A 144179-nucleotide genomic window follows, 5' to 3' on the forward strand; every position below is an offset into this window, starting at 1 on the left:
GCAAAAGAGGTGCAAGAGGCTGTCCAGGCAGTCTAGCTAGGTGTTGCCTTTCCTTCCAAAGGAGGTGGACACTGTTTCGCCCTTCACGGGTTCCACTGCCTTGGAGACCTGAGCTCTGACACATGCCTCAGATATACTGTGCAGAAGTGCTCTTCCAGCCTTCTTCTGGACTGGAGGACAACATTGTCATGCTTTCTTCATGTAAAATTGTCCAGGGTTTTAGGTGTTTTCTGGCACCACTAAAGCTTTTTCTTGGGCTCCTTGTTATTTTCCGTTGACTTTGGGGACGAGAGATGGCAGAGCTGTTTTTATTGCATTGTTTAATCTGGAAACCACCTTCTGCCAGCCTACACTTTAATACACATTGTACTCCTGCCACATGTATAAGACTTTTATTGTGTTAGCCCCTTTTCTCTGTGGCAGTGGAGAAGGGCTCAAGTCACCCCCCCACCTTATTTTAATGAAACTTATATTACATATTATTACTATTCTCTTTCCACTATATAGCATGGTTCTTAAGAATTGCCACACATGTACAAGGCTCCTAGGAGATACTGTTATTTTCCAAGCAGGGGCCAGGAACTCAATAAAAAATGTTTAAAATTAAATGTCTATTTATTTGAAATTCATATTGATAAAATTACTCTGTTAGTAACAGTTTAAAGATATATAGAGTCTGGGGTTGACTGGACTGTAAAATGTGGATGGGTAAAATTTATTGCAGCTATTTTGTACCTTCGGTTATATGGTTATGCATACTATCTTGGTAAAGTGGGATTTTAGGTTAAGTAGTTTTCATCATACAGCAGAAACAGAAAACAATTTATTTAAATAATATATTCTAGGAAAACGTGTATAAGGACCAGACCAACATCAATTATAACTCAGTAATATTTGCCAGTTGCTACAAATACCCTACAGGATTCTCCTGATCTGTGTCAAGCCGTAGGACTTGTTTTTTTCTGTTTAACATAGCTATGTGTCTCAATAAGAAAGTTATTGCTCAGGTTTATCCAGGACTAGCTCTATTTCGAATTCAAGGCAGCTCTAGGAATGTAGATATTGTTTTGTCTGTTTAGTAGCCAGGTTTAGGAACCTTTCCTCTAGGGCTGTGTGGCCCACTGGCATGCAGAATGCCCAAGGGGCCTGTGCATCTGGGCTACATGTGTGCTGAAACTTTCATTTCCCTCAGCCTTCAGACAGGCTGCATGGGGCCTGGGCAGCAAAGCCTCCAGCAGGCAGATAGGCAGCCTCCTCTGTTTGCCCTGGGAGTGGTGGAGTGGGAGGGGCTTCAGCAGCATCCTTTCCCTGCAAGATACAAGGCACTACTGCTTTGTATGTGACATGACTACTCCTTCAATGTCCTATCTTTGCTTTGCAATGTCTGTTCTCCTACACTCTCACCTCATAGTAATCTGATCAGATTCTCATTCCCTCTGCCACTGGGCAGGTTTCTTTTTCCAGGTAGCCTAAGGGTCTGTCAGGGGCTGTGGCCTGGCAGCTCAATTCCCATCAAGGCAAAACTAGCAATCTGCTGAATAAACCTAGCATTAAGCTGAGAAAAAGAATGGTAAGCAAACACAATCTATTAATTTTCTCATTTTGGACTTAATTAAGATTTTGTACCACAACAAAATCATGGAATATATATTCTATTTTATGAGGCATGTCAATGTCTAACTTTTATACAATCTACATTCCAATTATATAACTGTCTAAGCATAATCCATCAACCTAACAATTTTCTTTAACTGAATCTCAGATGCTGAGACATGTATTTAAATATATAAATTACTATATTTAATCAGTTATTGTAATATGGAGGTCTGAAACCTTAGCTACTATAAAAGTGAGATTCTAGGGGCTATTTTCTTTCTAAATTCACAGGAAAAAAATGTATTGATTTTTACTTTACCAAGGTTGACAGCAAGTCCAAAACACTTAAAGGGTATTATTTATCCTCATTCAGTTAGCATGAACCAAGTAAAATGTCATCCATCTAATTAAACATTAAAAAAAGTACATTTTTCTTGTAATATAAATCTCAGTAATATATGTCTGATTAACACAAATAGAAAACCATCAATTATAACTTAACTTATTCACTTTGATATCCAAATATTTAAGAACATGAGGTCTCTCGTGGGCAGAAAATAATAAAAGGAATACTTGGTAATAATAAATGTAGAATAAAGCAGTTAAGTGAAATTTACTTGTGACTTATTATTAGCTGTGTCTTACTATTGTAAGTTTAAAGTCTTTTTGATATCATAAAATTAAACTTAGTAGATTTCTGCAAGGTCACTATTGTGGATCTTACCTGGCTCCTGAGAAACTATCAGTTGATAAACTTAAAAAGGTTTGCTAAGCATTTCTTGGGCTTTGAGTATTTTATCTCTCTTTACAAATGAGCTGAGACCCTGAAGCATCCATCCTTCTGACTATTAGAGACAAAGAGTTCATGGGTGGTGCAGTAGGAAATTTGGTTTTTAAACAGGAAGAGACCAAAATCACTTGTTACTGTTGGCAGAGTGGACTAAAGAAGAGATTTAAAAAATAAATTTAACAAGTATTCAAATAGTATTTACTCGGTACCAGTCTCTTCTAAGCTCTTTAGAGGCATTAACTCATTTAATTTAATCCCCATAACAACTCTAATAGTAACACGATTATCTTCTTTAGCTGACGAGGAAATAGAAGCACAGGGAGCTTAAGTAACCTTTGAGGTCACTTGACCAGAGTGACTAAGATTCAACCCCAGGCTGCCTGGCTCCAGAGGCTTGGCTGCCTCTCTGTGTGTGGCTGGTGATAAACAATGCTAACCTGTGCACCAACTGAGCTGGTTTTCTGGTACAGGCTTTGTGCCAGGGAGGACCAATCACTCTCTACAAGTACTATGGTGAACTTGGGAGAGATAGCAAGGGTTGTCACCTGGGCTAGCCAGGTACATCAATGCATAGACTTCAGATTTTTTAAAGTAAGAGTAATCATCAATTTCTAAGAGATTAATACATCCTTTTTGGTTTTATCATAAACTTACTTTTTAAAAATTCAACCTTGCCTGAGAAGAATTATTCATCACTAGGCCAGCAGGGTTGTATTAACCTTACAAACAATTAGTTGAACTGGTGCGAAGAAAGTGATGAGAGATCAGCAGGATCAGAGAAGGCAATACCAAAATTTGCCTTCTCGCCATTCATGGATTTCTTTCACTTGTATCGTATTTTTTTTTTTTAAACAAGTGAGTTTTACCTTTTACTTAATACTGTATGTTGCTCCACTTTGTATTTTAGATTTCTGGTAAGCATCTAAAAATGTTATAAAATTGTGTCAGAACCTTTCACATTAATTATCAAATTAGCTAGAGAAGCTGAGTAACTTGTAAGTAATCTGAAAAGCTCATATTAAAAAATGAATTTGAACTTGGTGATTCCATCTAGTTAACTGTCTAATGAGATATGAGGGAAACTCTTATGTGGCAGATGAGAGCATTTTACAGTTACCCAGGTTAATTCCACATCCTCACAGTGTGGTATCACACCCACCATTTGAGGGCTGAGAAAAGAGACTTGCAGAGGGTAACAGCTTGCCCTATGTTTCACAGTTAAAAAAAGGCCTTAGTGGAATTACAAGCTCAGGTGTTTCAGGGTCCACATAGCACTATCACAGAGACAATCTAAGGCATGGACATTTTGCTAAGATGGTACCAAATATGCTGGCAATCAAAATTTGCTTTTTCATTTGGTTTGAAGTAAAACATATTTGCTTCAGTACCACTGCATCTGAAAATACCGAGCAAATAATGGCAGTAGGGGACATCCGTTCACTTCCCACGTGATTAGTCGAACCAACCCTCTCTCCCCCCGCCCACACACACAAATACCTGCACACACACTTCGGGAAGATACGATATAGCTAAGTATCTGGCCTAATTTAGCTAGCAAGAAGCAGCAGCTTTTGAACAAAGGGCAGGTCACAGCCTAGGAAGTGAATTAAAACAATTTGCCCATTGAAGCTGGCCGGTGCTGCTGCCCTCACAGGCCTATGGGCTGCACAGGAGTCCTTCCAGCCACCTGAATGGATACGCAGTAGTTGCAGTAGGATTACCCGGTGCTCACCTTCAGATGGGACGGCAAGTCCCATCATCAGGGATATACATAGAGCCGTATCACATCCTGACAGTACGTTTTCACAGGAAGTGCGAGATGGGAGCTTTCATTCGTCCAGGACGGGGAAAAAAACACCTTGTTCCCCGAACGTTTATTTTGGGAGGAAATTATCCCACTGAAGTCACCTCCTCGAGATAGCCCTTTCCCTTCAGGTACATCATCCTTCATTATTGATCCCCTGGGTGGAACGTATCTGAATCAAGACCCGGCCCTCACCCAAGGCAGCGCGCGAGCTCTGGGGTCCCTAGGCGAGCGGGGGTGGCGGTGTCGCAAGAGGTGGTGGGGGTTCAGGTCTAGGAGCCGGGTGAGGGGGCCGGTTTTCCCGCCGTGCTGGCCAATCAGGAGGCGCGGTGTTTCGGGAGCCGGGAGTGTAGCGGGTGGGCGGGGGCCCCTAGGTTTCCTCCAGTGCCGGCGCAGGGCCTCCCGTAGTTTCCAGCGAATGCGCGGACCCTCCCTGGGGTCTCCGGGCGCGCGCGCCTGCCCTGCTTTTCCTCCGCGGTTTCCCCGCCTCGTCAGAGCCGTCGCCTCTGCGATCCAGACTCGGTTCCGACGACGCCTGGCCTCCGCCTCTTCGGGCACTTCGTCTCTCCCCGCAGCGCGAGTCGCCGGGCGGTTCTTCGCCTGGTGTCCGCGGGCCGTGCGGGGGCGGTGCTGGAGGGGGCGCCTCACCCGGGCTGGCGGCTGTAATGCTGCTGCGGTTGTCGCTTTTGCGGCTGGGTGGGCAGCTGGCAGTGGCCGGAGCCAGAGCCGGAACCGTAGCCGGAGCGCGCTTGTCGCTGGCCGGGACACCTCGTTCGCCTGCGCTCTGTTTCCGCGGCCGCCGCGGGGCGCCGGGGCCCGGTGCGGCATGAGGAGGAGGCTGCACGCCGGCGAGCGCCCAGCTCCTCGGCCCCCAGGGCCCCTGCAGGCCCCCGCGTGCCGAGCGCTCCGGCTGCGACTCCGGCGCCCACGCTAGCCCCGCGCAGGCACCAGACGCCACGGTCGGGAGGAGGAGGAGGCGGCCAGGCCTGTGGAGCGCAGGCGGCCCAGATTTTGAGCGCGGGGCTTCGCGTCCTGCACTCCGGGACGCCGCGGACGGGGACACCGGGGAGCCCGGGCGTGCTGCAATTCGCTGTCCCTTTCCGCAGGGGCGCCGCTGTGCGCAGCCCGCGCATCTGCCCACCTGGGCTCCTTCTTCCCATCGCTGCCGGGCCGATAACACGCGCGTCCTTGGCTTCCGCAGGTCCTTGCGGCCCCTCTGCCCCCTCCACCCCTTCCCCGTAGTCCTCCCGCGCTTCCCCTCCCCCGGCTCTCGGGCCTCTGGTTCATTCTGTCCGCTCCCTCCCTTTTCTCCTTCCCGCTCGGGCCCTCTCCCCCACAGCCTCCCAGTGCAGACCCCGTTGCGGCCGCGGGGCTCTTAGCACATTCATGGAAGTTTAGGGCCTGGACGGTGCCCGCAAGTCCGGCGAGAGAGCGCAGCCCGAGCTGCTCTCCGGGAAGAGGAAGATGTCTGTGCTCAGGCGGATAATGCGGGTCTCCAATCGCTCCCTCCTCGCCTTCATCTTCTTCTTCTCCCTGTCCTCATCTTGTCTCTACTTCATCTATGTGGCTCCGGGCATCGGTAAGCACCGAGACACACCCTCTCTTCCCACGGTCACACTGGAGGAAAGGCAGGATGTTACTTACGGGATTTGGAAGCTGTATAAACAGCCGGGGCAGAAAGCGTTTTATTTGAAATGTTATTTCAGACTTGTCAAATAAACTGCTTGGGGGCATGGCTTTGGTATGTGAGTTTTGTTAATGCACGTTTAAATCGCTTCAAGACTGCACTAAATGGACAGGGCAAAATTAGGTGTAATGGCCCCAGATGCCCTGGTCGCTTTCTTGAGTATTCATGACAGCTTTATCCATTTAACATCAAGTCTTTAATCTTAAACTCGGATATAATAACTGGCTGTAAAAATATGATGGAGAAACCAAGGGCAGGAAATATGATGGAGTTCAAGAATGTGCATATTCTAGTGTTCTAGGTCACTTTATAAGAATGGGGTCAGTGAACATTTGTGCCATACTTCAGCAATTTTTAGGCCATGAGTTTTCTTGTAAAAACAATGCTGCATTATTTAGTCTGCTTGGCTCTGCTTTTTAAGGATAGTAGCCTCGCCTACCTGTTAGGATGACTTCTGAGATAAAATAATAATTAAAGTAACAATTATATAAAATAGTCTGTAGTTTAACATTTTAAACTATCATTTTTCTGGCCTTTAGGCTAAACTACACTTTTGTATAACGTGCTTGAATTGGCTTCTTAATTTAATATCCTAATTCCTCAGCCCCCTTTGGTTGAAAAGGTGCCAATGTGGCATTCTAATGATTGAGAAATAGCAACTTCATATGGGTATTGAAATACACTGTATTTACAAAACTTTTCTGAGCTTTTCCTGGTTGTTATGTATTTAATGTTAAATTACTTAGTCACAGTGTGGCATCTCCTATAATTTCTTGTTAGACACTAGCAGTCTTTTAAGCCAATGCCGTTTCTTTCTTTGACTTAGCTAAAAATGTATGGCCTCCTACAGAGTGCAAACACACCTGCAGAATTTTGAGACAGGATTATTATCAGGGCATTATCTTGTGGGGTTATAGCTTATTGTAATAAATTGTGGGGTAGGGGGAGAAGCAAACCTTATTGGGACCTTTTAATTTCCTAAAATTACTACAAGACTTTTCCTTTAAAAAAAAAAAGATTTTATTTATTTATTTTTTAGAGAGAGTGGAATGGAGGGGAAAAGAGAGGGAGAAGCATTGATGTTCCAGAGAAACAATTGGTTGTCTCTCTCATGCCCCCAACTGGGGACTTGCCACGGCATCCCAGGCATGTGCCCTGACCTGGAATCAAACCAGTGACCTTTAGGGTTGCAGGCCAGCACTCAATCCACTGAGCCACGCTAGGCAGGGCTGCTTCTTTTTTTGTTTAAATGAGCTACTTTATTGACTCTTGAACAAGAGGGTTGACATTTTAATTTATTTCAATGCTTGGCAAAGTAAAAATATGCACTGCATTGATTTTTTATATTTTATTATTTTATTTTTATTCAAGTACAGTTAAAATACAATATTATATTGGTTTCAGGTATATGACTTGACTTTTTCTTGATTAAATTTTTGGGTTCAAGTAAGATGTATAAGCTCATGTTTTGCTTGGGAAGACATAAATGGTTGAAACCTTTCTGTGTCCCAGAATAGAAGTGTGAGGTTAAAGTTTGAAGAAGTATGAATATTTTAAGATATTACCTTCCTTTAATGTAGCTTTCTTCTTCAGGCTAAATAAAATATTCCTTGAAGCATGTAGTAAAAATGACAGTGAAAGCTCAGTAGATTTAAGAGTAGTTAACCAAAATATTCAGCAGGCTTCTCTTAAAAATCCTCTGTTATTTTGGAAGGCTTATAAATTAACTCCTCAATCTACAGCATGTAGTCATTAAAAATTGAATCTCTTTGGATGTTAGTTTATTAGACATTTAACTGACTTCGGAGAAAAAGTGTTTTTACAATTAGATAACCATTTTCTTATTTTCTTGGTATTTTGAGTAATGTGGTAAAGTTATGTTACTCAAAAAGATAAGCAGAGGGAATCAAAATTCCAGCTGTTACTTGATAGTCATTGAGAAAAATTCTCACTTGAGGATATATTTATTGATTTTAGAGAGGGGGTAGAGAGAACGAGAAACATCAGTATGAGAGAAAAACATTGATCAGTTGTCTCCCATACCCACCCTGACTGGGGATCGAACCCACAACCAGGGTATGAGCCCTGACTGGGAATCGAACTTGCAACCTTTTGGTGTACAGGACAGTGCTCCAACCAACTGAGCCACCTAGGGCCAGGGTAGTAGTTATCCATTTGTTGTTAGTGCATTAATGTTATCTATAGATTCTTAAAATTCAATTGATGTTAAATACTAATACATTTTCCTTATTTGTGCTTAATGTTTGCTATAGAACAATCATTGGTATGTCATAAAAAACTGGCAATTTTCTTAGGTTCACACACTTTAAACTGCTGTTTTGATGGATCTTATAAGTTGTAACTTAAAAAAATGATTAAAGCCAGTAAGAATGAAAAGCAAAACTTATAAAGTTCTATCAGTTTGTTAAATGGAATCTGTTTTCCAAACCCAGAATCATTTAGCAGGGAAAAAAAAGAACCCTCCTTATTTGTCTGTTAGTATGGGGAAACTGTTTTCCAAAATTCACATTTTTGCTTGAAAGCTTGAATTTTATCATTGACAACAAATACTGTCAGTTTTTCTTGACATGTCAGGCTCACTTTGTTCATTTTTGGGAAAATGCGAGTCAAACACAGAAGTCTAAATAACCATCGTTTGCCAGTTGTTCTTTCAAGTAAAAATGATGTTCCGTGAAAAATGTGGCTAGTTCAGCTCACAATGCAACAAGCAATCACACAATTTGATTTTCAAAATGACCGTGGTACTTTGGTATGCTGCAGAAATGCTTTATGCATGCTTTCCATTTCATCATAGATTTTTTATTAATGAGATGTATCCAAAACTAATTAGGTTCTTATAACTAGCTTACATAATAGGCATAAAGAATCTTTTTGAGATAGTTCATATTTTAGCCTGAATTACATCTTGGGGCAAAATTGTCTTACGACTAAAGAGATCATTTTTTATTAATTTAAATAAATATTTGGAGTCTTTTCTGTTAAATGGTTTGTGTGACTCCTGTCCACGTTAACCTGTTTAGTAGGGGTCAATGATATTTTCTTATCTTTTCCATCCAGAGACCTACTTTTGTCGTGTGCCTTCCTCAGGCTTCCTGTCATTTGATTTTCTTTAGTCTCCTTCACCTGTGTTCTTCCTTCCCTCTCTCTCTTTATGAGCAGATAGTACCACACATTTGCAGACAGTATAATCTGTTTAGTTTCTAATGTTTTCCCATGTTGCTCAACAGTTTTTTGATTGTTTTGGTCTTAATGCAATGAGTTCCACCAAACTCAATCCTCATTATTTTAAGAAGAATTTGAAACATTTCCTTGAAATTCTAATTCATGTAGGAAACACAGAGATAGTCTTTATTTTATGCACTTTAGTACTGAGGAAAACTGGTCTGCAGATATCCCTCCATCTCCCCCAGCTCACCCAGTAGAGGCAGGAGCTGTGAATTGTTTCTCATTCTGTCTCTGCTTCTGTGCGTGATTGCAGAAAGGTGAGTGCAGTTTCCTTCCAAGGAAACTGGCTGGATTGAGAGTGGAATTCCATTTAGTATGAAACAGTTTCCAGCATAACTTCCAACACAACAGTCATTTTCCTGCTATAGTATTAAAGGAGTAGATGAGCTGACTTGTAGATTCATTCAGCACACATGAAGAGGGAACCTCGGAGAGGCTAGACTGTGTTTGAGGCAGGGAAGGTAGAGAGGTGACTTAGACACAGTTGGTTTCCTCACACTATGATGGGATGAGCACTATGAAGAAGCTGCAGCAAGTCCTTGGAAAGCATGCAGCGGGTGGTGAGGGCTGGTTAAGGATTTCCGGAGGAGGTGGTAGTTGGAGTGTGTCCTTGAGGATGGATAGGATCTATCTGAACGGAGCAAGGGATTCTAGTGAGGGAACAGCATGAGGTTCCAGAAAATAGAGGACTATTTCCATCTGCCTACTGCTTAAGGCGTGAGGTGGTAGGTGGAACAGACTGGGAAGTCTTGGGGCTCCCCTGCCCAGCCTAGTGTTCTGGTGCTTGAGGTCCCTAAAATTCCTGGCAGAGAAAAACTGGTCTTGGTTCACACAACTCTCTCAAAGCTGTCTATGACCAAGAAAGGTTATGTGCCTGTGGTCAGTGGGGTAGTATCGTGGGGACGATTGTACAGCTGCTCTGGAAGTGGGGGTTTCAATGTTCTTTTGACACACCAGAGTCGCTGACCCATGCTAGACAGCAGACAGGCTGCTTTATTTTTTGAGTCAAGGTGGAAGTTGGTTGGGCCACTTTGGTCTGAATTCCTGTGGGCCTTTTGAAGGAATTAGCTGTCTTACTGCTTTGTTATTTGGGTTTCCAGGGGGGTTGTGCCCTGCAGGGACTGGTGGAGTCACTGATGGGTGGTCAGGGTGTATGTCTTGTGGGAGAGGGTGCCTTAATTAAGTCCTTGCTCAGAGCCCCTCTCCCCTTTTGGCTGGGTTCCTCTTGGTTGGCGCAGAAGGTAGTTGCCTGTTCTGCAGCTTTCCTGTGGTAGCCCTTTAAGCCTCCTGGCCCTGGCTGGATGAGCCGGGTTGTGTTCTTTTGGATCTGGTATCATCTGCTTTGTGTTTCAAAGGTCCTTTTGGTTTTCCCCTCACCAAGTGCTCTCATCTACACTCTCAATCTACACGCTCCTTTCAGGCGTTCTTTTGATTTAGGCCACAGTGTTGGTCATTTCTTTCCTCTCGGCCTTTCTTACAAGCCATGTAGCCCATGCTAAAGTTCTTGTTCTGTAAATTGCAGGAAACACCAGAAGTTTGGAAAAGAGGAATGATGTAATTTTCTGTTTTAGAGCAATTCTTCTAGCATGGAGGACGGGTTACAGAGGGCAGAGCCAGTGGCTGGGAGGATGTTATTTCAGTAGCTCAGGCAGTAGAAGATTAGAACCTGATCAAGGTCATAGTTGGATCAGGGCAGATTTGAGAGGATGTGAATAGTTGGATTGAAGGAAAGGGAGAAGCTTTAAGACAATGCTCGCCTTCTAGCTTAGACAACAAAGCTTTGGTAATAGGGAACAAAGAAAGGCATGAGCCTTAAGGAGGCTCTTTTGGTTTTAGAGAAATTGAATTGGGATGCCCATAGGATCTTAAGGAAGAACTTGTCAGTAGGTAGACAAATGGAAATAAGGGTTTAGAGCCCAGGAGAAGTGTCTAACAGGATAGAGATTTGGGTGTCTTCAGCAGAAAGGTGAATGATAGTTAATCTATTTCTCACCTGACACACCTAACAAAACTAATCCCTGCAAGCAGAAGGGACTCACTAAGTTAGTTACTCTTAAATGTGGAATGGTAGGGATTAAATTGGAATACGGAAAGGCCCATGTGTAGTTTGAAAAAGCTTCCCATGATGCTCTGCTACCCTTTTTAACTCCCAAACCCAAATGGGAGTCTCTGTGGTTGATACCCTGGAAAGTGTAGATGGCCGGCTACCCGAGGAGACCTTGTGAAAGAGAAAGTAGCCATAGATGAAGTCCAACAGTTTAGAACAAGTGGAAAATTGGAGCAGGAAAACAAAGTGAAAGAGCGAGAGATCATGAAAGTGAAGAGAGACCTTTGTAAAGATAAGTAAATAAGTAAAAATGATCAGGCAGACAAGTATTGCAGTGGGGTGAAATTCTGTGGCGTCATGCCTGGAAGGAGAACTGTTGACTAATAGGAGGTCTGTGACTGTCACTGCAGGAGCAGTTTTTGTGGTGTCATGGGGCACCAGCCAGATTGCCTTGAGTTGGGTGGTAGATGGGAGGTAAATTGAACATGACTCATTTAGTGGAAGGTAGGGGGTGAAATGAAAGGATGTAGGATCAAAGGAATTTTACAAGATGAGGAGATCTAAGCTTATGTAGAGGCTTAGGGAGTAAAGGTAAGGTTTGAAGATTTGAGAAAGGGAACAAATTATGACATGTGATCTACTAAGACTTTACTGTATTTTTACTTTTTTGTGCTGCAAATGTTTGGCTGTACAAAGCACTATGGTTCAGCATTGAACAGGATCCACATGATTCCTGTCTTCATAGAGCATATAACCAGTGGGAAATTCACACAACTGAAAGATAACTATACTAGAATAGATTGTGAAATATAGTTATAGATGTACCAGTATGCGGTTGGGGGAACTAAACTAGTTTAGGCATTAGAGGGAAGAGGAAGATTAAGCTGAGGTCAGAGCTCAAGTTTGATCATTAAAGGGTTGGCTTGGGGAATAGTACTTCTGACCAGAATAGAGTATTTGAAGGCTAAAAGATGAGAGAGAAATGGGAAGTTAAAAAATAAAAAAGGCAGGAGCTAAAGCCTAGAGCACAGAGGGGAGTGTGGGCTGAAGCCAGAGGTATAAAAAGTGACTCCAATCACATATATTGTAGATCCTTGTAAGCTGAGTTTGAGAACTTGGACTTTATGAGGACAGTGTCAAACCATTGAGCTTCAATTTTAAGTAGGAGAGTGACATGATCAGATTTGCATTTTAGAAATATTTAGACTGTATTGTTATGAATGAATTAAATGGAGCAAGATTGGTATCAAGGAAGCCAGGTGGAGGGAGTGGGATCAAGTGTACAGGCAGAGTTTTTAGAGATAGGAGAGGAGGAGATAAAGGTGTTTGCGATAGCAAAAATGAGATGCATACGGAGAGGGAAGTGAGGGAGTTCTGATGAGGTGGGTGGCTGAGTTATCTGTTTAGAGTGAGGGACTCTGTTTGTATAAACAAATCTCAAGATAGAGTGAACTGTTCCCTAGATGAGCTTAAGAGATTTGGTTTCTGCATTGGCACGTACTAGAGGCTTAGTAAAGGATTGTTGACTGACTGAATGTTCCTGATTAAATCACTTCTCTTTGTATGACAGCTCCAGTTCGTTCTCTCACCAGCTGACTCGTCAATGCCATTCTGATGTTGAACGTTAGACACTTTGAGAGAATATGGAAAGGATTAGGAACAGTGGAGAGAATGCCAGGGTTGGTCAGTGTATTAGATATCTATTACTTTCTAACAGATTACCCCAAATTTAGGAAACAACAAGTGTGTATTATCTTAGAGTTTCTGTGGGCCAGGAATCTGGACATGGTTTGTCTAGGTGCCCCTGCTTCAAGGTCTCTTTCTAGGCTATAAAATGTTGGTCAGGGCAGTGGTCGAAGCCTCTGTTGGAGGAGGATCTGCTTCTAAGTTCACCCATGTGGATTGGAGGGTTGTTGGACTGGGGACCTCAGCTCTTCACAAGTTGTTGGCTGGATGCCTCACTCAGTTCCTTGACATGTGGATCTCTCCATACCCTCTTTCCTTTTTTTTTTTTTCTTTTTCAGAAAACTCACTAGCTCTAATCCACACTCAAGAGAATGGGGAGGCATTCTCAGAGACTGCCTTCCCCAGTCAGATTGCCATTCTTGAGCAGTGTATGTAAATCAGCCGTATTGTTTCAGCATTAGTGAATCTAAATCCTATGGCCTTGTGGTAAATGAGGTATTTCTGAAGGGAAAATTGATTTATTGAAAGCTGACAATGCCAAATACCATTCTCCATGTTATTCTTTTACGAATAAATCTGAGGTCTGTTAAACAGTGTGGCAGAATGATATAGTGATATATTTATTCTTCAGCAATGTTCATCATTACTGCCTTTTAATGTTTATTAAAGATAAAAATAGCCATGTCTGTGGATATTTTTAAAAGAAGACTCCTAATCTAGATTTGTAGTCTCTGTATATGGTAGGTATTTCAAACACTGTTTGGAATTTGGTTGGCAACAGAATGCATTTTCCTCTTGGGCGTTATAAAACGTGGATAATTTTCTAACCTGTCCTGGGACCGTCCTGTTGATTATTGGATGTATTAGGTTTCTCAAAGCACTTGTGCTGTAGGCCATGGGCTTTGGTGGTTGTTTCTGTGGTCCTCCTCTCCCCAGCAAAGCCCCTGTAACCAAGGGCCCAGGGCCATGAGAACCTGGGACACAGGGGTCCGTGTCTCTGGAGCCAAAGCTGTGTGCAGAGAGGCCCGAGGAACAAGATCCCAAAGTTAGTCCACTGCTTTGTCCATGGAGGTGTCCCTACCATGATCCCAGCCCCACACTAGTAGGACAGCCTTGTTGTAAAGAAAGAGAAGGAAAGACAAGCTCTCAAAGATTGTCGGTTGTCCAAAGTTCCACATCGTTGTAGGAGGAGCTGAGGTAGTTAATTTTTGGAAGAGCTAAAATATACACCTTGGGATATCTGACTCTTTCCACTGGACCTAAGTAGAAGGAGCTGATCATTGTTGCCCTAGAAAGTGGAAGATGCGGGGTACATAGGCGCTCTCTATTCTTCAGCTTAAAGGGATACCATACAAAGAGAGATGAAACCTTTTGTGGGGATAGCTCCAGAGAGCAGTGAGGGTAACTGCAAGGCAGATTTTTGGTTCATTGTGAAGAAACCAAACCAACTCATTCTAACTGAACTGTAAACAATGAAATAAGTGTCCTTATGAGCTCTCCTTTCCTTTTATGTTTTCATGCTGAGGGTTTCAAACCTGCTAAGGCTGGAAAAGGTGCCTTGCTTGGGAGACTGGACAGGCTTCTGTGAGCCCCTTAAGCCCAGTGACTCTGCGCTGTGTTAGACTCTGCAGTTGCCTTGCTCAGCCAGCCAAAAGCAGACCTGCTTCTCCACCTGTCCCTTCCTCCACCCACACTCTCTTTTGTGACGTGTTTTCCCTTTCAATCCTGCCTTTCATGTTGTCTTAACCTAAGTAAAAATGTGGAGGTGGGTGGGGAGCTGCTATGAGCCATGGGGAAGAAGGTGTATTGCAGAGTGATTTTTTTAGAGTTTGGATTTCCTAGGTCCTGTTTTGGAGTTCTTAGAGAGTTGAGAGCCCCCGAGGCTTTATGTGTTTGCTCTATTCTCGTTTTGGTCAATGTTCCTGGTCTCCTTACCAAGCTGATTATTATTACCACTGCCTCAGACTGCAATTTACCAGGTAAATAAGAACAGCCTCTCCCCGTCATTTCTTTCACCTTTTTTTATTTTAATTTTTGGAGGACAGAGTGATTTAATATTTTAAAGACCTTTTCTTTCCATTTCTGTCTTTTGTCAGGATAATAACAAAGTGAATAATATATGAGTAATACTGTGATTTGAGTTGAAGATCAGGTCAGCTGAAGGTTGAAAGTAGGTTTTCTGAGGATACCCAGAAAGCCATTAACATGCAATTGATAATTTAAGAGTTCCAATTAAAACTAGGTATTTTTGCCTCATATCTTGAGACCCCCTGGAGAATTTTGGGTAGTAGCCCAATTTTATCTTTTCTGTAGCATGTAAATCCTATATTGGGCCAACTTGATTTGTTATGTTTCATGGGTATATTTGTTTTTGGTAATAGTAGAACTTGGCAGAGTTCTGTTTAAGCTGCAGTTAAAATCCCCTCAATTCAAATAGGAAAGGTAACTTAACGGATGTTCTTTGAAAACATAAACAAAATTGACATACCTTTAGCTAGACTCACCAAGAATAAAAGAGAGAAGGTATAAGTAAATACAATCAGACACAGAAGAGGAGAAATTACAACTGATGTTAGAAATACAAAGGATCATAAGAGACTACTATGAACAGTTATACCACAACAGATTGTAAAACTCAAAAGAAATAGACAAATTCTTAGGACCATATAATCATCTAAGTCTGAAAAATAAAGAAATAGAAAATCTGAATAGACTGAATAATAGCAATGAGATTGAATCAGTAATTAAAAACTTCCCCAAATCAAAAGTCTGAGACAAGATAGCTTCACTGGTGAGTTCTACCAGATATTCAAAGAAGACTAATACCAGTCCTTCACAAAATCTTCCAAATGGTTGAAGAGGAGGGAATGCTTCCAAACTCATTTTACAAGGCCAGTGTTACCCTTATACCAAAACCAGACAAGGACACCACACAAAAAAGAAAATTACAGGCCAGTATTTCTGATGAACATAGATACAAAAATCCTCAACAAAATATTAGGAAACCAAATTGAACAATACATTAAAAGGATCATCAACCATGATAAAGGGGGATTTATTTCAGGGATGGTTCAACATTTGAAATCAATCAACATGATATACCACATTGCCAGAATGAAGAATAAAAATTATATGATTATTTTAATAGATATAGAAAAAGCAATTGATAAAATTCAACATCCATTTATGATAAAACCTCTCAACAAAGTGGGTATAGGTGGAACATACCTCAATATAATAAAGGCCATATATGGCAACTGGTTAGCTGACATATCACACTCAACAGGGAAAAGCTGAAAGCTTTCTTTTAAAATTAGGAAAAAGACAAGGATGTCCACTCTTTTTCCTTTTATTCATTATAGTATTGGAAGTCTTAGCCAGAGCAATTAGGAGAAAGAAAGAAAAGCATCCAAATTGGAAAGGAAGATGTAAAATGGTCACCGTTTGTGGATTATATGGTTTTATATATAGAAAATGATAAAGACTCTACCAGATAACATCAATAAACAAATTCAGTAAAGTTTCAAGGTACAAAATCAGTATGCAAAAATTTGTTGCATTTTTGTACACTAAAAACCATGAGAAGGAGAAATTAAGAAAATGATTTCATTCACAATTGCATGAAAAAGAATAAAATACCTAGGAATAAATTTAACCAAGGAGGTAGGTGAAAGACCTATACACTGAACTATAAGAGATTGATGGAAGAAATTGAAGAAGACACAAATAGATGGAAATATATTTTGTGGTCAGGAATGGAAGAATTAGTATTGTTTAGATGTTATTACCCAAAGCAATCTACAAATTCAGTACAATCCTTATCAAAACTTCAGTGGCATTTCTCATAGAAATAGAACAAACAATCCTAAAATTTGTCTGGACCCTGAGCTGCTAAAACAATCTTGAGAAAGAAGAGCAAAGCAGGAGGCATCATGCTTCTAGATTTCAAACTGTATTACAAAGTTATCATAATCAAAGCAATATGGTATTGGCACAAAAATAGACACATAGATCAATGATATAGAATAGAGAGTCCAGAAATAAACCCAGGCTTAAGTGATCAATTAATTTATGACAAAGGAAGCAAGGATATACAATGGGGAGAGGATAGTCTCTTTAATAAGTGATATTGGGAAAACTGGACAGTCTTATGCAAAGAATGAAACTGGACCACTATCTTACACCATACACAAAATTAACTAAAAATGGATTAAAGACTTGAGTGTAAGACCTGAAACCATTAAAGTCCTGGGAGAAAATATAGGCAGAAAGCTTTCTTGACATTGACCTAGTCATGTTTTATGGAATTGACTTCAAAGGCAAAAGCAACAAAAGCAAAAATAAACAAATAGAACTCCATCAAACTAAAAAGTTTCTGCATAGCAAAAGAAATCATCAGCAAAACAAAAAGGCCAGCAACTGAATGGGAGAAGATATTTGCAAATCGTATATCTGATAAGGGGTTAATATCTAAAATATATAAATAATTTCTACAACTTGGTAACAAAAAACAAACAATTTGATTTTTAAATGGGCAGAGGATCCAAACAGACATTTTTACAAATAAGGCATGTAGGGCTACCAGGTACATGAAAAGATGCTCAACATCACTAATCATCAGGGGAATGAAAGTCAAAACCACAATGAGACACCTGTCAGAATGGCAATTATGAAAAAGAAGAGATAAGTGTGAGTATGTGAAGAAAAAAGAAACCTTATGCATGGTTGGTCGTAATGTAAACTGTTGCTGCCACTGTGGAAAACAGAGGTTCCTCAAAAAATTTAAAGTAGAATTTTCATAGGATCCAGCAATTCTATTTCTGGATATTTATCCAAAGAAAATGAAAAAACTAATTCAGGAATATATGTACCCCTATGTTCAACTGCAGCATTATTTACAATAACTAACATACGGAAGCAACCTACGTGCCCACTGATAGGTGACTGGATAAAGAAGATGTGGTACATATATATAATGGAATACTACTCAGTCATAAAAAGAATGAAATCTTACCATTTGCGACAACATGGATAAACCTTGAGGGTATTATGCTAGGTGAAATAAGTCAGAGAAAAAAAAATACCATATGATTTAATTTATATGTGGAATAAAAACAAAAACAAAAACAAAACCAGTCTTATAGATAGAAAACAGATTGATGGTTGCCAGAGAGAGGGGATAATTTGCAGGGTAAGTGAAATGGGTGAAGAGGATTAAGAGGTATGAACATCCAGCTATAAAGTAAATAAGTCATGGGGATGTAATGTACAGCATGGTGACTATAGTCAATAATACTGTATTGCAACACTGAAATTTGCTAAAAAAATGTAAATCTTAAAAGTTTTTATCACCATAAATAAAATTGTAACTTTGTATGGTGACAGATCTATGGCAATCCTTTTGTAATGTGTACAAATATTGAATCGTGTTACACTTTAATTTAAAAACAAAACAAACCCTCTCCCCCCAAATTTTAATCATTATTTGGCTAGAAAACTCTTTTGATAATTAATATCCTTATAGTTAAGTAGTTATATGAAGTTTGTTATAACATATCTTGATTAAAATATCTCGCAATATTTGAGGCTTGCTGGTGTTAATATGACTTTACTGAGACCATGTTATATATATTGCCTTCCTGATAATTAAATTAATCACTCAGAAATTATGACTTTTAATTATAGTGCAATTTCTAGTTTGACTCAGAGAAGGAAAAACTGGACGTAAAAAAATTGAATCTGGAGACCTGTGGTAAATAATTATAAGGTGCCTTCTTTTATTTATTTATTTATATTGATTTTAGAGAGAGAGTGAGAGAGAATAGGGAAAGGGAGTGAAAACATTGATTTATTTTTTCATTTATAAATCATTGATTTTTTTTTTTTCTTTTGAGAGAGAGAGACATCGATTTGTTGTTGTTCTTATTTATGCATTCATTGGTTGTTTTTTAGAGGAAGGGAGAGAGAGATATTGAGATTTGTTGTTCCACTTATTTATGCATTCACCGGTCTCTTCTTGTTTGTGCCCTGACTGGGGATGGAACCTGCAACCTTGGTGCATCAGGATGATGCTCTAACCAACTGAGCTACTCGACCAGGGCAGTGTCTTGTTGATTGATTTTAAAATATTCTTTAACTTTGAAAATCTTTGAAATTCATTTCCCATGCTTTGTACTTTTCGCTCCTGCTTGTTTTACAGTCATTTCCCTATCGTGAATTAGTTGAAACTGTGAAAGGTATTTTAATTGTGAAAACATGAGAAAGTTGGGAGTGATTGTAAAACCTAGTTCAGATTGGTCTCACTTACATTTTTTTTTCATGATAGAATTCGTAAGTGGATTGAGATTCCTTTCACATTTACCTTATGGACTCTGAAATCACATTCACCTTACGTACTCTGAAATCATTAATTTTCTATAATTTTATAATGTTTTCTGGGGATGTTTACAGTTTCATCTTTAACTCTGTAATTTCATTAAGTAAATTTCCCTACTGATTTAATTTAAAAACTCTAATTTCCTGCATTCTTCCTTTTTTAATTCCTTCATTTCCTTCTGATTTGACTCTTCTGCAATGTGGTTTATAACTCTTAATTCTTTAGGTTCCTGCCCTGCTTTAAAGAAGCTATGCATTTATTTTAAGGAAATAACAATGAATTAACAAATGACAGTGTTGATAGGTATCTCGTGTTAGTGTTTTCATATATCTAATTTAAATCTTTTTTTTTGATTTATTGGCTAAGTCTAAAGATCTTTTAAAAATATATTTATTGATTATGCTATTATAATTGTCCAGATTTTTCCCTCTTTGCACCTCCCCCCACCGCCGCATGCCCCCTTTCCTCCAGCAATCCCCCTCCTTAGTTCATGTCCATGGGTCATGCACATAAGTTCTTTGGCTTCTCCATTTCCTATACTATACTTAACAACCCCCTGTCTATTTTGTACCTACCAGTTATGCTTCTTAGTCCCTGCACCTTTCCCCCATTTTCCTCCTTCCCCCTCCCAACTGGTAACCATCCATATCTTCTCCATATCTATGATTCTGTTCCTGTTCTGGTCGTTTGCTTAGCTTGCTTTTTAGATTCAGATCTTGATAGTTATGAATTTGTTGCCATTTTAATGTTCATAGTTTTGATCTTCTTTTTCTTAAATAAGTCCCTTTAACATTTCATGCAATAATGGCTTGATGATGATGAACTCCTTTAGCTTTGCCTTGTCTGGGAAGCACTTTATCTGCCCTTCCATTCTAAATGATAGCTTTGCTGGATAGAGTAACCTAGGTTGTGGGTCCTTGCTTTTCATCACTTTTAATAATTCTTGCCAGTCCCTTCTACCCTGCAAAGTTTCTTTTGAGTAATCTGCTCAGGCTTATGGGAACTCCTTCTTGGGTAACTCTGCTTTTGTCTTGCTGCTTTTAAGATTCTCTCTTTATCTTTAACCTTGGGCATTTTAATTATGATTGTCTTGGTATGGTCCTCTTTGGGTCCAACTTGTTTGGGACTTTCTGTGCTTCCTGGACTTGCATGTCTATTTCCTTCACCAAATTAGGAAGGTTTTCTTTCATTATTTTTTCAAATAAGTTTTTAATTTCTTGTTCTTCCTCTTCTCCTTCTGGCATCCCTATGATTCAGATGCCGGTACATACATTTGGAGACATCCCAAGTCTCCGTATACTATTCTCATTTTTTTAAATCCTTTTTTCTTCTTATTGTTCTGGTTGAATGCTTATTTCTTCCTTATGTTTGTAATTGTTGATTTGAATCTCAGTGTTATCCCCTCCATTGTTGGTTCCCTGTAGATTTTTCTTTATTTCACTTAGTGTAACTTTCATTTATATTTGGGTCTTTTTCATGCTGTTGCCATAATCAGTGAGTTCTTTGGGCATCCTAATAATCAGTGTTTTGAACTGTTCATCTGATAGGTTGGTTATCTCCATTTTGTTTCATTCTTTTTCTGGGGTTTTGTTCTCTTCTTTCATTTTGGCTGTATTTCTTTGTCTCCTCAATTTTGCAACCTCCCTGTCTTTGTTTCTGTGTGTTAGAGCTGCTTTGACTCCCTGTCTTAGTAGAGTGGCCTGTTGTAGAAAAGGCACCTGTTAATTGTGTGGCACAGAACTTTAGGTAATCACCAGGGTGGGACAGCTGCTTCACTGCTTTGTGGTTCTGTGTGTGGGAGGGCTCAGAGAGGAGACAATGCCATTTCCTGGCTTCTGGAGGTTTACATGGCACTTTCCCTGTTTCCAGTTACTTCATGTAGTGCCCATATGCTACTGGTGCCCTTCTAGCTGTTGCCCTGGTGCTGAATCCCAGAGAAGATGGTTCTGCATAAGTTTTAAGTCCATGCAGGCCCTTTAAATGGAATCTTGAAAATCTGGCAGTTTCTTCTGCCACCCTAACCCCCACTGGTTTTTAAAGTTAGAAGTTATGGGGCTTTATCTTCCTGGCGCTGGATCCTTGGGCTGTGAGGTCTGGCCTGTGGCTGGGGTACTTTGCTCCCAAGGTACCCCTCCCAATTTTTATCCACTACACGTGACCGCCTGTTCCACCGCTTCTCTGCACCACACCAGGTCTCCATGCCTCTCTGCCCATCTCTGTGTCTCTGCTCCTCCTACCCATCTGGATGAATGTGGCTTCCTTTTTTTTTTTTAATTTTTAAAATTCTTTTATTTATTTTATTTTGGTTTTTCAATTACAGTTGTCCTCTTTTCCCTTAATTTCTCTCCCCCACCCAACCCACCCCCTCTCCTGCAATCATATCCCTCCCCGTTGTCCATGTCCATGAGTCTTTTATACAGGTTCTTTGACTAAACCCTTCCCTTACTTATTCCCCTTCTCTCCCTCTCCCCTCCCCCCTATTGACTGCTATTCTGCTCTTTGTTCTATTTAGTTCCTTTGTGTTGTTCTTTAGTTTCCTGTATTAGTTGATGTCATATGGTATTTTTCTTTCTTTGCCTGGCTTATTTCACTAAGCATAATTCTCTCTAGTTCCATCCATGTTGTTGCAAATGGTAGGAGCTCCTTCTTTCTTTCTGCTACATAGTATTCCATTGTGTAAATGTACCACAGTTTTTTGATCCACTCATCTACAGATGGGCACTTAGGTTGTTTCCAGCACTTAGCTGTTGTAAACAGTGCTGCAATGAACATAGGGGTGCATAAGTTCTTTTGAATTGGTGTTTCAAGATTCTTCGAGTATAATCCTAGTAGTGGAGTCGCTGGTTCAAAAGGCAGTTCCATTTTTAATCCTTTGAGGTAATTCCATACTGTTCTCCATAGTGGCTGCACCAGTCTGCATTCCCACCAACAGTGCAGTAGGGTTCCCGTTTCTCCACATCCTCGCCAGCATTTGTTGCTTGTTGATTTGTTGATGATGGCCATTCTGACAGGTGTAAGGTGGTATCTCATTGTGGTTTTTATTTGCATCTCCCTGAGGGCTAATGATGTTGAGCATTTTTTCATGTGTCTATGGACCTTCTGTATGTCCTCTTCGGAGAAGTGTTTGTTCAGGTCCTTTGCCCATTTTTTAATTGGGTTGTTTGTTTTCTTGATGTTGAGTCGTATCAGCTCTTTATATATTTTGGAAATCAGTCCCCTTTCTGTGATGTCATTGGCAAATATGTTTTCCCATATGGTTGGTTTCCTTTTCATCTTGCTGATGTTTTCTTTTGCTGAGCAGCAACTCTTTAGTTTGATGTAATCCCATTTATTTATTTTTTCCTTTATTTCTCTTGCTTTAGGAGATGTATCCGTGAAGAGATTGTTCCGTGAGATATCTGATATTTTCTTGCCTATGTTTTCCTCTAGGACTTTTATGGTGTCACGGCTTACATTTAAGTCTTTGATCCATCTTGAGTTTATTCTCGTGTGTGGTGTAAGTTGGTGGTCTAGTTTCATTTTTTTGCAGGTCCCTATCCAGTTCTCCCAGCACCATTTGTTAAAGAGGTTCTTCTCACTCCATTTTATGTTCCTTCCTCCTTTATCAAATATTAGTTGACCATAGAGGCCTGGGTTTATTTCTGGACTCTCTATTCTGTTCCACTGATCTATATGTCTGTTCTTATGCCAGTACCAGACTGTTTTGATTACAGTGGCTTTGTAGTATTTTTTGATATCTGGTGTTGTGATTCCTCCTGCTGTGTTCTTCTGTCTCAAGATTGCTTTTGCTATTCGGGGTCTTTTTTGGTTCCATATGAATTTATGGAGTATTTGTTCTAGGTCTGTGAAATATGTCATTGGTATTTTAATAGGGATTGCATTGAATCTGTAAATTGCTTTGGGTAGTATGGCCATTTTGATGATGTTGATTCTTCCCATCCAAGAACATGGTATTTGCTTCCATTTATTTGTTTCTTCCTTAATTTCTTTCTTCAATGTTATGTAATTTTCAGAGTACAGGTCTTTTATCTCTTTGGTTAAGTTTACTCCTAGGTACTTTATTTTTCTTGTTGCTATAGTAAATGGTATTTTCTTTTTTGTCTCTGTCTCTGCTATTTTATTGTTGGTGTACAGAAATGCCTTAGATTTCTGTATATTTATTTTGTACCCTGCGATTTTGCCAAATTCACTTATTATATCGAGTAGTCTTTTAGTGGAGTTTATAGGATTTTCTAGGTATACTATCATGTCATCTCCATATAATGAAAGTTTTACTTCCTCTTTCCCAATTTGGATGCCTTTTATTTCTTTTTCTTGTCTGATTGCTGTGGCTAGGACTTCCAACACTATGTTGAAAAGGAGTGGAGAGAGTGGACAACCTTGTCTAGTTCCTGAGTTCAGGGGGAATGCTTTCAGTTTTTGTCCATTGAGTACGATGTTGGCCTCAGGCTTCTCATATATAGCCTTAATTATGTTAAGGTATGCTCCCTCTATTCCCATTTTGCTGAGTGTTTTCATCATAAATGGGTGTTGTACTTCATCAAATGCTTTTTCTGCATCTATTGATATGATCATGTGATTTTTGTCTTTCATTCTGTTTAGGTGATGTATTATATTTATTTACTTGTGAATATTAAACCATCCTTGCATCTCTGGAATGAAGCCCACTTGATCATGATGTATGATCTTTTTGATGTATTGCTGGATCCTGTTTGCCAATATTTTATTGAGGATTTTAGCATCGATGTTCATCAGTGATATTGGCCTGTAGTTTAGTCTTGGTTGTGTCTTGACCTGGTTTGGGGATTAGGATAATACTGGCTTCATAGAAAGAGTCTGGGATTTTCCCCTCTTCCTGGATTTTTTGGAACAGTTTGAGGAGGATAGGAGTTAGTTCTTCCCTGAATGTTTTGTAGAATTCGCCTGTGAAGCCATCCGGTCCAGGGCTTTTGTGTGCAGGGAGATTTTGGATTACTGTTTCAATTTCCTTTTTTGTTATTGGTCTGTTGAGACTTTCCACTTCTTCTTGATTCAGTTTTGGAAGGTTGTATGTTTCTAGAAATTTGTCCATTTGTTCTAGATTGTCAAATTTCTTGTCATACAGTTGTCTGAAGTAATTTCTAACTATCATTTGTATTTCTGAGGTATCAGTCGTGATTTCTCCTCTTTCATTTCTGATTTTGTTTATTTCGGTCTTCTCTCTTTTTTTCTTGATTAGACTGGCTAGAGGCTTGTCGATTTTGTTGATTTTTTCGAAGAACCAGCTCCTAGTTTTGTTGATCTTTTGGATTGTTTGTTTAGTCTCTATGTCATTTAGTTCTGCTCTGATCTTGATGATTTCGTTCCTTCTTCTTGCCCTAGGCTTTGTTTGTTGTTGTTGTTCTAGTTCTTGTAGCATTATGGTTAGGTTTTTTATTTGAGATTCTTCTGTCCTTTTCAGATATGCCTGTATTGCTATGAACTTCCCTCACAGGACTGCTTTTGCTGTGTCCCACAGGTTTTGGGCTGTTGTGTGCTCATTATCATTAGTTTCTAGAAATTTCTTGATTTCTTTTTTGATGTCATTGTTAACCCATTCATTATTTAATAGCATGTTATTCAATCTCCATGAGTTTGGGTGTCTTTGATTTTTTTCTCTGAGGTTGATTTCTAGTTTCAAGGCATTGTGATCTGAAAAGATGCTTGATATGATTTCTATTTTCTTGAATTTGTTGAGGCTTGTTTTGTGACCTATCATGTGGTCTATCTTTGAAAATGTCCCATGTGCACTTGAAAAGAATGTATATTTTGCTTCTTTGGGGTGAAAAGTTCTATATATATCAGTTAGATCCATGTGGTTTTAGTGTGTTGTTCAATGCCTGTATATCCTTAGTGTTTCTTTGCTTTGATGATCTGTCTATTGTTGATAACGGAGTGTTGAAATCCTCTACTATGAGTGTGTTGTTGTTGATATCCTTTTTGTGGTCTTCTAGTATTTGCTTTATGTATTTGGGTGCTCCTATGTTGGGTGCATATATGTTTATCAGAGTCATATCTTCTTGATGAATTGTTCCTTTAAGTATTATGAAATGTCCTTCTTTGTCTCTTTTTATTGTCCTTGCTTTGAAATCCGTTTTGTCTGATATGAGGACTGCTACCCCGGCTTTTTTTTCTGGTCCGTTTGCTTGGAATATTTTTTTATAACCCTTTATTTTCAGTCTGTGTAAATCTTTTGTTTTCAGGTGTGTTTCTTGTAGACAGCAAATATGTGGGTCCTGTTTTCTTATCCATTCCGTTACTCTATGTCTTTTAATTGGAGCATTTAATCCATTTACATTTAAGGTTATTATTGACGTGTATTTATTCATTTCCCTTTGTACCTCTGTTCCTCTCCTCTCTTGTTCTTTTTTTTTTCTTAGAACACTCCCTTTAGCATCTCTTGCAATGCTGGTTTGGTGGAGATGTATTCTTTCAGTCTTCCTTTGTCTGAGAAACTCCTTATTTCACCTTCTATTTTGAATGAAAGCCTTGCTGGGTAGAGTATTCTTGGTTGTAGGCCTTTGTTTTTCATTGCTTGAAATATTTCTGACCATTCCCTTCTGGCTTGTAATGTTTCTGTTGAGAAATCAGCCGATAGCCTTATCGGAGCTCCCTTGTATGTTATTTGCTGTTTTTCTCTTGCTGCTTTTAGGATTCTCTCTTTGTCTTGGAATGTTGCCATTTTAACAATGATGTGCCTTGGAGTGGGTTTTTGGGGGTTCCTCTTGATTGGAACTCTCTGTGCTTCCTGAACTTGTATAACTTTTTCTCTCATCAGGTTCGGAAAATTTTCTGTCACTTTTCTCCTGTCATTTTTTCAATTCCATGGTCCTTTTCTTCTCCCTCTCTAATTCCTATGATCCTGATATTATTTCTTATCATGCTATCCTGTAATTCCCTTACATCTTGTTCATATTTTTTCAATCTTTTTTCATTTTGCTGTATTGTCTGGGAGTTTTTCTCTACATTATCTTCTAACTCACTAATCCGATCCTCTGCGTTGTTTAGTCTGCTTTTGACTGATTCTCCTGTGTTTTTCAGTTCAGAGATTCCATTCTTAAGTTCTTCCTGGTTCTTGTTAACAGTTTCTATGTCTTTTTTTATGCTGGTGTAGTTCTCTGCAAGTTTCCTGTAATTTTCTTGGAGCTGCTGGTAACTTCCTTGGAGGTTGTCATAGTTGATTTTAAGGATGTCGAGTATATTGAGCTTCTTTACCACCATTGTTTTGAATTCCATGTCTGACATTTGGGCTATGTCTATTTCATCTATCTCTCTTTCTGAGGATTCCTCTTTTCTCTTCATTGAGGGATTATTTTTGCTTCTTACCATGTTGGATTCTTTTTGTTTTTATTTATTTATTTGTTTTTTTTTTGGGGGGGTAGTCTGCTTTGACTTCCCTCCTTTGTGGTGTGAGATTCTTTATCAGAGATCTGGGGGTTTCAGTGGTCCAGTCTCTTTGATATCCTGAGCCTGATGTTCTTGAGTTACCCTTTATGTCGTTTGTTTATGCTGTTTGGTTATATTTCTTCGTTCTGGCTAGTTGGTTGAGAGTCACTCTATCCGCTTTGTCTTGAGTTCTTTTGTGGATATGCTGTTAAAAACATAAACACACAGCCCAGGCAGGAGACCCACACCCTCAAAAAGTATCCCCCACTCTATCCTGCTATCGTCAGCCAACGAGCCCGTATTAATATAAATGTAAAGAGATTAGAGCTTTTATACTATAAGAAGAATAGATAAGAGTTGTTTTGGGGGAGGAAAAATATAATTTTTGATAGAGGGGGTGATAGATTAATAATAGTTGAGACTGTGCAAGCCAGTAGGTAATATTTACATTGTATGTTAATAAAAATAGAAGAAAAGGATGGAAAAATGCATAATATAGTAAGAAAGTGGGATTGTATTGTATTGGGTTGATATAGTAATTATATTCTATTATTTAGAGTGATGGGGGATAAACTAGACACACAAACAAATAAACAATGATTAAAGAGAAAGGATGAGAACGAGAGGTTATATGCAACACGTTAGAGATAAAGTTTGTTATTCTTTTTGGAAGGGGAGAAAAAAAAACACCCCCCCCCAAAAAAAAACCCAAGAAAATAGAAGAAAGAAAAGAAGAAAGAAAAGAAAGAATATAGAAGAGAGAAAAAAAAATAACCACAACCCCCCCCCAAAAAAACCCAAGAAAATAGAAGAAAGAAAGGAACAAAGAAAGATAGAAAAGAAAGAAGAAAGAAGAAAGAAGAAAGAGAGAAAAAAAATTGAAAAAAATATAGCCCCCCAAACCCCCCCCAAAAAAAACCCAAGAAAAGAGAAGAAAGAAAAGAAGAAAGAAAGAAAGAAAGAAAAGAAAGAATTAAGAAGAAAGAAAGAAAGAGAAAAGGGAGAAAAAATTGAAAAAACAAAACAAAACGATGTTTTTACTCCATTTTAGCCTTGGTGTGTCGCCTTCTTTTTCTGTGTCCGCAGCTGGTCTAGTGTGGCGGTTCAGAGGTTCTTGTTTCTTGCAGCAATGGTGTGTGCCCGTGGTTGCCACAATGGTGCGTGCCCGTGGTTGCCGGCACGGTGCACTCCCTTGCTGCCTGCTGGAGCCAGTTGAGGTGCCCTTGCGCACGAGCCCGTGCGCACTCGGGCGGCCCGAGAGCTTGCCCGGGACTGGCGCCGATTGTTGCCGGCCGCGGTGGTTCTGTGTTCGCGCCGAGGTGTCCCTGTGCGGGTCCCTGCACGCGCGGGCGGCCCGAGAGCTTTCCCTGGGATTGGCGCCTATTGTCCCCTGGCTGAGGTGTTTTTGCGCTCGCGTGCTGCCCGTACCCTTAGTCCCGCTGAGCCGAGCTCCGGGAGTTGGTCTCTCGCCTCTTAGGGCAGGGCCGCGGACACTTGTGCTCAGTGGAAGTGACCGTCCGTGGGTCGCTGCCGCCCGCTGTTCCCGTGCTGCAGCCACCCGCCTTCCCTCACCCGTCTGGGCGGGCACAAACAGAGCCTGTGCTAGTGGTCTGCTTTCCGGCCTGGGGCCCGGCGCCCGGCGCCCACGGGAGCTGTCTAGGGGTATCTGTGCACGGTCCTCTGCGTGTTCAGTGGGCCCTCCCTGTGCCCGTTGGGGCACTGATCTTATGTCCATTGGGGAGTGTCCGAGGGACGCCTGGACTCACGGCCCCGTGCACCTGGGCCAGTGAGTGAGAGCACTTCCCTATGCGCGCCCCCGCAACCCAAGGGTAGGGTTGGGGAGTGGATGAGCGTGCCTCTGCGCCTGCGCTCCTCAAGAATGGCCTACCACCCCCAAATTTTCCTCACCTCTCCACCGTCCACTAGAGAAAAATATAAAGGAGAATTATGTTCTCACTTGCCCAGCAGCACGCTGTCTCCTGTCCTTCGGCGCCAGTGCCACTTGGTCGAGTCCCGTCTCTGCCAGCGGGCAGAGATCCGCTCTCCTCCCGACTCCTCTCTGGGGCAGCCTGTGGTCGCCAAAAAGCCTTTGTGTGCTTCCCGCCGCCCCAGTCAGGAATCCCGTTTCGTCCCCTTTTCCTCCGCTATCCTCACTAAACAGGTTGTTCCCAGATGGATTTTCTCTAATCCAGCAGTGCCATGGCTCGACTCCTGCCAGTGTCCAGCTCCTCACTGAGACGTTCTGTCTGCAATTAGCCCAAACTGCAGACGGGTCTCCGGAGCCTAAAACCGCAGCCTCTCCTCACTCCTCCGCCATCTTACCTTCCTTGAATGTGGCTTCTTTAAATCCTTGGTTGTCGGACTTACATACAGCTCAATTTTCTGATGGTTCTGGGTGTTACATGTTTTGAGATCTGGTTGTAATTTTTTTCTGTGGATGTGCAAGGAGGTGAACCCTGTTTACTTACACCTCTATCTTGACTGGAAGTTAAGTTTAAAATATCTTGACTCGCCCTCTCGCGGAGGCGGAGCATCGTTATAGGGCGGGGACGCTGGCTGCTGGGCCTGTCGCGAGGCGCGAAGGCGCCCTCGAACCAGGACGTCCTGCAGCCCGCGATGGTGCCTCGGAAGGAGAGGAGGCCTAGCATGTTCGAGAAGAAGTCCGTGAGTGTGTGGGTGGTGGGCTGCCCGGCCGGGAGGCAGGCGTCCCCGGTGGGGAGCAGACGCCCCCGGAGACGGCGCGGCCGCGCGTCAGTGGCTTAGAGCGGGCAGGCCATGAGGGCCTCCCCAGGTCTCCCCTGACCCCTGGCCAGCACGGTCCCGGTCCCCTGAGGGCGTGAGTGCTGTGCGGAGACGCGCTACTCCCGGGCGCGCAGCGCGGACCCCGGTCTGGGCGCCAGCGAGGCCGCCCCCGCCAGGCAGCCGCCCGACGTCCCGCGCAGAGCGGGGTGGCGCTCTCAGCCAGGAGCAGCGCAGGCTCGGTGTTCGAGGGCAGCGTCGCGTCCGTTCACGCGTGCCTGAAATCGGGGGAAAGTGTCGTCTGATTTTCCTGGGGGTCCAATGCCAGGAGCAGTGCGGGGCCGCAGCCCGGCAGCCGTGGTTGGAATCGAGTTTGTTCCGTGTTGACGCTTCGGAAGGACAGTTTTTCCGAGGACACAAAACAGCGAGGACGATGCCGAGCTCCCACCGCTCCGGCCCTCTCGGCGATGGCTTCTCACCCGCTCGGAGGACCCGCCATCGCGAGGACGCAGGAGAGGACGCGGAACCATGGCGGACGAGAGTGCTTTCAGATAGCCGGCGACGGTTCAGGTTCTGGCGGCGGCGCTGAGGTGCCTGTTCTGCAGAGGCGAGGGCAGACCGCGGAGCGATGAGCCGAGTCTGTGCAGCCGAGGAGATTGGCAGCGCGGGGGGAATCACCCTGGGGAGAAGCAATCCCTTAGTAAAAATTGTAAGGGTTTTGTTAAGTGGTTTAGGTAGGTAATAATGCCTCTCTTCCTCAGATAAAAACATAAAGCAGTTTGACAGATGATCAAAATAGCAGGTTTATTTCTGGTGAAGGAAGGACTTCTACTAGCACCGAACATGGAACAACTAACTCCTACAAGAAACTACTGAAAATAACAAAATGCATGAAGCAGTTGCTTCCGTTGGTCGGATATAAGGCAAGACAGGGTAGGTCGGGGGGCGTGAACATGCAGGGCACAGCATTAGACAGAGCTCCTGACCCCTGCAGAGGACATTCCTCAGGCCACCAGCACACTGATCAGTGCATCTGGGAAGGAAACCACCTGTGGCCTGAAAGGAACCACCCAAAAGGAACAGAAAGGAAACCCTCTGACTCACACAAACTTAATTCGTGTTTCCACCAGGCAGAGTGGAAAACCATGTAAGTCATAGGGTACAGGTTAGAGTGCCAAGTGTATTACCTCAGTAGTGGTGGTGAAGAATAGCCCTCAACTTAAAAGACTTCTCTGGCCTGGCCTGTCAAAGCTAAAAAGCAAGCTTCAAGAGGATGAAACTGTTTCCAGGTTACTACATTCTAAGTGAAAGTTCAAGAATACTTAGACAAGCACCAAAATATGCAGCAAATAAAGTAAAATTCAGTGTCTGGTGTCACAACTAAATACTAACAGACTTAGCAAAAAGCAGGAAAATACAATCCAAAATGAAGACAAAAATTAATCAGTAAATGCACCCAGAAAAGATAAAAGATGAAATTACTATAAAAGGACAATAATGTTATTTTAAAAGTTATTGTATTACATTAGTTTTCTTAAAGCACCCACTTAATTATATTATAAAACATTATTACAACCTGTATATTCAAGCATGTGGAGAAAAGATTGAGCGTGTTAAATCCAAACTGCTACAGATGAGAAATCTGACGTCAGAGTTGTAAAATAATAAAGGAATTAACAGCAGATTTGACACTGCAGACAAAGGATTAGTGAATTTAGAGATGGAAATGATAAAACCTGAAAAAATATAGGATATGTTAAATGAGATATGGGAAAATTTCAGGCACAAGTTTTATTCTTATATTTTGAGTTCCCAAGTGAAGAAAGAGGAAAGACAAAAAATACTTGAAAGATTTAATGGATGAGAAATTGCCAAATTTGATGAAAACTATAACCCAACAAATCCAAGCAGCTCATTGAACTTCAAGCAAAAGAAACAAAATTCCACTTAAAATCAGTGATTCAAAACTGTAAAAGCAAATAGAAAAAAAAATTAAGTACAGGAGAGCAAAGATGAAATGACTAGACTTCTCATCAGAAAAAAAAATGTAAGGCAGACAACATTGTTATCTTTAAATTTCTGAAAGATGGCTTCCAGCCAAGATGGAGGCCTAGACAGACACACTGCATCTCCCTCCACAACTAAGAAGGAATACAACTACCTCAAAACTAGAGACAACCAGAAGTTCCAGAAAATCAAGCTGCATCGAAGTCCAGCAAACAGAGGTATAAAGAAGAAATACTCATCCAGACAGAACATCACTCACCGGCTCCCGAAAAAAGAAAAAAAAAAAGAAATCTCGAACTGATGATCTGATTGTTGCAAAAGTACTTCCAGTATTTTAGGTGGTTTATGCTTCTTTAGAGTTTTGGAAAATGGTAGGCATTCAATAAATATTTGTTGGATAAACATGTCTTTACCCTGAACATGTTTAATAAGATCATTGGAAAAATCAAATTTTATTTAAGAATATTTTACCTTGATGTATGTTTAAACACAAATAATCTTTAGAAATAACTTAAAACAATTAAATGTTAAACTACAGAATGGAACTGATAAAGCGCCCGTTGTAAAGAATTTCTGTTAATTTTTAGTGTTTTCATTATCAAAGCTTGAGGTATTGTTTAAGATCTGACCTAGACATGTACTGTGTATGATCACTGTATATGAATGCTTGATAAAATGGGATGGTGAACACAGAATTCTTTCATCTTCTTTTTATTAGTCAGCCCATGACTTACTTGAAAGATGGAGTGGAGGATACTATAGATTGGTAATTTTTTGTACTTCAGATTTCTTTGAGCCAATGCCTGCCTTTCAATTATTATCACCATGGTCGTCGGCAGCCGTCCGTCTCGAGAGACAATGGTGTAGCTTCTTAAGAGTCTATCTGCACCGCCGAGAATGGTTGTGCAGTCCGACTCGGGAGTGACACGGTATCTGTCTCCTCCCGTGTTGAATCGACATGTTGCGATGACGCTGGAGTGTCCTCTCCAGTGAAGCTGAAGCTACAGAGCCTCGAGAGATGATGGTGTAGCTTCTTAAGAGTATCTGCACCGCCGAGAATGGCTGTGCAGTCCGACTCGGGAGTGACATGGTATCTGTCTCCTCCCGTGTTGAATCGACATCTTGCGATGACGCTGGAGTGTCCTCTCCAGTGAAGCTGAAGCTACAGAGCCTGGGCAGGGTGATATGGAGGGTCTGCTGTTGCCCATGCAGCAGACCCCCCCTCTCTTCGCAGCTGAAGGGTCCAAGGGAAAGACGGAGTCAATACAGCTTGGCTTCAGGTGCGCCGCAGGAGTTGCCGGTGTTGACTACAACGTCAAACCGCCTTAGGGACTCCGGCTCCGGATTTTCTGTCGGGGTTTACTCCCTTAGCCTTTCCCCTGAAGAGGTATGCCGCAAGGCAGCGGAGGTTTTTTGGAGTCAGAGTTTTCCTTCTCTGATGTGCCCTGACTGGAAGATCGAACCAGCGACACTTAGCTCGCAGGCCGACGCTCAATCCACTGAGCCAAACCAGCCAGGGAAGATACTCTTTAAATAGTACTTTGACATAAAGTGAATTGATTGTTTTATAGCCTGGCACAGCCCAGAGTTCTTTGTTTTAAATCCAAGCAATACTTTGGCCCTAGGCAAAGTATGAACTATGTTTCATATATTGTCTGGCTTAATCCTGGGGTTTATAACATTATTATTGGAGATAATATATTTAGCTTTACCAATTTAAATGAGTAATTTCTGAGAATTTGTTGAAAAGGGATTAGATGTGGAAAGAAGGAAACCATTAAGCAGCTGAAATGGATATTTAAAAGATTTTTGTGAGTTTGTAGAAATTCAGAGATACCTGACTCAGATATCTGTAGTTAATATCAAGGGGCATTTGTAAGTGGTATTTTGCTTTTTTCCCCATATTTTTTATTTCCTTATATGTTCTGTATAAATATGGGAAACTGTTTTCCCTCCTGTAACTTTAAGTGCCCCTTCTTTTTTAAAATTTACTTTTTATTGTTTTTTTTTCTATTACATTTATCCCCCTTATACCTTCCTCTCACAATCACCATGCTGTTCTCCATGTCCAAGAGTCCTTTTTCTGTTTTGCTTGAAACCTCCACCACTCACCTCCCCTCACCCCTGCCCATAACTGTCAGCCTGCTCTCTATGAGTCTGTCTGTTTTGCTTGTTAGTTCCATTTGTTCATTAGTGTCCACAATATGAGTGAAATCATATGGTATTTATCTTTCTCTGACAGGCTTGTTTCACTTAGCGTGTTCTCCAGGTTCATCCATACTGTTGCAAAGAGTAAAATTTTCTTCTTTTTTATGGCTGAGTAATATTTCATTGTGTAAATGTCCCATAGTTGTTTTATCCTCTCATCTACTGATGGACATTTGGGCTGCTTTCATATCTTGTTGATTGAAAATAACCCTGCAATGAACATAGGGGTGCTTATGCTCTTTTGAATTAGTGTTCTGGGTTTCTTTGGACTTACTCCCAGAAGTGGGATCACTGAGTCAAAAGGCAGATCCATTTTTAATTTTTTGAGGTATTGCCACACTGCTTTCCACAGTGACTGCATCAATCTGCATTCCCACCAAATTGCAAAAGGGTTCCCCTGTCTCCACATTCTCACCAGCATTTGTTTGTTGTTTTATTGTTGATAACCATTTTGACTGGTTTGAGGTGATACACCATTGTGGTTTTAATTTGCATCTCTCTGATGATTAGTGACATTGACCGTCTTTTCATATGTCTATTGGCCATCTGCATGTCCTCTTAAGAGAAGTGTCTATTCAGGTCCTTTGCCCATTTTTTAATTGAATCTTTTTTTTTTTTTTTTTTTTGGTGTTGAGTTTTACAACTTTATAAATTTTGAATATTAACCCCTTTATCATATATATCAGTGAATATATTCTCCCATTCCATGGGTTTTCTTTTTATTTTGTTCCAAGTTTCCTTCACTTTGTAAAAACTTCTTAGTTTGATGTAGTCCACTTGTTTATTTTTTCTTTTGTGTTCCTTGCCCGAGGAGATATACCCAATAAAATATTGCTATAAGCAATGTCTGAGATTTTAACTGCCTATGTTTTCTTCTAGGATTTTTATGGTTTTGGGTCTAACAGTTAAGTCTTTGATCCATTTTGAATTTATTCTTGTGTGTGGTGTAAGAAGGTGATCTACTTTCATTTTCTGCCATATCTGTCCAGTTTTCCCAACACCATTTATTGACTAACCTGTCTTTAGCCCATTGTATGTGCTTGTTTCCTCTGTCGAATATTAAATGACTATGAAGGTGTGGGTTTATTTCTGGGCTCTCTAGTCTGTTCTATTGATCTATGTGTCTGTTTTTATGCCAGTACCATGTTGTTTTGATCACTATGGCCTTGTAGTATAGTTTGAAATTAGGTAGCGTGATTCCTCCAACTTTGTTCTTTCTCAGGGTTGCTGTTGCTATGTGGGACCTTTTGTGGTTCCATATAAATTTTTGAAATATTTATTCCAGTTCTGTGAAATACATCATTGGAATATTGATAGGAATTGCACTGAATCTATAAATCAATTGCTTTGGGTAGCATGGACATTTTAATGATGTTAATTCTTCCTCTCTAAGTGCCCCTTCCGATTTCCTCCTCCTCTCATTAGTTGACATCTGCTTTATCCCTTCCATGTCACATTCCTTATAACTTTTTACATTGAAGACCTTTCTTTTTCTTTGTCTCTCCCGCTCCTCTGTGACATTCAGCCGTTGCTTTTTCCAACTTGCTGCCCCTCAGAGCCATTCAGACCTGTGCATGAATATTGATTTTTTAATTCTACCTATATCATGTTTTTGGTTTTGTAATGGGTAAAGTTGTACCTATCTCCTTGGGTGCTATTAGTTTCTCAGGGCTGCCACACATATCACACTGAATGGCTTAAAAAAGTCGGCCAGAAGTGTGAAATCAAGGTGTTGGCAGGGCCATGCTCCCTCTGGAGGCTCTAGGAACTAATCCTTCCTTGCTTCTGGCTTCAAGGTGCCTGTTTGCATTCCTTGGCTTCTGAGGTTCAGGCCGGTGGCCACATCACTCCAGTCTGCCTCCATCTTCTCTTTGCTTTCTCCTCTGTGTGTTGCATGTGTATGTAAAAATCTCCCTCTGCCTTCTTCTTGTCTGAGAACTTGTGATTGGCTTTAGGGCGCACCCAGATAATCCAGGATGATCATCTCATCTCAAGACCTTTAACTTAATTACATCTGCAAAGATTCCTTTTCCAAATAAGATAACATTCACAGGTTCTGGGTATTAGGTTGTGCACATCAGGCAAGTAGTTATAGCAATTAATTGAAATATAATTATGTGTATATTTGCATGTTTTTATAGATGTCATTTAGCTCAGTGCCTGGCCAATACAGGTCCTCAGCAAATGTTAATTCGTTTCCTTTCATATGCCCTTCAACATTACCTCCTGGATGATTTCAGCAGTTAGTACTCAATTTAGAACATTGCTGCTCCACTCTGTCCCCGCTTATGTCCCTGTGACCATCAGGAAGTCTGGTCCTTATTGTCCATCTTCACCTGGTTGGCCATGCCCTGGGTGTCCTCCTTGCCTTGGCCTTCTCTCCCTTGCACCTGTCCAGATCACAGTCTTCCCAATGTTCTACTTCTGGCACTTTCTAACCTCTGTTATCCTTCTCATCTTCACAATGACCTCCTGTCCTTGCCTTCTCCTTTCTGTTTTTTTCACACCATCCATTCATTTGAACCGTTACGACTTATTTTTCATTGCTAACCAACTGTATTGGATTGGTAATACCTGGATGTGCTCTGCACCTGTGCACCTCACGGCCTCCACTTACACTGTCCCATCAATGGAAATTTTCCCCTTCCTTCTTCTTACTACTTTTAGTACCTTAAATTTAAATTTACTCTTTCCTCCTTCACTCAGGCCAGTAATGCTTAGGTCCCTCTTGTTCTAGAAAAACTTCCCTTGACCTTGTTCTCACTTATCTTTTTAGAAACTTAACAGTTTTCACTTTGTCATTATCCCCTTAACTCGTAACTATTTTCCTTTTGTTTCCATTACTTTCCTAAAACTACTCTCTTAAAGATTGATGGTGATCTCCTAACAGCATTTTTAAGAGGCCAAATGATGTGGCGAAGAGCTAGATTGCTGGAGCGGGAGTTTGAAGTCTAGCTCCACCAGTTGCTTATAATTGTGACCTTGAGCAAGTTACCTAACTCCATGTTTCAATTTTTTTATCTGTAAAATAGAAATAATACTAGTACCTACCTCACAGTGTTGCTTGTAAGACTTAAGTAGGTAAAGCTCTTCTAAGGATGCCTGGACAGGGAATCCACTGCATATTAGGTTTTTGGTTTTGTTTTTGCTTTTTTTTAAAGCTATTCTGTTTTAGTCTTTCTTCTCAGGCTCTGTGACATTTGGCATGGTCTACTAGTCCCCCTTCCTTCTTCACTGCATTAAACTTCAGCCTAATTTATCTTGGGACCTTTACTTTTTTGCCTCCTGTTTGTGGTCTGTCTTGCATCTGCATCTGAACTTTACCTTCTTATCTCCCTTCTAGTTAACTTTTTGTGGTAATTCACCACCATAGTTCCCACTTTTACTTGTATTTGAGTGTCTTCCCAAATTGTATTTTTAGCCCTCTTTCTTAGTTCCAGTGTTGCATTTCTATCTGCATGCGAGAATCCCTAACCAACTTGGCCTCCCTCAAAACTCTGTACTTGACTTACTAATTTTTAAAAAATTTAATTTAACTTAATTTTTAAGTATATTTTATTGATTGTGTTGTTACAGTAGTTCCATTTTATCCCCCTTTCCTCCCCTCTGCTCAGTACCCCTCTTCCCTCCAGCAATCCCACCCCGCTTAGTTCATGTCCATGGCTTGTGCATATAAGTTCTTTGGCTTCACCCTTTCCTAGATTATTCTTAACATCCCCCTGTCTCTTTTGTACCAACCAATTAGGCTTCTTAGTCCCTGCACCATTTCCCCGTTTCTCCCCCTTCCCTCTCCCAGCAGATAACCCTCCAAATGATCCCCATACCTATGATTCTGTTCCTATTCTGATTTCCTTAGTTTGATTTTGTTGTTATTTTTTAGATTCAGTTGTTGATAGTTGTGACTTTGTTGTCATTTCAGTGTTCATAGTTTTGATCTTCTTTTTCTTAAGTAAGTCCCTTTGGCATTTCATATAATAATGGCTTGATGATGATGAAGTCCTTTAGCTTTACCTTGTCTGGGAAGCACTTCATCTGCCCTTCCATTCCAAATGATAGCCTTGCTGGATAGAGTAATCCTGGTTGCAGGTTGCCTTTCATCATATTGAGTACTGTTTGCCAGTCCCTTCCTGCCTGCAAAGTGTCCTCTGAGAAATCAGCTGATAGTCCTATAGGCACCCCCCCTGTAGGCAACTCTCTGTCTCTCTCTTACTGCCACCAGGACTCTGTCTTTATCTTTCACCTTTGGCATCTCAATCATGATGCGTCCTGGTGTGGTCCCCTCTGGGTCCAGCTCACCCGGGACCCTCCGTGCTTCCTGGACCTGTATGTCCATCTCCTTTGCAAAATTCGGGACGTTTTCATCAGTTTTTTCAATTCTTGCTTCCTCATTCTGTACTGGTTGACTGTTTTTTCTTCCTTATGTTCCAAATCATTGATTTGAACCCCAGTTTCCTTCCCTTCACCATTGGTTTTGCCTGGATTTTCCTTCATTTCACTTAGCATAGCCTTCACTTCTTCTCTTATGTGTTTGCTGTACTCAAGCATATCTGTCAAGCCTGTGAGCATCTTTATCACCAGTGTTTTGAATTCTGCGTCTGTTAGATTGACTATCTCCTCATCACTTAGTTCTCCCACTGGAACCTTGATCCGTTCCCCCTTTTGGGCCATACTTCTCTGTCTCCTCATTCTGACAGACTCCTGTGTTTGTTTGCCTCCACGTCTCAGGTAGAGCTGTCACTCCTGTTATGTTGTAAGGGGCGGAGCCTTAGGGATTCATCAGTACAGGGTGACCTGTTTCACCACGTTGTAGCGCTGTATGTGGGGGAGGGGTCTGAGAGGGAACAATGCCGCCTGCCTAGCACTCGCCCCTTTTCCAGGCACCTCTCCCACTTCCGCATCAGACTGGCGCCCCTCTAGCTGCTGCCCTTGCCATTGTTCCCAGAGTGGGTGGGTCAGCGGACATTCTAGGACTGTGGGGGCCCTTTAAACAAGCGGACTCTGCTGAGAGACCAGCAGTTTCTGTCTCTACCCCAACCCCCACTGGTCTGCACAGTCAGAAGCAATGAGGCTTGATTTTCCCTGGTGTTGGGACTGTGAGCTGTGAGGTCTGGTGAGGAGCTGGGAACACTCCCCAGGTGTCCTTCCTGACTTTTTAAAACATATGGCTGCGCTTTCTGCCTGCCTGCTGCTGCCGCCACTGCTGCCGCCACCACACTGCATCCTCTTCACCCTGGCTCCGCCCCTCCTACCTGTCTGGATGAGTATTTCTTCTTTATATCTTTGTTTGCTGGACTTCCATGCACTTTGATTTTCTGGAACTTCTGGTTGTCTCTAGTTTTGAGGTAGTTGTATTCCTTCTTAGTCGTGGAGGGAGATGCAGCGTGTCTGTCTAGGCCTCTGTTTTGGCCGGAAGTTGACTTACTTTTTGACAAGGGACCTGCAGCTGTGTGTCCTGGTAGTTAGGGACATGGCTGTTGGGAGCAGAGGGACGTTGTGTGTGAATCCTTCAGAGCTCAGAAAACCTTTCCAGGTTACTGTAGACTGGCATATTCTCCTTGTTTGAGTATTTACTGTGCTTTTGCTGAACAAAGCTGGATGTGGAGAGGGCTGGGGAGACAGTAATAGCAAATGTGTTCCTTAGTTTTCTTAAGAGTGACATAAGTTCATAAATCTCTTTCCTTGCAAACCCAAACGCAGGGTAGGGTGCCTAGAAGCTGTTGTCAACTTGATTTTTGAAGGTTTTTTTTTTTAAGTTGTCATAGTTTTTCTTTCCCTGGAAGGCAGAAGAAGTGGTAAATAAGTTTAAATTCTTCTTCACAATGCAAAAGCAAATAGCAAATGAACTAAATTAGGGAGCACATGGGATGATTTTAATTAAGCAGTTGTAGTTTTTAGTGTATTTCTGATTGTGTTAAGACCAAAGGATAAGGTTGAGAAAGATTTGCCTATTTGTTTTTGAGATGTAGTTTCATAGCTGGAATAGAAATTTTAAACAAGGATTTCCTCTAACTTACTGGCTTGCCAATAGGACATTACATTTTATATTAGTGATAATTAGGCATATAGTTACTTGAGTGTGGATCAACTTAGTTTTATGAGGTTTGGAAATCAGTTGAAACCATTTTGTTGTTGGGTTAGTGTGACTAGCAGCGCTTTGACACATCACTTTCTTCCTGTTAGCAGGACTATTTAACCACAGCTTCATTTCCTAATGGGTTCAGATCTTCAGGGATTCTACCCATGAGAACCATTAACCTAAGGAATGTAACTCAATTAGCTGTACAGGATTTAAAATAAACTAATAGATTTTCCATTTGGAGAGGTTGCTGTTTTGTTTTATTTTTTCTCACATTGATCTAGTGAACAGTAAATGCATTCTTTTGGTAAATGGTTCACCTTTGTCACAGGTGCCATCAGGGAATCATTTTCTGAACAGTTTCGTTGCCTGGTATTTTGAAAGTTTTTAGAAAAATTTGATATATATTTTTTCTATCCCAGATCTTTTCCTTGCTACTTAAATTTGACTTGGTTTCAAGATGTTAAACAATTTTCTTTATATGAATAGTTATGTTAATTAAAAGTAAAAGCTATACAGTTTTATAAAATTCTCTTTCCAAGACACACAATAATGCATGTTATGTTCTTCCCTAGCATATCCTTGCTTAGACCAGTACTGTTTTCTGAAGTCTGGGAAACAGTATTGGCCTTGACTTATCTCTTAGCTCACTTCTGCTATTCCATGACTGACTGGTCTTTTTTTACAGTTTGGTGGAGAACAAATATTGTAAGATATTTACATCACTGATAAAAATTTCATGTATACCTGTAGGATTAAATGATCCAGGTGTTGGAAACCAATTGATGTTAGTAATTTGTTTGATGCTGCCCCCCCGCCCCCCGCATTATTTCATTTGAACTTGAGATCTTGGTTTAGGTACAATTGCTAAGGTTAGTTTGGCTTTTATTAAATATTTTCTCACATTTTTGGTTGGCTGTTTTGTCTGTCTTTGTTTTTCATTTTGTCTCTTTTAAAGTCCACTCAAGAGCAAAAACAATAAAATGTGGTGTTTGTAAACCAGTATAATAACTTCAAGCCTAAACAAGTCAAATCTAATTATGAGACTGTTTTCTAGAGAGGACGTAGACATGCTCTTAAAAATGATTGAGGTAAAACTTATGTGAAACCTGAATTTCTTTTCTCTTTTATGAATTGAACGTGAAAGGAAAAGTGTGATTTTCCTCTGTTTCTGTACTAGCTTTATTTACTCTTTGCTCATTTATACTTTAAGCAAGTTCAAATTTATATAAAAAATGAGAAAGGAGGTAGTAAACAACACATTTAGCTTATCTGTCTGTACTATCTTGTGTAAGTAAAACAGGGTTCAGAAAATTAGTTGGCATTGTCAGTTTTTCCATTTTGCATTCATTTTTCGATATTGTTGTGATTCTATTCAGCGAGAATTTATCTTAAAATTGAGTCGTTAACTGAGTCTTGCACTTTCTTGGTTTTTCCGTGATAATGAGCCTCCCTCTCTCATCTGATTCAAGTTTATGATTTCGGGGCTTTGTGCTTAGAGCATTTAGAGTAGAAGGGGCTTTAGAGGACATCTAGGGCAATATATCCTTTTTTAAGGGAGGAAACTGAGGTCCGTTGGGCTGTCCCAAGTTATGCACTGCACTGCAAAAGCAGGAGCGAGAGAGAAAGACCTTCTGACTTTAGTTCCATGCCTCTATGAGGAAACATGGCGTCTCAAAAGACAGGTATTTTTTGTAATCTTTGTCAGTTGATCAGTTTGTCCCAGACGAAGAAATTTAGGGGCCTGTTTTTAAAGCATTTATCACAAAGAATTAAATTGACCAACTTTGAAAATGTGCATTGATTTTGATTTTGTTTGATTTTACAATCCTGGTAGGTGGATCTATGATTCAAAGGGAGTATAAAAGTTGAAGTAATTAACTGTTAGAAATTTATCAGAATAGATATTGACTCTTGATAGTCCTGCCCTGTGCAGCCCAACACATTGAAAATCTGCCAGGTCCACATCCGTACTAGATGTTATGGTGAGTTATGGTATATTTATGATTAGATAAAGAATCCTCACTTTGGTGGAGATTTTGGTTTGTGGGAATTAATACAGAATTAGAGAAAGTACATTTTATAACTGTGTGATTGCATACTTGTAATAAAATGCCTCTTGAAATTTCTAAGTGTATTTTGTAGTAGAAAATCATTTATGGGTAAAAGAAATCATGATATTTCCATTTGTTCATCTAGTTTTATTCTATTTGATGGAATTTTTCACTTTTATTTTTAAAAAGCAATTTTTGGTAAGTTTTGATAATTAGAAATAGTCATTTTATATGTCTGTTTTCCCTTTGAACATGCTAATTGAGTCAGTTTGGGTTTATTGGGCAGTTTCCCAATTCTGAATATTTTATTAAATTAAAAAAAAAAGATTACTGAGTCATGATATTCTCTCTTTATTTTCTTTTATAGCCAACACATATCTCTTTATGGTACAAGCTCGAGGAATCATGCTGAGAGAAAATGTGAAAACAATAGGACATATGATCAGGCTTTATACAAATAAAAACACTACACTCAATGGTACAGGTAAGATTGCTTCCTGCTCAATCTTGCTTTGCTTCTACTTCTTATTCCTGTAGTTATAAAGCAGTAACCAGCTCTCTCAAGTTCTGGTCTTGCCTCCAAGTAACTTCCTATTAAAGATGAGAGTTTCTCCTTCAAAGTGTATTGGAAAATTCTTTTACTGCTTGTGCCAGGACTGTCTGTATTCTAGGATCTATAAAAGTATGTTCCCATACCTATATACAGGTCTTGAGGGTTTTGTACAAAGATGCATAAGTTAGTTTTATCAAACATAAACAAGATAGAAAAGCAGCCTGTACTTTTTAAATTCTATTGTACTTAAGAGAAATTAACTACAAAAAGAATAATTTATTTATAGTAGGTACTCTTACCCCTTTCTTTATGCTCATTCTAATTCCTAAAATGTTTTTCCAACTATGTTTAGAAAATCCTTGTTTTTTAAAAAAAATTATAGACAATTCTTGATAATTTTATGGACTTTTTAGGGGCTAAAGGAGAGATTATAAAAAGTTGGCAACCAGTAGCTGCTCTTAGTCTGTTAAAAGTATTATCTGGAAGAAGAATATCTGTTAGAATCACATAAGGTTAAAATTTAATAGGCCACGTTAATGATGCTAAAATTGATGTAAACAGATTTGACTGATGTGGAAGAATGCTTATGCTCCTCTAGGGCAGTGTTCCCACATCGTTTCTGAGCATTGGGAGGTGTTACTTTGAAGGGTTCAGTGGCTGATTGTCAGTTGTTGTACCCTCTGTATTCTCACTTTAAACAGTTAAAGTTAAAGGTTTAATCTGTGTCAATGGTTCTTCATTGTGCCACTGTAAACAATATACTCACATATTCCATTCTTATCTCCCAACCATAGATACTTTTACTTAAAATGCACGTTAAGGTGGGCAATAGTTTTAGACCCATTTTAAAATATTGAAGACTGTAACATATAGATTCTTAATTTAACTTTATACATGCTTCTATAAAATCCATTCTAGTCATTTGCCAAATTTGTGTTATGATCGCCTCACATCAAAACATTCTTGTTTTCTCTCTTAATTTCTTTTGGAAATACTGCCTCATTGTAGTTGATAATTTAGTAGTACAGTTAACGTCTCATTAACTGGTCTTCTGAACACTAGGCCAATTTTAGAAGTTTATACATTTAAAAGCTTCTTTTAGGGCTTATTCTGATGGAATGAGTTGATCATGAACGCGTTCATTAACAGAGATATTAAGCATCTTTAGATTCCTGTATTTGTATAAGTGAATACAAAAATTCTGTATATAGTCAAGTTTTTTTCCTGGGGTATGAGTAAGGGTTAATATTAAACATAATTAGGAGAACTAATTCCTAAGACAAGGTGAACTTTTCCCTCAACTTCCTAAAACTGAAAAAAAAAAGGGAAATCCTCTCGACTTCTCACCAAGTCATCATTTCAATAAAGACCGAATAGTCAATGCATATTTTGATTAAGGTTTGCTTACTTTTATGAACCTTTGAAAACTTTTCGTATGGTTCCTTTATTGGCACTAAACTGCTCTCAGGAGACAGCCATTGTGTCAGTGAGGAATTAAGTTTGGTTGTAAGAGAGACCCAACTACAATGCTTTAAACGTATGAGGATTATGTTCTTACGTAAAAGAAGTTTTGAAGTTGCATATCTGGGGCTCCATGTGTAGCATCACAGTCCAAGAAGGCTGCTAGGTCTCCAGTCTTTGTGCTGGTACTTGGGTCAGTAAGAAGGAGAAGAGGATGAGGGAAGTCTTCTGGAGCCTTCCAGGAAGTCCCACATGGTATTTCTGCTTACATCTCCCTGGCCAGAATTTGGTCATAAGGGCCCCGGGAATTATAGTCTCTGAGCTGGCTCACTGGTGCTCTGAGTCAAATTGCGGTTCTGTTACTTAGGGAGAAAAAGAGAAAGGGAGTTTGTGTAGGCAACTGTGAGCCTCTGCCATTTTCATTTATATTGAACAATCAGTGTAGCTGATATACTTACCTAGTTATTGGGGGCACAACCGTCACAAAAACATCCTCCCTTTATATGAGGTTTCTGGGAGGGATAGAACATATTTATAATGCAAGTGTTTACTTCTGTATGAACATACAAATATGATATGCCAGAAAGGAGTTAATTGCCAATAAGATGTACAGAGAGTTAACGGAATTCTAGGGGAGAATTGATTAACATGTACTGGCTCATTTAAAATTTAATAGTTAGATTAGATCTTAAAAGTTTTCATCACCAGACAAAAATTTGTAACTGTATGAAGTGATGGACAGCAACTAAGCTTGTGGTACTCATTTTGCAACATATACATCTATCAAATGATTATGTTGTACACCTTAAAGTAATATAATGTTATATGTTAATAAAAATATAAAAAATAAAATTTAACATTTAATGGCAAATAGGTTGTGATATTTATAAGTACATTTGATTTCAAAAGGGGTTTTTAACCCTGTACCTGACTTTCTGAAGCATCAACTGTAAATAGATTATATATAATATATTTTTGTAAAGAAATCACAGACTCTCATAATCTAACAGTGCCATGCCTTGTAGCTACAGAGTCAGTCAAATTAAGAAAACAAGATGTACTCAGTGAATAATTACCAAAGCAGATGATAAGGGTCATTCAGTGTTAGAGCTGGTAGGTTTGTTAGAAATAACTCAGCACACTTCCTTACTTAACGGATGCATGTTCTGAGGCCCTCAGACACTGCCACCCACCTGACAAGCTAGTGGTAAGCAGATTAGAGCTCTCACCGAGTTTCTGTTACCACTTTAATCTGCCCTTTTGCAGGAAAAGCAAAGCCTTCCAGTGGTCTCCTTTGGTCCTGTTCTCCTTTTCCCTTTGTACTAAGGTCCAGTGAGAGCTGGGGTGGGCACCTGTGTGGCACTTTTTATTCTGTGTTTCCCTTTCCTCTGGGTGTGGCTCAGGAAGGGAGGAAGAAGGCAGGAGGCCCAGAACTCGCTGTGTGTTTGTTCCTCCGTTCATTAGATGAAATAATGTCTATACTTCAGAGCAGTTGTGGCGGATCAGTCTCAAATGCATCTATCATGCAAACCCTTTTAAAACTGCTCCTAACCACTTTGTAGGAATAATGATTTTTGTGGATTTGTTACAGTATAGTCCCCAAAGCCTTGAATCATTGTTGGTTCTATTATCAGTTGTAAAGTGTTCATTTGTGTTAAGTGTTGTAGGTATTTTATCAGATACTTTCAATCAGAGGTCATTTGAATTCAAAAAGGAGATATTCAGATTAGCGGCAGGGTGTGGGTAGCCTTATGTACATAATACATTGGGATGACATCAGTGCCACTGGAGACAGTATCCAAGGAGCACAGAGATGCTTCTATAAGTCTAGCAATGAGTTGAGACCCTTATGATAATTTATAATGATGTGGCCAAGAATAACACATTTAGCTCCAAAACTTTGTATTTAAGGGGAGTGCATATTCTGATATTGCATATCTTTAAGGTTTTTTTTCTAAAGTGGTTCTTTAAAAACTGATGAGAATGATGCATGGGTTCCTTTGTGAAAGATTCAGTCATCCTCCCATGAAAATAAAAAGTGAGATAACCCTTTGACCTTTCTGTTGACACTGCATCGCAAGGGGAGCTACCATTAACAGTTTGTTTTGCAGAGATGTGGAGAGAGCTTACTTTTTCTGTGAGTTGGATGTGGATTTACAGAATCATAGTGTGTGGCTAAAAGAAGGGGGTCCAAGCATTAACGATGAGAATTAATAAATTGTGAAGAGTAAGAAAATGCTCTTACTGAAAGTTAACTGATGACATTAAAGGTTACATGAGAATGGTAATATTTATCTGTCTCAGGATAAGAACGTGAGTCTTTATCTTTTTTTAAAGATATTATTTATTTTTGGAGAGAGGGGAAGGGAGGGAGAAAGAGAGGGAGAAAAACATCAACATATGGTTGCCTCTCACACACCCACAACTGGGGACCTGGACTGCAACCCAGGCATGTGCCCTGACTGGGAATTGAACCAGTCGGCACTCAGTCTACTGAGCCACACCAGCCAAGGCAGAACCTAAGTCTATGGTACACATAAAGGCAGTGGACTCTCAGGGAAAATCGTACTTATCTTCTGTTTTCAGCTCCTGCGAATGCACAGTGTGTAGCAGATGCTAAGCTAGCATAGCGTAAGTCCCCAGAAAAGGAGAAAATTTTGGGGGGTATAATTTTAAATTTGATATCTATCTATCTCTATATAAATATATATATATTTTAAAACATCTTAAGGAAAGAATGAGAACTTTATTGGACTTCCTTATTCTTATTTATGTTGTGTATCTTTAAATTTTCAGATATCTATGGACGAGACACAGATTATGGGCTAGTAGGGGGTTTCTGTGGTTTTAGTGTGTCCCTGGGCATACAAAATGGTTAATGTCCACTGATTTGCCCTCCCCTTTGGCTTGGAGGATTTTCCTCTGCTGTTTTCCAGGGCCCCTCCAGAGAAAGGCATTAGGGAAGATTCTCCTATCCCGGCTTTCCTGCTTCCTGGTGGAATGGGCCTGAGCAACTATACCATCATCAGTCCCTACTTGTCATGCTGGCATTTTCTGGCAACAGTCTCTGAGGCTCTGCCAAATTCCTAACCGGGATTTCCATGCAGTCCTCTGGAATTGGACCTTCTCCTCCAGCTTCTGTCTCTTCCTTGGAACCAGACCCCAATAAACCTGTGCTTAGCAAGCCTCTGCAGGGCCCTGTGCAGCAGGGGTGCCTGGAGGTGGGCTGAGTCTCCACTCTGAGTCCTATCCTGGCTCCCAGGGATCAGGCCGCATCCCCACTAAATTCCATTTTGATGATAAATGAATATTTATGTTAGGCAAAGGCATAGAGAGGTGTTTAGTTTTCTTTGACTCTTCTCACATATTTTATCTTCAATTTTCAGGATTCTGCCATTTTTCCACAGTGAGAGGGGTTGACTTTTACCGTTCAGAACAGTATATGATTTTGACCTTGAGCATTCTTTGCTTGCTGGTCACTGACAGACAGGTGTCTCTTTTAAGTCAGATGCCTGTTCTCTTTCCTGTCTCTCTTCACACAGGCCAGTTTGGATAGGAATCTCTCTCTCATCAGAGCAGATTACTAAAAACTGAAAGAAAGCCTTCACATTTTCCAGAAGTGTCTGCTAGAGCTTCATTTTCTGTGGGTCCAGGAGACAGAAAGTAGTAGAATCAGCTGTTTCATCTCTCACTCACTGCATGTTAGTCTCGTTCTCTTAGACCAGCTGCCTCTTGCATAATGGCAAGGTCAGAACTCTGGTCCAGAAAGAGACAGAGATGTGATCTCTGGCTCCATATGCAAAACTCCTAAGGCTCCGACTGTCCTAGATTGGATCAGGGCTCATCTCTAAACCAATTGTTCATAGCTACAGTTACTGAATATGTACTCGTATATGGGCCAGGGGTTACTCTGAGCACTTCGTACATTTACCTTACTGAGATCTGAAAACAACAACGTGAAGTGGGCACAGATGAGAAACCATGTTATCTTGCCCTATGCCACAGAGCTGGTGTATGTTGGGAGCAAGGATATGAACTCAGCATTTGACTTCAGGGCTCTAAACCAGTGCCCTCTATGCTTTGTAGCTTGCTGAATCTGAAGATAATGGACCTAATGTAGCTCCAGGGCTCCCTAGGGACTGCCACCCATGGGTTGGAAAGGACTAATTTAAAGATTTAAAATGAGCTGTGTTCCAGAAGTAAATTGAGTGGGTAAATTTCAGTTTCCTAAGTGTGGGGTGGTGAGAAAGCATTACTCCCATGCCTGTGCTCTGTGGATGCTAGAAGCAGGGCTGTGTCTGTCTGGTTGTCCTGAACACCCGTGGCTATTGTAGTGGAGAGGGTTCTCTGAGCCCTGGGGTACTGTCAAACCTCCTTTTGATCTGGGTCAATCAGGGGAGGGATGGGAGCAGGTGTTCTCATGTGGTTGCAGATGGGCCTGCTCTGTATCTATGAACGGATCATCCCAGGATGCTCTCTGGACTTGTCCTAGGGATCCCTTGGGAAATCTTGCTGAGGTCCGTTCTGGCAGCAGTGAATAATAAATGGGAGAGTAGCCATGGCAACAGCATTTTCTTTTTGTTAGTTCTTAATAGGTAATTCCTTTTAAGCACTTCTGTAGATTGTGTATTGCAGATCTCTAAGTGATGGCGACACATTTCACACTAGGAGCAAAGCAAAAGGCAATTTTTTTGGTTGTAACTTTTTTCTCTCTCTCCAAGATTACCCTGAAGGCAGTAATTCAAGTGATTATCTTGTTCAAACAACAACATATCTTCCGGAAAACTTCACATATTCACCATATCTCCCCTGCCCAGAAAAACTGCCTTACATGCGTAAGTGTCATCTGATTTTGACTTAACTGTTTGCTTGTATTATAATAAAATATTAAAAATCACATGATTTGAGCACCCCAGGCTCAGATCATCACTTGGGTTGCTAATGCTCATATTATATAGCATGCTATTCAATTTTTTTTCCTGCAAAGATTTTTTTTTTTGGAGAGGGAGGGGTATTAAAAGCTGAAGAAAAAGCTTATCCCTTACCCAGAAATATCAATAACCCCTATTGTGAGTTTGATATATATTCTTAGAGCTTATTTAAAATTTATTTTTTATGTAGCTAGATGACTGGGTAGAAAATTAAAATGTCTCAGAGATTTTAAGAATTTATAAAAAGGTTAAAGTTACATTTCATTCTGTAAATTGTATTTTTTTAAAAATTAACAATTTTTGGGAACTGTCCATTTGGATAGATATAGAGCTATTTATTTCTCTTAACTATTGTGTAGTATGTCTTTGAATGAATGTACCACATTTCACTTACCTTTTTCCCTGGTGATGAAAATTTAGGTTGTTCTACCATTTTTTTTTTTTTTTTGCTATCACAAAGCAATGCTGTAAAGAACAGCAGAGTGCATATTTCTTTGTGCACATGTGTATATGTGCTTAATGAGGATTCATACCCAGAAGTAGAAATGCTGGGTATGGTGGCCTGATTGTGAGCCAAAGTAGCTGTACCAATTTACGTGTTATCCCCAACATCCAAGCATGAAAGTGCCACTTTGATATTGATAGACTTTTTAATTTTTGCTAATCTGATAGATAAAATTTGTGTCTCACTATTCTACCTTTTACTTTTCTAATTACTAGTGGGTTTAAGTAATTTTTCATGCGCTTATGAGTGGTTTTGAATTTTTTCTCAGTCATCTGCTTTATTAGTTCCTTATTAGTTAATTAGATTTTGTATTAATCAGTGAGAGTTTTTTAATATATATTCTGGGAGTGGCCTGTTGTCTGCTGTATCTGTTGTGATATCTTTTCACAGTCTCTACCTTTTTTTATTTTGTTTATGGAGTCTTACATTTTACAGCATTTCAAAATTAGGCTATTTTCAAGTGTATCAATCACTATATTTAAGGTTTTAGCTTTTTTTTTTTTTTTTTTTGTCATAAGAAAGCTTTCTGTACCCCAAAACCATACAAATATTCTCCTTTATTTCCTACTAATAATTTTACTATTTTGTTTTTTACTTTTGTGCATAGTATGAGATAGTGATCAAGATATATTTTAAATGTTTTTTTTCAAAATTATCAAGATAATACTTTATCTCTATTGAAAAAAAAGTTATAATTACTCAGAAACCACATAGCTATTGTTGTGGCATTTTTTTATTTTTAAATAACAGTTTATACATTTAAACTTGTATTTTGATTTTTATGTAATTAAAAATCTAAGTAAACATCTTTCTGAATTACTTATTTATCATTGTGTTCTAATGTCCTCAGTATCTAAGTGTGTTTTTTATGTCTTTTAAAAAAATTAATTAATTTTTTTCTGTGACAGTTGTCCCACCTTTTCCCCCATTGCTCCCCCCCCACCCCTTCTCCCACAGTCCATCCCCAGGGGTCATTCATACTAGTTCCTTGACTAGACCCTTCCCCTTCTTTTTTCCCTTCTCCCCTCCCCCCTTCCCCCTAGTCACTTTCAGTCTGCTCCTTGTTTACATGCTTCTGGTTCTATTTTGTTCATTTGTTTATGTTGTTCATTAGTGTCCCGTGTTAGGTGATATCATATGATATTTGTCTTTCGTTACCTGGCTTATTTCGCTAAGCATAATTCTCTTCAGTTCCATCCATGTTGTTGCAAATGGTAGGAGTTCCTTCTTTCTGTGTTTTTTATGTCTTTACCTGGGTTTTCTTTACTGAGGAAATCAGCCATTGCCTGCCATATTTGTAGGATTCTTTTCCATTTGTAGTTCATAGAAATTAAATGTACATAATAAGAAGAAAGATTCATCTTTAATACCACCTAAGGCCCTGCTTCTGAAACTCGGGTGGTCTTATAAGACACAAGCTGCTGAGCCCCACCCTCAGAGTTTCAGATTCAGTAGATCTGGAGTTTTCATTTCTAACTCGTTCCCAGGTGACCTTGATATTAGTGGTCCTTGGGCCACATATTGAGACCCACTGATCTAGAGTAGTGGATCTCACTTCTGGATGCATGACAGCCTGGGGAGCTTTTATAATTCTTGGACCCAACCCCTAAGTTTGTGACTTTATTGACCTGATGTGGAGCCTGGGCACTCCAATTAAAAAAAAAGCCCTCAGTTGATTTTAATCTTGCTGTCTCCTTACTTTGCTATTTCAGCCTTGGTTTTCTAAAACAGCCTTGTTTTTGTCTGTGCAGAACTGAAACCATTGAGTAATGTTCTGCTGAGATATTGATTACAATGATTTTATAATTTGCATATTCAAGGATTTAGAATTTTTAGGAAATCTATCTGTTGTTGGTTTAGTTGCCATTTTCTTAATTAGCACTCTGTGAGTACTAATTAAACTCTGTTTAGAAGCTTCTGCGTGCCAAACCTGCCTATTAGCACTCCTCTCCTCCTGGCCCATAACTCGTGAGTACCTGTTACGGTGCTTGGGAGATTGTGCCGCTTGGGAGGTTGTGCCGTGGCTGTTTCCCACCTCCCTGCCTTTTCACTGAGTGCCTTGGTGCTACTGCTCCTTTTCTTTGCTTCTTTCAGAGTCTTGCACTCTTCTGCAAGAGAGGGTCCCCCTCGTTTGGCCAGCCACCTTTTCACAGAAGCCTTCCTCCCTGGCAGCCAGCTTTGAGTCCAGCACTGATCACTTAGTTAGTTGTGGCTGGAGTGATGGATGGGGTTGTTTGGTAGAAAATATGGCCACATACAGATAATTCCTTAGAAAGGGGCCATGGGCACAGTCAACATAATAAGGCTTCTGCCAAGAGAGCCTTGCATGAGCCATCCAGGGAGCGCCTTCACTAGTTGTGTGAGTCTTTGTAAAGTGGAGCCTCAGTTTACCTATGTATAAAATCTGGGATTGTAATAGCAACTTCAAAGTGTTGCTGGGATAAATAGAATCACAGTGCTGGCAGCTTAGCAGCAGTTAATTTGACATTCCCTTTCCTTCTCCTCACTTCTTTGAGTGATGTAGTCAGGCTTTACAGTGATCAAGAGAATGAGAAATCTAGGAGAAATGTGTAGAGTCAAAGAGTTTTATAATTAGTTATGGATCCTTAATTTTTTTTTAATTAACAAGGTTATTTCCCATCGATGCTAGATCCAGCATAATAAAATTCGTAAGTGTAAAGTCTTATTATAAGATCCCACAAATAATTGAATACGATACCTCCCCAAATAATAGTTAAAGGAAGTTCAGTGTAAGAATAAAATCTAGTTAAATGAAAACAATTCAAGTGTGAATGATACTTAATTTTATTATTATCACCAAAAGTGAAGTTAGGGCTTAAATTGGTGTGCTTGATTGTCTAGCTGTAACATCTTTTTGATTTTTCTGCAGTGTAGCAATGAGACTACTGGCACTGGATTACCATAAAGATAAAATTTGAGATTTCCAATTGGAATTTAGATAAAATTGATTTCATGGATCTCAGCAATAATTTATGCTCAGTCAGGTACACTAAACAATCTATTTTAATGTGATTATTTAAAGAATATGATTGAATGCTTCTTTGTTACTCTTGGTACTTAGAGATTCTCCAGAGGGCAAATATACTTTCAGTTTTATTAAATTTATGTGAGATTGTGCTAATGAAGTGAAATAGAAATTTCACTTTATTTAGAGCTAAAAAGCAATGAATGCTTAGCATGGATGTTTTGCATTTTTTTGGGTAAGGTAGAGATGGAAGATGTCAGTTGTGCACTTTGCATTAAAATGAAGATAGACTTACCTGTAGTTTTCCTGTTTTTTAATACTTTTTCAAATAGAATACACTTGCAGTGGCTTTTATATTCTGTTCTTATTGTTTGTGAAATAGCTTTTTTTATGTATTAACCCTGATAGTTTTCTATAGTTGTTAGCCTTTTGAACATAACAAAAGCTCCAAGGACTTTTTTGAGATGAATTTAAATGATACAAATGAAAATTGGCAGAGAGGGAAAAGCAAATAAACTTCAGGAACCCTCAAATAATGATTAATGTAACAAACCATCGTGCATATGTTTTTTGTAGAAAACAGAGATGGGAGCCATTTTAGAGTAAACAAACAATTGTTGAACAGCGGCTATCCGTGCAGTGGGCTGTGTGTTGTTCGTAGGGGCAGGAAGAGGAGAAGCAAAGCTGAATATGATCTCATGTATAGCAGCTAGGGCAGGCAACATACTCAGAGAAAGGTCGTATGCTAACTGCTACAAAAGGGTTGTTATGTGATGAAAGGGAGGTAGATAGCATTTCATTCTGGAAGGAAAAGGCAGATTCCCGAGAGATGGGCCATTGGAAGTGGGTAAAGGAAACAACGTCAGAGTACGAGAGGCTTGTATTCCAGGAACGGAGAGGGGTCCCCTGTGACTGGGGTGGCTGTGCAATGGGACATGGGAGAAATGAGACTGGGCAGGGAGGTGAAGGGCCATGTGAAAAGGACTAAGCAGTCTGATGGTTTTGTGGGTTTCAGGAGTCCCTGTGCACACAAGTGGGCTTTCGAGGGAGCGGAACCCTTGCGTACGTGTATGCAGCGGGTTGAGTTATGGCCCCATCTTCATCTCTCTAAGTGGAGGGTGCAGAGTTTTCAAAGGTCCGGGAGCAAAAAAGGGCAAAGCAGAAACAAACAAAAACCACTGTTTTAGAGAATGGGACATTCATTTGCTTCAGGTAGATGAATGATGGGATTAAGATGGTACTTCAGAAAAGAGGATGAGAACGGGGAAATACTGGAATCTGAAAGATCATTGAGGAGCTCACTGTAGGGGACCAAGAGGAATGACAAGGGCATGCGCTGAGGCGGTGGCATTGGAGAGAGGAGGAGGCACTGGAGAGAAGCTACAGGGGCACTAGTGGCGAGATGTGGTGACCAGTTGAGGGATCAAGGTTAATTTTCAGGTCTCTGGCTTGGGTGACCGTGAACTGAAGCAGATGATGCAGGATAAGCATCATATTTGGGGAATGGGGAAGTTACTGAGGTCAGTGCTGGGCCTGTTTTGTTCAAAGCTCAAGAAAGTTAACTTGGGGTCTGAATTTCACCAGAGAGGTCTGGGCTGGAGATAAGAGGAAGTGAGCCTGGAAGAAGGCTAAGAGTTGGTTCCTGGGGGCCTCAGTACTTACAGGGGGGAGGGGGGAGTCAGTAGAAGAAGGGAAAACAGCCAGGGAGATAGAGGAATCAGAGAGCATTGTCCCAGAAGCCAACGAGGAAAGAGTTCTGAGGGAAGAGGGTTCCATATTGTCACATATCTCAAAGAAAGCAGATAGAATGAGGAACTGAAAAGGAATTGAATTTGACATGGAGAAAATTAATGGGGACTGTCACAGGCATAATTTCAGTATGGTGGGGTAAGAAACAAAATATACTGTCTTGAGAATGACTCAGAAGTACATAAAAATTAATTGGTTAAAAAAACATTTTGGTGGGGAAGGGAAGGAGAATGGGGTAAGGTGGGAGAGGTGGGGTTGAGGGAAGAACAATTTAGGAAGAGATGGATTTGAGCAAGTATGAGGCATGAAGGAAAGAAACTATGGAGAGACCTGACATGGGAGTAAAGGGTGATAACTGGGAAGTGCCCAAGGAGCCACATCTGGAGACAGTGACAGGGAAACATGCTCAGGTTGAAGAATAAGCTTTGAAAACTATTTGGTTGACCAAAAAGTCCGTATGTTTTTTTTTTTCCATAAAATAAAAGACACATTTTTCATTTTTTACCAATAATTTTATTGATTTGGATATTTTGAGTATGTCAGCTCTCTCCTGCATGGTATAACGTTTATTGTTCTCAGTTAATGTCTTGACTTAAACACTATCAACTTCAGCTGGTTTAGCCAAACATGGAGCATCGTCCAGCGAGAAACCTCCAGCACAAAACTTCACAAACCACTTTTGACACATTCGATCAGTCACAGCACCTTCTCCATACACTGCACAAATCTTTTTTGCATTTAGTTGTTTTTACCTTTCTTGAAATAATAAAGCATAATATGCTGAAAATGTTGCGTATTTTCTCCATTATCACTATTAAAATGGCTGCAGGAAAATAAACAAATTTTGATAAGTTTTTAAAAACATGCATGCCGATATGACAGCTGTTACAATACAATCTAAAATAAATGTTTCAAAAGAAGTTAAAACTAAGCACTACTAGAGCCAGTGTATGGAAAAAACCAAACAAACTTTTTGGCCAACTCAATAGTAGGAACACCACCTTCTCTGTGGCAAGAGTACATTTATTTGGCGGTCAGGTGGAGAAAATTGAGGGGTTTATGCCTGTTGCCTTTATATTTTTTATAAAGTATGGGGGCACATACATATGAGGGGGCAACCAAGACAAGACATGCCTCCTGGATGGGAGGAGTACATAGTTAAAAAGCTGTAGTAGGGGAATGAGAAGTGAATTTTAATCATGAATTAAAAGATGGCTAGCCAAGAGAGCCCATCTACCACCCCCATGGGGTCAGAATATTGTGACTCCTGTTTTTGTTGAAAAATTATGATGATCAAGGCAACATAAATGATGGGATAAATCTATGTGCTTATATGATTTCCTTCGGTGGTATTTTTAGGGTAGAGAATTCAAACATGGAAAACTGTTGATCAGCTGTGGCAGGTCAGGAAGGGAGAAGAAATAGGGACGAGTGCAGGTGTATAGGTGTGTCTTAGTCCATTTAGGTTGCTAAAAACAGCCCTGCCACAGACTGGATGGCTTAGGGGCCAGCAGATTTCAACATGTGGTGGAGGCTCCTTTCATTGGTGGCTGTCTTCTCCCTGTGCCCTCACATGGTTGGCAAAGCAAGGGCTTTCTTTTGTAAGGCCACAAATCCCAGTTACGAGGGCTTAATACTCATGACCTATATACTTCTCTAAGACCCCGCCTCGTAGTACCATCACATTGGGGGTTAGGGGTTCAGCATACAGGTTTTGGGGTAGGAACATATTCAGTCCATTGCAGGGTGCTACAGTTAGGTGAAACTCATGGAGCTCTGTTTCCCTCAGTGTGGTTCAGGGATGATCTGCCCCCAAATGAGCTGAGATTCTGGTTCAAATTGCAGGCCTGTAAGCCAAACCCCGGGCTCACAATGGAAGTTGGGTCTCTTGGTTATAAACCATGGAATACAACTCACTTCAATTTAAGAGGAAAGAGAATTGGTGAAATGATATTAGGCAGCCCTCATAAAACGCGGGTGGCCACAGGAGTAGGTTCAGAGGCTGGCCAGCCCAAACAAGGTTGAGACCACTCTGCAGAGAATCCTACCACCACTTGGCAGCGATTGCAGCTCCCACCAGCGTGCTTGGGCCTAGAGAGCAAAGAGGCCACTCCTGGTGCCCCTAAAGGCAGAAGCTTCTGCTACCATTTTCACTGAAAGATAGTTTTGCGAAGTGCTCGTGTCCTCATGTTCACTTCTACTTCAGTGTGTATCTGGGCATGTGACAGTACCTGTCTGCTAGAGGTTTGGAGAGTAGGTTCTAGCTTCTTCCTCTGGGAGGCAGGACTCAGTGGTGGGCAGTTCAGGTAGCTGACATGTGTTCAGATAAAGACAAAGCTGGGTGGCCACAGATATGACCCATGGACATCCAGTGACACAGGAGCTTTGAGAATGAGGCCAGGAAACTGTTCTAAACTGGCACGCCGGGTGCTTCTCAGCCAGACCACCAAAATTAGCGACCTGCTTTATTAGGAAACTGGCTAGACAGGAAGAATGGGGATATAGCTGAGCAAACTTTAAGCCAGAACTTACAGGCTTTCACCTCTGACACTGCCAGTGAGTTCCAGGTGACAGTGATGCTCTCAGGGTACAGCTACAGCTCAGGATGATGCACAGGGCGGGGAGAGCCTGTCAGTAAACATGGCTGGATGTTGAAGGTGGTGTGGCTGAAAGTCATAAACTTCAAAGGAGGTAAAAATATGAAGCAAGTAAATTACTTTTTTTGGTAAGGTGTAGGTTGGAGTCTGCAGAATACTTTTATGTCTGGCTTCGAGATTGTAGACACAGAAAAGTGAGCACTTAGCACGATTTGAAAGGAAGAATACTGGGTCCCTTAAGATGAGCAGTGGTATTAAGGTGGGGGGTGGTAGTCTAGAAAAAAACATTGAGATAGAGTCTGTGGAAATTTCTTGGCAATTGAATGGTTCTGGAAGACACATTTGAAAATGCAGGAGAAGTATATGATACAGCATACTTCCTTGACACATCTTTAATGAGGAACAAGAAAAAAGCAGTACATTAAACACGCACATCATGGTAGGTAAGTCCTATTTCAGAATGCTAAAACTAGAATGAATGTGTCTCAGGGTTGAGGAAATAGAGTAATAGTGGTTGTGGATTCTGGCTTTAAAGGCGGTTGTGCGCTCATCAAATCAGGGACTAGAAAGACAACTGGGAAGCATGTGATAAAGGGGACGAGGCCTCTAGGGGTGGACCAAAGGTTTATTGGGTGGATTACAAGGCAAAACTGTGTTGATTGATTTTATGTGCTGATTGATTACACTGCTGGGTAAATGGATTCCAGCCAATGTATTTATTTTTCGACATTTTAATCTCTGCTTGAGGAAAGAGTGCACATGTTCTCACTGGAAAACCTTAGATTTAGCACAGAGTGAAGGCTGGGAGTTCCCTGTGGAGCTCTGGATCCTTGCTCTTCAGTTGTCCTTGAAATTTTAGCAAGTTGCAATAAAGGGGGCTGGCCTGTCTGATTGCTTACTTCTTTTCAGTAAAGAAGGCTGTATGCTCTCTGGGCTTTAAACACTGGAACGCTTTCTGGAGTGAAACCCGAAGGGGAAGCCCCACATGTAAAGGAGGTGAAAGTAGCCTTTAGTGGGTGCAGTGGTGGGGGGACCCAAAGTTCTCCTTCTCCTAATCACAGGCTCACCTTAAGAGGTTCTTTCTACTAGGGGCAGTTTGGCAACCATGTCCGCACTAGTTTATCTGCTCAGTGCGTCTTCCTGGCCACACACTATATAGTAAAATGCTCTTCCCTTCCCTTCCTATGAACAGGATCTTCGCCTTAACACCACCCCGTTCCACTCCCACTAATTAATGTTTATTCTTTTTTCTCTCTTTCTGATGCCACTTTTCCTGTTCCCAGTGTTGGCAGTGCCTGTCCTGGAGGCCTGTTCCCCCTCCAGAAAACAAACAAACAGTGATGTTGCCACTGGGTCATCTTGGGCCTTCAGCCAGCAAGTGATTAGGATTTCAGAGCAAAGAGCAATAAGCACATAGGAAAGCTGCTAAGGGACTCTGAGGAATGTGGGTGGAGGGACAGTCAGGAGTAAGTATGAACACAGGCGGCCCTGTTCATCAAGGGGAAAGATAGAAGGTCTGCCTTTTAATTTGCCAGCACATGTGTGTTCAAGATGAAAATTAAACTGGAAGTGATATTGGAGAAACTCCTAACAATAATGATGATTACAGCTGTTGAAGCAATAAAGCTGGAAAAAAGGCACAAAAATTGGCTTCACAGTGTATAAAGAATACCAGCTTCAGTTACTTATATGAACTGCTTATTATTTAGCCTAATTACTATCATTTTAGCGATCATGCATACCATTAGATACATCAGATTTATTTGTGTGTCTTTCATTTGATTATAGTGCGAGATTTTGTTTTTGTCAGCTGAATCATGATAATCTGTACTTACATTGACTGGTTGCTCTTACATTTCACCTACTGTTTCTCTGCAAGTTCATGGGTCACTCTGATCTAAGATTAGCTACTTTGCAAATCTTGTCATACTAAAGGACAGATATTTGGTTATAAAAGACCACAAACATTGTCAGCAGAATAGGCAGACAGAAGATTGCAAATTTTTCCCCAGCTTACTCTGCGAAAGATAGGCATTTGCATGTTAAAATATTTCTTTCTAGCATGCCCCAGTGGTAGTGGAAGCTACTGATGGAGAGGGGGATGGGAAGAGAGGCAGTTGTGGAAGCCTTATAGAATATAGAGTAGCAGAAGCCAGGAAAGGGGCTCCCTCAAAAGGGACTGAATATTTTATATTGTGAAATCATGACCATTGAGGCTCAGCAGACTTGAAATGGGAAACCTCAACATTTGTCGGTTTCTATTTTATGAGATCAAGAGGCTAGAAAGAACTTAGTTCTCTTCTTCGTTTCGTTTTAATTAAGTTAATGGGAATGATTTTCCAGCCAATTCATTCCTATTTCAGTGGTATAGATTAAAAAACTTATTAGTTAAAACACCTTCAGTAATATCATACCCTGACTTGTTAATTTCTAGAGTGAGTGCCTGTTAGACCAGGAATATTTTAGAGGTCTATGGTTTTCCAGTTTTGCATATAAAAGGGATATGTGGTGGGTGCTCAGAATAAATTGCAGAATTGTGTTTGCAGATTTTCTCTCCTAAGAAAAGTAGATGACAGTAATAGTAGCTGACATTTATTGAATGTGTGTATGTATCTCTGTGTGGACACTGTACTTGATCTTTCACACACAGTATTTCATCTAATGGATACAACCACTTTTGGGGGGCAGTCATTATCATCACCTTTTACTGAAGGGGAAACTGAGGCACAGAGAAGTAATTTCCCCAATTGACAAAAGCTATGATTCCTCTCCTGGTCAGTCTAAGTGCTTAATTAACTCTTTTAATTAACTGTGCTGTCATGTCCTCTATGTTGACTATTTTTAAATACTTGAATAATTAAATTGCAATGATGTGCTGAATTGTAATGACATGCAAACATTTCCCAAAGAACATTAAAATATTCAAAACCCAAAAGTTGAAACAATTTTATTTGTTTCTGGTTGATTTAGTAAAGGTAATAATAGTGTGACCGTATAGTTATCAGCCAAACTAAAATTGAAAGGTGATGATACTAACAATTATGTGGTCATAACAGGAATAAACATATTGTTTTGGCAACTAAGTTATGCCAGTTACCCTACTGACTGTTGGCTTGTCATACTTCATCTTTAAGGCAAAAAATATTAAAAGAGTTCTTCATGATTTTGACTTTCTAGGAGGATTTCTCAATGTCAATGTAAGTGAAGTCAGCTTTGATGAAATTCATCAACTCTTCTCCAAGGATTTAGATATTGAGCCAGGAGGTCATTGGAGACCTAAGGACTGTAAACCCAGATGGAAGGTGAGGTAAATTTTCTCATAAATATTGTGAAATTACTGTGCATTTGGGGAAAAGTGTGCCTGATTCAGAATATATGTGAAATACCTTTAAGTCTTGATAAATTTAAGACATCAATATTTTTATATTTAATGTGTAGGTATTCACAGTTCAAATGTAACTTAATAGTATTTCTTATGAAGACTGAAAGTGCACCTATGCATATACAAAATATATGCTCATGTGTTATTACCAGTCTTAAAGATACAGGTAATAGAATTTTTTTCAATTCTCTTCTGTTTGAAAGAGAGGCTATGATTTCTCGGTTTCCTGCAACTATCGCTAATGATTACTGACACTTGTAGGCATAGCCCCGCCAAGTGCTGGAGCTGATGAGAGCTTGTGGAGGGGATATTAATATCTTGATTTCCAGCTGGATCTAGCATTGGGTTTTTCAAGCACTGCGCCTTGAAGTCCCAGAATTCTAAAGAGGCCACTCAGAGGTCACTGTGAGACAAAAAGGAGAACTTTGGGCTCTTCACCTCTGTTTCAGAAGGCAGAGCATAAACATTTTATCTTTTTGTTATATCAAAATTCTACTTAATGTTTTATTTGAAAAACTATATGGGAGAAGGCCTGCTTCTGCTGTTTAAAAATAATTGAAAACCATGGTTTAGACTTGACTTGCTCTCAATGCTATGAAATTAGTTAAGTAGTTATTCATGTGATGTTTTTATGGTTGGGTAGGAAATAGTATTGACATAATTCAAGTAAAAAAATGCATTTGATTAAATTAAATGTTATGTCCTAAAGGACTGTGATCTAACCTTAATCTGGGAATGGTTTTTAATTTCTCTTTTAAAATTTTAGTATTCTGCTGAAATATTTGTTTTTTTTTCTTTTTTAGTACCCCCCCCCCCCAAAGTCACTGTTGTGAAGGAGAATTCTATGCTGTTAAGCTTATGAGAGAAATCCTCTATTAACTGACCTTGAGCTCTTTGTGTTTGGGGATGTGAACTCCTGTATCTGCACTCCTAACACAGAGCATGTTGTCACATATAGGAGTGGGCCAAAGGAGGTTTACAGTTGTGCGTATGCAAAGCAGAGTTTATTCTTATATTATAATTTATTAAGTATTGTACTATTTGTATTACAACTGTAAACCTCCTTTGGCCCACCCTGCAAAAGTTAAGCACTAAACCTAGTTTTGTTAAACTACATTTATGTGACAAATGCCCTGTTGAGTTGTAAAGCTTCTTAAATGAATTCCAGGACAAATTTTGGTGACATATTCTATTTTATAATTGTCTTATGCCATTTTCCAGATCATATTTGGCTAATAAATGAATCTTTTCATATTTCATGATTGAATTTATCACATTTGTATATATAATGTAGCTCAATTTATATAATTACACTTTTTAAAAATGTCCTGGCCAAATAAATTATTTTTCTTACCTGGATGATGAGTAGTGCATTGGATGCTAATGGAGGAAAAGCATACTCAGTCACCAAGGCTGTGGGTTAGCATGGAGGTTAGTCCTCAGACATATATTCATGTGGTGTACTATATCCCTCTCAGATGTGCACTGTGTGTCATCCTACTAGAAAACTTTGGGATTAGAAAAATTAAGTATTCTTGTCCTTTCTCCAGTGCTCTATATCAGACATTGGATTTTTAATTTCATGTTTTTTTTTTCTCACTTTCCAGCAGACAGGTATATCACATATAAGTAGTTCCAACTTAGAGATTTTAATAGACTGTCAACTCCATATGCATCAGTGGACAATAATATTGAAAGTGGAGTTTCTGGGAGCAAGCTAATTCAAGGATCTAAATACTAGCTTATTTTATCTAGGAACTATATGGTAATGCTTCTTTTATTTCAACTTTGCAAAGATTCTACTGAGAATACGGTCTCTAGTTCTGAGCTATGCAGTTAAAGGTGTGAGAAGAAACCCAGAGATAATTCAAAGGTGACCTCTCCTTGCCATATTTAATTAATTAAATAACCCCACTGCTCCACTGTTTCCATTTTAATAGTGTCTCATTCTAACCCTGGAATAGAGTTGGGAGGAGGGAAAGAAGAAATAATTAGATTTATGTCAAACATCTGTTACTAACTTGATTTTAATATTGGAGGTTAAAAAAAAAATACCATTTTTTTTCATTATTAGACGCACCTGACCATAAGGTTTAGAGGAGGAAAACAAGAAAAAAATATTCTTAAAAAAAAAAAGAAATTCATTTGTTTGTTTCTTTATTTATTTTTAGAGAGAGGGGAAAGGAGAAAAAGAGGGAGAGAAACATCACTGTGTGGTTGCCTCTCACTTGTGTCCCCAACTGGGGACCTGATGTGCAACCTAGTCATGTGCCCTGACTGGGTATTGAACCAGCAACACTTGGCTCGCAGTTCAACACTCAATCCACTGAGCCACAGCAGCCAGGGCCGAAAAAAAAATATTCTGAATCAAGTGGTATACTAAAATATTTAATAAAATATAACAGAATAATATTTCAACCATGTAAAGTGAACAGCAGTGAACAATGGTATTAAGAACCATCATCACTGTCATTAACAAATGAGGAGAGACTTTAAGGTTCAAGTACTCTTCTAGTTTCCTGGGAACCCCAAGAACTCATCATCACTAGTGTCAGAATTTAGGAAGCTCAGTTGCTCACAATCACTGGTATCACTTTCTTTTCTATCTTCGTATATGATACTATCTTCAGTTCCATCTAAGGCATTGCTAATACCACATTTTTTGAATGACTGTTCAACGGTTTCATCCTTCACTGAATGCCATGATGTTTTCGCCCATTCACAAACTTGAGTGATAATGGGCCTCTTCATTCATCCAGTAGGTGTCAGATCATGATTACCAGTAGCCATCCATTTGTTCCACTCTTCTCGAATAAAGACTTTAAATGGTTTGTTGATGGAAATGTCTAGAGGTTGTAACTGGCTAGTAAGACCCCCAGGAATTACAGCTAGATGAGGCGTCACTTCTTGAAAGCTCTTTTTTGTAGTTTTGCTAATATGTGCTCCAAACTGGTCAAGCACTAATAAGGTAGGTTTTTTCAGAAGCCCTCCAGGACGTTTGGACCACACTTTTTCAACCCATACTCTCATTCCATTTTCGTCCATCCATCCTTTCTCATGAATGTGCACAACAATTCCTTGTGGAACCACTTCTTTTGGAAAGTTTTTCCTTTTGAAAATTAATATTGGTGGCAATTTGGTGCCGTCTGCACAGCAGGACAACACAACGATGTAATGGGTTTTCTCGTCTTGAGGTTTTCACGGTTATGGTTTTCGCACTTTTCAGATCAACAGTTTTTTAAAAAAATATATATATATAAAATAAACATCTACATAATTAGGGCAGTGATCGTTAGTAAAAAACACCTCTAAAGTAATCATGTTCATGATTTCCTGTAGTTATATTTGGAAATTGCTTCCTAACCATGGTAAACACTGTATAAGTTTTGAAAATGTCCCTAGATGCATATTATTTCTGGGGAGAGGGGGAAAGTCTGGTCAAACATTTGTGTGTGTGTGCGTGGCCAAGAATCCTGAGCCTAAACTAATAATGTCCCAGAATTTGTCTGAATGGGAGGAAATAAAAAACCACACAAAACTTTCTAAAAGGTCTTTAACAAGCTACCTTAGGAGCTCAATTCAAAAATACATTTATGTACTAAAATGGATGTTTCAGTGCAGCTCTGAAACTCTTTATAAATGCAGCCATTTGGAAGGACGATCCTGGATCAGAAGTTTTATTCCTTGTGTATATTAGGTGTGCATACCTCATCTCAGTTATAATTGTCTTTGTAATTTCCTCCTGAGTAGCGGTCATACCCACCCTGGCTGCCACCATAGTCTCTGGACCTTCCATATCCACATTCCTATCCTCCAGGCCGACTATCATACCTGCCACTCCTATAGCCCTGGTCCCCACCACCTCTAGAGTAGCTGCGGCCACGCCCATGGGCCCCAAAGGCACCCCCTCTGGTTCCACGGGCCAACTTGCCTGCGTGGTCTGACAACCATCCAGTGATTCTCCATTCATGGCTCTCTTTGCATCTGAGGCATGCTCTGGATTGGTGAAGGTAATGAAGCCAAACCCCGGGATCGTTGAGCCTCCCGGTCCTTGACAATGACCACTTCAGAAATTGTCCCGAAGCTGCTGAAGTGGCCTTCCAGAGCTTGCTGATTGGTGTTGAAGTTGAGCCCTCCAACAAAGAGCTTCCCTTCTTCGGAGGACATGGCTGTGAATTGGAGTCCTACAAATTAAGTAAAACAGCCGAATACACAGTTATTGTTGAGGAGCAGAGCGACTGGGCCAGATCAACAGTCTTATTAGATAGCACATCAGAGTTAGTTGGACTTCATCCATATTCCCAATCTGGCCAATTTTGAAATCATTTTTCTTCCTAGCATCAATTACAAATTTATGAAAAGACAGAATCTTAGATTCACATATTTTTGGCATTTTTTGCGCAATTCTAGTTTTGGTGCACATGGCAAGGCCACATCGCCTCATAAATCTGTAACACCATGATAGTGATCCAGTAAAATCCTGAATGCCTTTCTCTAGAGCAATGTGTTTGGCTTCATATATTATCATTTTTGTAGAGACCGAGAAGCCATTCTTTCATGTGTGATCCATTCTTTCATGTCCACATCTAACTGTGTCCACTTTGCAGCATGCCCACAAAAAGTGTGCTTACTTGTATCTACTTTTTGCAGCTGATGCTCCTGTTTCCTCCACTTCCTTAACATTGAGGGAGTTAAGCAGTATCACTAGTTGTAACAGTCACTGAGAGTATCGCTATCCTAGTTACAGATTCTGGCGGACTACCCCCAGTGCCTGTTACGGCCAGTGATGCTCCTTAATCCCCTCAGTGCCTGTGTCACTACTAGAATAGTGACCACACCCAACTCCCTTTATATACTACAAACTTCAGCATTTATGGCTGCTCACCCAGTTACTGCTGGCCCCCTCACACAGAAATCTGGTGTGCACTGGAAACAGTATGGAGGTAGACGAGACAGCTGTAGCATCTAACGGAGCCGGTAGCGGGAAGAGAGTGTGTTACTGCAGCTCCACCCATCTGCCTCTTGTGATTGGCAGGGCTTAAGACACAGTGATTGGTGATTGGAGGTGGTTCTACTGACACAGACCCCGCCCAGTGTCAAAGACAGTTGGCAATTGGCCCTGTGCCTCATACCTGTTTTTAGCCTCAGCTGATTTGACAGGTCAGTGGTTGTAGCTGGGAGTGTTAGGAGGCTCTCTGTACTCTCCCAGGTCCCGGGTGATGGACAGAGGCGGATGGCAACTGACCAGATGCCCTGAGATTCAGCAGTAAAGTGGGACATTTAAGCATCCCCAGGGGTTTTGCATGGGTCCACTGCTTCCTCTTTTAACAGCTGTCACCACCGCTGACAGGTCAGGTAATACACATTATGATCTGTGACACAATATTTGCTCCATAAGACGCACAGACATTTCCCCCCACTTTTGGGGGGAAAAAAAGTGCGTCTTATGGAGTTAAAAATACGATAATTGATGGCTAGTTCACTGGAATGGAAATCTAAAACCAGTGATTTCAGCAGTTCCTAGGTATTTCTGAACACTTCAGATTTGAGTAGAAGATTCAGTACAGGCTGGATGCTAATTTCTAAAGGAAATATGAGATGAAAATGTATATCCATGACATTACCTTTCCATGCAGGGTTCAGGTAGAGGTCTGAACAACTTTGGTCCAAATCTTAAAGGTGTAAAGAACCAGGCAGCTGCTTAATGCTGTTATCCACTTAGAGGCCTAGAGTTCCATTTCTAGTCCAAGGATCCTCAAAGATGGGTCTTAGCCACCTGTCTCAGAACTACCTGGGGTATTTGGCAAAATGAAGATTGTGGAACTCATTTTGAGCCTGTTGGTGGGAAGAGACAAGAACCTGTGTATGTATTTTTTTAATCAAGTGTCTCCTGTTTGAGAAGCTCCTGTAGGCAGTGGAGATGAGGAGGAAAAGGAAGGTGGACCTGAAAATGCCACAGGAGAATAAGAGCTTGGTAGCTTCTGCTTCATTTCATCCTAGGAGCAGGTAGCTAGTGCACCCTCACAGTAGGCTAGTCTGAAGCCAGGTCATTAGGGACACCGTAGCTGAGGCTGTGCTTGAAGTTTAAAAATAGGACAAAAATTTAGGCAATAAACACCATTTTCCTTACTAATCTCTTTGTGGCAAGAAGAAAGTAAGCAAGGGAGAAAAATAGATGCATAAACTCAGTAAGGTTCGTGGTTTTAAAGTGGGAGCAGACTGGATGGGATAATTTTGCTTGAACAGAGGAGGTGAGGAGAGATTCATGAAGATGAAGTGTTGTTTTTCAGAAGATAATGACCAGATGTTCTCTTGCGCCACTGGAGATGCATCAGCAGGAGAGTAGCTCAAACAGCAGGTTAAGGCATATTAAGAGAGAATGTTCTGAAACAAAGGCTATTAAACCTTGAAGTAAATTATCATAGAACACTGAGATCTTCTTTTTCCAGACAATAAATTGTAAACTATTGAGAATGTCATTCCATAGGCACAAGAAGGGACATGCTGAGTGAAATTTTAAGATACTGTTTAGCTTTATTTTAATAAAAATTTGGCTTTAGGCATACCATTTAAAATTTTTGATAACTGTCTCATTAAAATGTGGACACTTGCTGTTAAAACGTTTTGCTTATTTGAATTTGCGAAGGTAATGGTCATATTTTTTCTTTTATAATAGTCTGTTTCTTTGTAAGATTAAAAACAAAAACAACTTTGATATTTTAAATGCTTAATTGAAAAAAATTGCAGTATTAAAGGACTATGACTTTGCGTTTGTTTATTTTTATATGTTTAACTCATCACTCAGCCTAATTGTAAATAATATGGACTCTGGAGCTATTGAATAGCCTGTTCCCTTAAATTCATGACTCACCTTAACTGCTTTAGTAGCTCACTTACTTTACATCTGAGGCAGGCAACTTTTGGCTAGTTCAAAGCCGGCAAGGGCAAGCTTGACTCTTATTTCAATAGAAGTTATCACACTGATAATCTTCAGATAAGATCAATGGTAGGGATCTGTACTCACTATTAATTCCTTTCTCTCCTTTTACTTTTCATAGCCCAAGAGTTAACCCAGGGGTCCCCTGAACTGCCCTGGGAGCTGTATTGACTTGGAAGTTCCTTGGATACACTAATAATTGATACTGAAGGCCATCAGCAAGTTCCCAATCAGTAGGGAGCGCCCAGCACCCCCAGTAACCCTCGTGTGGGAGTCTGGAAGGGACTGTTGGATAGGGGTCGGTTGCTCTAGCAGCTTTGTGGCCTCAGATTCATAAGCCAAGAGGTACTTTATGGGGCAAACGAAAAGGGAATGGGATCCAGAGTGGGGCTGGCAGGGTCCCCAAGACTCTTTAGTTCCCACCATTTGGCAAATATAAAGCAAAGTACACATGAAAATATCAGTCTCAGAGTGCCATTTTTTCTGCTATCCTGTCAGCATTAAAGGAAAGTTAGTGGTGGAGTTTCTTGTTTAGACATCTTCAATATTACTAAGTCATCTCTTGTTTGCTCTAAATAAAACTATTTTAAGAATTTAAAAATCTCTCTCATTTATGACCCCGGTAATATAAAACACAAGGTAGATGTAACTATTTTTTATTGGCTACATCTAATGCCATGGCCTGATTTTACAGGTAGGATTAGGTCCTAAACTTGTGCACTCCCAATTATTTACATTTATTCATTTGTTAGTCAAATTTATTTGGTAGATGTGAAATTTTAATAAATTGCAGATTTAATGTTCTTAAATAATTTTTTATAATAGCAAATTTAGATTGTGTTTAAAAATGTAGAGTGACACAAAAATTTTAATTAGATATATTTTGACTGTTTTGTTCTTTGAAAATCTAATGATTTTGGAATTTATAACATGTAGTAAACTTATTTCAATTTTTGTTTTTTAATTAGAAAATTTATGATTACATTAAAGCCAGCTTAGCTCAGAAATCACTAAGAAGGTAATATTTAGAAAATATTTTAACTGTTTCAAGAGCAAACTGAACTAGAGGGTGACTTGGCTTAGATGACAAAGCTTAGATTTAGAAAACAGGATTTGAGTTAAGTGATGATTGATAATTATTCATTTATTCTCATATTAACACATTTTATAGAGATGATGTTTTCTAGTCTTGATTTAGATAGTTCCAAGAAATGTTTTTTCTATTAGACGAAAGACTGATCTACTGAGAAACCATTCTAATTCCCATATACATTGCTTTTTCTTTTGGGAGGAGGGGTTTATATGAACAGATTTTTCTTTGACTTATCAAGGACAAATTTCTGTGTGTTTACTGCTTACATGATCTTTTTTTGTTAAGGTCAATATTTTAAATATAATTTTATTGTCAGTTTTATTTTAACCTGGATATTTTCCTACCACTGAAATAAACTACAGGTGGTAAAAATTTAATTGTACATCTTGATTAAATGAAAAATAGTATATTAATATAATGATAAAGCTTCATGTATATTCCATGACACATCTGTTATATTTCTCAAAAATAGCTATGGGCCAGATAAATCGTGTGTGAATAATAGATACTTAACTGGTATCTCTTTTAAATTCAATTTAAACACCATAAAGTTATTACCCAGAAGTTACTCTTGAACACATCTCTTTCCCTCACTTCTCATATCTCATCCATAAACAAATTTTGTCTCTTTACCTTTTAAATATTTCAAAACAACATGCGCCTCTCTTCTTCAACTTCACCTCAGTTCAAGCTATCATCACCTCTTATCTCAACTAGTACATTAACTATTACATTAACAAACCATGTCCCTGAGTCCATTTTTGCCTTTCTACAATCAACTCTCCATAGTAGTCTCTGACATCACCACATCTGATTTTATCACTCTTCTTCAGTCTTTCCATGACTTGTCATGGTGTTCATAGAATAAGGACCGTAATCCTTAGAATGGCCCTCAGATCCCATTTATATCTCTTTAGGTTCACAAGACCATAAGAGGCTCAAAGGCAAGGGCCATGTCTGTTTTTGCTCACTGTTAGATCTCTGGTGAGAAAATTCCTAAGGGTATATGACATTAAAAACAGCATACATTTTTAAGGATTAGTATTCATCTTTACCTCAATGGTTTGTTGCTATGTTATTTACAGGTGTTAATATTTTACTTTAAAGGTGGCAGTTCTCATTCCTTTCCGTAATCGCCACGAACATCTTCCGATTTTTTTCTTGCATCTGATTCCAATGCTCCAGAAACAACGGCTGGAATTTGCCTTTTATGTCATTGAACAGGTGAGAATATATATTTTTTAATGGTAAGCAAGTCTACTACAATGTAATTAACTCTTAGATAGGGTTTGATTTAAAATATTTAGTTTAAGGTTAATCCAGTAACTCAAATCCTTGGTTTTATATTTGGATAAAGTTGAATTTTGGATTGAGCTTTTATGGTGTAGACCATATTTTGTTAATCCATTTATCAGTTGATGTGCTTTATTATTTTAAATAATCTTATATCTTACCTATTTAAGTAAAATTTTTTTTTCTCTATCCTTCATATGATCAGCTAATTTTTCTCTCTAAATATTTTTATTGTCTCAGTGCTTCATATACACAATTTCTTTCAATCTTATTTGAACCTTTAGAGATATTTTCCATACTTCTATTTTTCTACCTCTGTGATTATCTAGTTTTACACTTAACATGTCATCTTTGATTTCTTTCTTGGTCTTTCCGTGACCCCAGCTCCCAAACATTAGGGCACTTGCTGAATTTTATCACTGATTTCTACGTGGCATTTCTAAAAATGTACATTTTGTTTGTGTTTCAAATATATGTATAATTTAGATACTTCTGGTTTTGACACCGATGAACTCATTCTATCCTGATCCTTCCTTTTTTTATTTTACTCACACTAAACTTGACTAGAAATGTATTTCTTTATATTATTAGAGACTGGTTTTTTGGAGGTAGAAAATATTCAAATTTTATTTCTAAGATTGTAGTATATACTATGTTTGCCAGCTCCTGTGTGGTTTATTCTAGGAAATCCTTTACTCCTTTTTTTTTTTCTTTTTAATTTCTTGCCCTTAGCTTCTTGCCTCTATTTATTCTACAGGAAATACTTGGTTTTTAATAAAATCTGTACTTCTCTGTATGTAGATTACCCTTTAAGGTTTGTTCCCTAAGCAAATAATGATCATATAGTACATAGTGCCTATGTACTTTTTATATAACAACCTATACTATGAAAATTGACTTTTTAAAACTTGTTAACACATAAAAAACTTAGCTACTTTCATGATAGCCATAATTGTGAACTCAGTTTACCAACTGCTAGTTTCCTTTTTTAAAACTTCAGTCTCTGTAACATGTTGGGAGATGAGCTATCTGCCTATGATTTTAAGGTGTATTCTCCTGAGAGTCCAGTGTCATTGAATTATTTTGTGTTTGTGACGAAGAAATCTGTGCAGAGCAGCTGAGATCCATATTTTATAAACCTCTTAAGTCAGAATCCCAGCCTCTATCAATACTAATTCAGGCCAGTGTATTTGACAGTGCATGGTTTTGAGCAGTAACATCTTTAGCACGTATGAAATAGAAGAGCAATTTTTCTGTTGGACTGGTGCCCAGAAGTGCTGAGCAGTTGAAGAGCAGCCCAGAGCTCCTAGTTAAATAAGGAAGATTGCACATGCATTTACCTCTTCTCCTTTCTAAATTCCTAAAATGAGAAGGAAAGAAAAACTTGAGAAAAGTTATTAAACCACAAGGACAAAGTGATAGAAGTAGTTGGGAGATTTCAACACATTTCTGGATGGACCACTAGCAACTCCCTTAGGAGAGCAGAGGCTGTTCAAACCCATGTGCTTGGTGAGGGTGATTGTGACGAGAACTGAATCAATTTCCTGGACAAACCCCTGTAAATCTCCTCACTTGAAATGCGTCACAGAAAATGGACTAAAGCATTGGGCTAAAGTAAGGGGATTATCTGAACGTTGGATTACAAAACAATCAAATCCCTAGTTCCTCATTTTTGCTTGTGCTGCCAGCTGATGATTCAGTTGTATCTTGAGGAGGTCATTCTCTGGAGAAATCACTGACTGTGCTGACAGAGCTGTCCTGTGAGGCCTCAAAACAGAGGGGTTAAGTAAGTCTGCATGCTGACCCCAGGACCCTCACACCTTTTTCTGTTCAGCTTTTTGAAGCCGGCAGTTCGTTATGAATCTCCTCAGCCTCTCCAGCTGAGGTGAGGCATGAGTGATGCCTTCATTAGAGAAATGTATTAGCCTCAGGAAAAAGATGTCCAGTCTCATATTTGGAAGTTTCTATAGGAAAAGGCCAGTTCATCACTATCGCCTCAACGAAGCCCACTTTCATTTATTCAGCAAAGCAGATACAGAAGAGAACAAACCGGGTAAGGCCCGTCCTGTTTTCGTGAAGAGAGACGGGCAGTAAATAATTGTGTGATATGGCAGGTGGCACTCAGTGCAAAGGAAGGAGGGAGAGAGGTATTCTGTCATACAGAGTATTCAGGGAAGGCCTCTCGGCAGAAGTGAGACTCGAGTGGCCCTGAAGGATGTAAAGCAGCAAGCTGTGCTGATGTTGGGGGAGGCGCATTGGCAGGAGATGCACGGCGTGTATGGGCAATGAGGTTAGTCTTATTAGAGGGATGAGTGGAAGAGAATGTTAGGGAGAAAATCGGAAAGGGGGCGAGAAGCAGGTAATGAAGGACTTAACATGCCAGGGTGAGGACTTTGACTATCCCACATGAGATTGGAAGACTCTGGAGGGTTTTGAGTAGAGGAATGACATGATCTAACAGTCGTTTTAATAAGATGACTGTTCAGAGAATAGACTGAGGGGGACAAGGGCTAAAACAACCACAATTAGAAAGCTTTTGAAATTGTCCAGGTAGGAAAGATGTTGACTTGGGCTGCTGTGGGCAGAGGGGAGCAGTGGTTGGTTTGGGGCTACACTGGATTCAGAAGTGATATTATTTGCTGAAGAGTTGGACGTGCAGTGTGGACAGTGGAGACCGGTAGCAGTTATGCCAGGGTTTTTGTCTTGCGCAAGGGTGTTGCTGTTTTCTGAGCCATGGGAAAGTAGAGCGCAGCAGAAGAGGAATGGGGCTTTGTGGCTTTCATTGGGTTTAAGGATTTGTTCATGCACACGCATGTGTGTATGTGTGTGTGGTGTATGTGTTTGAGTTAAGAATGGTATGCCACCATGCTCACGTACATGTAGGGCCATTTCCCTCAGCTTTTTAGTGCCTGACTCTCAAACATGAATGGGCAACCGAGGGTTCTCAGATTTTGAAGAAAGCCTCCATAAGAAGAGACACAACCAATCAAAAAAAGGGAGTATAAAAAAAAAATAGAGGTTTTGGAAGGAATAGAGGAAATCTAAAAAAAAGAGAAGACCACAGAATCTCATAACACTGGGGAACACAATTTTTGTTGAGTTAGATCAGGCACTTGTTTTTGACTAACTTTTGGCATCTGAATCCAAAAATGACCCCAGATTTTCTCTATCATGTCAACTTTTTAAGGTGCAGGATACCCAAAATCATACCAAATGTACATACAAAGGAAAATAAAGAAAAAATTACCTGAATATACTGTTTATATAGAGTTATTTTATTCATATAAAGGCTATGTATTGTTACTGTAAGTAAAATTGTGTATAAGTAGTAGTTCTGCTACCAAACATACATATTAAGGTATTTTATCTTTTCAAATGACAGGCTAGGAAATGCCAAAATGAGATACTTGAAACAGTCTCCTTCAGTTGACTAAGCTTTAACAAATTGCTTCATGAGACCCAGTTTTATGTGCAGAGGTGGGAATATAATGTTCTTTCTGTCAACAAGTGGCTCATGTAGAATGTTTGGATCACCAGGTTTGAGGTCAGATCTTGGAGGCCGATTGGACTCCACCCATTGCTTCCCACGAGCTCTGCTGTCCCACATACACAGAAAACAGGGATACTTGGTATATCTGTGTTGCTGACCAAGAAGGAAGCAGACCATTTTAAGGTCAACACAGATGATCCAATTGTGCTTGTGATATTGTAACAGATCAATGACTCTCTTTATGTCTTCATATTCTTCATGAAAACAAACTGAATGGCCAATTGGGGCTGCACCAAATAAATTGCCATTGTGGAGGAGGACACACTTCAAGCTCTGCTTTGAGCTGTCAATGAACAGTTGCCATTCAGTTGTGTTCTAGATTGGAATTCCCAATACCTACCTTAAACCATGTATGTTATGGCAGTATGCCAAGCCATTGTCACTTCAAAAGTACTGCAGAAATGTACTTTTTCTTGATCGAAAGAAGGGTACTTTCGCTCCTTTCTCAAGCAAGTTTTTGTCATGCAGTATTTATCTATTTATTCATTTATTTATTTATTTTCAATTACTGTTGTCCCATTTTTCCCCCATAGCTCCCCTCCACCCAGCCCGCCCCTTCTCCCACAATCATATCCCCCCCCGTTGTCCATGTCCATGAGTCATTTATACTTGTTCTTTGACTAAACCCTTCCCTTACTTATTTCCCTTCTCTCCCTCCCCTCTCCTCCCTAATAACTGTTATTCTGTTCCTTGTTCTATTTAGTTCATTTGTTTGTGTTGTTCCTTAGACTCCTGTATTAGGTGATATCATAAGGTATTTTTCTTTCTTTGCCTGGCTTATTTCACTAAACATAATTCTCTCTAGTTCCATCCATATTGTCGCAAATGGCAGGAGTTCCTTCTTTCTGCTGCATAGTATTCCATTGTTTAAATGTACCACAGTTTTTTGATCCACTCATCTACAGATGGGCACTTAGGTTATTTCCAGCACTTAGCTATTGTAAACAGCGCTGCTGTGAACATATGGGTGCATAAGTTCTTTTGAATTGGGGTTTTGGGATTCTTCGGGTATAATTCCAGCAGTGGAATTGCTGGTTCAAAAGGCAGTTCCATTTTCAGTTTTTTGAGGTAATTCCATACTCTTTTCCATAGTGGCTGCACCAGTCTGCATTCCCACTAACAGTGCAGTAGGGTTCCCGTTTCTCCACATCCTCGCCAGCACTTGTTGTTTGTTGATTTGTCGATGATGGCCATTCTGACTGGTGTAAAATGGTATCTCATTGTGGTTTTTATTTGCATGTCTCAGATGGCTAGTGATGTTGAGCATTTTTTCATGTGTCTATGGACCCTCTGTATGTCCTCTTCGGAGAAGTGTTTGTTCAGGTCCTTTGCCCATTTATTAATTGGGTTGTCTGTTTTCTTGATGTTGAGCTGTATAAGTTCTTTATATATTTTGGAGATCAGTCCCTTGTCTGAGGTATCATTGGCAAACATGTTTTCCCATATGGTTGGTTCCCTTTTCATCTTGCTGATGTTTTCTTTTGCTGAGCAGAAACTCTTTAGTCTGATGTAGTCCCATTTGTTTATCTTTTATTTTATTTCTCTTGCCTTAGGAGATGTATCTGTGAAAATATCATTACATGGGATATCTGAAATTTTCCTGCCTATGTTTTCCTCTAGGACTTTTATGGTCTCATGGCTTACATTTAGGTCTTTGATCCATCTTGAGTTCATGCTCATGTGTGGTGTAAGTTGGTGGTCTAGTTTCTTTTTTTTGCACGTTCCTGTCCAGTTCTCCCAGCACCATTTGTTGAAGAGGCTCTTCTCACTCCATTTTATGTTCCTTCCCCCTTTATCAAATATTAGTTGACCATATAGTCCTGGATTTATTTCTGGACTCTCTATTCTGTTCCATTGATCTATATGTCATTCTTATGCCAGTACCAGACTGTTTTGATCTCAGTGGCTTTGTAGTATAGTTTGATGTCTGGTATTGTGATGTGTTCTTCTGTCTCAAGATTGCTTTGGCTATTTGGGGTCTTTCTTGGTTCCATATGAATTTTTGAAGTATTTGTTCTAGGTCTGTGGAATACGTCATTGATATTTTAATAAGGATTGCATTGAATCTATAAATTGCTTTGGGTAGTATGGACATTTTAATGATGTTGATTCTTCCCATCCAAGAACATGGTATTTGCTTCCATTTATTTGTATTTTCCTAATTTCTTTCTTCAGTGCTACGTAGTTTTCACAATACAGGTCTTTTATCTCTTTGGTTAAGTTTATTCCTAGGTACTTTATTTTTCTTATTGCTATAGTAAATGGTATTTTCTTTTTTGTTTCTGTCTCTGATATTTTATTGTTGGTGTACAGAAATGCCTTAGATTTATGTATAGTTATTTTATACCTTGCTATTTTGCCAAATTTTCTTATTATATCGAATAGTTTTTTAGTGGAGATATAAGGTTTTCTATGTATACTATCATGTCATCTGCATATAATGATAGTTTTACTTCCTCTTTCCCAATTTGGATGCCTTTTATTTCTTTTTCTTGTCTGATTGCTGTGGCTAGGACTTCCAACACTGTGTTGAATAGGAGTGAAGATAGTGGACATCCTTGTCTTGTTCCTCATCTCAGAGGGAATGCTTTCAGTTTTTTTCCATTGAGTATGATGTTGGCTTCTGGTTTCTCGTATATAGCCTTAATTATGTTAAGGTATGCTCCCTCTATTCCCATTTTGCTGAGAGTTTTCATCATAAATGAGTGTTGTACTTTATCAAATGCTTTTTCTGCATCTATTGATATGATCATATGATTTTTGTCTTTCATTTTGTTTAGGGTGGTGTATTATATTTATTGATTTGCGAATATTAAACCATCCTTGCATCCCTGGGATGAATCCCACTTGATCGTGGTGTATGATCTTTTTAATGTGTTGCTGGATCCTGTTTGCCAATATTTTGTTGAGGATTTTAGCATATATGTTCATCAGTGATATTGGCCTGTAGTTTTCTTTCTTTGTTGTGTCTTGACCTGGTTTTGGAATTAGGTTAATACTGGCTTCATAGAAAGAGTTTGGGATTTTTCCCTCTTCTTGGATTTTTTGGAATAGTTTGAGGAGGGTAGGAGTTAGTTCTTCCCTAAATGTTTTGTAAAATTCGCCTGTGAAGCCATCCGGTCCAGGGCTTTTGTGTGCTGGGAGATTTTTATTCTTTATTATTGGTCTGTTGAGACTTTCTACTTCTTCTTGATTCAGTTTTAGAAGGTTATATGTTTCTTAAATTTGTCCATTTCATCTAGGTTTTCGAATTTCTTGTTATACAGTTGTTTGTAGTAGTTCCTTACAGTTTTTTGTATTTCTGTGGTATCAGTCATGATTTCTCCTCTTTCGTTTCTGATTTTGTTTATTTTGGTCTTCTTTCTTTTTTTCTTGATGAGTCTGGCTAAAGGCTTGTTGATTTTGTTTATTTTTTCAAAGAACCAGCTCCTACTTTTGTTTATCTTTTGAATTGTTTGTTTAGTCTCTATGTCATTTAATTCTGCTCTGATCTTGATTTCCTTCCTTCTTCTTGCCCTAGGCTTTGTTTGTTGTTGTTATTCTAGTTCTTGTAGCTTTGGGGTTAGATTTTTTATTTGAGATTCTTCTATCCTTTTCAGATATGCCTGTATTGCTATGAACTTCCCTCGCAGGACTGCTTTTGCTGTGTCCCACAGGTTTTGGGCTGTTGTGTGCTCATTATCATTAGGTTCCAGAAACTTCTTGATTTCTTCTTTGATGTCATTGTTAACCCATTCATTATTTAATAGTGTGTTATTCATTCTCCATGAGTTTGGATGTCTTTGATTTTTTTCTTCGAGGTTGATTTCTAGTTTCAAGGCATTGTGGTCTGAAAAGATGCTTGATATAATTTCAATTTTCTTGAATTTGTTAAGGCTTATTTTGTGTCCTATCATGTGGTCTATCTTTGAAAATGTCTCATGTGCATTTGAAAAGAATGTATATTTTGCTTCTTTGGGGTGAAGAGTTCTATATATATCAGGGCCATTTGGTTTAGTGTGTTGTTAATGCCTGTATGTCCTTGGTGTTTCTTTGCTTCAAAGATCTATTGTTGATAATGGTGTGTTAAAGTCCCCTACTATGAGTGTGTTGCTGTTAATATCTTTCTTGTTGTCTTCTAGTATTTTCTTTACATATTTGGGTGCTCCTATGTTGGGTGCATATATGTTTATCACTGTTGTACAGTCTTGATGCTAGGAGTTCTGAAGCCTTTTTGGATAGTCTCAAATCTCATACCAATCATTCAACTCATGCTGATCAAATCCCTTATGAACTGAGTCATCTTCAATTTCAAAATCTTCATTGTTGCTGTCACTTAGTTCTTCACCATACTCCTGTTTTTCAAAAGATGGTAGTTCGGTGAAAACTGGCATTGGGATTTCAGCTCAATGAAACATTGGGCGTATAGCTGATGGTAGACTAGGATAGTCTATTTTACATTTATTTTTCTTGTTATATATTTTACATTTATTTTTATTGTTATATCCTGATGTTTTTACTATACAAAAGTAACAGTCACTTGAATGATCTCTGGGCTCTTGCCAAACCATAGGTATACCAAATGGCAATTGATCACATGTTCCCTTTGTCCACATCTGTAAACTCTCAACACACTGCTTGCACACCTTGTGAGGGGCCCAAGACTTATCTTGATCACCAAGTTTTACTTTAAAATATGCAAAGTAGGCTTGCCTTACAAATGCGCCGATGTTTATCCTTTTACTGGGAATGCTGAAACTGCCACAGATATAACAAAATGAGTCAGGGTTGTTTGGGCACTTATGACAAGAAATAACGGAGGCAGACATGATCTGAAGGAAAGGAAATAAGTACATATATAAAAGAAAAATAATTCTACTAACTCCTTGTATACAGGCAAGACCTTGGACTACACTTTGGAATACGATTCACCATATAGAGCAGCACACAACTTCTCATGTGTAACTGAATAGCTTAGACAAATATGAACCTGTCGCTGGTCTCCAACATCATCCCCTACCTCTCCCCACTTGAGGGAGGTTTGCTCTCAGCCAATAGGAGAGCACTAGTGCTTCCCTCAATGCAGGCCTGATCCAACCTAGAGTGGTCTCATTAAGATAAGCTGTAGAGAAAAAACTTGATGTGAGAGAAGAATACTAACTGCAGTTTTGAAATCAGCATGCCTATTTAAGTCTAAAACAGCTGGAAAATCTAAACAGGAATTATGTTAAAAATTGTTCCCCTGTGCAATATCCACAGAGAATAAATGGAAGATAATGAATCCATGAAACAAAAAATAAGACACCATAAAGAAAAAATAATCAGAACAAGAAAATTATTGAAAATGAAAATAGAAGAACTAAAAGAGGATTTTCAATAGAATGGCTGGAAGATAAACTTTAGGAAGTAACTCTTAAAATAGAATAAAAACATAAGAAAATAAGAACATCAGTCTAAGAATACAAATACATCATGGAGTCAACAGCCTTTAAATGGCCCCAAGCACCCTCGCCTCCTTATAACCAGGCCCTTCCTTGTGTGGTCTCCTCCTGCAATGTGTAGGAGCTGATGTGCAGGCAGCAGACTACAGAGTGACAGCATGTGACTAGAGGGTAGGTCATAAATGGCATTGCTGCTTCTGTCTTAGTCTCTTGGATCACTCACTCTCATGGGAGCCAGCTGCCATGTCATGAAGACACTCAAGGAGAGGAACTGACTTGCCAGCATCATCTTGCTGGCCATGTGAGTGAGCCACCTTGGAAACGGGACTCCCAGTCAAGGCCCAGACATCACGGAGCAGAGATAAGGCATCTCTGCTGCTGACCTGTCAGAATTCCCTATCCACAGAGGTGTGAGCATAATGACGGCCATTATATTTTTAGCCACTAAATTTTGCTGTGATTTGTTACACCTCAGTTGCTAACCAATACACTCACTAATTAGGGTTCTGGAAAAATATATCAGGAAAAAAGGAGGTAATGGAGAAAATAATCAAAGAGATAATATAAGAAAATTTCCCAGAAGCAAAGCTATGAGTCTTCAGATTAAAGAGGCCCACATGTACACCTGAGTAAAATATAGATTCACTATGGAACAGATTATTTTAAGATTTTAGAATATAAATTAAAAAGGGAAGATATCAAAAAGGGTCTGTAGAAAAAATTACCAGTGATTATATGCTGTAATTGTATGAGCCTTCTCAGCAATGCTGATGGTTAGAAGAGTGTGGAGCCATGCCTTTAAAATTCTAGGGGAAAGTAATTTTCAACCTAGAACTTTTCACCCAACTAAAATGTCAATCATGTATGAGGACAGGCTATGGTATTTTCAGTTTTTTCATGGACCTTTACTTAGGAAGCTGCTGAAGGATGTGCCTCAGCAAACTGAGAAAGCCAAGTAAAAGACATAGATGGTCTAGAGAATAAAAGAGAAGTCCTAGGATGATAGTCGTACATGGTCAGATCACACTGGAGTGGGAGTGGGAGTTGGGCTTGGTGAGTGGGGAAGGAGTTGATAGATGGCTTGATGTGTTTGAATGATTACAGCAATTATTAATAGATACAGGGCATATTTATTGGGGCTTTTGTGCAAAGTAATAATAGTTCTATAGAAACTAAGAAAACAGGACAGTTACTAATTCCAGTTTGAGAAAGAAAACTAAGCATAATTCACTCAGCACTCAAGAAATATTTCCACCATCTTAATGATGTTTACACTATTTACTTAACTAAATATTATGCTGCAACTATCTATATTGGAGAATGGATGGAAGGGCAGTGCGTGTGGTGGTGTAAACCCCCCACAGCCATGATAAGGAGTCAGTAGACAATGTCTAAAGTTAATGAAGCAAGGACATTTCAGAACTCTCACTACCTTGAAATATGGATATAAGTACCAGAATAAACTGCTAGAGGAGTTGAACTATATTAGTGAGGATGAAGATGTATAAAGCATGTAACTTATTTTTATTACAAGCCACTAGGTATTATGTCTACATTTAATAAAAATATTTTTAACAGGCTTAATTCACTGTATTTTTTACTGTATAAAATTATGTGGTGGCAGCAGCTGAAGCCCGCGTCCCCTGCACGGACACCCTGGGATGGGTCTTTACAAGATGGTCAGTGAATTCCTGTAGGGAGAGTGGTGAGCAGTCTCTTTCCAGAGGTCAGGTCTGAGATAACTGGAGGTCTTAGAGATGGCATCAAAGGTGGCCTTGCTGAAGTAGCCCAGGGTGGCAATGCAGCCCCTGGCTGAGATGTAGCAGTTGTCAGTACCGACCATCAGCAGTAGCTTCTTGGGCACAGGGGCTGAGATGATGCCATTGCCCCTGGCGGTGGGAATGAGGGGCACAACTACAGGCTTGCTGATCTTGTTCCCCGGGAGCATCACCGCACAGGGACAATAGAGAACTTGGCCAGGATAATGGCCCCACGGATGGCAGAGGCTGCTTCCTTTGAGCACTTAACACCCAGCCAACATGTCCACTGTGGTCCCCAATGGCAACAGATGCCTTAAACTGGGTTCTTTGGCCAGTGCCTGTCTGCTTTTGCACGGGCATAATTTTTAAAACCTTGTCCTTCAGGGATTCCCCCCGGAAAATCTCAATGATCTCAGATTCCTTGATGGGCGGGGAGAAGATAGGTCTCTCCAGGGACTTGATCTTCATGTCCTTGACCAGGTGGCCCAGTTTGGTGACAGGGATCCACTCCTTGTCCTCAGCATTGCATTCATGAGCTCCATGGCCTCAGCCCAATCCTGACCCCGGCCATGACCTTGGCCTGGATGTTGCTGCCAGATCCTGCACAGAAGCTGTCTCAGACACCCAACCTTCCGTTCCAGGGCCCTGAGGCCTTTGGGCCTCCTGCAGTTCCATGTCATCTGCCACTGGGTGTTTACTTAGAAAAGAGGAAGCAATAAAAACCATTTTTACAACCTGAAAGGAAAGTAATTCAAGCTGATGTTGATATACCAGTAATAACATTATTAATTTAACTTCCTTTCTCTTTTACTTTCTCCATTTCATTTATTACCTCACGTTAGTGCAAGACCCAGGATTGAAAATTAGTAATTTTTCATTTTTGAGGCAGCATTTTGGTGCTAACTACATAATGTAACTCATTCGCTTCTGTGTCATCCTCTTTTGTTTAATATTTTAGAATTATTGCTAAGGCCTAGGTAATTGTTGTTTAATTTTCTTTGGATACAGAATGAAACTTTGTATTGTCAATGCACCTTGATATAATTTCCTTCATAAAGAAAGGTAAATGGTTGTAATATAGGAAGTTGGGTTCCGTGTATTAATAAGTTTCCATTTTTTATTTCATAAATACTCGGTATATATTATAAGCAAGAGTAATACAAATAGGAACTGTTTGTTTCCCAGGCACTTTAATGTGTTTTCCTTAGTAGTACTGTAAAGGCAAATGGTTATAATAAAAGGAAGTTGGCGTTTGTGTAATAAGTTCCAATTGTTTTTGTCTCTAGAACTGTCTTTGTCTTTATTATAAACATTAGTAATCAAAGTCAGCCTTCCCTGGCTTTGTTATGTAAGAGAAGGTCACTGTTTGCTTTTCTTAGTCTTGACTGACAGCATATGGAAAGCCTCACTAAAAAATGCAACCTAGATAATTTTTAATGGCTTTATTGTTTTGGTCATAAGTAATCTATATCTTAATGTATTTGAAATAAAATAGAAACATGAATGCTGTCATTATATAAATGTGATGATCAGCCAATGAACTAGATAATAACATTGCTTTCTTATAATTTATCAAGGTATAAAATAATGCAAGTAAATTTAAATGATATATTTGAAAATCCTGATGTATGTTTATTAGTTTATTTAATTAGGATGTATTTATTATTTGACCATGGTTCAACAAATTAGAAAAATTTAAAACAAAGTCAGATGGCAAAGCCTGAGTAGCATTTCTGTTTTTTGTCCCTGTGAAGACCGGCACACAGCCATTTAACCGTGCGATGCTCTTCAACGTGGGCTTCAAAGAGGCCATGAAAGACAGTGTGTGGGACTGCGTAATCTTCCATGACGTGGATCATCTACCTGAAAATGACCGAAACTATTACGGATGTGGAGAAATGCCACGTCATTTTGCAGCAAAGCTGGATAAATACATGTATATGTAAGTAATGTGCAATCTTCCTCACAGTGTATAAAAAATAGCATCCTCATTATATGTCTGCATCTGAGATTGTTTGAAGCCTAGAGATTATGTTTAATTCCAACCCATCCTCACAGGGAGCCAGGCTGTAGAGTCGCTTGTCCATCTAGGTTCTTCCTCATGCAGAGGTCTGTGTGGAGGGGTAGGAAAAAGCTGGTTTCTACAGTCAAGCAAATGTGGTTTTCACTTCTGGTTTCACACTGAACAGTTCTAGGAGTTGATCAGTTACTTGTTTCTCTGAATGTTGGTTTCCTCGTTCCATTGGAGTAATAGAGCCCACCCATGGGGCTGCTGCGTGATCACATATGCTGGGCCTACCCCAGGTGGGTAACAGCACTGGTGTCGCCCTTCTGCTCCCCTTCCAGTGATGTTTCAGTGCAGGGGAGGGCCCCTCTCCTGCAGTGTATCTTCTTCTTCCTAAGCTATGGTCTCGTGACATGGTTTTAATAATAAGAAACAGATTTTTTCATTCTCTGACTAGAGATACCTTGAAGTGTAAACAGACATTGGAGCTGTGACAGTAACTTCTCATTTTTTATTTTTCAATTACCATTTACATATTATTTTGTATTAGTTTCGGGTATACAGCATAGTCGTTAGCCAATCACATACTTTACAAAGTGTTCCCTCTGGTAGATTCAATACTCACCTGGCACCATACATAGTTATTACAATATTACTGACTATATTTCTTATGTTGTATTTTATATCCCCATGACTGTTTGACGGTTTTGTAACTACCAATCTGTATTTCTCAATCCCTTCAATGTTTTCACACAGTCTCCCAACCCCTCTCCCCTCTGATAACCATCAGTCTGTTCTCTGTGTCAATGAGTCTGTTTCTGCCTTGTTTATGTTGTCCTTTACATTCCACTTATAAGTGGAATACAGTATTTGTCTTTCTCTGACTTATTTCACTTAGCATAATATCCTCTAGGTCTATCCATGCTGTCAGAAATGGTAAAATTTTATTCTTGTTTTATGGCCACATAATATTCCATTGTGTAAATGTACCACAGCTTTTTTATCCACTTGTCTAGAGTTGGGTACTTGTGTTGCTTCCATGTCTTGGCTATTTGTAAATAATGCTCAATGAACACAGTCATTGAAGGGTGCATATATTTTTTTTCGAATTAGTGTTTTGGGTTTCTTCATATATATACTGTCAGTGAAATCACTGGGTCATAAGGCAGTTCCATTTTCACTTTTTTGAGGAGCCTCTATATTATTTTCCACAATGGCTACACCAGCTTGGATTCCTACCAACAGTACATCACTTTTCTCCACATCCTCACCAGCACTTGTTTTATTTGCATTTCTCTGATGATTATTGTTGCTAAACATCTTTTTATATGCCTGTTAGTCATCTGTATGTCCTCTTTAGAGAAGTGCCTATTTAGGTCTTTTGCCCATGTTTTAATTGAATTGTTTATTTTTTTGGTGTTGAGTTATATGAGTTCTTTATACATTTTGGATATTAACTCCTTACCAGATGTATCAGGGAATATATTCTCCCATTTGGTAGGATGCTGTGACAGTAGCTTAAATTGACATTAAAGCATGTGAGTGTAATCTAGGAAAGAGATCATGGTTCTCATTGGCTAATGGAATTGGAGAGGAGAGAAAACAGCGTGGAGCAGGGAAGATGACTCCAGTATGACTGCTTAGCCTGCTGCCCGCCCTACAGAGTTGAGAGAGGAAGTCACATGACAAGGTGAACTAGGTGAACCAGCATTAAGTCAGGAAAAGAACGGCTTTTTCTTGTTTTGCTGGTTGTTCTCATTATTAGAAAACCTTTTCCTTATTACCACAGAATCTGAATTCCAAGTCCAGCATTTCCTTGGGAAGGTCATTCAGGTTTAGAATCTGGTTCTTAGCACTTCTGGAAACAGTTTTGGTCAGCCTGCTAGAGACAAATTAGATTCAGTGTAATTGATTTTCACTTAAAAATATCATAAAGGTCATAAAATATCATAAAAAGAAAATTCAAATTATCTTTTTTACTTGAAAATATTAATTTCTTATGAATAAAATATTCACATCTTCCTAGACTAATCCTAGGTTGAGTAAGGGAGATATTGGAAGTTTGAATAGAAATTAGAATGCTAGCTTAGGGAAAGGGTCGCAGGTCAGGGAGTGGCGGGGTAGTGCAGACTCCAGCCAGGGACAAAGCCTGATGAAGCATCTCTGCCCAGCAATAATTCCTGCATTCCAGTGGTTGCTAACCAGAGAGCTCAGGTTCCCAGCTTGGTGTCCTTCCTTCTGTGAACAGTGTAAGGTAAACATTACTAGATTTTTGCTTGTTTGAACTTCCATTTTCTATTTTTTAGTTTATCTATTGATGCCTTCATTTTATCTAATCTTTTTTCATTCTGGGTATAGTCCAATTGATTGCTTGCACTTAAGCAAAACAATAAATGGAATTAATGTTCTTCCCAATTTGGACATGTCAGTAAACACACACACACATGTCAGTAGACACACACACATGTTAGTAGACACACACACACGTTAGTAGACACACACACACACACACACACACACACCTACTTATCTACTGATCTCCCAAACCACTAGCCTGAGCAAGAATAATCCAACTGTCCTGGCTGGATGGCTCAGTTGGTTGGAGCATCATCTCACACACCAAGAAGTTGTGGGTTCGATTCTCTCTCAGGGCATGTACTGGAGGCAACTAATCGATGTTTCTCTCTCACACCAATGCTTCTCTCCTTTTTTCTCTCTCTCCCTTCCTCTCACTTTGAAATCAATCAAAACATATCCTCGGGTAAGGATTAAAAATAAATAAAAAATCTAACTGGTGTGGGAAACAACTGCACCACGAATGGTTGTTGTTCTTCTTGAATCCCAACCAGTGGTATTACCAGAATCATAACTTCCCAAGTGAGAGCCTTGCGAGGTCTCCTGGGACACTATGGTTGTCTTTGGGGTGCAGGTTGTTATGACTGTCTTGGGGTGCGTTTGGCCTAAGGTGGAGCTAAGATTGATTTTTTCCTGCAACCCTTGAGTTCCATGTAGGAGCTGCCTGTTCCATCTCCTGTGGCCACACAAGATCCCAGTTGGCAAATAGCTCTTCTTCCCCACAGGGAATGAGGCAAGAATTTCTTCAGCAAAAAAAGGGATATCCTCTCTTTCTTGAGGCAACTGTGCTATAATCCCAGCCAGATTTCCTACAGCTTGACATTCAGATGCTGTGCATAATTGTATTTTCTCTCCTGGCCCCCTGCAGTGGCATGGCTCCTTTAGGGGCTCTAGCACACTGCTCCCCAATAGCACATTTGGGGCCAATAAGACTTAATAAAATCTGCACCTCTAGGGGTTCTACCTCAATATCATAAATCCAGTCTATATCTAAATGAATAATTTAGTTTGACAAATTCCTTGGAGTATGAGTTAGGGAAATGTAAGGAAAATAAAATACAGATTAAAAGAATAGTCAGTTGTCAGAGAAAGACAAATAATGTATGATTTCACTTCTATGTAGAATTAAAAAAATAAAACCCTCATAGATACAGAGAACAGACTGATGATTGCTAGAGGTTGGGGGTGAGGGGTGGGTGAAATAGGGGAAGGTGGCCAAAGGTACAAGCTTCCAGTTATGAGATAAATGAATTCTGGGATGTAATGTACAGCATAGTGACTACAGTTAACAATACTCTATTGTATATTTGAAAGTTGCTAAGAAAGTGAATCATAAAAGCTCTCATCATGAGAAAAAAAGAATTTTCTAACTATTTATGGCAATGAATATTAGCTAGATTTATTTTGGTAATTATTTCACAACATATATCCAGTCACAATGTTGTACACCTAAAGCTAATGCAATGTTATAGTTCTATGTTAATTATAAATCAATAAAAAAGTCATTTCTTAAACAACAGTACATTAAAAATAAATGTATTTGTAAATATTTGTGAGAATTTTGGGAGTATAATCCAAGCAGATATAGGAATAGGCAGCTTGTCATTTTAAAATTAAGCACTAGATTTGTCTTTACTAATATACATTTATACTAGTCTATATAATAAATAATGCATTTATAATTAAGTTCTATTAATTTAGAAAATTTTATTACCTTAGCAACATCTAGCATTGCATTGACAGCTATTGATGGATTTAATTAAGTTTACTTTGTTGTAACAATAAACAATTTTTGAACACTGGATTTTGAGTATTATAAAGTAATAATACTAGACTTACGGCCAAGATGGAGGCGTAGACAGACATGCTGCATCTCCCTCCACAACTAAGAAGGAACACAACTACCTCAAAACTAGAAACAACCAGAAGTTCCAGAAAATCAAACTGCATGGAAGTCCAGCAAAGAAAGATATAAAGAAGAGATACTCATCCAGACAGGTAGGAGGGACAGAGCCAGGGCGGAGAGGATGTGGTGTGGTGGCAGCAGCAGCAGCGGCAGTGGCAGGGTGGCAGAAAGCACAGCCACGTGATTTAAAGTCAAGAGGGACACCTGGGGAGCGTTCCCAGCTCCTCATTGGACCTCACAGCTCACGGTCCCAGCACCGGGAAAAATCAAGACTCCTTGCTTGACCAGTGGGGGTTGGGGTGAAGGCAGAAACTGCTGGTCTCTCAGCAGAGTCTGCATGTTTAAAGGGTCCCCACGATCCTAGAAATTCCACAGACCACCCACTCTGGGAACGACGGCCAGGGCAACAAGTAGAGGGGTGCCAGTCCGGTGCAGAAGTGGGAGAGGTACCTGGAAAAGGGGTGAGTGCTGGGCAGGTCGTATTGTTCCCTCTTGGACCCCTGCCCCACATACAGAGCCACAGCAGGTCACCTTGTTCTGACCAATCCCTAAGGCTCCGCCCCTTAAAACGTAACAGGAGTGACAGCTCTACCTGGGACTCGGAGGCAAACAAACACAGGAGCCTGTCAGAATGAGGAGACAGAGAAGTATGACCCGAAAGGGGGAACGAATCAAGGTTCCAGTGGGAGAACTAAGCAACGAGGAGATAGCCAGCCTAACAGATGAGGAGATAGACCACCTAACAGATGCAGAATTCAAAACACTGGTGATAATGATGCTCATGGGCTTGACAAATGCATAAGAGAAGAAGTGAAGGCTATTCTAAGTGAAACAAAGGAAAAATCACACAAAACCAATGGTGAAGGGAAGGAAACCGGGGTTCAAATCAATGATTTGGAACATAAGGAAGAAAAAAACAGTCAACCAGTGCAGAATGAGGAAGCAAGAATTTTAAAAAATGAGGAAAACTTCCCAAATTTTGTGAAGGAGATGAACATACAGGTTGGGAAGCATGGAGGGTCCTAATTGAGCTGGACCCAGAGGGGACCACCCCAGGATTCATCATGATTGAGATACCAAAGGTGAAAGATAGAGAGTCCTGGTGGCAGCAAGAGAGAGGCAGAGAGTTGCCTACAGGGGGTTGCCTATAGGACTATCAGCTGATTTCCCAGAGGACACTTTGCAGGCAGGAAGTGACTGGCAAACAGTACTCAATGTGATGAAAAGCAACCTGCAACCAGGATTACTCTACCCAGCAAAGCTATCATTTGGAATGGAAGGGCAGATGAAGTGCTTCCCAGACAAGGTGAAGCTAAAGGAGTTCATCATCACCAAGCCATTATTATATGAAATGTCAAAGGGACTTACTTAAGAAAAAGAAGATCAAAACTATGAACACTGAAATGACAACAAACTCACAACTATCAACAACTGAATCTAAAAAATAAAAACAAAATCCAACTAAGCAAACCAGAATAGTAGCAGAATCATAGGTATGGGGATCATTTGGAGGGTTATCATCTGGGTGGGGGGAGGGGAAGGAATGGGGATATGGTGCAGGGATTAAGAAGCATAATCTATTGGTACAAAATAGACAGGGGGGTGTTACTAATATAGGAAAGGGTGAAGCCAAAGAACTTATATGCATGACCCGTGGACATAAACTAAGGGGGGTGGGATTGCTGGAGGGAAGGGGGGTACTCGGAAGAGGGGAGCAAAGGGGAAAATATTGGAACTACTGTAACAACATAATCAATAAAATATACTTAAAAAAATAAAGTAACAATACTAAATATTAAATTTAAATTACCACGTGTTTCATTTCGCGTTTTACATAACACATTTAGATGTACTTGTTTCACTAGAATATAAACATATTTTGTTTCTTGAAGTACTTTACATTTCCCAGTATATGATTTAATCAGCATAATTATTTGGAAAATGGGTGTATATTTTCCAAGGCACATGAAAGACTGAAAATGATTTTCTGTGGCAAACCTTTGATTTTATTTTTAGGATGCTATCTTCTGCTTTCTTTTTAGTCTTCCCTATAAAGAGTTTTTTGGTGGTGTAAGTGGACTGACAGTGGAGCAATTTAGAAAGATCAATGGTTTTCCTAACGCCTTCTGGGGATGGGGAGGAGAAGATGATGACCTCTGGAATAGGTATGTTGAGGTACAAATTGCTTAATAACAGAATTTCTGTACATTTCCTTTCTATTAGGAAGATTGTACTTTGCTATTCCATGAAAAGATTCTCTGGGATGGAAAGTTTTTGAGATTCCTAAATCCTACTTTGTGTTTCTCCATTTTTTCACTAAGGGGGCCGTCTGAAATTATTTATGACACACACATTAGAGCATCATTCCTTGTCATTTTAAATTGAACTCATTATTTTCAATGTTTAAGTCAGATTTGTTTCTTTATTTTTTCATTTCCATATATTGTAGAGTTCACTATGCTGGATATAATGTAACAAGACCAGAGGGAGACTTGGGAAAATACAAATCTATTCCTCATCATCATCGAGGTGAAGTTCAGTTTTTAGGACGGTAAGTTTAATATAATCTTTGGAGATTAAGGTTTCAAAATTATTCAATGTGTAAAAGAATTAAAATACACATTGTGCCCCCCAAAGTCTTCTGAAGGGAATTTTCTGTCTATATCATTTTTTAAATAAGTAAAGTATTTTTGTACATGTTTTGAAGACATATACATATATCTGCATATACACATATTCATGTTATATAAAAGAGTCCAGTTAACTACTTATATAAAAAGTGTTTTCTTAACATAAAACATAATACATTTATGTCTTAAGGATGTCTAAGTTGTAGGGGTGCAGAATAATTTTTTCAGGTGGCATTTTAAGACTCATAAAAATATAATTTATAACAATGGTTGAGAGAGGTTTTTAATTATGTCTGAGAACCAGAAATTATAAGGAGCATTAAATGCTTTAATTTATAAGAATGACTTTGAGCATATTCACCATCAATTTTTCTTTTTGAACATGTTTGTTATTTTTTTTCCTCCAACACTATAGGTACAAATTGCTAAGGTATTCAAAAGAACGCCAGTACATCGATGGGTTGAACAATTTAATATACATGCCAAAAGTACTGGTTGATAGGTTGTATACAAATATATCTGTAAACCTCATGCCAGAGTTAGCTCCAGTTGAAGACTATTAAAGAAGTTGCTCTCATGGTAAGATAGACCACAGTGCTGGGTCATAAACTGAGAGTGCACTCCTAAGGGAGGTCAGTGAACGGATGTGTCTCAGTGCCCAGTTCTGTAGAAGAGTCAGCAGTGCTCAGTGATTACTGTGGGATTATCTACAGTCAGCCTTCTTCCTCCTGCCCTCTGCTCCGAGACACACCCCCATGGCAAGTGCTGCAGAAACCAGATGCCATGAAAGTTAAGAGCTCCCTGCAAAGAAAAAATTTTTATACTGAAATCTATAATTTAATTCAAGAGAATGCTTTATTTCTGTTTAAACATATTTTGTACATATGTGATATAAACTAATGTGTTTAAATTGTTAAAAAATAAGATGTGTTACAGTTTTGCATGTAATTGGTTATGCCTTTATTGGACTTTTTTAGACCTTTTTTTAATTTGCATGGAAACAACAATATAAATTTATGTCACTAAAAAAAGGTTAACCCTTCTGTGAAATGAAGGAACTGTCAATAATTGACAGCTGACTAATACAGTAAACTGTTATACTAGTTTTGAGCTTTAGACCTTCAGCCTTCTGTGTGAAAGAAATCACAGCTTTCTTAGGGTCCTGAAGGGTAAGAAGAAACAGCTTCAACAGCTTTTCTTCCTACCAGGATTACCTATAATTTTCCTTGCTTGCAATCTCATCAGATTTTGCTAAATCACAACCATAATGTTTATGCATATTGCATGAGTATTACCAAGAAAATCTTACAAGTTGTGATGTGACATGATATAAAGGACCTCTTTATGTTAAATGTCTTTCATGTACCTCTGGTGTTAGTGTCAGGGATTTCGTGCCTCAAAAAATGTCCCTAAGGTTGTGTGTGTCTCTATACTGTTTTTTGTTTGTTTGTTTGTTTTAGTTAATAGTGAACAGCACTTTTATTATTTCAAGTTCAGAAGAGCCAAACATTTTTTATTTAAATAAATATCAAAACAATTTTCTGGAAGAATGAGTTCTATGGAAAACCCAATAGTACTTATAATGTACAAATGAATTATACTATTAGATAAGAAATTAAATGTTCTATTTTTATGAAGATAAATGCTTAGTAGGTAAAAATAAATTTTAAGTTCTATTCTCAGACTCAGAATTTCAAGTTTGGAAGGATTCTTTATGATGTTGGCCAATTTCATTCAAACTATTTTTTCATTTTTAAGAAATTATATTTCTGGTGTTAATTATTAAAATTTCCTCACTAAAAGCATAATTTAATAAAGTATATTATAATACATAATCAGTTATTTAAATACATTGATATTATAAGGCACTTCTCAAAAACAGGTCTTACTACCGGACATCAAGTATATTACTTTATCTTAAATTTGAATGAAGTTTTTATGGCAAAACCAAACAATATTTTTACTTTAAAAATGATCAATTATTGTTAACCAAAGATTCTTTAAAATATCTTAAGATATTTTCACAAATTTAAAAAAAATTGTATATCTATAGAGTGAATCTTCAATAACAACGAAGAACAATAAAAAGTTGTACTTAGAGATGTTTGGATAACATTTGCCTCATGGATTGTTCACCTAAAACAGAAATGTGGTTATTTATCTCAGGTTGTAAGTTTAATTTTTGAAGTTGGCATTTTTATGACAATATTAGTAACACAAATGACCACAAACCAAATCACAAAATATTTGAAATTCGTATACTTTGAGAAAACTGATAGCTTTCTGTTATGATACCAAACAGAATTTTCCACATTTTTTTTCTTAGAAATATTTCCAAATATTTGTCTCTAATATTTTTTGCTTATACTGAAAATAATGAAAAAAACCTTCTGAAAAGTAAATTTGTTCCTAATTTATCTATCTGTTCATTTTCTGTCTCTCATAGTCAATGTAGTTTTCTTAATTCAGTGTAATGAAGAAAGTAAATTGGGAAAGTTACCATTCGTTGTTCATTAATAAGATAGTTGGGGCATAGGAGCATAATTAATTGATGAAATAATTAAATATTTTAATTGTGGGGAAAATTAGGGCTATTTCTGAGTTTTATTGGGAAAACTTTTTTTTTAAATATGGACCTGCTCACATTTTGGAATCTTTTCATTTTGATATACATTTTAGAATTTTAAGAGAACTAAATTCTAGTATCTGCCTTATTTTTTTGGATTCAGTCTGTGATTTTTGTTTTAGGAGTGGGTCATGAATATTTTGCTTTTTTCAGTTTTGACTATTGTATGTCATCCTGTGAAAATCATCTTATTAGTTTTTTGTCTTTTGTCTTTTGGTTTTGTTTTTAACTGCATACTTAAAATTGATTTTTGCCTAGAGTGACAATGTTTCAATAAATGTGACAGAATTTTGCCCAATTATGTTTATTGTGTGAAAATAAATATATTTCATAAAAACTAACAAATATATTGCAAATTCAAACTATCTTTTTTATAGTTTTGTTCAGTGGGAATATTAGTGAACATGTATTCTTGCCTGTGCTATCAGGTACGATGCTAGATATGTCTGTGGAAAATATTCATTTCTAAACAAATCAAGTCAAGCAAATGCAAACCTTTCTAAAGTTATAAAGACATTCTCTGATAACTTATTCATTGTATTTCTTAGTCTAAAAATCAAGAAGCATATATATATGTGGACAAGGAGTTATTACAAGGTCCCTTTGGCACTACTGGGGAAGTTATATGGTGCCTTTCAACTAGAGAAAATAATAATGATTAATGGACCTCTTTATAGAAAAAGGAAAAGTGTTCATATTTACAGTAACATTAAGTCTAATTCATAGTGGAGACAGTTATTTAAATCTTTTAAAAAAGTAGGATTTAATTAATATCTTTTAAAATCTAAATTTAAATTTGTTTCTACTTTGTGAAAAGGTATTCAGTAAGAGAACCTTGCTTACAACATTATTTGAGTAAAAAATTACATATTGAAAACTTGCTTTCCCAGCCAAGAGATTGCTACCCACTTTAAAACAAAAGGAAAAATATGTAAAGCAATATTCTCCCTTTTTTGGAGGCTCCCTTGGAGTAAAAGCAGATTTTGTGTCATTTAATTTGGCATTGCTTTTCTTTTCTCTATTTCTTTATGTATTTTCTTCTTAGACAAATATTAGCACTCTAGGTTTATTGCCTTGTATTTGCAAGTATGCCAGCCGAAAGAACTAAAACGGCCACAGTGGTGTTTATCAGAGAGAGGAAGTGTACTTCAGATTAGTTTAAGATCTGAAAGGCTTTTACATAAATGCACTGAAATAAATGCTAGTAATTTCTTGTATTCTCATTTATTTATTTTTGCTTCTCATGGAAGTGTTTGTACTTTTTTATCATTGTCTTTTATGAAATATAATGTTCTAAAGACTTTGTGTGATGTAATTATTGTCTCTCAGAAATTTTTTTGGGATTATCTGGGTTTTTCATTGTTGCTGAGTTTGCTTTCCTAAATTTCAAGACAATGGTTAATGAATACCTTGGTTGCACTAGGATTGAAATATAAGCATAAGATGACCACAGCATTTGTATTTGTAACAGTTTCAGTTAAATATATTAGGAGATCACTTCTTAGCTTTTTCCTCAAAAGAAATATATATATATATATATATATATATATATATATATATATATATATATGCCAATACAATTAGTAATCTATTGTATCAAGATGAATATTCAAGAAGTAATTTTCAGCATTACTTTCCTTCTCCCTGCACAACTTCAGTAACTAAACTAGTTTGTTATGGTCAATTACGTTCTTGTTTTTTAGGTTTCAGGTAGTATTGAAGATCTTGAAGGCAAATAGTCAAATCTCAAAAGTTTCTAGGAACTAGATTTATATTTGGGCTAGGTTGTGAGATCATGACTTTTATCAACTTCTTTGTTTAGTGAATTTTAAGTAATATTAATTTTTATGCATAGTAAGAGCTACCAGGATATCACCACTATATATCACAAGTAAAGCCAATCATTAAATCATAATCATTTAGTCATTTAAATGATGCAAAGCCATAAAATTGGGTCAGCCCAGTAGGATCTGTGTTCTTATTTTTGGTAGTAATGTGTCCAGTGATGAAATGTGACTCAATTTAATGATCTTGGGTATATATTTTTTGCATTATTTTTTATTTTATTTTTTAAGTATATTTTATTATGTTGTTACAGTAGTTCCAATTTTTTACCCTTTGCTCCCCTATGCCCAGTAACCCCCTTCCCTCAAGCAGTCCCACCCCCCTTAGTTCATGTCCATGGGTCGTGTATGTAAGTTCTTTGGCTTCACCCTTTCCTAGATTATTCTTAACACCCCCCTATTTTGTACCAACCAATTATGCTTCTTAGTCCCTGCACCATATCCCCATTTCTTCCCCTCCCCCCACCCAGCTGATAACCCTCCAAATGATTCCCATACCTGTGATTCTGTTCCTATTCTGGTTTGCTTAGTTGGATTTTGTTTTTATTTTTTAGATTCAGTTGTTGATAGTTGTGAGTTTGTTGTCATTTTAGTGTTCATAGTTTTGATCTTCCTTTTCTTAAGTAAGTCCCTTTGACAGTTCATATAATAATGGCTTGGTGATGATGAACTCCTTTAGCATCACCTTTTCTGGGAAGCACTTCATCTGCCCTTCCGTTCCAAATGATAGCCTTGCTGGATAGAGTAGTCCTGGTTGTAGGTTGCCTTTCATCATATTGAGTACTGTTTGCCAGTCCCTTCCTGCCTGCAAAGTGTCCTCTGAGAAATCAGCTGATAGTCCTATAGGCAACCCCCTGTAGGCAACTCTTCGCCTCTCTCTTACTGCCCCCAGGACTCTCTCTTTATCTTTCACCTTTGACATCTCAATCGTGATGCATCCTGGGGTGGTCCCCTCTGGGTACAGCTCGCCTGGGACCCTCCATGCTTCCCAGACCTGTATGTCCATCTCCTTCACAAAATTTGGGAAGTTTTCCTCATTTTTTAAAATTCTTGCTTCCTCATTCTGCACTGGTTGACTGTTTTTTTCTTCCTTATGTTCCAAATCATTGATTTGAACCCCAGTTTCCTTCCCTTCACTATTGGTTTTGTGTGGACTTTCCTTTGTTTCACTTAGCATAGCCTTCACTTCTTCTCTTATGCATTTGCCGTACTCAAGCATATCTGTCAAGCCTGTGAGCATCATTATCACCAGTGTTTTGAATTCTGCATCTGTTAGGTTGTCTATCTCCTCATCTGTTAGCTTGGCTATCTCTTTGTCACTTAGTTCTCCCACTGGAACCTTGATCTGTTCCCCCTTTGGGCCATACTTCTCTGTCTCCTCATTCTGACAGGCTTTTCTGTTGTTTTGCCTCTGCATCCCAGGTAGAGCTGTTGCCCCTGTAATGCTATAAGGGGAGGAGCCTTAGGGATTCATCAGTATGTACAGGGCAACCTGTTGCACCACGTTGTGGCTCTCTATGTGGGGGAAGGGTCTGGGAGGGAACAATCCTGCATTGTTTTTAAACACATGCGTCTAAGGCTGTGGAGATATTCTGGACCAAAATTGTTTTATTTAAGGACGTCTCTTCTTAAGGAGAATGCATTGTATTTCTCTTGATTGAAGTGACTTCAGAAAAGATAGTACCATTGGGTTGGTCACAAAGTCCATGTGCTTTCTTCCGTAAAATAAAAGACACATTTTTCATTTTCACCAATAACTTTACTGATTTAGATATTTTGAGTATGTTGGCTATCTCCCTTGTTGTATAATGTTGATTGTTCTCAATTAATGTCTCTATTTGATCTCTATCAAGTTCAACTGGTCTGCCTGACCATGGAGCATCGTCCAGTGAGAGATCTCCAGCATGAAACTTCGCAAACCGCTTTTGACACATTCAATCAGTCACAGCATGTTCTTCATACACTGCACAAATCTTTTTTTGCATTTCAGTTGCTTTTTTCAACCTTTCTTGAAACAATAAAGCATAATATGCTAAAAATGTCACTAATTTTTTTCCATCTTCGTTATTAAAATGGCTACATAAAAATTCACCAATTTTGATGTTTTTTTTAAAAAATGCATGCTGATATAACAGCTGTCACAATATAATATAACACAATTGTTTTGAATGAAATTAAAGACAACTAAGTGCTACTAGAGCTATCTTACAGAAAAAAACAAATGAACTTTTTGGCCAACACAATATATCTCTCAAAGCTATACTACTATTTGAAAAATATATGGGTTAAAAATAAAACATCTGTCACAACACTTTCCTATAACATATTGTAGTGGACCTGAATTCCATTGCTAATTTAACCTTCCCAGTTTCATCAGTAGAAGTCTGTGCTTGGGACGATCTCCACGAGGTATCAGACATCATCTGCCCTCAAGGAGTTTACTGTCTTCTGCGTGTACAAGTGAAGTGGAAAGTGAACCTACATCCTATGTGGGGAGGGGTTCAATTGTGGCGTCTTCAAACACTGGTTTTATATTTCACTAATGCAATGTTTGGCCAATAGAGCAGCTTTGTGGGAGCAGTTTTTCCCAGGCACAGACTAGTTCATAGCTTAAGCATTGTGCAGTACTTCAGAAAGACAGTTGAGATAATGGTTCTTCTTCAACGGACCTTGAGGCTTTGTAGGTCACGTTTAGGAGCGCTGTGTTGAAGGTGGTGGTTATAAGCAGAGACTCGAGGAATTAGCCTAATCTGATTTTGAATTCAGGGACCCACTATCATTAGCTATGAACTTTTAGCAAAATTTTAAACCCTCAGTTCCCTGATTTTTCAGTTGAGGATGATGAAGGATTGTTGAAATGATTAAATAAGCTGATCTTAAGAGCCTGACAACCCTTTGCAAAAACTTGGCTCAGATTAAGTCAGTTTTCAGCTTTAGAGTAGCAACCTTTTCTTTCATGCAAACTGTATTGGATCATTAAGAATGATACCACATTCTTTAATTCTACTAGGACATGAAGTCAGTGATTACCTTGTATATTACATGATAATGTACGTAAACAATTAGGAAAACCGGCAAAAGTGCACAATTAAAATTCAGCAGTCATAGTCATGAGAAGTGTAGTAAAATGGGAATCAGGCTGTTTTCTCAGAGAGTTGTGTGATTTTTATGTAGATTACATGGAAAGCACTTACCACACCACTTAGCTCACAGAGGGCATTCGGTCACTTGTTCCTTCTCAGTATTACAGCTGAAGTAGTAAATGGCCACATGGGCCTAAGCATCTGCTTTTTCTCTCCTACCTTGGCTTTTGGGTTTGGTTTTAACCACCCTCAATTTTCTTGGGAGACTCTTCCTCTGTCATCTATTCTTTCTTCTGATCAATAATTCATGTTTAGCACTGTCCAGTAGAATGTTCTATGATGATGAAAATGTTCTGTGACTATGCTATCCAATACTGTAGCCACTAGCTTCATGTGGCTGTTACGCATTTGAAATGTGAATAGGGCAAGTAAGGAACTAGAATTTTAATTTTGTTGAATTTTAAATAAGTTTAAATAGACACATACAGCAGGTGAGCTTTTGTACTTCCAAAGCTTTAACTACATTGTCCTCTACTTATATGCAGGAGACTCCCAAGCTGTATCTCCAGCTCACAATTCTTAGTTCCTGAACCACAATATCAACTTATTGGTCATCTCCACCTGCTTGTCCTAAGCTGAATTTATCATATCTCCTTTCAAAATCCTGCTTTACCATCTCCTTAGTAATTCAAGAACAAATCTGTGAGTCTTCTCTCTTCTCAATATTAGCAATCAACATTAACTCCACTTCGTAAGTCTCCAATCCATCTGGTCTTTTGTTTCCACAACTACCTGGGTCCTCCCAGTTTTTCCTTTCTTTCTTTCTCTTTCTCTCCCTGTCTTTTTTTTTAACTTAAGTTTTCTTATTTATTCTTTCTTGTTGGCATTAAATTGAGGTATTGTAGTTTTGCCATTACCATTTGACATGGAGTCCCCCTGTGTCCCCAGCCCCCAGCAATCACTACCCTGTTGTCCATAAGTCCTTCCTCTCCCAGTTTTTTCTTACTGCAAAAGTGTGCTGTCTTCTTTGAATCCATCTTCCATATTGCCAAGGAAATTATGTCTCTTGAAATACTACCTTGCTGAAGTCTTTCAGTAGGACCTACAAGATGAGGTCCTTGTAGATCTGGTTCTCATGCCAGGTCCTTCTGCTTTCCTCTCCAGGACCAACACCTCGCCCTTCATTCATATCGCACCCTTGGAGTTCTCCGGGCATCTGGGAACTACTCCCAGTGGCCAGCATCCAGCCCCTTGGCTTTGCACACACCATCTTTCCTATCCTCATCCACCAAATGATCTGCTATCTATCTCTTAAGACTCAATAAGCTCTTCTGGAAGCTTTCTTTGGCCAACCCAAGTAAAATTTGCTACTCTTTTCCTTACACTCCTGTCCTGCAGTACATGAACCCTGTTAAGGCACATCTTACACTATTACATTTATTTGCACATTTTTTTTTCTCCCAAAGGTTGTTAGCTCTTTGAGAGCAGTAGTGTGTGCCATTCATTTTTGTGCTCCACCACCTAACACAGTGCCCAGTGAGTGAATGATCCTGTCTGGGGAACACTATTTGCCAGCTAGCAGGAAAGAACACGCCGCAGCATTCTAAATTACTGTTATATTAGTGCATATATGCCATGCCTACTGATTGACCTGTGTTAAGTAGGATTGTTGCCTTAATTATGACTATTAAGGGTCATCATCAGAATGAGTTTGGACCCGCCTACAAGTATATCTGAATAGAGAGCCAGGCTTATCCTTTTTATTTGGTGTAATTTTAAAATTTAAAAATATTTACTGGGCTTTAGAAAATTAATTACAGATTAATATGTAAAAGGAGAAGCACAGCATAGTTAAGAATTCACTGGCAAGGTAATTTTTATTAAATAAAAAATATCGTACATGGAAAGTGAAAGTCACCCTGCAAAATAAATGTCACAAGACACCGAGATGATGAAAGAGTTGGAGAGCAGATGTTGGAAACATCTGCTTGACTTATCAAAGTGAAGGTGTTAATTTACCTCTGGAACATAATTTACATCTGAGGTAGTTTAAAAAATACAGCCCATCTCCAAGAATGATTCTGACCTTCTTTTACACAGTCCTTCTTCCCCACCCCTTCCTCCACCTGCTCTTCCCTGGCCTTTCTTCTTCTCTTCCACCACATGGTTAGAATCAGGAAAAATCATGCTGGCTCTTAGTTTTCCTGGACTTGGAAATCCTGTGAGTGCTTTTGTTCAGGCAGAACAGGGTCACTATGGAAACCAGACCTCTCCTTCATTAGACTCTTATTCCTTGACCTTGTATAAATGTCATTGTGCATAGGGTGATTATGCAAACTTTTAAGCTGTCTAGCAGCTTCTGGCAGCCTTGTCTTCAGTCTCTTTAACCCCAATATTTATGGGCATTTCCTAAGCACCTACTGTGTCTCAGGAGCTGCGCTGAGTGTTAGGAGCATGTGGGGGTGGCCGGGGGAGGGGGATAGAGTTCATCTTGGCTTTTCTCAGGGTTCCCTTTTGGAGAAGAGACAGGGATATTTAAAAGGTATCTGCTTACTGCACTTTTCTAGGTTCTTAGGTTTCAGAGAGCAGGCTTTTCTTGTGTATGTGTGCACAGGGGGCGCTTTTCTTTTTCTTTTGGCCTGTTGGCATTCTGGGTTGCAGATGTCTTTAACACCCAGGCTGGGATTATGGAGGAGGCAAAAGAAAAAGACTGTCCCTGGAGCTCACAGCTGGGTTGTTCCTTGAGTCTGGGTCTCCCTGGGTAGTTTACTTTCTTTACTTTTAGAGTCTTCTGGTAGGGTTGGCTGGTTGTTTTTCAGTCATCAGTGGGAGAAGAAAAAGGAATGAGTTCACCTCATCTTGTCCAATTCACATAAAAATGTCACATAAAAAGAAAGGTAAGGAACTGTGCTGTATCTTGACTATCGATGTCCACCTGGTGGTTGGGACATGGCACTATCACTTTGCAGGATGTTACCATGGGGTGGAGGACTGCGGAAAGGGTACAGGGATCTCTGTACTATTTCTTAAAATAACACATGAGTCTATAATTACTTCAAACTAAAACATTTAATTTAAAAAAGAGGTAAAGAATTCTATATGAAAGATAATCAACTCCAATCACAATAAGAGGCATGCAGATTAAAATTACACTGAAGTACCAATTCTGAGTTTTCAGATTAGCAAATGCCCCCAAATCTCAACACCACGATTGGTGAGCTTGTGCAGCACCACGCGCTCTCCTACACAGGATGCAAAATGCCACAACCTCTGTGGAGGGGAGTTGTGCAATATCCAGCACAATTACTAAAGTACTTAGGCTTCGTCCCAGAAATCCTCTTTTAGGCTTCTACCCTAAGACACATTCTACAGACCTGAAACAACATATGTACATGTTTATTCATGGAGGTGTTTGGGTAGCAAAATGGAAGCATCTGAATATCTATCTAGAGTAGTTGGTTGAATAGGCTCTGGTCACCCCCACACTGGAGCCCTTGGCCATATAAAAAGGAGGCATGAATTCAGTGCTCTGATATGTATTGGCTTCCAGGCTAATGGTGTCCGTGGGAAAAAAAATGAAGTTCATACTCTATGAAGTACTGCTTTTTGTGAGTGAAAGAAGGGGAAATAAAAAATGTGTATTTGTGTATTTTTTACAATAGAGTGATTAGCAGGATAAACCAGAAACAAAGGCAAATGGTGGTCTTGGGGGGTAGGGGTGGCAGTAGTTAGGAACTGGAACCATATCAATGTTTTTTATATAATCAAAAAATTAGAATTTAAAAACAAATCCTAATGTTGATTTTAAACAGAAACACATTTAAAAGTTGTTTTGGATGAAAGGGAAGCAATGTTTAGTATGTTATTCTTCATTAACTAATGATTAACTTTAGCAAGTAGAAAGAAAACAATTTGTGTTTGGTCATTGTTCATGCTGAATTATATAAATATCACTAATTCTGTGTTCGCATGTTTTATTGGGTCCTTATTTCCTCCTACTTTTACTGTGGTTTTTGTTGTTGTTGTTTGCAGTTTACTTTGTATTATTAGTGTCGGGAAGTTGATAACTACCTTTCTGTGGCTGCCCTGCCATGGTACTTTCCCAGAGAACCTGCCTTCACTCCCTCCTCAGAGGGGAGTCCCACACACCCCAGCTTTCCTGGCCACAGCTCACTGGACAAGGGATACATCAGAGAGAGCACAATGGTGGGCAAACAAAGCCAACCAGGTTCTCAGCAATTTGAGGGGACACAGGGACTGAGCCAGTTAATTTGTGGGGAGAGAGCTAAATCCAAATTTTCTTCTTTACAGTCAAGTGAGCAGAGAAGCTAGTCTGCAAAGAGCACGGAAACGGGACTCACACTGGGAATCAGGCAGCCCAGAGACGGAGGGAGAAAAACGTAGTCACTTCAGTTCCTGATGGCTTTCCAGACCAAGCCCCTGGTGAGGCCCGGCTGGGTCCCTGCCATTTGTGTTCTGTGAGACACATATGAATCCTTAAATGAATCCCTTGTCATTTAAGTTAGCTGGGCTGAAAATGTAATATTAAATTAAATGACCCCTAGTTGAGACACTCCATTTCTCTTTTAGAAAGGTTCTTGACCTCATTAAAACCTATTTTGATTAGCCCTGGCTGGTGTGGCTCAGTGGATTGAGCACTGGCCTACAAACCAAAGAGTCACTGGTTGGAACCCCAGTCCGGTCACGTGCCTGGGTTGTGGGCCACGTCCCTGGTTGGGGGTGTGCAAGAGGCAACTGATTGATGTATCTCTTGCACACTGATGTTTCTCTGTTTCTCCCTCCCTTCACCTCTCTAAAAATAAGTAAGTCAAATCTTTAAAACCAATTTTGATTATGTCAATCAAAGTTACAAACTGTTTATAATCAAACATGTTCAAGCATACATAAAAATAGCCCTACTGGGGTGAGATGCCTTTGAGGACAAGAACCATTTGTTTTTCATCTTTAACTGGCACTCTTAATGCAAGTTCAACAAGTATTTGTTCAATGACTGTTTTCTTAGTTGTAACCCTTAGTGTGTGGATTCTGTTTTTTTAAAAAAAAATTTTATTGCTTTTCTCTGAGACAATAGAATGTAAAATCTCAGGGGATGCAGTTTCATTTGAGTTGGATTTGAGGAGCTATGGATATTCTGGAACAATTTCCCATAGATCTGCTCCTCATCATTCCCTGTCCAGGAAGTCCTGGGAAACTGATTCAGGGGCAGTTCAGAGTTTAGGAACTGTTCAATGCATGATACTCTCAGCTGGTGGGTCTCAGTGCTGACTGACATTAGAATTGTTTGGGGAGCTTCTGAAACTATAATCCCATTTGAGCTACACCCCCGGAGAACTGATTTAACTCATCTGGGTAGAGGCCTGGGTATGGGTAGTCTTCAAAATATTTCCAACTGACTCTAAAGTGCAGCTAAGCTTGAAAACTATCACAGTAGGTACTACGTAAACCATTCAAATGGCCTTGCTGCTGATGGAAACTCATGGGATTTTTCAAACAAATGTAAATCTTGGTCCTCAAAGTGTGTTGGGCTAGTAGTAGCAGTATCTCCAGGGAACTTGTTAGAAATGCCAATTATCAGGCCCTGGCCAGGCCGACTATAAGAAACTCTGGGTGTGGCCTAGTGGTCTGTGTTTCCACAAGCCCTCCAGGTGACTCTGAAGTGTACTGAACTTTGGTAACCGCTCCTTGAGGCCAAAGCCAGCTCAGGTGGATTCTGTGGAGTCGGCCTTGGTTCATGCTTCTTGTGCTCCATTGTTGGACCATTATTGTTTCAGAGAAAAAGGTGCTGAAGACTAATGACAGACAATTTACTCAGTAATTCTGACAAGTTAAAAAAAGAATTTTGTGGGATAATGTGGTCAGTTCATAAAGAGTGTCGCATAGATAAAAATATTTCATTGATTACCGGCTACGGACCAAGCATTTTGCAACCTCTTCATATGCAATACCTCATTATTGGTCCTCCCAACTATCCTGAAGGAGTGAAAGGAAGGATCAATTGACAGGACACAGGAAAGAAGTTCAACCGGCAAAAGAGAAAAAGCTAAATGCTAGGTACTGCTGCCCATTCAAGATAAAGCAGGAAATGGGAGTGATTCAGGGAAATGTGATTGCCTGAGGAAGTGAAAAAGGAGCAGTCAAGGAGAAATGTTATAAACTGTAGAAATTTACAGGCCTTATAAAAACTTTTCTAGAAATGAATTCCAGACTTTAGACTTTAATCTCAAAGAAACTCAATTTATTAAAGCTTTTTTAAAAAGTGAGCAAACAACAAACATTGATTGTTCTAAAGAATGCAATCTGAAGGGTCTTTGATGCTTCTAAGTGGCAAAAAATATGGCATTGCTTTTAGACTGTGTTTTTATAAGGAAATAAAAGCTAGCTAATGGCTTATTAGTACACATGGGAGGAAATAAGTAATTTTAAAATAACAATATTTAGTAGTGCTTATCTAAAAATTTCTTTTAAAAATAAAAAAGCGGGATACAAAATTAATATACAAAAATTAGTTGATTTAAGGGAAATTAAGAAAACAATCCCATTCACAATTGCTTCAGAAACAATAAAATACCTAGGAATAAACGTAACCAAGGATGTAAAAGACCTGTACTTGGAAAATTATGACACTGAAGGAAGAAATTGAAGAAGATACAAGTGGAAGCACATACTGTGTTCATGGATAGGAAGAATTAACACCATTAAAATGTCCATACTACCCAAAGCAATTGATCTATAGAGTGAATGCAATTCCTATCTATATTTCAATGATGTATTTCACAGAACTGGAAAAAATATTTCAAAAATTTATATGGAACCACAAAAGGTCCCACATAGCAACAGCAATCCTGAGAAGGAAGAACAAAATTGGAGGAATCGTGCTACCTAATTTTAAACTATACTACAAGGCTATAGTAATCAAAACAACATGGTACTGGCATAAGAACAGACACATAGATCAATGGAATAGACTAGAGAGCCCAGAAATAACCCCACACTTTAATAGTCAGTTAATATTTGACAGAGGAAGCAAGCATATACAATGGACTACAGATAGCTTATTCAATAAATGGTGTTGGGAAAATTGGACAGATATGTGCAAAAAAGTGAAACTAGACCACCTTCTTACAAACACATAAGAATAAATTCAAAATGGATCAAAGACTTAAATGTTAGACCTGAAACCATAAAACTCCTAGAAGAAAACATAGTCAACCAAACCTTAGACATTGCTCATAGCAACTTTTTATTGAATATATCTCCCCAGGCAAGGTAAACAAAAGAAAAAGTAAATGGGACTATATCAAACTAAAAAGTTTTTGCACAGCAAATGAAATCATCAACAAAATAAAAAGACAACCCAAAGAGCAGGAGGACATGTTCACCAGTACATCTGATAAGGGATTAATATTCAAAATTTATAAAGAACTTACGAAACTGAAAGCCAAAAGTACAAACAACCCAATTAAAAAATGGGCAAAGAACCTGAATAGACGCTTCTCCAAAGAGGACATACAGATGGCCAATAGACATATGAAAAAATGCTCAAAGTTATTCATCATCAGAGAAATGCAAATTAAAACCACAATGAGATACCATCTCATAGCTGTCAGAATGGCTGTCATCAGTAAATCAACAAACAAGTGCTGGCGAGGATGTGGAGAAAGGGGGAACCCTTTTGTACTGTTGGTGGGAATGCAGACTGGTGCAGCCATTGTGGGAAGTAGTACAGAGATACCTCAAAAAATTAAAAATGGTTCTGCCTTTGACCCAGCAATCCCACTTCTGGGAATATATTTGAAGGAACCCAAAACACTAATTCAAAAGAACATAAGCACCCCTATGTTCATGGCAGCATTATTTATAATCACCAATATATGGAAGCAGTCCAAGTGACTTCAATAGATGAGTGGATAAAACAACTATGGGACATTTACACAATGGAATATTACTTGGTTGTAGAAAAAAGAAGAAAATTTTATCATTTGCAATATTATGGATGAACCTGGAGAACATTATGCCAAGTGAAATAAGACAGAGAAAGATAAATACCATATTGTTTCACTCATTCGTGGAATCTGATCAACAAACTGAACTAACAAGGAAAGTGGGGACAGACTCACAGATAGAGAGCAGATGACAGCTATTGTGGGGGAAGATTAAGGGGTGGAGGGATTGAGAAAAAGGAAAAAAACTCATGGACATGGACAACAGTGTGGTGACTGCTGGGAGGAGGTGGGTGTAAAGGGACTAAATGGTAATGGAAAAAATACAATAAAGATGAAAAAAAAATCATTTTCTGGAAGTAAATATCATTTTTTTACTCTAGGCCTAGAAGGTAAAGTATTATAATTACCAACTCTATTGGGAGAACAAATGGAATAAAAATCATGAAACCACAGACCTTTAGAATAAGAATGGAACTTTAAAGTTATCTAGTTCATTTCTTTTTCTTTCTATTTACTTTATTAGATATCAGTTAAAACAAAAATAAATATAAGTGGAATTTCCCACCCTTCCCCTGGAGATTCTAACAGCCTTTAGGTTTCCCTTATTCAACCTACCCCAGCCACACAACTGGGTTTAGAGAGCATTGATCAGATAGGTCATCACCCATCTTTACTGTCACTAGGTTCCCCATTACCTGTGGGCTCTTCACAGAGGCCGATATAACGGCAGGCGCCCTGGGTGCGCGCCCTGGGTCCTGACTTCTGAAGGGCCCCACAAAACCCCAACTTTACACTTCTTTCTAATGACACCAAGTTTGGGTTTATATCTGCAATTTTAATTACATACAAGTTTACAGTCGGTGGTAAAACCTGATAGTATGTTTATATTCGCTTATTTTCATTATTTCATTACTACGCTGCATACTATACACATACTACGCTGCATAGGCCCCTCGCTGCTGCGCTACTGCTCATCGGAGCAATAGAATCATATTTGCTACTTTGTACTTACAAAGGTTCTCCTGCCGCGCAGATTTACAATATACACAAATACACAGGGATATAAATTAGTCTGTGGATATGTACTTGTTTCATTTACAGTTTTAAAAATAGTTTTCTGTGCATATAAATAAATATTCAGGTAAGTTGAAATTATATTAAAGTAAAATTACTATTGTTGAAATTATATTAAGGTAAAATTAATTCCTGTTGTTACATCAGTGCCTAGATTTTTGTATGAATAATTAATAAATTAATAGTACATAATATTTTTATTTATTTAAAAATATGGTTAACATGTATTTTTATTTTCCCAGTCTCTTTTTTTTTTTTAAGGGGCCCAATATTTTCTTCTGTGCCGCGGCCTCAACCGATCTTAATCAGCCTCTGGCTCTTCAACTTCTTAGCATAACCCTTCAAACTTCTGTCACTCAGTATAAAATATCCTAGTCACGAACTAAATCAAATTACTTGTCTTTCCCTACATATTTAATGTACTCTCATCTTTTTCAATCCGTAATTCAGTCTCCTCTTCAGGAATGGCTTTTTCCTATATTTATTTGCCTGGTGCCTCCTACTGAACTTCTAAGGGCAAGCTCAGGTGCCCCCTCCTTTGTGAGGCCTCCTGGCCCCCAAGAATCAGGACAAGTTTTTTTACTTTTTATCTTTTTTATTATGCTACCATAACATTTTAACATTTGTATGTGATGCTTTCTTTCCTTCTTTCTTTCCCTCCTTCCTTCCTCCCTTCTCCCTCTTTTTCTTCCTTTTCCTCTAGTTTCTCTTCTCTCTTTCCTTTCATGTCTGTCTCCAATGCTAAGAATATTTCCTTGAAAAGAGATCCCCTGTCTTAATCCATTCTTATAGCTCCAGCACAGAGTAGGTGCTCAACAAATGTGTGTGGAATAATGCAAATATATGTATTCTGTCATGGAATGAATGATGCTCCTCCCCCACTCCACCCAAAGATGTCCAGGTGCTAATACCCAGAACATGTGTGAGGAACTTTGCAAAGGTGATTAAATTAAGGGTCTTGAAATGAGAAGTTTCCTGGGTTATTTGAGTGACCCAATGCAATGCTGCATTCTTCAGGAGGCCCCACATTTTCATCTCACCATGAAAGATAAGTTCAGGTTTCCCTCTGATTGGGCCATATTAGATCCCCTGAGCACCCCTAAACTAAACACCATCGCAAAAGATGATGAGATTTCACTGATTGATTTAGACCAGCAGGCTCTTCACTCCCTTCTCCCTGGAGCTCAGGGTGAGAGTATTTCTGCTGCTACTCAGCGTAAGAGAAACGAATGGAAAGGATGCTGGCAATGTAGCTAGAATATTCGTCATAGAGCTTTCATGGATTTTACTGTGTGTTTGCCTCTAGAAACCCCAAGCAGGAAGGGTCTTGACTCCTGGCAAGGCCCCAGCTTTGCATGGGGACCCCCTACTCCCTGTGTAGGACCTGACCTGACCCCGCAGAGTGCCAGCCCCAGGCAGGGCACTCATCCCAGGCTGCTTCTCTGTGGCCAGGCCTGGAATAGCAGAGGGGCTCTGCCTTTCAAGATGCTGAAACAAAACCCACTCAGTAAGCTTTAGTTGTCATTTGAATGACCCTTTTGTTCCTTTGGCCCCAGCCCTAGGCAGAAGGACATTTTAAAATAGACTTTCTATTTTTAAACATCCTCAGTGAGGAAGTTCTTGAAATCAATCCAAGGATGCAGAAGCTGGCATTCAATATTTGAACTAGTCTATTCCCGGGAGCTGGTCGTCTTTCAGAGTTTCCCCACAAACTAGCCCATTTCTCGTATATGGGTAGGTCATGGTGCCATTTCTCCTTTGTCTGCATGAGGGGAAACCCCACCCTGGTGAAACTGTAAGGGCTCAGATGAGGACTGTTTGCCTACCCAGAGCCAAGCCTTTAATCCATCTGGTAAGAAAATATTTATTGAGCTCTACTGTGCTAGACACTGTCTTCCAGATACTTGGAAATCTATCCCAATAAATTTTCCAAGTGCGCTTTTCCGGGGAGGGCTGTCGAGTTGAGTTCGTTCAGCTTGGCCTGAGCCTGCATCCAGGCAATTGCCCAGGACGCTCCTGCCAGCCTCAGCGGTCTCTCCCTAAGCCCACCAGTGCACTTCCATATCATGTCTTAGACCCGGTTTCATAACCTTTGGCCTCCTGGGGAGTAACATCAGTGGCAGCGGCAGCAGGTGGGTGACTGCTAAGCCAGGAGGGAAGCCCCACATCTCAGGCGTTTATTTAAGCAGGTTGCCTGTCAGCCCTCTCTCCTTGCTGGCTGACGGGGGTTCCGGAACAGACCTCCAGTGTTCGCATTGATCGCTGAAGATAAATTACCATCTACCTTGGCTTTGAATTATCTGGGGCAGTTCTAACCCACAGAGAATGGAGAGCTGGGAAAGTGGAATTGATTTCAAGCTTATTTCCATTTTGAAAGGCAGTAAGAAGTAACGGTGCTAGGGGATGGAGTGTTCTATGAACTGTGAAGTGAAAGGAAGGAATAGGCTGTAAAACTGAGGGTTTGGGTGAAAAATAAAAATTCTGAGGAAGGATTGCCCCCATGGACAGAATACAGTTTAAGGCATAAATGCGCCAAATGTCATTGTTTGACAGGTGCTATCCAAATACCAGAAAGTATTTTAGTATTAGTCAGTTTTGTTTTCTGCCCATATATGTACACACAATGCCAACTGCCAAGGTATAAGATTGAAAACCAGTTTGATTACTTCAAGCTCAGCATGGCTAAAATTGGACTCACTAACTCTGACCACAAATCTGCTCTTCTGCCCATGTTCCTGAGCTCAGTTACTGCCTCATTCATTCAATCTGCCAGCCACCATGGAAGCCTGAAACTTCTCTAAGTCTCTCCCAGCCCACAGCAATGCTACCACTGCTACCTGCGGATGTCTGCTCTAAATTCCTTTATAGACATTGAGGGAAAGAGGTCAAAAGCAGCTCTTGACATCTGGGAACTGGCCTCAATGTCATACAAGCCCATCTGGGACATGTTCAGTTGGACACAACCATCTCACAGAACATCAATATCAAACAGGTCCCTCTGAGACCACAGCAAAGTAAGGCTACAACATCACCATGAAATCCACAAAATACCAAACCTCCCCTCTCATTGAAATGATTAACTGCTTCTGCTTTAGCAATTACAGTTTTATCTCTCCCCTGGCTGGCCCTCCCTACAGATAAACCATTGAGACACTCAATCATAGAATTGTTCCCACTTTCCGATAGCATCCAATCTAAAGGGAAGCCCCATTTCCTTAGACTGTCCCCCAAATTACTGACCAAAGCTCAAGTCCTATAATAGATTCTTTCTAACATTCTGTTACTGAAGGTGTTGTGTGTTTTCTCTCGTTGGAATGAGTAATATGTAAATCCAACCTGTTTGACTACCTGGATGTGTTTCTGATGGATTTGACTGCAGAATACTGACACCATTCTCCTCTCTGGATTTCTGGTTAAATCGTATTCTTTATCACAACACTCTGTGGTTTCCCAGGTTCCAGGGTTCTTCCTCTCTGATTCCTTTCTCGCTGTCAGAGATTGCCTCATGAGCTGCCCATGGTCCATCCCTGCTCCAGCCACTGTCCTCCAGCAATACTGGCCACACGTGCTCATTTCCATACCTTCCTTTCCCGCCATGGGAATTTATATGACCCCATTCATTGATTATCTCTTCTCTGATATTTTCCCCCTTGTTCTCTGGCAGCATCACTCCCCAAGCACTCCCTCCTAGGCTCTCAAAGCACAGTACAGGGCTCTGAAGAGGGAGAGGAGAGGAAAGCTAGACATATCAATACAGTTAGAGGTACGTACAAAGTGAGCACTCCATTCCTATTCAATGTTTATATCTGAAACCACGAGAAAAAAAGGTAACCACATGATGTGGTGAATGTGTTAACGTTATTAATCTTTTCACAGTATATATGTAATCAAATCATCATGTTTTATAACTTCAACTTTACACAATCTTCATTTAATTTTTAATTTATTTTTAATTGAATTTATTGAGATGACATTAGTTAATGAATTTATATAGGTTTCAGGTGAACAATTCTTTTTAAAACTAATTTATTAATTGTTTTTTCTATTACAGTTGTCCCACTTTTTCCCCCATTGCTCCCCCCCACCCCACCCACACCTTCTTCCACAGTCCATCCTCACCCCGTTATCCCATTGTCCATGTCCATGGGTCATTTATACTAGTTCCTTGACCTTTACACAATCTTATATGTCAATTATATTTCAACAAAGTAGGGGGAAAATGTTAATTGTGTCTAAAAATACCTTCACAGCAACATCTAGACTGGTGTTTGACCATGGGTACCATGGCCCAGCCAAGTCGACACATGAAATTATTCATCAGTTCCCCTCCCCAAATTTATTCATTACAGGGTGAAATTTTTAGCCCCGTCTTTTTCCTGGATCACTGGGAGATTGATAAAACGTGATGAAGATCCCTCTAGCTTTAGGGAGGTAAGAGATGCCTATGTTTCTGATTAGTGTGGAAGGCCATCAGTGGGGTTAATTAACATATTTATCTTTTGGACAAATAGAGGAGGGCTGACTGGAGATCACCAAGGTTGATGCTAGTTTATTGGCAGGACTTTCTTATTAGCATTCATCACTATTTCAAGGCTTTTGGTGAGCAGTGTCTCATTGTCTAAATTAATTGGAAACCCATAGACTACTGTGACAAATCTATTTATTCTCTGCCTTTCAGGGTTTTCTAAAGCTGTCTGCATGGCTTTAAGCAAATTACTTAACTTTCTGTATCTCAGCTTTCTTATCCCCCCCACCTCCGATCCCTGCCCTGAAGTCTCCAAAACCCCGCTTCAGTGATTCTTTAACCTTTGTCTCTGTCATCACATGATATTTGTCGTGTGTGTCTGTGTCTGAATTTTCCCCTTATAAGGATGCCAGTTATATTGGAGTAGAGCCCACCCCAATGACCTCATTTTTATTAATTACATCTACAAAGACTGTTTCCAAATCATGTCACAATCACAGGTGCTGGGTGTTAGGACTTCAACATATCTTTTTAGGGCACATAATTCAATCCGTACTAGTGCTCATAAAAGGGCATAAATCAAGATGCTAACACATAACAACAAAGAACAGAGGAGAAAAGGATCATTTCAATAGACGCAACACGGACAGATAACTACAGGGATCAGACAATGCATTCCACTTTATGACAAGATGCTACTACATAGCTTCAGAGGGTAGGTGAAACTCAGAAAGGAAGGAAAAGGCCGAACATCAAACTGGAGATCAAACTGAGTTGATTTAAATGGACAAGTTTAAGTTTGCTGATAGCAATAAGAAGTGGGAGCTGGAAAGTTAAATTCAACTCAAATATATGAATAAATGGAAGATTCATATTTTCAAATTGCTTGGGTAATAAAAATCTATATTTATTTAATAGCAGCCAAATGGAAATGTAGCATTTTATAAACAGGCAGGTCAGAGACCAACACAATCACTGTAAGTATTAAATTAAATCTTATGAAATTGCCAATATTTGACCATTTAATTTACAAAACTGGCAATTTGATATGCATTAACCTAATATACTTGGAAGGAGAATTTGCTAACCTCATTAAACAGAATCAGAGGCATTGATTTTAGTGCATATATTTGTGGGAAAGTCCGGTACATGTTAAAAAGTCTAAACCCGCATTTTATTATTTGAAATGTCTTATTCTCTCTATTGGGCTAACTAGAGCATGACAAGACTTTAGATTTGAACTTGGAGGAAAATGGAAAGATTGTTTTGTTTATGCATGTTGAGGCCTAGGCTTTGGGTCTGACCCAGCTTTTCCTGCAGCGTCCTGGTTGGAGGTTACGCGCAAGAAGTAATGGGGGATGACTGATTCCTAGGTTCCAATCCTTAGATCCTTATTGCGGTCAAATAAATTCTCAGCTCTAACAGGTAGCTCGTAAAGCCCCCTTCATGCCATGCTTGTTCTCCACCATTCCCAACCCTGCTGTGGCAGAGATGGTTGTTGACCAACACAGATTAGTGCTTGTTTTCCAGAAGTGACCTGTTCTGAGGAGTGACTCTCAGCCAGGAACCACATTGCTCAGTGCATCTACAATGAGACCATGCCACTATTTCTAGACAGTGAAATGTCATTGGAAATTACATGTGACATCTCAGCAAGAGGGACCTAATACCATATACTTTTCCTTTACCTCTAGTTTGCTCATTAGATGTCCCCTGAAGCCACAAAGCAAATCAAATTGAGGCCCTGAGTTACCATTTAGAGGAAAGTCTCTCTGAGGGTCACCAGATCAAGAAATTCTGCATTGGACTTGGCATAAGTGAGAAATAAATTTTGTTTTTGTTGAGCCACAGCAATATAGGGTTGTTTGTTACAATATCACAATGTGCCCACCTTACTCCCTCCTACACTTCATTTTATTTTGAAGATTTTATTTAGTTTTAGGGAGAGGGGGAGGGAAGGAAAAAGAGAGGGAGAGAAACACTGATGTGAGAGGCAAACATTAACCAGGTGCCTCTCCTATGCACCCCGACTGGGGACTAAACTCACAACCCAGGCCTGTGCCCTGACGGGGAATCAAACTGGTGACCTTTCACTTCACAGGATGACGTCCAACCAACCGAGCCACACTGGTCAGGGCCACTTCAACATTCTGAGTCCCCCATTTGTTGCCTTAATTTATCAAGTGGTTTCACTTGGCCTGGCCTTGCAATTTCTGCTCTCTCTATCTAGAATACCTCCTTGCTTTTCTACATGATAAACCACCAAGATTCAGATTAAGTGACATTTATTGAGTCCTCCTCTTTTTCTGAGCTGTTGGCTACTTCCTTTCTTACTCTTGCTGTGTCTTGGGACAAAGACTGTCCAATGCTGCTGACATAGTTATCTTCCCCAAAGAATGTGAGCTGTTTAAATCCAAGCACTTGATCTTATTCTTTATGTTCAGAGCATCTCAAATAGTGCTCTGTATATAGTCATCTCTCAATACGTGGACATTGGCTTCATCTAAGTGAATGGGGTGGTGAGCGTTCTCTGATTACATCCTTTAGTCAGCTGTCTGGGAGGAGGGGCATAGTTGGTGTGAACAGAATCAGAGGGCTTGAGTCACTGCAAGTTTGTCCTGGTGGAGCTGTGCTATTCTTGACATCAAGAAAGCACTTAAAGGGAACATACAGAGTAAAGAAGTAGGCCCTTAGAATTCGTCTTTTGCTATTTACTGAGGGCTATAGGAAAATAAAGCTTTCTCATGTTCAGAATGTGTTTCCAATGGTTGCAGACCATGTTGAGTATGCGCTTAGCTTGAAAAACAGTGGAAACCCAGAGGTCACCAGAGATTTTTCTGAGTTCCTTTGTTTTTCTGTAAAATTTGGAAAAAAAATTATTTTTTGAGAGGATAATAAGGGAATGAAAAAAGCAAGTTCAAATGAAATGGGAAGTGCTTTAATAGGAATGCTTTATTGTCCCTGCCTGAGTTTCTAACATAGCTTGTAAAGTGAAAACACTGCTTTAATAAAAATGGAATACTATTGGTTACACGAAATCCTGTCTCTCTTCCTTCACATCGACTGGAAGAGGGGTTCCTCATTCTTTGGGGTTGCTGACGAGGGCCGTGGTGGAGTAAGAGTAGGGGCTGAGCAGAGCAGCGATGGTATAGTGGCGTGGGCCAGCGTCATTCGCTGTGAACACCACCTACGAGAGAACACAGACAAGATCCGTTTCCACAGAGCCCAACAACGTGAGTCATGGACAGAGAAACCACTGGAAATCCTGTGCCAGAGTAATTATTTTTATTTTATTATTTTGGTTTTGGAAACAGTACAAAAGGCAAAAATCCAAAGCTGGCAAGCTAACCATGGAAGCCTCATGCAGTCCTCAGAACAAGATTCTCTACTGCCTGCATGAGCAGGTCTTCTGTTTGGCAGGTCCACGCTGAAAATCAGGGGGCCCTAGCCTGGCTGAGGGAGATCACAGAGAGCCTACGCGCTCTTGTCCATTGGCTTTTGGTTTTAGAAAAAGGAGGGGAGAATGTAAAAACCGACATTCAATGACCTGAAGTCTTGAGAATGGTTTCTGCCAATCTCACCACAGGCTTGAGACCTAGAATGTTAGAGCTGAAAGGGAACATTCTTCTCATATTACAGATAAGCAAACTCTGAGTTTGAGTGCTTGCTCCAAGTTCACCCAGGGACGGAACTGGACCAGAAGTTAGGGCTCCTGTGTCCAAACCCAGAGATTTTCCTCCCATTATTCCTTTGCATTTTCCACCATGAGTATCAAGTGTATTTTTACATTTATAATAAGCAGTGAAATATGGAGTAAAAGCATTGTAGGGTTCTATTTACAATACACGCAGAGTGTGGAAGATCATGCTGGAATTTTGAAATACCCACACGTGTTAGAGCTCACTTAAATTTTCTAATTGGAGAAATTGTTGATCAGAGTGTATTCCAGTGAGTCATGTACTTCAGGCAAATTTAATAGAGCTTCTGAGACTCAGGTGCTGGGATAGTAGGTGCCTGGACTGAGGTGAATAGGAAAAATTTTGGTTCAGGAGACAGAAGACAGTGAGGAGGTGTTTGTTTTTGTTTGTTTTGTGTACAGGCCCTGGATTGAGGTTTGGACACACCCTGGGTAAGTACATTTTATTCCAAATATGGAAAAAGAAAACCTCGATTACTTGGGGACAGAAGAAAAAATATATGACTGAATCATATGAAAAGCAAAAAATAACATCAGGGCAAGAGGAGGTGAGAGTCACAAGTCTCTGTGAAGGAGAAAGAGAATTCCTTAAGGACAAGTTTCTGGAATCAAGTTGGGAAAACTTCTTATCTCTTAGAGCAGCGGTTCTCAACCTGTGGGTCATGAACCCTTTGGGGGTCGAATGACCCTTTAACAGGGATCGCCTAAGACCATCGGAAAACACATATATAATTACATATTGTTTTTGTGATTAATCACTATGCTTTAATTATGTTCAATTTGTAACAATGAAAACACATCCTGCATATCAGATATTTACATTACGATTCATAACAGTAGCAAAATTACAGTTATGAAGTAGCAATGAAAATAATTTTATGGTTGGGGGTCACCACAACATGAGGAACTCTATTAAAGGGTCACAGCATTAGGAAGGTTAAGAACCATTGTCTTAGAGTGACACTGCCCTCCATTCCCATTTAATTTTTTCTAAAAATTGTAAATGGCATATTTGTGCTCAAAATTCCATGAAACAAAGAGGGCTAATAGCTTCAAAGGAAATTCCTAACTTTCTTTGTAAGTCTAATATGGCACCTGGGTCATGGTGGGTCAAGGAGGCGGTGACTGTTGCTGAAGGAGAGCAATGTTCTAGGAGGTCCTTGTCGGAAGAAGCTGGCAGGAAAGGAACTCATGGCTGAACTCAGTCACGGAAGTGTGGCAGTGGGGCTCATGCTCCACTACTGCCCTCTCTCACTCCCCACATCCATTCAGGATCCAAGGTGGCTCATGGTGCTGCCTGACAGTCCCAAGGTCAGAGATGTGTTTTCACTTTTGATTATCTAGCAGAGTGTTCAGCAGATAGGTCTTTATTTTTAAATGTTTGTTGAATGAATACTAAAAGAGTGAAGAGCAGTCTAATGAATAGGAGAAGCATCACGGGTAGTATGGAATCTTCTCAGATCGTGCCATCAGGCTGAGATCTAGGGCAGACAAGTGTTGCAGGGAGGCTGATTGGTGCTCTGGGGTAGGGCCTGAGATCCTAGGAGCCTGTGTCTTGTGGTGGGCACCCTCTAAACTCTGCACCTGACTGTGGCCTGACTCTGTGTGTTGCTGCCTGGCTACCAAGTAGCCAGGGACATGTTTCTTGGTAGATAGGGCTACCTTGGTCACTTGTGGCCCCTACAATTTCCCTGACTTCACTGTCTACTGAAAGAACCATTTATGTGTTTGAATGTCTAATCTATGACTAAGCCAGAGAGACTGGTTCTCTTTTATGTTGAGCTATTTTTGATTCAATTAGTTGATCTTTAACTCTGAACAACATGTTTGGATTCTATTTCCATGACAGTCATCTGTTTTAAATGACTTAAGAAATTACAGACATGAAAGAGGCAGGGAGATTGGGCCCATGTACAACTTTGAGGTTCTTAGTAACTCATAAATGGAGGAATAGAGTGAGCACTAAGGGTTAGAAATGTGGTATTACCATTATTATTATTATTATTATTATTATTATTATTATTATTATTAGCTTGACTTCTCAGAGGGAAAAAGCCAAGGCACATCTGAGGCTAAATCCAGCCTGGGTCCTGTTAGTAAATATTACTGTTTCTCCCCTTACTAGTTAATTAACTTCCCTGAGCCTCATTTCCTTCATCTGTACAATGGGCATAAAAATAGGACTGACTCCAACGGCTTGTTTACAAAGATTAAATAGGTAAAATATAGAAAATACAGCAGTGTTGGGTATGTGATACATGCTTGATAAATGTTATCTACTGTGTTGCTGTTGCTATTTTGAATTCACTGCCTGTATATGCATTGCCCCAAAACACTTGTCCAAACCTCTGGGTTCCAGATGTATTTGGAATAAAGAATTTTTCAGATTTTAGAGAAGTAAAATAATACATCTACCATTTGTTACATAACACCCTAAGTGTGTCTGGAGGGCTGCCTAATAATTCAACATATGAATAGTTCTTCAGCAAACTAGCAGTCGAATGAATGAAGATGATAAAGAGCATGATGTAACTTCAGGTCATGGAACTAAATGAGTGTTCACCAATCTTAGTGAGAAAGTTTGCTCTTCAGAGTTTTGTGGATTTCTGATGACAGAAATGAGAACAAGAACCTGTGGTAATTCAATGACCTTTTTTATGGTATGCATTTCCATTGTGTGCAAAGTGCAAAACATGCATTTCCTGAGATTAAAAACAACCAAAAAATTAAAATAGAAAACAGCTTAAGTGTCTATATGCTCACCTCTGCATATTCATGGAATGGGGAAATGCCAAGCGCGGTCCAGTAGGATTTGGTGTCTAATTCCACTTTGTATATCCCTTCTACGAACTTTTCATTAGTTGTGAGCCCGTGGAGCTCTCCAAATTCACTAGTTTTCCTAAAAGATGCAAAAGTACAGGTTACATTAGGCATTGAGGGCAAGGTCACACACACACACGCACGCACACGCCATTGGCATATGCGAATATGTATTTTCTCAACTAGGCCAGGAGAGAGAAAATTCTAAGTGCTTGAAACTAACTGATAGGAAACTTGTCAGAAATGTTTCAAAACGTTCATTGAAGGTAGTTTTCTCTTAGGAGAACAAGATAGAGGTATAATTATAATGTTTCCCTTCAAGAAGAGTCACAATGATTCAGGTCTGGTGTTTGGGTGAAGCTTCATAACAGCCCCTGCAAGTGGCCCTAAGTCACTTGGACTGCCGTTCCCCATGACACTAGGGTCTCACTGGTGATGTGAGAGTATCTTTCAGAGGTGGTATCATCTGTACAAAGAGTGGGAACCCCAAAGTACAATGAGAAACCTGTATCTGACTCTTCCATTGTTTATATATCTAAATTCTTTGGTAACTCTTGCCAATAACAAATATGAGGCAACTCCTTTTTAAGCTTTTTTTTAAATTAGGCAACTATTATTTCCATATAAATACAAGCTCAAAAACTGTTGTTTGCAATTGTTCTCCATCAGAGTGCAAAAACTAAGATAAAAATGGGAATTGTCTTTATTGACTCTGACCATTGCCCTGCCACTTTTCTCTTTTCCAAGACACAAATATTAATTTCCCTTTTTGTCTTGTCATAAAAACAAAAAACAAAAAAACAAAGATTCACAGAGACATCTGAATATTTTTGGTGTTCATTCTAGCTCTTACTTAGAATAACCTCTTAACTACTTTCCACATTGTGCTTGGCATTTTTATAAACGTAAGTGAATTAAGAAATAAAAACTCAGTTGGAACCACACCAAAGAAAATGGTCTTCCCTATGATAGGTGAAGAATCATAATGTGATCCCTGGGATTCAATTAAAACCCACAGAAACACTTTTCCCAAGAGACAGAAACACTTTGCGGTGTTACTTTCTGCTGAAGTTTCCTTTCTTTCAATTAGTTGGTTTAGATTCACTGATAGGCATTTTCCTTGAAATGTGAAAACTCCCTGAAAATCGTGAAGCAGTTGATGAAGGTGAGAAGTCATTTTTGCTGCTGATTGTTAGGTGACAGTCGGGTCTATGGCTGTGCTGTGGGTTATGCATCCTTCTCTTCTGTGTCCTTTCTTACTGAGCAGGACAGCCCCCAGCCTTGCAGAGTGGGTGTCCCACAGGGGTTTGCTAGATCAGAGCCCTGGATTTTGGATGATTCAGATAAACTACAGACAGGTGCCTGGTCAACGCTGCCCTCCTTTCCTTTCTTCATTACTAAAAAAGCACAAATTGTATGTCTTCCCTAAAATTCTAAGACAAGGACTCAGCTTGAATGTTATGCCAGGGCATAAAAATCAAACAAACAAAACAAAACAAAACAAAAAACTCTTGAAACTCCACATGCACTTTTATATGTGTGAGTTTATGTGTATTTTTCTGGTCATGGAGGCCATAGTTTTCATCACTTTCTTAAAGTGGTCTGTGACCCAAGAAGGTGGTGACCCACAACTAGAGAAGAAAGAGGAGGCGCTGGCTCCTTCTTTCCCCCACCATCTGCCCTAAATGCTGCTCTGGTTCTTCATCACCCCCAGCTACGCAAAGCAAGAGGAAGGCATCTTCTCAAGGCTCACATGACCTTGGCCCAAATTTTCAATCTGTTTGTAGATTCTTAAGCGAATGATGTGAGCCCTCTCTTCAACATGTGGCAGGCAAATGGGAAGATAAAACAAAGATCCACAGCTGGGTTTGTTGGGCAGCTTACCCAGAGGCGAACAGCTCCCAAGTCTCATCAGCAGCCTTTCTGAACACTTTCACAGTCACGTCGACAGCAGGGCTACCTCGGACGGCATCTAGGACCTTGACCATCAGAGGACATTTGGATCCACCAGTGGTCTGGGCATGGAGAGGACAAGTGAGAAGTCAACAAACCTGGTCAGGATGAAAGGATCCGTCTTCATGGTGTTAGAAATCTGGAGCAAGGCAGACAGTACATGCTAATCCCATTTCCAGCAGTGTAAGTGTTTGCAGTAAATGAGCTTCCCTTACTCAGTATAACACAGTCAGGATTGTTTCCAAAGCAAGAATGGTTTCTGCCTCCAGGCACACTGCAATCAACTAGGGGATGTATAATGAATTTTAGTGGGGGAAATGGGCCCTCTGAGAACACTTGCTTTGTTAAACCTTGCCATTTGAATGGAATTACTGAAAAGATGCAATGTGCCATCAAACCAAGTAGTTTTTCCTGAGAGCATTTTAGTCAGTTGTTGCTGTAGTAAATCTCTCTTACCAGTTGTAATTAGTACCGGGTTACTTCATGACCCATTCTCTAGTATTAGGTAATTCTTCTAAAGGACTTAAGAATTACATATCTGACTAGAATGTTGTCTGCCAAGTCTTTCAAATATTAGCCAATAAATACATTTTGGTTGACTAAATGGAAATAAACTTTATAAGAGGATGTGTTTCTAAAAATTCAATATTAATAGCTTCATAAATACCCTCTCTTTATGTCTACCATCTACCTGGGGAAATTGAGTCACCAGGTATTGCAACCCCAAAGAAGCAGAACAATAGAGGAGAGCACCTAGAATCCAAGCTTCATTTCAGTGAGCTCTGCAGAACCTCATTCTTTCTGAAGTTTAAATCAATAATGTTTAAAAATAGATGCTGGGTACCTTTGCCCTAGTAACAGAAGCTGACAGGCAAAGCTGGAGGAAGTGACTTCTACTTCATTTAGTGTCCATAGGAAATGTATGAAATGGACTTCACAGACTCAAAACTCACCACAGGGCCAGCCTCAGACACAAACACCAACCCAGCAAGGCAGAGGAGCAGCAGACGATGAGAAGCCATGCCGCCAAGAGCCAGTGGGCCTCCGTGACGGTCACTCCAAACTTGGGGCTTTTATACTCACTTTTCCCAAACCAGGCTGCTGATCCCTGCCAACCTGACTTCAAACCTGCTGATTCTGATTATTGACTTAGTCAACAAAGGGAGAATAAGTAACCCACTCAAATATGAACCTTGCCTAGAGAGATTAGAGCGTCGGCATATTAGCAGTCTGAAATATTCTTAACAGGTCATTTGACCAGCTGGGTGACCAAACACAAAATACTAAAAACAAAACAAAAATAATCTGCACCCTCCTTGGCTGAATGCAGCGACATTCTTGGGATTACTTTTCTCCTTCACCTATTTCTATGCACATTTTCCATTTTCTGTACATTATATCTTTCATTTTAGATGGTAGGTGCAAGTTATAATAATTTATTTCACCTTGAATGATATTTGGCTGCACGGGCTTAAATACAGTGCATTAGAAAACATCAATGTACTTGGTATATGCCCACATGTCAGCAAGAAAAAACTCTTGTCATTGCTTACATTTTAAGAAGGCTATGTAGTAGCCAAAATAAGTTGTTTGGAAGCTTTTTTAGTCAGCAATTTGACCATAATTTTGTCGTTCTTCCCAGACAAGGTTCGTGTCAACCCAAAGAATAATGACATTTCAAGCTGGCACTGATGAGCCTGAAATACAGAGAACCAAATATTCTTTATAGCCTTTGCTGCACTGAATGTGCAGAAGCAAGGTTACCCAGTTGACTTCTGTCAGAATCAACATTTCTGGCAAGAAGCAGAGATGACTGTGAGAAGTAGAAGCTACAGCTGACAACAGATTCTCTTCCTCCTGACCAGCTTAAAAGTCCAGGAAGTGTAGTGATTTTATGACGCGTTGATCAAGTACCAACTCTTTTGTGTTTGTGTATGTGTGTACATATACGTGGCTTTATTCATGGATTCTTTAAGATGGGTTTTGACTTTATAGAGACACACATGCAGAAGACATAAAGAAGAAGATAGACAAAAATTTTTGACAAATACATGTTAAGGGTGAGCTCAGTTTGGAGCACTGAGAGTTAGAGGGGCATTTCTATAGCTGACAAAGTCAGGTTAAATAAACTCAACCAGAGATCATGAAGGAAAAAGGGAGTGGGGAAGGGACAGAAAGGCACTCAGGAGTATGGAAATGTGCAGGAGAAGACTTGGGGAGAGTGGGTTGACTGCAGGAGAGCAACAATGAGCAAGTGCAGGCCTGGAATCTTACAGCCTTAGTCTGAAGTAGCCCTGGAAAGTGTTCTGAATTTGGAGTTAGATGACTGGAGTCATCCAATTCCAGGTTCTACTGCCCAGTTTCCCAGATGACCTTCTCTGAGTTATTTAATAATCAGATACTCAGTTTATCCACTTGTAAAATAAAAACACCTATTTCTACTTAAAAGAACTGTTATAATAAGTTTTAATATGATTTGACATAAAAAAACTTTGTAACTTGTAAACCACTTTTCTGGTGTAAAATGTAATTATAGTGTAATTTGATTCAACATCTCTGCTAAGAAGAAAGTCTTTTCTCTAACATCTCTCAAATATTGCCTTCTAACATTCACCTGACTATTTTCCATTGCTCAGAACTTGGATGGAAAGCCTAGTTTCTGTATGAATTCCAAACATTTAAAAATTCTCTTATGCCTCAAGTAAATCTTCCATGCATGCATCTTAACGCTGCATTCTGTTGAAACCTAGAAATGTCATAGATATGAACTGGCAACCCCAGCCTGCCACCAGTCCATAGATATGTTATGTTCAGTCTGTGAAATGTTTCTTTAAAACTTTTGAAATAGTCATTAAAATTAAAAATTGGGACACATTGCATAACATTTTGGATTTCTGGCTTCTCTTGAGAAATCAGAAGAGATGGCAGTGCTAGGTCCCCATTCAGACATGATGACAATCAGTGGACTCTCACTCTCAGGTACAACAACTCTCAGACATGATACCTCAGCCTCGCTTCCAACTCTGAGGCTGGGGAGCATTCCCACCAGCACCATCAGGTTTAAGGGTTTTTGTTGGTTTGTTTGTTTTTGTTTTAACCTTAATGTCCTTTTTCTCTCATCTAGGTTCTTGCCTGGTCTCTTGGAAATTTGAGTTTGTAGTTGCTGATCTTCTTACAGCCATTTAAGCAGTGAATGACAGCTTGTGTTTATTTGTTTGTTTGTTTGTTTGTTTTTGCCAGGTAGACATTCTCACATCTTTGAACAATTCCTCTTTTTTAAAAAAATTCACGTGCCATCATCCCAGTTCTAAAATTTGCTGGGTTGTGAATTTCAGAGAACAAGAGGTTCTGCAATCATTTATTCATTTATTTATCCTTTAAAAATATAATTTAAAACAAGTCCTATTCCCCCACATACCTCTCCTCTGGCAACCATTAGTTTGTTCTCATAGCTATGTGTCTGTTTCTATTTTGTTTTGTTTTTCCTTTTCTATTTTCTTTCTTTTTTCCTTCCTTCCTTCCTTCCTTTCTTCCTTCCTTCCTTCCTTCCTTCCTTCCTTCCTTCCTTCCTTCCTTCCTTCCTTCCTTCCTTCCTTTCTTTCTTTCTTTCTTTCTTTCTTTTTCTTTCTTTCTTTCTTCCTTCCTTCCTTCCTTCCTTCCTTCCTTCCTTCCTTCCTTCCTTCCTTTCTTTCTTTCTTTCTTTCTTTCTTTCTTTCTTTCTTTCTTTCTTCTTCCTTCCTTCCTTCCTTCCTTCCTTCATTCCTTCCTTCCATCCTTCCTTCCTTCCTTTCTTCCTTTCTTTCTTCTCTTCCTTCCTTCCTTCCTTCCTTTCTTTCTTTCTTTCTTTCTTTCTTTCTTTCTTTCTTTCTTTCTTTCTTTCTTTCTCTTTCTTTCTTTCTTTCTTTCTTTCTTTCTTCCTTCCTTCCTTCCTTCCTTCCTTCCTTCCTTCCTTCCTTCCTTCCTTCCTTCCTTCCTTTCTTTCTTTCTTTCTTTCTTTCTTTCTTTCTTTCTTTCTTTCTTTTTTGATTCCATATGTAAGTGAAATCATGCAGCATTTAAATGATTCCTCTTCAGATATAGTTCCTGGAATCCTTACCACCAAGAACTTTCTCCTCATATGGGCCCACTGATCAATATTTCTCTTCACATGAGGTGTTCTGAATGGGAACTTTCTCCAGATGGGATCAGGCTAGCACATAGGACATTGAGATGTCCCTTGGCAAAGGGACTGTACTGTCAGTGATGCACCCTCCCCCACTTGATCATAATTCTACCCTTTGTGACCTTGGCCACAGTGATATAAAATCACCATGTTGTCAATTATCCCATGCTTTTATTATTTATATATATTATTTTATTTTCAGCTTTATTGAGGTACAATTGACAAATAAAGTTGTAAGATTTGACACATGTATACTATGTGAAAGGATTCCCATCATCTAGCTAACTGACACATCTGACTCCTCACATATCTATCTTTGTGTGTATAAGAATATTTAAGTTCTACTCTCTTAGAAAATTTTGATTATATAATACAGTGTTTTAACTATAGTCATATTTTACATTAGGTCCTCACAATTTATTCGTCTCATAGCTGAAAGTTTGTACCCATTTAACAACCTCTTCCTATTTCTGCAACTCCACAAGTCCCTGGACATTACTTTTCAACTCTTTGTTCCTATGATTCTTTTCTCTCTTTTCTTTTAAAGATTCCATATATAAGTGATACCATGTAATATTTATTTTTCTCTCAGCATAATGCCCTCAAGGTCCACCCATGTTGTCACAAATGGCAGGATTTCCTTCTTTCTTGTGGCTGAATAATATTCCACTATATATAATATATATACATAAATCACCTCTTAGTTATTCACTCATTTGTTGTTGGATACATAGGTTTTTTTTCCCCCTTACCTTAGATACTGTAAATAATGCTGCAACGAACATGGGAGTACAGATATTTCTTCAATATCTTGTTTTACTCTCTTATGGGTTAATACCCAGAATTGGGATTGCTGGATCATATGGTAGTTCTATATTTAATTAAAAAATAAATCTTCATACTGTTTTCCATAATGTCTGCACCATTCCCTCCAACAGTACATGTGGGCTCCCTTTTCCCCACACTATTTCTTTTCTTTTTGACAATAGCCATTTTAACAAGTATGAGGTGATATCTCACTGTCGTTATCCATTACTGATGAATTTTAGCCTAAATACGGGAACCTTTGTTTATGCCTCATGCATCTCATCTTGTTAGTTCCACCTCACCACTCCATCCTATTGACATCAGTTAATAGTTAATTCTGCAATTGACTTCGTTAGCATGCCTTCCAAGCCTCATGTTTGGCTGCTGTCCGCTTTGACTTGCTTGCCTTCTGAACTGTCATTGATCTGGAAATCATGAATAAAATTTGAATTTGAACAAGACAAGAAGGTGGGGGGAAAGTGAGGCAATTCAGAGTGCAGGGAGCATATGGAATCTGATTGTTGAATCACTGGTAAACTTACAGAGATAGAGATTCTTTTTCACATAAAAAGAAGAGAAAATTTTGGCGGAGTAAAGGTAAGAGAGTCCTAGGAGAAGAAGCTGATGGTGTGTTAGGAGAGAGAAGAGGAAGGCTGATATAGAAAGGAAAAAGCAGAAGAGAGAGTGGGAATGCATTCTTAGTCAAAGGGACGTTCGAATGCAACTAATGGCAATCACAAATATAAGAGAAGTTCGATGTTTCCTGCCTGAGAGGCAATTTGTGATGAGAGAGGGCTATGGGGATAAACACAGTCTAAAGGGTTTGCCTTCTTGTGTTTATCTGAGTTTGTGAAAGCTCTTTGAGATAGATGGCCACACGGGACTGCCAGGTAAGGCCAAGGGCCACTGCATTCCTGGCGCCCTGAGTGGTCACTATGGAGACTGTTCTAGAGTGAATGTCAGCAGCAGTAAGGATCCAGTGCTGAAATCTTTACTATTTGTGCAATAAACTTAGGTTCTTTCTCAGCCACATACCTTCTTTACATTTTGACTACGAGACTATAGCCTAGATGTGTAATTGAAGTAAAAAAGACCGATTTGATGACAACGTTCCTCCTCCTACTATAGAATAGTCGTCGGCAGCCGTCCGTCTCGAGAGACGATGGTGTAGCTTCTTAAGAGTCTATCTGCACCGCCGAGAATGGCTGTGCAGTCCGACTCGGGAGTGACACGGTATCTGTCTCCTCCCGTGTTGAATCGACATCTTGCGATGACGCTGGAGTGTCCTCTCCAGTGAAGCTGAAGCTACAGAGCCTGGGCAGGGTGATATGGAGGGTCTGCTGTTGCCCATGCAGCAGACCCCCCCTCTCTTCGCAGCTGAAGGGTCCAAGGGAAAGACGGAGTCAATACAGCTTGGCTTCAGGTGCGCCGCAGGAGTTGCCGGTGTTGACTACAACGTCAAACCGCCTTAGGGACTCTGGCTCCGGATTTTCTGTCGGGGTTTACTCCCTTAGCCTTTCCCCTGAAGAGGTATACCGCAAGGCAGCGGAGGTTTTTTGGAGTCAGAGTTTTCCTTCTCTGCTACTATAGAATATGCAATGATTAATGAGTAACTCAGGCCTGTTCTTAGATTAAGATTCTGCTCTCTCCCTTATAATGGATAGACCTAGTTATTAATTTTTAAAATATCACAGATAAACTATTTTTTCTTCCTTTATTTTCTGAGGGTGTGTATCAACTACTAGCTAGTGATATGTTCACCTTGAAATGCCCACTAAAATTATTCTGAGTAAGCTGATTAGCTAGAGTGCAGAGTTGCCTGGTCAAGTACTTCAACTGGATCTCATGGGGGTAGGGTCTTAGACCTTTGCAGGTTAAAGAATTTAATTTTGTTAGCTCCCCCTCAGAGTTAATAAGCCCTTGGGGTTTGATTAATGGTAAGCAAATAATAAAAGACTCATTTTAAAACCATAATACCTATTTAATTAATAGTCAGATGGTTGCTGAGTAAGCAAGGAATTAGAGCAAAGGAACTTGGCTAATTTTCTGAATTTTTACTTTGCTGTAGAGTGTGCTTTTCTTGTGCTGAGAATGCTAGTGTCTGACTTATCCGGCATGTCTTTCCTCCAGGTTTTGGTGAATAAACAGTAAAAAGCTGTTTCCTTTGTCTCCCCTTCTTTCATTTTCTGTATGGACAACTGTCCAAGTGAAGGCAAACACTTTGCAGAATATGTTAATTAGATGGCATTTTATTTTTTATTAATTGTAATTTTAGTTTCATTGCTGAATCTCAGTGGCCAGCCTAGCTGGGAGCAACAGTTGGGATCTGCCTAGTACAAGAGTCTGCCACAACTTTTAGCCTGCGTGCTGCTGTATTTGGGACTTTGTAATCAGGCCTGGGCACCTTGGGCCCACCCAGTTTAACAAGCCACCCCTCCCTACCTGGGGCACTTCAGTTTGCCTGATGTCAGTAGCTCAGATGATTCCAAGTCAAGACTTCCGTGCTTTAATCTGAATTTATATCTTCTTCAGCCATCACAAATGTGTTAAGGATTTTTATCTAGAATTAGCCATTAGGTAAAGTTACAGTTTTGGCTTCTGGAGTCACACAAAGCTCACCCACCCGCCGTGGATGAGGAAGAGAAATGCAGACAGAAGAGATTCAAGGATCTTTTACCTAGCTGGCATGTTTTCGTTGGGTTTCTCTCTGATTTCCCCTGCAGGTCTCATGCAAGTTATGCGGCAAAACAGGGTGGAGGTCACCTGCCCCTTGTATCGGCCTATGTGGTCATGCCCTGGGAAGGACAAGCATGAACTAGGGCATAGACTGATGGAAATGTGATGTGGAACAAACTCTGTTCTTCTCTAAATATGTCTTCATGATTAGTTTATAGCTTAGTTCCACTTACCAGGAGACTGCACTGGGATTTGGGTCAATTGTATCAATTAGAATTAAGGAGAATTTATTTGATTGATTTTTATCTCTGTATCCATATCTCCTTTAGGATCAGCTTAGAACCATCATCTAGGATCTTTTTTTTGGACACTTCTATAAATACGACTCATACAACGAGATTTTAAATTCATCAACTGAGTAAAAAACAAATAGCTACTAAGCATCTTTTGAATGTAAGCCAATGTGTTAACCATCACCATGGGTGCTATCAAGAAGCATATCTTAGATTCTTACAATTTAATTATTAAAATATATTTGCCCATTCAATGGGAAATAGTTGATGAGATGGATACTATTTCAGAGAATTAGGAAGTCTCTTTTGGGATCATGGAAATCTTCTGTAAAAAGGTGAGATTTAGGATAGAACTAGAGAGAATTATGTTTAGTGAAATAAGCCAGGCAATGAAAGAAAAATACCATATGACATCACCTAATAGAGGAGACTAATGAACAACACAAACAAATGAACAAAATTGAACAAGAAACAGAATAACAGTTATCAGGGGGGAGGGGGGAGGGAGAAAAGGGGGATAAGTAGGGGAAGGGTCCAGTCAAGGAACATGTATAAATGACACATGGACATGGACAATGGGGTTGGGTATGACTGTGGGAAAAGGGGTGGGCTGGGTGGGGGGGAGCAATGGGGGGAAAATGGGACAACTGTAATTGAAAACAATAATAAAAAAAAAGAAAAAGAAAAAAAGGTGAGATTTAAGCTTGATCACCAAGGATAAATATAATCTAGAGAGATGGGAGAAAAAGAAGAGAGTGTGTAATTCTTTTCCTATATACGTGAGGAAGCAATTTGAGAGCTTCAATTGGATGGGGTAGAAGAAGTTAATAGCATGCTTACTGTGGTATATAAAATAGAGGAAAATCCAAAACTCAGGATTAGGAACCAAACATAGAATCCATAGAAGTATCAGTTTGAAAAGGCTAAGAAGAGAGGTTAAAACGAAGCAAGAGCCAATGAGAGGGTAATTGAGATGCAGAAGCAAGCAGGTTAATAGGGGTAAGAAGAATTCTAGAACTGGAGGTCTGATGGCAACTGGACCCTAGAGGGTTCCAAATGCTTTGCTTCCCCAAATTTTCCCCACACATATAAGAAAGATGAGATATATAATAGCACTTAAGAGAAATAGAAGAAGCTGTTCAATTTGGAGGCAATGAACCCAGGGAATCGAGCCTTTCCAAGCCCCACCTGGCAAGTCCAAGGGCAGAGGGGACGATTCCTATTATCTTACATCTCCCACTTGTTACGCATGGATTGGGAATTTCAGCCATATCACTCTGAGGGCTAGTTAAAACTGTTTGGTTATGATATTTATTGTTGCTATTATTGATTTTATTGAGTCTTTGGAACCTCTTCAGTGAGGGATAAGGGATCTATTCTGGACACTAAGCTCTTAGGACAGGGTAATCTGTCTTAATAAGCTGTAAAAACCAGAGTGAGCAAAGGTCGAAGAGTACCAAGCATGGCCTGAGAACAGGTGTAGGGCAGTGTCTAGTGCATAGATTATATAGGCCTAAGGAGATGAGCCTAAACACAGTCTGGAGTTAGACTCTGCAGGCTCTTTAATGCTCTCCTGAGAGGTTTGAGTTTTCCCATAAGTGAGAACATAAACCTTTCTGGTAATTTATGGCTATTACGCACAAAGTATTCTTCCTCATGAAGTGGGTGGACCCATTGTCCCTAGGGTGTCCATCTGAAATCTCACTGACCATCAGTCAGGGGTGTTGGGGAGGAGGCTTCGTAGTGGATTTGAGATGGAAATTCATGACATTCAAAGTCCCTTCTGATAACAAGCCTACATAAAAGAGTTATTGAGAGTTCTGAGTGACAGTGACATGATGAAAACTAGGAAGACTGAGTCAGGAGAAAGGTATAAAATGAAGGAGGAAAATGTACAGGCTGAGAGTCTACTTAGGAAGCTAATATAGTTGTCTATTCAGTAGGATCAAGGTTACCTGCACCCTTGTCTTTCTGGAGTTATTGCAGACTCTTGAGTCTGTATGCACACCCATAAACTAACTGTTGGTGTTTATGAGTATAATTCAGAAAACCTGTAATATTGGATAGAAAAAATTACGCCTTTATTTATATAAATCTCTGACTGAAATGTAACATTTTATTAAATCATGAATGTTGACAACAAAATAGAGTATTTATTAGCAGTATCTGTGGCTTTGTCACCAACAGAAATCACACATATTTATATATACATCTAGTTGATTAATATATATTTTTTAATAGTTTATTAAAATTGTATTTTTTACATTACCATTTATCCCCCTATACCATCTTCCACCTCCACCCATTCCTTTCTCCCTCCGCAATCACCCCACTGTTGGTCATGTCCATTAGTTCTTTTTCTTTTCTGCTCTATTTCTCCATAAATATCCTTTATACTCATCACTACTTTGAAATTATAGTAGTTATTAGACTCAGTGGGAGATTTTGTAATTAATAAGTAACATTCATACATGTTACTATACCACGATTTAAAAAGTTTTAATAGCTGTTATTTTGATGTAATTTATTTTCTTTGTAATATTCTACACTTAATTTTGTGCACAATCAAGTCAAGAACCTGTGTAAAGAGACAGAATAGACTGCAGGCCAGCATGGATTGGCTGCAATCTAATGGTAGCTACTAGCATACACAAAGAAAAGAGTAGCCATCCCTGAGATTGGTTAGCAGTGGAAGGAATAAAAAAGGGAGTGGCAGTCTTGGCTGTTTGGGTTGCAGGGTGATAGTCCCATGGACAGGACTTCCCCTGGAGTAGGAAAAAGAGCACTGCAAAGACTTCCCGTGGAGACAGACAACATATGAGTCATTCTGACCCATTGGACTGCTAGATTTCTTATGTAATTCATCACTGCACTCAAAGTCTTACTTATACTTAGTGCTTGTGAGCTTGGTTCCTGAGAGTTCACCTCTGAGATTTTAGAGACCCCACAATTGACTTTGGACATTGATCAGCCTGTGTGGATTAGCACATTCATCTAGGTAACACCCCTGGGGTGAGGGCCAGCTGGGCTCTACCTAGAGACACTGACCTCAGTAGAAGCATCTTGTACAATGTCAGCATCAGCATCAGGCTGGTGTGGCGCTGCTGGTTTAGAAGTGAGAGATGGATGCACAGACAATGTTAAGCAGGTGGATGCCAGAGGGATTGTCACCACTGCCAAGCCTGGTGAAAAAGAAGTGACAAAGTTGACTCCGCTTTAACAGTCCTAGAAACCAGAGAGGTGGAATCATAGTCAAAGTTGGGAAGCAAGTGTCAACTTGGATGACATGAACTAATTTTCAGGCACAGAGGGAAGAAAAAGGTGGCGAGGAAGCCAATGAAAGTACAATAAAGAGTATCTAGTAAGTAATCTTGGAAAAATACAAATACATTAAGATTGAGGTCAAAGTAAAAACATTAGTCTAGGAAGATGAAAAATAGGGGGGGTAACTCAGCAGAAATAATGAACTCTTTTTTGAATAGGGAGATGAAACAACAAGGAGGGTTAGGATTAAAGAGTTCACAAAAGAAACAATCCAGTTAAAAATGGGCAAAAGATCTAAATTGACACTTCTCCAAGAAGGACATAGAGAGGGCCCATAGATATATGAAAATATGCTCAGTATCACTAGCCATCAGAGAGATGCAAGTTAAAACCACAATGAGATATCACCTCACACCTGTCAGAATGGCCATTATTCATAACTCAACAAACAACAAGTACTAGCGAGGATCCGGAGAAAAGGGAACCCTAGTATGCTATTGGTGGGAATGGAGACTGGTGCAGCCACTGTGGAAAACAGTATGGAATTTCCTTAAAAATCTAAAAATGGGGGTGCCTTTTGACTCAATGACTCCATTGCTGGGAATATACCCTAAGAATCCCGAATCAGCAATTCAGAAGAAGCTATGCACCCCTATGTTCATAGTGGTGCTATTTACAATAGCCAAGTGCTGCAAACAGCCTAAGTCCCTGTCAGTGAATGAACGGATAAAAAAACTGTGGAACATTTACACAATGGAATACTATGCAGCAGAAAAAAGAAGGAACTCCTACCATTTGTGACAGAATAGATGGAACTGGAGAATATTATGCTAAGTGAAATAAGCCAGGTGGTGAAAGACAAATACCATATGATTTCACCTGTAAGAGAAATCCAATAAACAAAATAAACTAACAAACAAAATAGAACCACAGGCATGGAAACATGGAACAGACTGAAAGTGACCAGAGGGGAAGGGGAGAGGGTGATAATGATGGAAAGAAGGGGAAGGGACTAGACAAAGAACATGTATGAATGACCCACAGAAATGGACGACAGTGTGGGAATTGACTGTCGGAACAGGGGGTAGGATGGTCAGAGGATGGCAAAGGGGTAAAAATTGGCACAACTGTAATAGAATAACAATAAAAAATGATTTAATAAAAAATAAATTATGTAGATGCAAAAAATAAATAGTTCACAAAAGAAATGAGAGTTAAATATTAAACTTAAGTCTTTAAGAATAAGCAGAAAATGAAACAAGGAGTCAATAAGGTATGAATATGAATATAAAAATTTTGAACTATAATGACGGTTACATAAGAATTAAATGAATTTTTGAGGCACGATTAAGATAATTTTGTTACTTAAAAAAGAGTAATATAAATTTTATTTCTAGAGCATTTTCCCCATTTCTTATTTTCTGTTTCCACAGCTACCAACTGAATTTAAACCTTCATTGCTAATTATATAGCCTTTTGCAAGTAAGTCTTAGCTGGTCTCCCTTTTGTTAATCTATTTTCCATATAATATTTTTTATAAGCTACTGCCAAATTAATCTTCTTAATGCATACCTCTGATTACAGCACATCTCTCTTCAAAAGCTTTCCCTCACTCCCTGTGGCCGGTCAGGTAAAGTCAAATGTCCTTTACATGACATTCAGACATGGCCATTTTCCTATGTTCTTTTTGTTTGTTTGTTTTTTAAAAGTTTATTTTATGTGTGTGTGTGAGAGAGAGAGATGTGAGAGAGAAATATCAGTTGGCTGCTCTTGACTGGGGATTGAACCTGTAATCTAGGTTTTGGTTACGGGATGACACTCCAATCAACTGAGCTACCTGGCCAGGGCAGTTTTCATTTTCCTATGCTCTTAATTGCATGTGTCAGACGGAGCCAGACTGAGTCTGCGCACCAATGCTCCTTGTTCATCCCCTGACAAAGACCTTTGTTTTTCTGCCCACAGGCCTGGGCTTACCTTTCATCTTCACCCTGGTTATTTTCCATGGGCCTTGCTTTGGTTTCTGTATTTGCCTGAGGATTTATTTCTTCATCTTTGATAGGAGACTGAAACCCAAAACTCCTCAACTGTGATTCAGCAGGATGGACAGAGAAACCTTTTCCTCTGACCTTCACTTGCCTCCAAAACATGCATTCTCAAAGACAATTTCACTTAACTTACTTGGCCCAGGATAAATTTGGAAATTGAAACAAACTGTTTTATTTGGAATTTTTAGATGAACCTTTTGTGTCTTTGGGGTCACAGGAACAATTTCTTTTTCCTAACCACATATCCTAGATCAGTGTGGGGCCCAGACTAAGAGAACCCACATTCCTTAGGAACGTGTAAGTAATATAGATTCTAGGGCCCCGCCCCAGACATCCTAATTCTGTAATTCTTGTGGTGGGCCCAATAATCTGTGTCTTGACCAGGCCTCCAGGAGATTCTGATGAGTTTTAAAGTCTAAAAACTGTTGTCTCACATGCAGCTCGTGCTACATCTAAGGTTCTGTCATGGAGTCCAGAGTCTGGTTTCTTTAACAGTTCTGCCACTTCCTAGTTGAGTAACTTTGGACAAATTACTTAACCTCCCTGTACCTTACAGTTTTTCTCTATAAGATAAACTTTTTGAGTCAGTTGATCACACATTGGAGTCATAGTATTCTGTGGCTCTGTGAACACCTGCAAAGACAACAATGTAAATTTCCCTTGTTTCAATTTACAGGGCAGAGCTTCAGGTCTGACTGGGTTAGCTGGTGACCAGATAATGGCTACTTTTAGGTGCCTCTAACCTTGCTCAGAAACAATCCATTTGGCCAGGTGTCTTTGAGGCATTCGGAACCTCCTAGCTTTCTTGCCAAAGTTCTGTGTTGAGAGACGCTAAGCAAATGATCCGTGACCTCTGGCTTCCGTTGAATCAGGGTCTCTTAAACCTGTTTAGAAAGAACTATTTGCAGATATTAGCAGCTTAGGAGGACTGATGCACAAACAACAATCAACCCAGAGTGCAACCCAAATAGTGGCTTAGTGCTGGTGTGTTTTAGTTACTTACAAATTCAGGAGAGGAGCTTGTTCATTGTGTTCTCAATTTAAGGAGTTTAAACTGCAAGGTCACTCTGAAACTGAGTGCTGATTATTCTAGAGAAGTAAACCATGTCATTAGCTGCCCGTATATACAATATAATTCCCTTGAAACACAACTCAGCCTCTGTTCCTTTAATACGCATTGATACCAACACTATAATTCTTCAGAAGAGACAAATGTTTTCATCAAAAACAAAATAAATTTATCTGCCCTGGCTGGTGTGGCTCAGTGGATTGGATGCCTGCCTGTGAACCAAAGGGTTACCGGTTCAATTCCCAGCCAGGGCACATGCCTGGGTTGCAGACCAGGTCCTCAGTTGGAGGCATGTAAGAGGCAACCACACATGTTTCTCCCCCTCCCTTCTTCTCTCTCTAAAAATAAATAAAATATTTAAAAAATAAAATAAATAGATAAATTTATCTATTGCTTTATCTGAGCCGTGCATAATCCCACTCGGCCTTCTTCCCACTGCTGAATCCTGAAACTGCTCCGAAGTCACCATGAAGACAAGGTGGTGTTGATGTTGGTTTGCTTAGCAGTTTTCCTTACAGCACAGTTGCAAGCAGCCCACAGCATCTGCAATTTCTAATGCCCGATCTTGCAGGTGCTGTGGGGCTGAGGCCAGTTTAGGATGCTGGAGAGCTGCTTCATCTTGCAGCAAGCTTCTCCCTGCCCCTGCCGCCCTGCCAGCTCTTCAGCGATTTAGCCTCCATCCAGAGACCTCAAGCTCCATACTGGTGACTCACTGCCAATTTTCTTAACAACATTACAAAGAGGAGTCAGTGGATATGTCTGCTCCTGTTGGGTTTTTGGAATCTCTTTGTTTGCAGGCCAGATGAGGGAATATTGATTTAAAAACATAGGCTGGGTCCCTTGTGTGAAGGTGAGAAATTGGCTTTTGGGCGCCACCACTTTTTGAAGCCTTCCAAGCATCTCCCACTCTCTTCCATAAGGGGCATAACCAAGTCTGTCAGCAGCCATCCTAGCGGTGAGGGCTCCCACACAAAGAAATAATGTTTATCTCGAGAGACAACGTAACATAGTGGGAAATGCATGGGCATGGAGTCAGAAAATCTCGGTTTGAGTCCGACTTTGCCACGCACTAGCTGTTTTACCTGCGTCTTCTTATACAACCTAGGGGACTTAATGTCCTTATCTACTAAAAGGAATAAGAATGTCATCTACCTGTTAGGGAGTATTGAATGCAATAGTGGCTAAGAGGCACAGCACTGTTATTAGCACATAGTAATTCATGAATGTTGGTCTAATCAGCAGAGGTGGCTGGGGAGATTGGCAGGCCTGTCTTAATTTTTGTTTAAGCCATTTAATACAGCTGTCTCTTTCCATGTCCCAGCTTTTTGGACAGAAATCACTATATCACATGTCAGTTTAAGATCCATTTCATTTTTGCCCTGAATAGAAACATTGGCATCATAGAATATGGAAGTCCTGTCCAAATTTAAATATTTATTAATTAACCTGATAGTTGCCACTTGGATTATGAAGGTATGTAGAAATGTAAGTAATTATCAGGGCATTCAAGCGATGCCCATTTATTTATTTAAGTGGAACCCACTATACCAGATACCTATCACAGGCCAGATAGTTCATGGAAATAAAGGTAGTGAGTGAGTTAGGACAAGGAGAGAGAGGAGCCCTGTTGCTTCTGTTAATGCTGGGAAATGTGGTCAAGCTTGATGATCTCCTCCTCTTGCATGTAACAATGGGACTGTGAAAAATCTGCATTGGGGAATGGGGAGGACTGGAACTGGGCCTTGTTATTATAATCTAAAATAGAACTAACTGTTTAAATCACATTTCTAGATTGTACATGGTTGCAGCTCCCAGTAAATAGGTCAAGGTGATAGTTGCATCAGTGGCATTTAAACTTTGCCCTGGGCTTTGAGCTTCTGTAAATTCATAAACTCATTTTTGGCAGGCTAAAAAAAAAAAAAAAAAAAAAAAAAAAATTCATTCAAAGGAACTCACTCTGCAGTGGCTTGGGTTCATAAATGGAGACTCTGGACCCTGGGATCCAGGTAACAGCATGTTGTCTGACCAAACTGGGGATGGCAGGGGACTTTAGCATCTGGTGTATTACTCTGTGGCTCCAAACTTTTCTAATATGATGTAGAGATGTTTTTAATGTAAAAATATTCTTAAACTGGAACTTCTAATATTTACCTCTTTGGAAAAAAATATCTATGGCAAAAAGTTCATAAAAATCAGAAATGCCTTGAAATGATTTTGTATTTTACAGATCAAATGTGTGTGTGCATGTTTGAAAACTAGTAACTGGATGAGTAGCTGGATGAATCAATGGTAATTGATCTCTGGATAAAATACCCATTTCAATCACTTTCAGCATCTGGGCCAAGGATTGGCAGGCCCTTTGCCCTACCTACCACATATGGTGGTCCTGAAGTGGGGGCTCTCGAGGTTCTTCTGCCGGTACCTACATCTATGACAGCATGTTGGCAGAAAGCAGTTTGATCAGTGAGTCAACGCATATCTTACAGAGAAGTGCATTACTAGGTCTTAGCTGGAAGGGAAATTTTAAGCATAAACCTGTCCTCAAACGACTAAAATCTCTTGCTGGAAGAGTGTGTTAGGGTTGATTATACATTTGAAACCAGAGGCATGTAATAGGGAGCTTAGGGGAAAATGAAGAGAAGCATAGAGCAGGTAGCTCTTCCACAGTAGGTATGTTGGGTCAGCCACCATGTGCTCCAGCCTTTGCTGGGCAACCAGATTAAGGTGGGATCCTGGGAAGACGGGTCCTGTGGACTGTCCAGGGCCTAAAGTTCCCAGGCTCGTTGCTCAGTGTTTAAGACCCTAAGGGCAATCAACTCTGGTTCTTTCTCGTAGCTACTTCCTGGTTGTATCCTGCAGCTATTGTGTGGGATGCTTTTCCTTGAGCAGCTTTTAGAGCCAAATCAGAGGTTCCATCCAAACCTTGGAAAGAGCCAGCCTGGACTCTGAGCTGGGCTCACAAGAGGGACCTGCACTGTGCCTGCTGCCCTTGTCCAGACTTCCTCCGACCAGAAGTGGCCTTCTTGCTTTTTCTGAGTGCAGATGGCCCATGACCGTCTGAAGAAAATGGCATTTGGAGTCAGGAACTAGTGGGGAATGGGGGGGGGGGGGGGGCCTTGGGGCCCAGGTACCATATTTGGTTGGATTTTTGGCTGATATTTGACACTTAAACCCTCAACTTGCTTATTCTTTCAATTTAGAGCTTGGTCTTTCTGGGAAAGCAGTATTTTTTTAAAAAGGTGCAAATGAGGTTGGGGGATTATCTGGGGATTTCAACATGGGATGATTCTCTTTAAGAAGGATAATCTGGCACTTGAATGCATGAGGGTTGCGATTCTAAGTCTTCCATGGGTTGCAGGGGCCACACTGGGTGAGTGAAAACCAGTGAATACCAGGGAAATGAGGTATACACAAAAGGAGGCATGCCTAACCATTAGGGCTCAGGAAAATTGGCTTCCTCTTACCTCTAGGGCTGGAGCTGCTAGTGGGAAGTCAGCGGGGAGAGGTTCTTAGAAGCTGTTATTCTCAAAGAAAGAAAAGAAAGACACAACAGACTCATTCAGTGGTTGCTGTCTTGCTGGTGCGTCAGGGTGGCTGTGAACCTTTTTGGATGTTTGTATCTCTGTTTACCTCTGGGACTTCTCTCATTCATTAGTAAGATTTATTATCCTCTGTTCTGGCAGAGAAAATCCCCTTTGGCAGTCCATCATATTGTTAAGTTGTTCCCACTATTTCCATGCCTCCCCCTGCCCTGAGCAGAAGACAAGCCAGGCTCTCAGAAGTGGATGAGGGCATCAGGAAGTAGAGGAAAGAACGTGGCTGTGGGTCAGACAGACCTGTGCTCAAACCCTTCCCGTCCCACCCTCAGGTGAGTGGAGGAGTCTCAGTTCGGTTCCTCTTTGGTACAAGAGAGATGACAGCACCTTCATCCTGGAGATTGGTGGTAACAAGGGATAGGATGTGCCGGCTTAACCCAGAGCCAGTTCTCGGTAATTATCTGTCCCTTGCTTTTTCCCCTTGACCAACTTTTCATAGCACCTACTTCCAGTGTGTTGACTTCTTTCAGTCGGGCCTTGTTCTCTGGCTGCAGGCTTATATGCCTGGCCCGGCTGGCATCCTAGCCATCCCTTATTATAAGCTCCCACTCTACAGATTAAAACATTGAGGTTCAGAGTGGTTCAGCAGCCTGCTTGCATAGAGTAATATCCAGCAGACATCTACTTGCTATGTGCTAGGCATGCATGGCACATTTACAACAGCTTGTATTACGCTTTTTTTTTTAAATCATTTTTTATTTTTCAATTACAGTTGACATACAATATTATATTAGTTTCAGGTCTGTCTGTGCCCCAGTGATTAGACATTTTATAACTTACTAAGTGGTCATCCTGACCTTGTATAGCTGAGAAACAAAGAAAGGTTTGGACGGTGAACCTTCACTATACGACTCATGGCCACATACATCTTCAGTGAGGAAACTAGAGTTGTAACTAAAACAGGCTTTCCAAGTTTGACCTTTTTTTCTATTCAAGGATGCCTTTCCAATGCCCTCAATGGAACAAGCTACCTCAAAGTTATTATACATTCTTGGAGATGCAGAAAGGTCCTTAATTAAGTTCATGAGAGTATCATCTACAGAGAAACACCAGAATTTTAGAAAAAAGTTTTTTAAGAAAATGAACAGAGTTTATTTTTTAGAGCAGTTCATTTATTTATTTAGTTTTTGAAGGACTTCTTGGTTGCTTCCAAGTTTTGGCAATTATGAATAAAAGGTGTTTTAAACATTTGGGTGCTGGTTTTTGTGTGGTGGAAATAGTTTTTGTTTGGCAGCCAGAATGACTTACCCAGCTTTAAGAATAATCTCAACTTTTCCAGTTATGGTCATTTATTATCAAGTGGTTTGCTTCACCTACCACATACAGGGATTCCTCAGTCCACCATGAACATACTCCCCTATTTAAGGAGGAACAATCCATATCACATAACTGTCAGAACTCTGGAGCTTGGGAACCTCTCAGGGGCTAAGTTTATACAATGTCCCCTTGGACCCCCAGGCTTGGTTAGACTTAGGGGAACTTATCACTCTCAGAAACAATTAGCAATAATGGAAACTTGACCCAAAGAAAGATCTCACATGAAGGATTCTGGAACATTGTAGACCATTCGTGGCCTTTTGGGAACAGGCAAGATTCTCAGTGACTTTCATTTGCATTGTTCTTCCTTCTAATGTTGGCTCAGGAAAGAACAATTTCTCAACAGCTACAAACACACACACACACACACACACACACACACACACACACACATGACATTACTGCTGTCCACCTTGGTAACTAAACAACACTTGACTTTTCTGTTCCCCAGCTCAGATGAGCCCACCTGGACAGTGGTTTAGGTCGACTGGACAGTGAGTTTCTCCGACACTCTCACGTCCCCCTTTTGTTTTCCAAGCTCCTCCTATCATAGTGTTAGGTCTATTACTTATGCTAAACCTGACCCCATAATTCTCATGGCGGCTCTACTTTTCTGAACACAACCTGCCTAATACATATTGTTATTCAGACGCACACAAAGTTGGCCTTTGTTTGTTTTCTATAACCCATGTTTCAAGCTCCCATTTCTGCCAATAACAGGGGTGGGTGGGCGGGTGGGATACCATTGAAACTGGTCAAAGAAAGAAAATTCTGTCTCATAGTTTAAAACAGTAATTTCTGGGTTAAAATGTTTTGCATTCTCTCTGTCTTTATTTTTTCTGGGTGCAATGTCCCTGGGCTCCAGGGGAAAGATGCCCGTACTGTTGATGGGATGGCCCTTCCCACATGCTTTGCTGTGGCTCAGCCAGCCTGTCCCTGGATGCTCTTCACTGTTCTCCTTGAGATGAGGCTCATTCCACGTGGTCCTTTAGGTCAATGTGCTGGAACCTGCTGCAGAAAGCCAAGGCCCCTGACATTTGCCTCCACTGACGAAGTGGCTGCCATGTTTGGCCTCAGCTCCTGACAGCACACATGTCCCCTCAGCATCCCCACTTCCCCCCACCAGTGCATTCCTGATTTCCCGAATTCCATGCCAAGGCTGCGGGACAATCAGGGTGCTATTTTAGAACTGTTTAGGGGCCTCCTACAAGTTTCTGGGGAATCCACAAGCAGGGAGGAAAAGGTTTCTAAAAGTCTCCAGAAGGTTGATGAGTAGATGTAGTGGGAACACAGACATGCCCTGGGAAAGCCAGGATCTGAGATGAGGTTTCTGAGGTGGAACCATTCCAGGAGCTGACAGGCACAAGGACATTCCCCGGGAGTGAGGAGCGGAATTGGAGAACAGGCAGCGTCTACGAATTAGAGAAATCATACCTGTCAGGTGCGCTTGGGAGAGGGTTCCAGGAGAGCAGCTGGGAAGCCCCGGGGTGCAGGAGAAATGCAGAAGGAAGCTTAGGAGACCAGGACAATCGTGGACTTCACAAGTCAGCCTCCTGAGTTCAAATCCTGGGTTTAAGGTCGAAGTTGGATCCTTCCTTTGAGCCTCACTTTCCCCAGGTGTTAAATGGGGACAAAGCCATCCTTTCTGCAGGACAGTCTGAGGTGTTCAGCAAACAGCAGGTACTTGATGCAGTGAAGTCCATTATTAGCTGTGCTCATCTCTCATCATTAACTGTCAACTGTTAGAAAGGAAAATAGTTCAAAACACTCCACTGCATTTCTTTAAGATGCCCCTGCACTTTGCCTTGGATCCAGAGGGTGCATATGTTTATTGTACTCATCACCCTTTTTGGATTTTTTGTTCTCTCACTAAACCGATGATGCCTCTTATAATTCAATTTACCTTGAATCCAGGAAATGCATTATTTATTTCCCCTTCATGTAGTACAAGGCTACAAGGTACATTTTGGTGTTCCTTTTTATCTCGTTTTGCTACTAGATGGCATGTCCATTCTGTAACTGTCCCCCTACCATCTTCTTCTGGTGGAAATTAAGGAAATAGTTGAACTTTGGTGATAAAAATGTAGCTGAAACTTTGAAATGAAAAAAGAAATTAAGGTAGTTTTCAATGGGCAATCATCAAAATGCAAAGTCTCAAAAACAGAGAATGCCTAAATGTCACACAGCACTCTGTGAAGTATTTGTTTAAAGAAATACTTCACACTTACTTCACTTTAAATAAATACTTCACCCCATGAAACCATAAGCTTCTTGCAGGGAAGGACCACGTAGTAATAATTTCTGCACAGGATGTAGCCTAGTGCCGGGTCCAGTAGGTGTTTTTCTAATAAGGGATTTGAAGATTGACCTTGGGGAAGAGAAAGATCCACTGAATTCATGATGCATGTCAAGTTAATCAAAAACAAAGACAAATCTTAAGAAAGATAGATGCCTTCATTATGGAGAGTACAAGAAGGGATTAGCATGAAACAGCAGCACAAAGGATCCCAGTGAGACTTAAGGAAGAACTTCCTGACATAGACGCTGTGAACATGAGTGTATAAAAAGAATGATAGCGCTCCCCTTCCCCACTTTCATTGGTGGAGGAAGTACCTCTGAATGTGACGTTTAGGGTAGCTGAACTTCCAAGTTTGTTTCAATTCTCTTTGAGAGTGAATGTATTTTCCATATTGCAAATTATTGCTCTTTTCCCCACAGGTTAGACTTCAAAGTGTACCACAATTGATCTTTATTAGCATGGGTGGGGGTGAACTTTTGTGTATATAGAAAGCTGAGAAGCTGCAGAGGCTGAGGTCTCCCTGCGGTTCAGAGACTGAGCAAGCTGGGGACTCTCCCCATTGTCCACAATCTGGTCTCTTTCAAAGACCATCTGAGTTTTATAAAGCCCCCAAACAAAGAAAACTTGTTTTGCACTGAAGGGAAAAAAACAATAACAAACCAAACCAACAACAACTTTACTTGACCTTTAAAAGCCTCAGGGCTGTTGGCTGTACCATGTAATAACTCTGCTCTTTTGACTAAAAAAGAATGCTCAACAGCTAGGCTTTGCCAACCTCTGTTTGTTGCCTGTTGCTAAGTGATACCTGAAGGAGATCAGCCCATCACAGATCATAGGTGAATGGAAATTTCCACCCTTTGCTTTTGTCTGCGGTGATGAAAAATTATTTAGGGTATTTGAGGGGGCGGGGAACCCTTTTCTATGACTTTGGCTCTTGAATTGTTTTTAGAGATCCTTTCTGTGTCCCAACAAACCCAAAGGCTGGAAGAGGCAATGAATATTTTTTTTTGCCATCCTGACTACCCCTTCACTCTTGGCTTTTCTCTTCTCCCTTCACCGTTTCTTTAGCCAGGGCTGAATGTCTGATGATGGAGAAGGCGCGAAACAGATTACCCAGCTGAACCTATTGCGAAACTGCTACAACCCACAGCTTACTCACCCATCAAAACGGGAGAGAATAATCGGATGTATTTCTAGGATTGCTGTGAGGATAAAGACAGATGACAGGATGGGAAATGCTTAGTTAGCATCGTGCCTGCCCCCAGAAAGTTCCCAGGAAATATTGCATGCTATTGTTATCACCACCACTGTCGTATGTCAGTGTTTCCCTGTCTCGTCAGAGTGTTTTTCCAAAGGGAAATACACATTTATCTTCCTCTTTCCAAGACTGATTACAGTTACAACAGTTTTTGGCCAGGATGAGACCATTGAGTAAGAAAAGTCACTGCATCGAATGGCCATGGGGATGTGAAGTCGTCGTCGTCGGCAGCCGTCCGTCTCGAGAGACGATGGTGTAGCTTCTTAAGAGTCTATCTGCACCGCCGAGAATGGCTGTGCAGTCCGACTCGGGAGTGACATCGTATCTGTCTCCTCCCGTGTTGAATCGACATCTTGTGATGACGCTGAAGCTACAGAGCCTGGGCAGGGTAATATGGAGGGTCTGCTGTTGCCCATGCAGCAGACCCCCCCTCTCTTCGCAGCTGAAGGGTCCAAGGGAAAGACGGAGTCGATACAGCTTGTGTTCAGGTGCGCCGCAGGAGTTGCCGGTGTTGACTACAACGTCAAACCGCCTTAGGGACTCCGGCTCCGGATTTTCTGTCGGGGTTTACTCCCTTAGCCTTTCCCCTGAAGAGGTATGCCGCAAGGCAGCGGAGGTTTTTTGGAGTCAGAGTTTTCCTTCTCTGATGTACCCTGACTGGAAGATCGAACCAGCGACACTTAGCTCGCAGGCCGACGCTCAATCCACTGAGCTAAACCAGCCAGGGCAGGGGATGTGAAGTACAGTACAAGAAATGGAGCAGCCAAAGAACTTGTGGGCATGACCCATGGGCATGAACAATGGTGTGGGGATTGCCTGAGGGAGTAGGGGGTGCTGGGTGGAGGGGGCACAGGGGGGAAATCAGGACAATTGTAATAGCATAATCAATCAAATATAATAAACAATATAAGATTAAAAATGCAAAAAAGAAAGGTCACTGCATCTGAAGGCTGCATGTGGCATTGTGTGCACCTGTGCTGCACACGTGTGAGCGCAACCTCTGCTCCTTTGGAAATGGGGCCGTTGATCCGGCTGTAGCTGGTACAGTTAGAAAGGTCACATGCGGTGGTGGAAAGAGCTAGTCCATGTTCCCATGTATCCACACAATTACTAAAAAGAATTTAGGAGTATCATTGTCTTGTAACTTTAAAGTGCCTCATTAGTCCACATGGAGCATTGCACAGAGCTGATTCTTAATGAACTCTACCACTAACCCGCTGCTTACAATTTTTACATGAGAAACAATTCTGTGAAGAACCTCCGCCTTGTCATAATGGGAATATTATCTCTTGAGGGGATATCTTAGAAGCTGAGCTGCAGAATCTGATTATCTTTTGATGAACCCTTAGAATTATCATAGGCTGTATCTGGTAGCAAGTGTTCTTCATTCCCCCCGTACCAGGGCCATCCATGTCAGGGTTGGGGGAATAAGAACTGGATAATTTTTTTCTCTTTATGTTCCTTCTACTTCTTTTGTAGTTTTTCCTCATTCACCCCTCTTCTCTTTCCTAACCCCTTGATTTTTACTGGAGGCCAAATATTACTGGAGTATGAGAGAGAGGGAGGAAACTCCTATTTGTCTTTATTTCTGTTTCATCCCAGATTTTGACTGTGGCTCTCTAAACCAACTTTTTCAGACTAAATCCTACTATCACAAGAATAACGGGGGTGATACTGTCCTTCCTGATAACTCTCCAGATTACATGGGTATTTTATTTCTCTTCATTTGCAAGGAAAACTGCTAGATGAAAAAGCCCACTCCCTGGGAAAACATGAGTTCCCATCCATCACTTAACCATGGATTTAGCTGCTCTCAAGAAAATATGAAGAATATGTTGTGTGTCTTTTTCCTTCTGTATCCACTTCAAACTAAAAGGCTTTTTTCCAGTGTATCATTTCACTGTATATCATTTTATCACAGAGAAAAAAATGGAAGCAAATCCTGACCTCTGGAGATATGCCCATTGACATATTTGAACGGGGGGAGTGTGCTTAAGGCTAAAATTTAATTTGAAATTCATAAAAAATTAAGAAGGATTGATGGGTAGATAGAGAAATGGGTGGGTAGGTAGATAAGTGATAAAGCAATAATGGCAAAATGATAATGGTGGAAGGTAGGTGACGGGAAAATGGATGTTCACTGAACATTCGTTCAAATTTGCTTGTGTATGAAGTTTCCCCATAGAATGTTGGGGAAAACTTGTCCAGTGACACAAGGTATGCCATTCAATTAATTTCAATAGTACCGTTTAATTTAAGGGCAACTCAACAACAACAAAAAATAATTGAGCACCTGCCACATATAAAGCACTGTTTTACTTACTGAGAGAGAATACAGGATGAATAGAGATAATGTTCTTGGTTCAGAAAGTTTGCAATTTCATAAGGGAGACCAAAGTGAAATCAAACTTTCATGGGGGCACACACATATCAATGGTTTTCTGAAACAGTCTAGTTTCAAGTACTTTCATTATTTTTAAATGTCAGAGGTTCATTAAGTAAATAACTCAATGTCATTTTGATGGTTTAACTTAGTAACACTTTTCATATAAATTAACTCACAAGTCAGGAAAAAAAGACTTTTGCCAAATGCTGTATTCCAATTTTGTGTAAGGAAACATTTTTTTTTTTTTTTTTTTTTTTGCCATAACTATATCTACTTTTCTGCTGGTTTGGTGTCCTTATTGACATAACATTTAAAATTTACTTGACAGCAAGGAAAAAGGCACTGGTACATGAGAAATCAATTAAAAGCCAGAGGGGAAAAAATAAGAGGTTAATATTTAACATTCACAGGGGTTGGAGTTATCTTCCACTTTCTTCCACTCACTTCCTTCAGGGTTTCCCACCTGGAGCCCATCCTCCAGAACATCCTGAAGTTCTTTCTGAAAACCGGATGCTCAGGTCTTTCTGAGCAGAAATTCTCAGTGGCAGTATGTTGACTAGATTCTACTCCCCCAGCGTTAGACTGTAATCTCCTCCCACCTCTTCATCTATACTCTCATCTGCTGCGTCCAGGGCACGTCATTTCCCA

At 39.8% G+C, this 144179-nt stretch overlaps 2 protein-coding genes and 2 pseudogenes across 2 annotated transcripts; 1 reads left to right on the plus strand and 3 right to left on the minus strand.

Annotated features, from left to right (window-relative positions):
• Positions 1-4549: 4549 nt before the first annotated feature.
• Positions 4550-92759, plus strand: B4GALT6 (beta-1,4-galactosyltransferase 6). The gene is made up of 9 exons (XM_090285677.1): positions 4550-5769; positions 42088-42204; positions 48456-48569; positions 59680-59804; positions 69022-69138; positions 81692-81879; positions 88246-88368; positions 88653-88754; positions 89249-92759. Exons 1-9 carry the CDS (start codon positions 5655-5657, stop codon positions 89394-89396), a joined length of 1149 nt encoding a protein of 382 aa, XP_090141803.1. The 5' UTR covers positions 4550-5654; the 3' UTR covers positions 89397-92759.
• On the minus strand, positions 63598-64051 carry LOC150002689 (RNA-binding protein 3 pseudogene; annotated as a pseudogene).
• On the minus strand, positions 79788-80663 carry LOC150002690 (small ribosomal subunit protein uS5 pseudogene; annotated as a pseudogene).
• A 20064-nt stretch (positions 92760-112823) lies between the features above and the next one.
• TTR (transthyretin) lies at positions 112824-119510 on the minus strand. Its single transcript, XM_090285120.1, has 4 exons — positions 119313-119510; positions 118291-118421; positions 116350-116485; positions 112824-113076 (listed from the first exon to the last, which is right to left on the minus strand). The coding sequence occupies exons 1-4, from the start codon at positions 119379-119381 to the stop codon at positions 112969-112971; spliced, it is 444 nt and encodes a 147-aa protein (XP_090141246.1). The 5' UTR covers positions 119382-119510; the 3' UTR covers positions 112824-112968.
• Between the last annotated feature and the right edge of the window lie 24669 nt (positions 119511-144179).

The sequence above is a fragment of the Furipterus horrens genome, unplaced genomic scaffold (assembly GCF_987537825.1).
Source record: "Furipterus horrens unplaced genomic scaffold, mFurHor1.1.pri manual_scaffold_8, whole genome shotgun sequence".
In the NCBI taxonomy this organism is placed as follows: domain Eukaryota; kingdom Metazoa; phylum Chordata; class Mammalia; order Chiroptera; family Furipteridae; genus Furipterus; species Furipterus horrens.

Excerpts from the sequence above, each read along its gene's own strand:
- TTR (XM_090285120.1), bottom strand. The coding sequence starts at position 119,381 with ATGGCTTCTCATCGTCTGCTGCTCCTCTGCCTTGCTGGGTTGGTGTTT. Across the intron at positions 116,486-118,290 it reads TGGGAGCTGTTCGCCTCTGG|GAAAACTAGTGAATTTGGAG; the intron begins GTAAGCTGCCCA and ends TGCATCTTTTAG. Across the intron at positions 113,077-116,349 it reads CATTCCATGAATATGCAGAG|GTGGTGTTCACAGCGAATGA; the intron begins GTGAGCATATAG and ends GTTCTCTCGTAG.
- B4GALT6 (XM_090285677.1), top strand. The coding sequence starts at position 5,655 with ATGTCTGTGCTCAGGCGGATAATGCGGGTCTCCAATCGCTCCCTCCTC. Across the intron at positions 48,570-59,679 it reads AGAAAAACTGCCTTACATGC|GAGGATTTCTCAATGTCAAT; the intron begins GTAAGTGTCATC and ends TTGACTTTCTAG. Across the intron at positions 88,369-88,652 it reads GATGATGACCTCTGGAATAG|AGTTCACTATGCTGGATATA; the intron begins GTATGTTGAGGT and ends CATATATTGTAG.